Source organism: Dromiciops gliroides, chromosome 2, assembly GCF_019393635.1.
Source record: "Dromiciops gliroides isolate mDroGli1 chromosome 2, mDroGli1.pri, whole genome shotgun sequence".
NCBI lineage: Eukaryota > Metazoa > Chordata > Mammalia > Microbiotheria > Microbiotheriidae > Dromiciops > Dromiciops gliroides.
The window spans coordinates 298,958,948-299,103,126 of NC_057862.1; positions in this window are offsets into that span (position 1 = coordinate 298,958,948).

Genomic DNA, 144,179 nt, shown 5'->3' on the forward strand with positions numbered 1-144,179 from the left:
AACTGTGTCTCTGCCATTTTATATTTATGAAGTTGACTTTTTGAACCTACATGTAAACCTTGACAGTTGTTCCTAGTGAACTTCACTGTATTGTATTGAGGCAAATATTTTACTTGCCAACCCCTTTTTGGATTCTATTGTCCAGTGTGTTAACTATCTCTTCCCATCATTATGTTATCTAAAAATCAAATTAACATGTCCACATTATTGAGAAAAATGTTAAAATGGCCCTGCCAAGATAAGCACAAATCCTTAAGTCTTTCTGTGGAGATCTCCTGTCAAGTTGACATTATTACCTGAACCATTATTTACTACTCTTTGAATCTGACCATTCAGTCAATTCCAAAGTCATCTAAATGTGCTATCAGGTAGTCAACATCATTCCATCTTCCCATAAAAATATTATGAGATATTTTATAAATCAGTTTAGTCTCAGAAATCTAGCCAAATGATACTCCCTTAATGTACCAGTTTAATTACCCTGTCAATAAAAGAAATGAAATAATTCTATCATGACCTTTTTCCATGTTAGATCTTATCAATCACTACTTCTGCTATTGGATATTCACTGTCCACCTCTTCCATGATCCATTGTAGAATTTTCCCAGAAATAAAGGTTAATTTCACTGGTCCATAGTTGTAGGCTCTTTCTTCTTCCCTTTTTTTTTGGAAAATTGAAAGATTTGCTTTCCTACAGTCTTGTGTTACCTCTTCTGGTTTCTATGATTTTTCAACTATTTCTGTGTATCTCAATAATCATTTTTGCCACATTTAGCATCAGACAATGTAGTTCACCTAAATGAAGAGCCTTAAATTCAAAGATGACTAGGCGCTCCCCCTTCCTATCTCTTCATTTGTGTTTCATATCAACTCCCCATTTGTCCTTTTCATTCTTTCATTTCCAGTCCAAAGGTCATTCTCCATGGCAAAGGAAAGAGAGCCGCTCCTCCTTCTCTATGTTCCTGTTTATCAGTATCTTAACTTCCCTAACCAGCAACTCTATTCCTTTTTCCATCCTCTTCTTGTTCACTAATATAGACAAACAACAAACTAACCCTTTTTTTTCTCTCCTTAGCTTCTATTATCAGACTCAACTCACTTTTAGGTCATTCATTTCATCTCATTCACTTCCCAGGTGGCAAGAAGAGGGGGCCATTTCCTTATAATGTTTCCCACTTAGCATTTCCTCTATCCATGCTATTGAGAACCATCAGATCACAGCATCTGCCAATATCGTCATATAAAACTTGTGAATTAGTTGAGTCTCCACTTGAAGCATTTGATCAAATCCCTCGTGAACATGTGCAAAGTCAGGGAACCTGCCATGCCTGAGAAAAAAAATGTTGTTTTCTCTCTCCAGTTAGCCTGCATTAGAAAAAGCAGCAGGCTTGGCATTAGAGATCTAACTCTAAGGCATCTTGACTGCAATTGAACCCTGGCTCTGCTACTTATTATTTGTGTGATCTTAGGCAAATTACTTCCCCTCTCTGGGATTCTATTTCCTTATCTGTAAGATGAGAAAGCTGGTATACAGTTCTAAGTTTTCTCTTACTTCTAGATCTATGTTCATTTGATTCTATTCTAATCCTATGATCATATAATCTGAAGGTTTCCTTTGCAACAGGTTTCCCCCTCCCTGTTCCCCAAGGTTTTCCCTGTCACAGGAGTAAATTAATAATACTATCAATACCAATAATAATAGCTGACATTATTCATATAGTGATGTAAAGCTTACAATGCACTTTATATATATATATACACACACACTATCTCACTTGATCACACAAAATATAATGACACAAATTTTAACACAAATCAAAGAATATTTGTATAACATCCCTGGAAACGACCAGAACTCCTATGAGTCTCTGTACCCTAGGATATGCTCTCTTGCCAAGATTACTCACCTAGGTAAAGACTTTCCAGGAGTTTAAAGAATTTCATGCACTGAGGACTGCTGTGCTTGTGACTGGAGAAATTCCAGAATTCTCCAATTAGCCAAATTTCTTCTAGCTTTTTTTTTTCCTTTTTGCCCTTGTTTTGTTTTGCCCATCTTGAGCTGAGGAACAGCCAAATAATTCCCAACAAATTCTATGACAGATATTTGCTTCAAGGCTGATAACCTAGATGCCAAGTTTCAACTCAAGTAACAACTTCAGGGCTTTAGAATCATTAATTAGAAAAAAAGGCAGAGTATGTAATGGAAACTTCAAAAGCCTTTTAACTCATTGCCTTGCCAGGTATATGCAATACAAGGGATTATTAAGCCTGATAATTGTCACCCATACAATGAAAGATAAACCCATCCATGTCATTCTGTTATCTTATTGAAAATAGTGGGGTGGTAGGGATATAAAGATGAAAATAGAACTGTCCCTACATTCAAGGAGATTACATTCTACTAAGAGAGAAGATATGTAGCTATATAGGTATTTACAGAATAAATATGAAATAAATACATGGCAGTTTGGCGATAGAGGCTACTAGTATTTAGGGGATTAGGAAAAACTTCATGTGGGATGTCGGGTTTTAGTCAAATTTTGTAGGAGGTAGAGAATTCTATGAGGGTAGAGAGGAGAAGGGAATGAATTTTAGGCATTAGGGACACCCATGGCAAAGACAAACAGACAAGAGATGAAATGTGTGAGGGACAGAAAAAAAAGTTGTATGGCTGATTCAGCATGAGGGATGGGGAGTGACATATAATGACAATGGAAAAGTGGGTTGAGGCCAGGTTGTGAAGGGAATTAAAAGCCAAACAGAGGAGTGTATATTTTAACCTGAAGGCAACAGTCATTGGATTTATTGGGAGCTATCTGGAGGATGCATTGTACTGAGGAAAGACTTGGGGAACAGAAACTAATTAGGAAGCTATTGGAATTGTCCACATGAGAAGTAATGAAGAATTTAACTAAGGTAGTGGGCCATGTTGTTGTTCCTTCATGTTGAACTCTTCATGATCTCATTAGGGGTTTTCTTGGAAAAAATATTGGAGTGGTTTGCTGTTTCCTTCTCTAGCTCATTTTACAGATGAAGAAACTGAGGCAAACAAGGATAAATGACTTACTCAGGGTCATGTAGTTAGTAAGTGTCTGAGGCCAGATTTGAACTCAGTTCTTCCTGACTCCAGGCCTGGCACACTATCCACTGCATCACCATGTACATCGAGAGAAGAGGCTAAATATGAAATATATGTAGAATTGGAAAATGATTTGGTTTATAGAGTGAGAAGTCAAGCATAGTGTCAAAATTGTGACCTGAGAGACTGGAAGGATGGTGGTGCTCTGGACCAAAATAGGAAAGTTCAGAGTGGGTTTGAGGGGAAAGATAATGAGTTATATTTAAGATGTTTTGGGGATACCCAATTTGAAATGTCTGGTAGACAGTTGGTGATGCAGAGTGAAGGAGAGAGATTGGAACTGGATATTGTTGTTTGTCTTTCATCCTCAAAAGAAACCATGACATCAGGAGGTGAGGTCATGGCTTACACTGAATTGGATTTAAGTGGAGGAGGACTGTGCAAGATCACCAATTTTACTCTTTCTTCCAGAGCTATCTGGGTCCAGTGGCAAGATATATATTAGGATGACTAGAGTTAGCCCCAGATATTTAAGGCAATTGGGGTCAAGTGACTTGCCCAGAGTTACACAGTTACTAAGTGTCTGAGGCGAGATTTGAACTCAGATCCTCCCAATCTCAGGGCCAGTGCTCTAGCCACTCCAACACTTAGTTACCCCTGGAAACGGATAATTAGCTCTATGAATCATCTGTTTAGATATGACATTAAATCTATGAGAACTGATGAAGTCACCAAGTAAGAGAGTGTAAAAATGTTTAGTTTAGAGCTTTGAAAACAGTTAGTGGGTATGATATAGATGATGATCTAGAAAAGGAGGTAGAAGAGAAACAGGAGAGAGTAGTGTTTTGAAAACCCAAAGATGTGACACTAACTGGGAGGAAAGGGTCATCAATAGCTTCAAATGTTTCAGGGAGATAAAGAAGGATGAAGATTAAGAAAAGAGATTTGGGACTTAAGAGGGCATTGGTAAGTTTGGAGAGAACAGTTTCAGGTGAGTGATAAGGTTGGAAGTCAGATTGCAAAGTTAATTTTAAGAAGTAAGAAGTGAGGAAGTAGAGGCAACTAAAAAAAGCAACAACTTTCTTGGTGCTTGAGTGAGAAAGGAAGGAAAGATAAAGGATGATAGCTTGAGGGGATGGCACAGAAAAGGAAGAGTTTGTTTATTTTTTAGGATGGGAAATACTTGGGCATGTTTGCAGGCATCAGGGAAGGAACCAGAAGACAAGAGATTGAAAATTAGAGAGGCGGGTAATAATGGGACAATTTGATGAAGAAAATGGGAAAGAATGGGATCTGGGGCACATGTACAGGGATTGGTCTTGGCAAAGAGATGTTATACCTCATTATTAGAGCCTGGAGGAAAGGAGGGAAGATTAAGGGAGGGATGATTGATGGAGAGGAGGTGAGGAAGAAGGAGGGAGAGAGAGTAATAATGAATGGCCTCTATTTTCTCACTGAAGTATGAGGTGCAATTCAAGTGATACCTCCTTAATGGAGTGTTTCCTGATATCTTCTTACTCCCCTCCCCCGAAATAATAACTGACATTTTTACGTTTTAGGAATTATGTGACTTTCCTCACAATAACATTGTGAGTGTAGATAATCTAAATATTATGATTATTCCCATTTTATAGTTGAGAAAACTGAATGCCACAGGTGTGAAGTGACATGCAAATATTAAGAGGTGGCAGAACAGAGATCCCAGGCATCTTGACTTCAAATTCAGAGCTTTTTCTATTACAGCAATGTCCTGATTAGTGTGAATAATGAATCTCCTCAAGTGGTTACATTACTCATATTCATGCTGCATACTTCCACTGGACTGAGATCAGTTACCATATTTTAAATAATTATAACTTTGAATAGTACAGTTTGAAAACATGCCACCAGTACAGGGGATTCTTATTTCTACCAATCAGGACCCAACTGCACCTGCTCTTTTCCCCCATGAAACTCTCACCACATTTCACAACTTCTTTATATATTTGCTATGTTCTATTTTGTTTTAAAATTATCTGTATACCTCTCTTAGCAACCTTACCAGATAAACTTTAAGGCCTTTGGGGTAAGGATGGTGTCCAAATGACTGTTGTATCTTTCTCAATGACTAGAACAATGCACACTACTTAGTATATATAATGAATATGTGTCAATTTAATGGCACACATAAGTTCTATCAGAGCTTAGAGAAGCCGGAGATTATTATAGTGTGGTGAGGCAGAGAAGAAGACATACATGAGCAGGGTTTGGAAGATGCATAGGATCAGGTTTAATTGAAAAGGGGGCACTTAAGTTAGGGGAACTAATCAGAGCAAAAGCAATGAGGAAGAGGAGATCCCTAAAGTATATTCTAAGAGACTGTGTTTAAACTGGTTTGTGCTGATTGGAGGGTTCATGTAGGGGTGTTGTGGGAGCTAAAGTTAAAAAGTTAGGTGTTGCTATACTCTGGAAGGTATTGAATGTCAGGTTAAGGAGTTTGAACTTTATCTAGTAGGCGAAGATGAGGCATGACAAGTCAAAACTTTGCCTTAGGAAGATTGATCTGGGAACATGTGCAGTATGCTTTGGTGTGGAAGAGTGGAGGCAGGGAAAAGGGCTAAAATGGTGATGTAATAGTGCAGACTAGAAGTATTTAGGGCCTGTTCCAGGGTGGTGGCAGTGGGAATAGAAAGGAGGTGACAAAAGAAATATCACAAAGGAAGAATCAAAAGGATGTGATGACTGATTGGATTTCAGAAGCATGGAAGAGGGAGTGTTCAAGACGACTCCAGAATTGCAAGCCCAGGAGTTTGGGAGAATGATGTCATTGGCATAGACACCCAAGTCAGGAAGCCTGAGTATGTAAATCTGAATGTAAGGATGATAAAGCAACAAATTCCAAAACCAGATGAGGGAGGTGCAGGTCATTCTCTGGATGATTGTGAGAAGGTCTGTGGTTCGATTTCCATACAGTGGAATGGTGGTGAATAAATACAATGTGAAATCGAAATAGTTGTTCAATATAGTAGAAAAATAATTTAACTGGAAGGTCAGAGGCCAGTTCCTCCTGGATACTTTCTCCTTCCTAGGTTTTTGCCATACTGATTTTTCTTGGTTCTCCTCCTACCTATATGACCATTCCTTCTCAGTCTCCTTTGCTAGATCCTTATCACATATCCCAATTCATCAGTGTATTTAGATCTCTGGCCTGCACTTTTCCTTTCCCTCCCTTCCCTCTCCCTTTCTTTCTACCTTCCCTTTCCTTTACTCCATCTGTTCTTTGTCTTTCTGTCTCTGCCTCTATCTCTCTCTCCCTTTCCCTCTCTGTCTCTGTCTCTCCCTTTGTTTCTCTCTCTTTGTTTCTATCTCTGTCTTCTCTTTCTTGGTGAGCTCATCAGCTCCCATGGATTCAATTATCATCTCCCAGATCAACATATTGAGCCCTCATTTCATTACTGAGCTCCAATACCACAAGGTTAATTACTTGCTAGGTGATTCCACCTGCATGTTCCATAGGCAGAAACCCAACATTTCTACAACAAAAACCATTAATTTCACCATGAAATGTACCCTTTCCCCTAATTTCCTTGTTTTGATTGAGGATATCAATCAACATCCTTTCAGTCACTAAGAATCATAACCCATGAATCATCCTTAACTCTTCACTTTCCCTACTCCTTATATCTAACAAGTTGTCAAGTTTTCTATCATACCTACTTATAATTCCCTTAGCACAGTGCCTGGAACATAGTAGGTGCTTAATAAATGCTTATTTCCTTCCCCTTCCTTTTATATATACTCACAGGTCTAACACTTCAGTTCAGACCCTTATAGTATCTCTCCTGGTGTCCTAACTGAAGTTTTCCTGATTTCAATTTCTCCCTTCTCCAATACATCTTCTGCACCAGAGGTGTCAAACACATGGGCTGCAAGCAGTCCACAGTCCTGCTGAGTATGGATCAAATCAGATGAAAATATAATTTCTATCTGATTTTAATGTGCTAATGTTTTAATAAAATATATATTTTATTAATATTATATGTAATATATATTTTATTAAAACATCAGCACATTAAAATCAGATAGATATTTTATATCTATTTTATATGTTTATATATATATATATATTTTTTCCCCTAAGTCAATATGTAGCCTGCAGTGATCTGTAGATATGATTTGGTGGCCTCTGTTTCTATTGGAGTTTGACATCACTATTCTATGCAGCTGTCAATGAGATATTCTTAGAGCACAGGTCTGATCATATCACTCTTTTGATGAAGTTTCTGTGACTCCCTTCTGTCCCTATGATGAAATACAAATTATTCTATTTTCTATTTAATACCCTTAGCAATCTGATGCAGACCCATCTAAACTGATTTCATATAACTTGCCCTCCCCCTCCCCCTCCCCAACATACTCTACATTCCAGACAAAATGGCTTAGTGGCTCTTCCTTATAAAGAACACTCCATCTCTTCTCTCCATGCTGTTGTAAATAGACTGTACCTTGTGGCTGGAAGGCTTACTCCTTCCTTCTGCTTCTTGGAAACCCTAACTCCATTTGAGAAGCCTTTGTTGATTCTACCCTTTCTTCCTCTTCATTTTTGCTAGTAATTAGTGCCTACTCCCCAGGCATACTGCCTAACACAGAGTAGGCATTTAATAAGGTTTATTAAATTGGATTGCTTTGGATTCCAGACCTACTCTAACTTTAAGTTGCTGTATGATCTTGGTTAAGTTATTTAACCTTGATAGGCCTCATGGGTAAGATGAGGTTAGAGTGAAATCGCTAATGTCTCTTCTGTAAAGAATTAATTGTTATTTGAGGTTTTTATGCCTCCGCGGGTACTGGCCTGGGGCTCCACAAACCACACGGTGCTCCACCGACTGGTTGTAGCCGTTGCCAGGGCTCTGGCACCTCATGTCATCACCACTCGCCGACACCTACATTGGCCTGGCAAAATTATAATGATTGGAAGCCTAGTGAGGGCAGTCATGTGACTGTCAGAGTGGCCATCCCATTGGCTGGGGCTGTGTGGGGGTTTCTAGGTTTGGGGGAGGAGAATTGGGCATTCTAGGTGGAAGCTGGAAAGCGACAGGCGTTCTGCTGCGTATTTTCAGCTGATTCCTGGGCGGTGGTATTTTTTCAGGTATTATAATTTCCCTTTCCCCATTTTATTTCCTTTCCCTTGATCCTACTGATTCTGTTTGTGGTTTTTTCTTTTAAGTTCGTTCTTGTTAAAATAAATCTTGTTCTGTTTTGAGGGAGGCTGCCGGTCTCCTTCCTTGCCCCAATATTGCGGGGAGCCGCTTAGCTAGCACTCCCCAATTAAAAATTGGTCCCCCCACTTCCAATATCATATATAGGTTCCTTTTAGCTTGACTATTTGGTTTTTATAATATTTAAGGCCGTGTCCACCTCTGACATTTTATATTTTGTAGTTCTAAAACCTCCAGCTCTAAATATGTTTTCTATGATTCCAAGGTTCCTTCCAGCTATGATATTAGTTGACATTTGTTTTTTTCTTTAAGGTTTACAAAGCACTTTACACATATATTAGCTCATTTGATTCTCACAACAATTTTCAATGATTAAAAGGCCACTCCCAAATCTAATATCCTATGTTCTATGATTCTCATCACTAATTGGCAATAATGACAAACCTTGATGACCTGAAAATTCAATTCAGTCTATACTAATTTGCCAGTTTCATATTCTTGAATAAACTTCATATTCAGGTACACAAACAAGGATTGGTTAAGACTGGGATCTCAAGAGTTTATAGCATCACTTTAGAAATAAACAGTTTTGTTAAAATGACATGGGTAAAAATATTTGGGCAATAATTGGCCTGGAAATTATATCATTTTTCTTTCATTAAAATGATGTACACTCATCAGCTTAAAGATAAATTCTTCAAAAAAAATTTTTTTGGAGGGATTCATTAGGTCAAAATTGGTGTCAAGATAGGAGAAGGTCTCTAGTGTATTGTCTCCAGAGTCTTTTACCATATCCTAATATATTTATCCCTTGGGTGAAGACATAAGAAGATATACAGGTGAAATAAATCCATGAGGGCTAGATGATATAATTTGATAGCAAGTACAAAACTTGATGTGGTCTTGGAAGAATTGGCTGAAATGAATGAAATAAAGTCAAACTGGAATGCATTTGATGTTGTGCATTTAGGTTAAAAAAAAATCAATTGTACAAGAATCAAATGATAGATGTGGCTGAAAAACAATTGCTATAAAGAGAAATCAGAGGTTTGGATTGACCAAAAGCACAGATTCAGACAACAATTTAAGGCAATGGCTAAAAAAAGCCGAAATGATGTTAGGCTACATTAGCAATGGAGTGTCAAGATTACAAGAAGTAATCCTATGTTTTCTGTTCCAATCAGACCACATATTGAGTGTTCTGTTCCATTCTGGGCACTTGACTTTAAGAAGGTTGTTGGCAAGTTTATCCAGGAGAGGGTGATTGAGATGGTGAAGGGGATGAGAAATCAGGCCATCCAAGGATTGGCAAAAGGAGAAAGTTTAGCTATCCTAAGAATACTTAGGGTAGAAGGTGATTACTGTCTTTAGCTATCTAAAAGGCTGTCATGTGGAAGAGCATTTAAATTTATTTCATGTGACTCCAGAGGGTAAAAATTAGGAGCAATGAGTGGAAGTTATAGGGGATCAGATTTCAGCTAATTAGAAACACATTTCTAATAGAGCTTCCCCAAAGTGGAATGGTCTGCCTCTTAAAATCATTTCCTGCCACTGGAAGTATTTTCTCAAATTCTATTCATGTGATTCTTTCCAGTATGGTATAGTGGAAAGATCACTGGATTTGGACTCAGGAGATCTGGGTTCAAATCCTGGCTCTGACATTTATTAGTTGGTGGCATTTGCTAAATTACTTTACTTATTAGGATGATTTTCCTATCATTAAAAATGCCTCAATTTCCTCATTTTTAAAAGGAGTTGTGATTTGGACTAAATTTGTTCCAAGATGACTACTAGCACTAACAATCTGAGTAATGATTGAAAGCACAGGGCTAGACCAAAAGAGTTGGTGGTAGTAGCTGGTAGGTGGTAAGCCAAATGCTGTAATATGTCACCTTATTATTCTTAATAGGATCCTATTATTTACCTTAGGGCAGCTAGGTGGCACAGTGGATAGAGTGCTGGCCTTGGAGTGAGGAAGACTTATCTTCCTATGTTCAAATTTGGCATCAGATACATACTAGCTGTGTGACCCTGGATAAGTCACATAATCCTGTTAACCTCAGTTTCTTTATGTATAAAATGAGCTGGAGAAAGAAATGGCAAACAACTCTACTATCTTTGCCAAGAAAACCCCAAATAGGATCATGAGGAATCTGACATGACTCAAACAACTGAACAACAGTATTATACACCTTCTTCACTATGGGGAAATCTCAATGGTCACCTACATATCTTTGAGTATTTTCTCCATCCAGGTTTAAGAACATCTGCAGCTCTATGATGAGTTATTAGGAGAGTTGCTGTTGTATATTAAGCTTTGATTTTTCCTGTCCTCTTTTGGAAAATTTCTACGAGAGAGAGAGAGAGAGAGAGAGAGAGAGAGAGAGTATAATAAATAACATCTTGTAGGTAACCAATGTTCTCTATGTAACAGGAAATGCAGAAGCAAAATATTTTACAGGAAGTTGATACCTATGCGCCTATGTTTTTTACCTTTTTATCAGTACTTGGATAAAGGTATAGATGGTATGCTCATTAAATTTGTAGATGAGGTTGTTGTAGGAGATGTAATTGCCACACTGACAGAGTCAATATCCAAAAGGATTTTTACAGGTTGGAGCACTGGGCTGAATCTAATGAAATAAAAATCTTTGAAGATAAATGTAAAGCCTTGCATTTGTGTAAAACAAAAAAATAAACTTTGCAGGACTACTATGAACAGGCAGTGTTAAGCAATAATCTAGGGGTTTTAGTACGCTGAAAACTCAGTTAAGACTCTGTGGTGTGATAGAGTTGCCTAAGACAGTGGTGTCAAACACAGAGCCCCAGTCACATGAGGTAGAACTAGATTAGAATCTAATTGGGGGATCAGCTAGGTGGCACAGTGGATAAAGCACCGGCCCGGGATTCAGGAGGACCTGAGTTCAAATCCGGCCTTAGACACTTGACACTTACTAGCTGTGTGACCCTGGACAAGTCACTTAACCCTCATTGCCCTGCAAAAAACCAAAAAGAACAATAACAACAACAACAACAATAACAAAATCTAATTGGGATGGATAGAGCACTGGCCCTGGAGTCAGCAGGACCTGAGTTCAAATTCGGCCTCAGATACTTAACACTTACTAGCTGTGTGACCCGAGGCAAGTGACTTAACCCCAATTGCCTCCCCCCCTAAAAAAATGTAATTGGGAAATACTTAACAAAATAAACCAAAATACAATAACATATAGATAACATTACATTGTAAAGCTAAGTTAATTTGTGGCCTATATGGATCTTCATTTATGGATTAGTGGACTCCACTTCTATTTATTTGAGATCATTGGCCTATAAAGCTAATACAGTCTGAGTAATAACCTCCAGGACTAGAGGAGGTGATAGTAACCTATATACTTCCTTCACCAGGTCTTACCTGCAACTTTATGATGAGTTTGGGAACTATGCCATGAGGAAAGAGATCAGCTGCAGTGTCCAGCTAAGGGTGACCAGGTTGGAAAAGAGCCTTGAGTCCAAGTCATATGAGAAGTGCTTCAAAGAATTAAGTATGTCTACCCTAGAGAAGAAAAGATCCAAGGGGTGCAACTTGTTAATCTTTGAGTAATTGAAGGGCTATCACAATGTGAAAGGATAATATATAGGTTTATGTGTGTGTGCATGTATGGATATATATGCATATATATGTATATATATATATATATATATAGCTATACATTTCAATAGATATATGTATAAAAATCTATCTATCTATCTATCTGTCTGTCTGTCTGTCTGTCTGTAAGACATCATCTTTCTCTCTGTGTATGTTTTTCCTCTTTTGCTCCAGAGAACAGAACAAGGAATAATGAGTGGCCTAGTAGACAGAATGCTAGATTTGGAATCAGGAAGACTTCAGTTCACATCCTACCTGTGATACTTCTTAGCTTTTTGATCTTGGGTAAGTCACTTAACTTAGTGACTGAATTAAGCTCAGGAAACTGAGCCTCAGTTTCCTGTTCTGTAAAATTAGTGGTATAGACCAGATAGTCTCTGAGGTTCTTTCCAGCTCTATCTCCATGATGCTCTAAGTCTCAAACAGGCTAATTTTGGCTCGATGTCAAGAAGGAACAGTTCCTAACAATTATATCTGTCCCCAAGTGGAATGAACTGCCTTGAGAAGTGACAGATTTTTCCTCCTTAGAGATCTTGAAACAAGGCTGGATGATTACTTATAGGTTATTGTAAGGCTTCCTTTCAAACAGAGTTTGTACTACCTGGTGTCTGAGGTCCCTTCCAACTCTCAGTTTCCTCATCTATAAAATGAGCTGGAGAAGGAAATGGCAATGCTTTATAAGGAAATTCTTTATAAGATTCCAGAGTGCTTTCAAATTTATTTCCTCATTTGAATTTTTTTTTTATCCTTTGAATTGTATAATATACAATCAGGGCAAGTTTTTATCCCCTCTTGACTCATAAGAAAACTGAGACCCAAGGAAGAAAATTGGCCTGCTCATGGTCATATGAAAACTGAGACAATGGCAGATAATATTTATAAAGTGATTTGCAAATCTTAAAATGTTATATAAATGCTAACAATGATGCTGATGCTAATGATGACTATTGTTAATGAGTAGTATGGTTGGGACTTGAATCCAGCTCTTCCAATGGAATGTCCTAACTTAGAACTTAAGTATTCTCTCACTTTCACTTTTGTATGGAAATATGTTGAGGGACACATGGGTCTGAATCTGATATACTTACTTCCTGAAGGAAAATCTTTGAGCAGAAGAGGTGGTTAAGTGTTTGAGTTTCAAAGGGCATTCCTGGATCCTGTATTCATAGAAAGAACCAAGATGTCAACAGATAAGCTTAATTAATAAAGAGTACTACAAATTGGTACCTTTCAAGAAGCCTCCATAAGCAAACAACTTTCTAACGATACCATCTTTTTGAATGTTTCTTTAACGACAGTTGGTATAAATCAGGACTAAACTATGTAATCAGGTTTACAAAAGAATTTGAGTAACAGAAATGTCCACATGGGGCAATGACACCCCCCTTAGAAGCCAACCTGAGGAGAGAAAAGGATGTCTGAGTTTCTAATTAATACTCTGTACCTTATCCCATAACTAGATAATTTCATAAGAAGTGGGTTTAGTTATGAATCATTTGGAAGGAAACAACATAGGGCTTGAAGTCAAGATTCCTGGAGTTGATTTTCAGATTCACTGCTATCTGTGGGAGATAGCCCTGGGTGATGGGAAAGCAATGCACTTTGGACCCAAAGACTTGGGATTCAAATCCCAGTTCCACCATCTCTTCTTTGACTTTGTGTAAGGCATATCACTTCTTGTATTTTTAGTTTCATTTGTAGCACAGGATAAGGTAGCATAGTGCCATAGTACTAGACATGGAGTTAAAAGAACCAAGTTCAAATGTGGCCTTAGACTGAACCTCTGTTCCAGTTTCCTTATCTATAACAATAGCATCTATCTTTCTAGTTCATTGTGAGCATGAAACACTTCAAAAACTTTATATTCATACATAAAGTACAATGCAAATGTTGGCTATTATTCTTATTCTTATGATTGATACTTGTACTTTCTACCTCATTAGGACTATTGTGAGGTCCAAATAAAATCATTTGTGGAATATGCTTTGAGGCAGTTAGCTGGTGAAGAGGATAGAGCACCAGGTCTCGAGTCAGGAAGACCTGAGTTCAAATCTGACCCCAGACACTTATTAGCTGTGTGACCCTGGGTAAGTCACATAACCCTGTTCGCCTCAGTTTCCTTATCTGTAAAATGAGTTGGAGAAGGAAATGGCAAACCTCTTCAATATCTTTGTCAAGAAAATCCCAGATGGGGCCATGAAGAATTGGACATGACTGAAACAACTGAACAACAAACATTTTGTTTTGAAATTGTTAAGTACTATTATTAGTATTATTGTGTGACCCTAAGCATGATGCTCAATCCCTCTGACTGTAGTTTACTGATCCATAAAATGAGGCATAGGCCTGACTAAGGCTTTCCCCAATTCTAAGATCATCCTCATCAGATTTTTTCAAAAGGAAATTGGGTGACTCTTTGTTAGGAATGCTGTGAAGGATGTTCATTTCAATTTAAGAAACATTTATTAAGCATCCATTGTATGAAAAACAGAGTATTCAGGACTAAAGAAGGTGCTTGGGTTAGACAAGACATAGTACCTGAACAAATGTAATTTATAGACTACTGCATGGAGATTGCTCCCATATACCAGTAGCTGTTATACTCAATGATAATGCCGACTACACAGAAATAACAAGCAAAGTACTTTGTGAGTTCCAGGGTTGAGTTCCATTGGTTGAGGAATCTGGGAAGGCATCCTGGAAGAAATAGTCTTGAATTAGGCTTTCAAGGCTGGGAAAGAATTAAACAAGCAAAGGAGTAAGGGAAAAAGAGCTAGGACATATATTATGATTACAGTTACAAAACAGGAGAAGAGCATATGGGGATGATGACTAGTGCAGTTTGGCTGCAGTACAGAATATATGGAGGGATACAGCAAGCAATTAGACTAAAAAGTTACACAGTACCAATGTACAAAGCAATGTATATGTAGCCACTATAGACTTTTGAGTGAATGAACATGACATGACAAGATTTAGTTCTCTTCTCCATGTTTCGGTGTGGGGAGGAGGAATGGGAAGGGTGAAGTATAGATGAGAAGAACCTTTAGAAGTCTACTGCAGTGGTGCAAGGGAGTGGATAGGAGAGCCTGTGCTAGGTGGTAGTGGGAATAGAATGCCAGGGGTACCTGCTGGAGAAGTTCTGTAGTTTGGATCTATAAGACTTGGTAAACTAATTGGGTAAGAAACATTATAGGAGGCAGCCCCCCAAAATTATCAAATACAGCCCCAAAGTTTCTGAAGCAGACTGGTCTATTTTTCCTTAGGTACTGTCCAGCTCTGCAATTTAATGCTTCTGTGCTCTCTTCTCTAAATGAGAGAGATAGAAACAACCGTAAGCAATTTATCCAGGGGGTCTTTAAGAGGAACATTTGGGGGGGTCATAAAGGAATGACACTTACAAGATTGAAATGAGAATGCCATTTCCAGGTTCACATTGCTGATCTCTAAAGTACCACTGATAAAAGACGTATTAATGACAATTGATGGCAGTTCCCTTCCTGTAATGTTTCATCTAATGGCACTTTGCCTCCTGCATATAATAATTCTTTTCCATTCAGGGCACAGAAAAGCTCTACCTTCATAAAAGGAAGCCCACTCCCCTAGAATTCTGAGCTGTTCTGCCAGGAAACTCCTGAAGTGATGGAAATGAGAAGGTGAGAAGGCATAGTGCCTAGACAAAGGTTTATCCACAATCTGCCTTTGGGACCCCTCCAGAGTTGCTGTCTGGATGGCCTTTGACCAGACTGACCAGTATTTTCTCAGAGAAGTCAGTTACTTCTCACTGATATAAGGTGTTATATTACTTTTTAAAAAAATAGATTTTAGAAGGTTTAAAATATTTGCAAGTAGTTTTGTTCCTCTTGGGTTCTCTGGTCTTGCTGGCTTGAACATCAGAGGGAAAAGAAAATGAAGCTGAGATAATGATCTAAAGACTTTGATTTTCCCTTTGGTGAGGGTGGTCTGAATAGAAATTCTAATTGGTCTTAGCTTAGAACATAAAATAATGGAGCTTGGAGGAATTTTAGAGACAATCTGGTTGAATCTCCTAGTTTTACCAGAGCCAGCGCCTCTACTTTTGCCTTCTCTCCCATGACATCCCATTACCCCTAAGAATTTGCCTCTTCCATCATGCCCTCTCACTTTTTTTTTTTTTTTGCGGGACAGTGGAGGTTAAGTGACTTGCCCAGGGTCACACAGCTAGTAACTGTCAAGTGTTGGAACCCAGATTTAAACTCAGGTACTCCTGAATCCAGGGCCAGTGCTTTATCCACTGAGCCATCTAGCTGCCCCCTTACTTTCTCATATTAAGTCTCTCTACTGGTTTCTTCCCTGTTGCCTTCCAACATCCCTCATTCTTCAAAAGCTTTTGCTTGACCCTGTTATAACTGAAAGCTATTGTCCTGTACCTCCCCTCTCTTTCCAAACTCTAGAATACATTTTCTACACTTATGGCTTCTATTTTCTTCTAGCCATTCATGTTGTGATATGCTTTGTAACACCACCACTCAGGTGGTCCCTCCAAAGTTACCAATAATTTTTCAGTTGCTAAATCCAATGGTCTTTCCTTAGTCCTACTTCTTCTGTAGCTCTCTCCTGAATTTGATATTACTGACCATCTCTTGTTCTCGAATGTTCTTTTCTCTAAATTTGTGTAACCGTATTCATTCCTTGCTACCTGCCTGACTTGGTTCCCTTCCTAAATGTTAGACCATTTTTTCTCAGTGTTTTTTTCTTTCTTTCTTTCTTTCTTTCTTTCTTTCTTTTTTTTTTTTGCTGTATCATCATGCATGTCCTGAACTTGGTGTCAGCTGTCATGGATTCAAATATTACATCCATGCAGAAGACTCCCCAATTTAGATATCTACTACTCATTTCATGCCTAAATTCTAGTTCCACATGACAAGCTTCTTGCTGGCATATCTCCACCTAACTTTTTTTAAATTTTTATTTATTTATTTATTTTTGCAAGGCAATGAGGGTTAAGTGATTTGCCCAGGATCACACAGCTAGTAAGTGTCAGGTGTTTGAGGCTGGATTTTAACTCAGGTCCTCCTGAATCCAAAGCTGGTACTTTATCCACTGCACCACCTAGCTGCCTCCACCTAAGTGTTCTATAGGCATCTAAAATCATTATTTTAAAAACAAAACTCATTAACTTCTCCTTGAAACCTCTCCTTCCTAAATATTCTGTGTTGGGAAAAAGCACCATCCTTTCAATCAGCCAGGTTTGCAACCCAGGCATCAGCTCAATTCTTCTTTCTCCCTTTCTCACCCTCCTATCTGGTCAGTTGCAAAGTTGTCAATTCTACTTCTTTAAAAATTTTCAGATTTATTCCCTTCCTCCACTCACATCATCACCACCCTAGTTCACATCTTCATCACCTCTGTCCCTCACCCCTGCCCTTGTAATTGACCTCTCTGCCTCCAGTCCCTCCCCTCTCTTACCTGTTTAACTATATCTCAATTTCTTTTGCTGGATTATCAGCAATATGGAAGAGAATTCAAAAGAGATGGAGTGCCTAGACAAATGAAGACCAGTTAAAAGGCCATTCTAATAGTTTAGGCCAGGGGAAGTAAAGACTTGAACTAGAGTAGTTACAATGATTTCAGCAGAATTTTGGAGACTGAAGACAGATTTCAAAAAGCTGAAGAAGGAATACATGGTGAGGTGGTGGAGGCATTAATCTTCTGAGAGAATGGTAGTATAAATACGAGATTAGTTTTGATCTGAGGAGACCTAAACATGCTTGTAAGCCAGAAGAAGAAGAAGCTGTCAGTGAGGGATTGAAGGTGCTTGAAAGATAAGGGGTGATTGGTGATCACCGATGAGACAGTAGGGGATGAGACTGAGGGTTGAGGTAGAAGAGTTAACTTTGGAAAGGATAAGATCAATCAATTCCTCTGAGACTATAGGAGAAGAAACAATTAAGAAGGAGGCAGAAAAGTTCTGACAGGAGAAGAAGGATAGTAATGGAAAAAGTGATAGATAACCTAAATCTTCTCAGTAAATAGGTGGTGAAGGACTCTGCTGAAAGAGATAGTGACAATTGAATCCTGAATTCAAATCTTACCTCTGATAATTACTAGAGGCAAATTGCTCTGCAAATTACACAATATCCCAGGGATATTATTAGGATCAAATGAAGTAATGTATGTGTGCTATGGCCCAGGACTATAAAGGATTTGGGACTTAGAAATCCTGGGTTCCATCCTGGGGGCCCAACTCCAAGCATATCATTATCTTTCTTTCTCTGTAGACTCTAACTGTTCTCCAGAAATAGGACATTTGTTCACATCATTCCTTAACTTGTAGCATCCAGAAATAAATGCAATATTCCAGATGTAGTCTAACAAGGAAACATTATCTTCATTAAGTCTTCATTAAGATTGTCACTTCCTTCTGGACAGCGTGATTCTGTTAATCTTATTTATGATAAAATTAAATAGTTTGGACTGGCTTGTCACACTTTTGATTGAGCTTAACAAACACTAAATCTTAAGGTGTACGTAGGTCTTCTGGAAGCCATGTTTCTTTACTTCAAGCCTAGTCCCAGGCTGCAAATCAGCAATAAAATTGTCCCTGACATGGATAAATCTGTGTTAATCTCTCTTTGATTACACCAGGGATTTGACTCAACTGGTTGCACACTTAACTAAAAAGAAAACAAAAACCTCTTCTCATCCTATACTCATAGACAAACAATTTGGCAGTGACTGTTTACAGAGTAACCTTTCTTATACATTGATATAACCATGCTACTCCTCTGCTCAAAAATCTTCTGGGGCTCCCCATTGTCTATCAATTATAATTGAAAATCAAATGAAATTGCTTGGTATTTATTCAAGGCCTCTCACGATCTGGTGCAACCTTTCCTTTTCTTAATACTATTTCCCTCCATTCCCCTTGAATTACAACCAAACTATATTATTTTCTGTACTCTGAGTAACTTCATTTTCCTGCATCCATCTGTACCTTTGCTTACATTCTTTTCTTTCTGCAAAATGTATTTTCTCCTTTTTACCCAATAAATTACTATTAATCTTTTAGTGATATCACTTTATACTTTGCTTTGACCGTCTTCAAATCATTTCTTCCATATTATGTTACCTGTGTACTCCTTTTTTCCTTAAATGGGTCCTTGAGTAAAGGACATTTTTATCTAAATTTTCTCTCCTCTATCAACTAGAACTATGTTTAAATAATTACAAAGCAAGTATTTAAAGCTTGTTGGTTCATAATAGCTCTTTTTTTGTGGTAGCAAAGAACTGAAACCTGAAAGGGGCGTCCATTGATTGAGAAATGTTTAAATGTCTATGAATGTGATGGAATACAATGGTGCTATAAGAAATTATGAAAGGAATGTTTTTATAAAAATCTAGGAAGATTTGAATGGCCTAATACAAATTGAAGTGAGCAGAACCAGTAGAACATTTTATATAATATCAGCAATATTGTAAAGATAGCTTTAAAATTTTTAGGAACTTGAATCAACACAATGATCAACCATAATTCCAGAGGACTCAAAATGAAGTATGTAGATAGAAAGGTGAAAGACTAATTTATGGCTAATATGGGTGTTTGTTTTGCTTGAATATACATATTTGAAATTGGGGTTTTATATTTCTTGAGTTTTCAGTTGGTCACGGGGGGAGAAAGTGGGAGGAAAATACTGTGGATCTAAAGCTAAAGTAATTAAATTTTTTTAAAGAGTTGTTAGCGCAATGCATGCGATTTTCACAGATGAAGTATTATCTGTGAGTTTATATAACATACTATCCCAAAGTGGTAGATTTAGAGTCACAGGTCCAGGGTTCGAATTCTGATGCAGGCAATTATTATCATTTAACCCCTCTGAACCTCAGTATTTTCATCTTTAAGAAAGAAGTATAATAATAGCAATTGTCTCATAAGATTGTTAGGAGGATTAAGAGGGATAATGTATGTAAAATACTTCACCACAGTCTCAAGTGCTATCTCTATAAAGGGTATTATTATTATTATTATCATCTTGTGTTAGATTTACTCTCTGGTTTAATAGCAATATATCACACTTCTATAGTAATTAAAGGTTTATAAAGCATTTTTCTATAAGAATTCCTGTGAGAGAAGTAGAGTAGGTATTGTTAACCCTATTTTAGAGATGAAGAAGCAGAGACAGAAAAAGCTGCTAGGTGTCATAGTGGATAGAATGTTGGATTTAGATTCAAGAAGACCAGACTTTAAATGTCACCCCTATGTGATTCTGGGCAAATAACTTCATGTTTATATCTAAAAAATGTATTATCATAATATCATTGGCCTCACAGGGTTGTTGGATCAGATGTGATAGTATATGTGACACATTTCCCAACTTTAAAGCACTATATAAATATCAACTATTATTATCATTATTTTTTGAGTGGAGAGATAGCTTACCCAAAGTCATATAGCTAGGAAATGTCAGTTGAAACTCAAATCTAGATTTTCTGACTTTGATCAGAATCATTTCCTATACCCTGGACTATAGCCTTTCATGAAAACTGAATCTTTATTATTATTATTATTATTATCATCTGTGAGTGCTCAGACAATGCTAAGAAAAACAGGAAAATGCTTTCCATTGTAGACAGTAAGAGTGATCAAGAATTCAATTTCCTTCCCCTCTCACCTCTTATACTATGATTCATGAATGACACATGATTTCTGCTGAAACATCTCAAAGGAGCCCTGGTGGGGAGACAAATTTAGTTTTGCAAAATTGCAATAGGAAAAAAAAAGAGTCCTTCTTGTCCCTATTTATCCAGTTTGCTTTCATATGAACAAACAGTCCTCGCTATGATGGCTGGATCTCTTTCTTTCTTAGAAAACATACTTGATAAATATGAGCCTGGGTTATTATCTAAGTACCAACATGATTTGTCTAAATATAGACATCTGATAATTACTACATGATGCATTCGTCCTGATCCTCATACAGATAAACGGCCAAATCTCTCTTTTTCCATTGGAAGAATGAAAGAATTGCTATCCACCCCTGGTGCTTCCAGCCCGGTCTCATCCCCAGATTTTGCTTCTAAGGAGCTGAGGATACTTAGCAGAGACTTACAGCTGCCCTAAGCTATCACCAGTGTATTCCCTGATCTATTTTTCCCCTCACTGGAAATATTTTCCCTGAAAAGGGGAATTAGGTAAACCAGCTCTACTTCCCCCAGAGGCTTTAAAAAGGGAACTTCTTTCCTCCCTATGATTTAAAAAAAAAAATGAAATAAGAACTCGAGCCTGCAGGTCTGGTTATAAATGTGGTAAATCCAGGCACACAATGAATTCCAATCTGTACGTTTTTATAAAGGCTACTTAGGGCCAAGCTAGTCTCAGATCTAAGAAACATGTACAAAACGACTCATTGTTAATAGGGTGAGCTCTTTGCATTTGGATTAGGGTTAACTGACAGTATCCAGTCACCTTTTTATTCTCAGAGATTCCAGTAGAAGAATGCTTTGTGCCCCTCTGAAAAAGGCAGAATTAGGTGTTCCATTTATGCTATTGATCTTAATAACCTCATCTCATAAATACCTCCTTTATGACATCAATAAAAACGGAATTGTGGCAACTTGGAACAATGGAAATTGTTACTTTGGAACTGAAGTATTTCACTGAGGAGCTCAATGAAAGTCCACAGATTGGAGCGGCAGGGAGGGTTTATGGTTTTTATTGTGGGGGTTTCGTGCATGCAGGGAGAGAGGTCTTGATTTTATTTAATTTTTTTTTGTTCAGGTTTTAGAAAACAAAACAAAACCTACCAAACTTTTCAACTGTGGAGGGTAGAATACATTTAGAAGGAAATATAGGACCAGGGAATTTAAAACTACAATGGAACTTTGCAGTCCTTTAGTCTAACCCCTTCATTTTACCAATGAAGAAACTGAGAAACAGAGAGGCATTACAGGATTATAAATTTAGACCTTAGATCCAGGCAGTCAATCAGTCACTCAATAAGCATTTATTAAGTGCTTTACTATGTGCCAGACATTGTCCTAAGCATGGGGCATATAAAGAAAGGCAAAACCACCATCTTTGTCTTCTAGTAACACACATTCTAATGGAGAAGAAAACAGAAATAACTTTGGACACTCAAGATATTTAGTAGATGGAAGGTAATCTCTGGGGGGAACATATGAGTAGTAGGCAGGATTGGAGAAGACCTCCTACAGAAGGTGGCTTTGGGGATGAGTCTTGAAGGAAGCCAGGGAAACTAAAGGTACATGGATAATTGAAGCAATTTTTAGATGGTATGTGCAAAGTATTGGGTATATCCATAAAAGCAAGACAGTCTCTGTTCTCAAGAAACCCACCTTCTAATGAGGGAGACAGCAATAAGGGGCAGAGATGAAAGGATTGAACATTTCAAGCACTGAGGAGAGCCAATGCAAGTGTATAGAGATGAGAGATGGCATGTTGTGTGTGAGGAGCACAGTTTATGGAGAAGGGATTAAAGTGTAAAAAGACTGGAAAGGTAGAAAAGAGTCAAATTGTGAAGGGCTTTAAATACCAAACAGAAGAGTTTATATTTGATCTGGAGATAATCAAGTGAACTTGGAGTAAATAAACTGGAATTTATCGAGTGGGGGGAGTGGTGTGGTCATAAATATGCCTTAGGAAACTTTGGCAGCTGAGTGGAAGAGGAATTGGAGGGAGACCAATTAGAAAGCTACTTCATAGTCTAGAGGTGACGAGGTATTATACTGGAGTGGTGGCTGTGTGAATGGAAAGAAGGGTATGTAAACAAGAAAATGTTGTAAAGGAAGAATGGACAGAACTTGGAAACAGATTGGATATGGCATATGAAAAAGGGTGGATGAAATTGAATTTGTAAACCTCAATGATCGGGAAGATGGTGGTGTTCTTGACAATAAAAGGAAAGTTAAGAAAAGAACAGTGATTGAAATGAAGAATAATGAATTTTATCCTGAAAATGTTGAGTTTGAAATACATACAATTTGAGATGTCCAAAAGGCATGTGGGACTTAAGCTGAATAGAGAGACTAAACCTGGATATGTAGATCTGGGAATAATATGCAGAGAAATGATCATTGAACCCATGAGAATTGATGTGATCACCAAGTGAGATAACAAAGGGAGAAGAGGAGAGATTCCATGACAGAGTCTGAGGGGTCTCTGTGGGCATGTAGATCCAGTAGGCATGGTTTGGATGAAAATCCTCTAAGGGGGACTGAGAAAGAGTGATAAGAAAGGTCAGAGAACCAGGAAAGATGTATCATGAAAAGTTAGAGTGGAGAGTGTATGTAGAAGGAAATGATGATCAACAATGTCAAAGGATACAAAGAGCTCAAAAAAGAATTAATATTTTAAAAGCTCTCAGATTTGGCAGCTGAGTAATCATTGGCAACTTTGTCTAGTGTAGTCTTTGTTGGATGATAAAGTTGGAAGCTAGACTTCAAAGAGTTTAGAAATGAATGAGAAGCAGAGTTCCTACTGTAGATGGCTTTCTCAAGAAGGTTAGAAAAGAAGGGGAGGAGAGACAATAGATGCCAGCAGTAATGGTAGAATAGAAAGATTATAGTGCGGGTAATCAATTTAAGAAGGTGGGATGAGACTTGTTTTGCTTTGGCAAGGACAAAGACCACTTCTTTTTCAGAGATAGGAATGAAGGAGGAGACAGTAGAGGAAAGTGTTAGTGATGTGAGATTTGATAGAAAAGAGAAGAGGAAACTGCTGGCAAATGATCTCTCTTTTTTTTTTTTTTCAGGGAAGCATGGAATGAGGTCCCAGCTGAGAAAGTGAGTACAGTAATAGTCTTGAGGAGGGATGAAAAGGTTTGGAATAGCTACTAAGGTGAGTGGAATAGTGAATTGATCATGGAAATACAAAAGGATTACCTTGATGCAGTCAAGTTCCAGTTGAAATTTTAACACAAATTTCAGTGGACCCAGTGAGCACAGTTTTGTGATTTTTCTCTATGTTCAGCAGTTCATTTATAGCATCAAAGGAGTTGAATGGTGGAAATAATCCAGGGTTGGGATTTGGCAAGACAAAAGGAAAAGGGATTTGAGAGTAAAAGATAGTGTCAACCTGAGCTGGTTCATGAATGGGGTTGAGATAAGGAAGGGTGCATACAACCATAGGAGTGCTGTCCTGGGAAAGAACTAAGGGGTGGAGGGAATGGAAGTCATTGTGAGGATGAAGAATTAAGTAGAGGTCATAAGTTATAGAGAAATATGGGTTGATCTCTCTTTGTGGTGGCAAAGAATTGGAAATCAAGGGAATGCCCATCAACTGGGGAATGTCTAAACAAGTTGTGGTATATGAATGTAATGGAATACTATTGTGTTGTAAGAAATGATGAACAGGAGGATTTCAGAGAAACCTGAAATGACTTACATGAACTGATGCTGAGTGAGAGGAAAAGAATCAGGAGGACATTGTACACAGTAATAGCAACATTGTGTGATGATCAACTGTGATAGACTTGGTTCTTCTCAGCAGTGCAATGATCCTAAACCATTTCAAAGAACTCATGATAGAAAATGGTCTCCACATCCAGAAAAAAGAACTGTTGATTCTAATTGCAGATTGAACCATACTGTTTCTACTTTGGGGCTATTTTTTCCCTTCTTTTTTGAGGTTTTAACCTCCTTAATGTGGTTGTATGTGTGTGTGTGTGTGTGTGTGTGTGTGTGTGTTTGTGTGTATAACTGTAAAGCCTAAAATTCTGACTGTGATGTCTAAAAAAAAAATCTAATGTCTAAAATCTAAAATCTAACCTTAAATTAGAAACTTTGGCACCAGCCTTTGGCCATTAAACATTTATTAAAGTATATTAGGGGTTAGCAAAAAGAGAGAGAGAGGAAAAACAGCCTTCCTCTAGCTATCTAAGAGAGAGAAAGAGTGTCCCTGCCACCAACAGCCAGCTCCTGAACGAAAAGACCCAAATCCTTAGCCACTTCTCCCAGAAGTCCCCTGTGAAACAGGAAGCAGGGCCATCCTCACGCACAGCTCCAAGCTAATTGGCTGGTAGCATTGATTGACACAACCCACAGGTGGTAGCCACAACTTCCAGATGCCAATCTGACCTTTGAAACCTCAGAAAGTTCACCTCGTGCTTTCTCTTCAGGGTGGAGCTTCCCTGCAATGTCTTTCTCAGCAGGGTGGTGGTGCTCAAATTCTCACACTCCCCTCTGTGCTTCATGTGAAGAAACATCATTTCCTCACATGAAGCAATAACATTATAGATACTTATGACTAACAAAGTAAAGAGAATGAAAAGAGAGAAAAAAGAAATTGAGCAACACATTAACGAAGGCTAAAGGGGGCACTCCCCTTTTAGCAGGTGGACATTACAAACAGAGAAAAACTAAAGTGGGCACTCCCCTTTAGTAAGAGGACATTATAAACAGTGTATACAACGAGGAAAAGGAAAACAGGAAAATATCCATTTAAATATATATATACATATATATATATATATATATATATATATATATATATATATATATATATTGAAAACTATCCTTACATGTAATTGGAAAATAATAAAATACTTTTATAAAATTAAAAAAATAAATATGGGATGATGAAAGTGGTAGCCTGGTAGTACAGTGGAGAGGGAGTGGGATTTGGAATTAGGAAGATCCAAATTCAAATCCAGACTCAAATACTTATTGGACCCAAATTCAAATCCAGCCTCAGATACTTATTGAACCTAAATTCAAATCCACACAGCTGTGTGACCCTGGTCAAGTCATGTAACCTCTGTGATCCCTCATTTGTAAAATGGGGAATAATAACACTTACCTCCCTTCACTGATATGAGGATCAAATAAATAAACTTTGTAAACTTTTAAGTGGTATAGAAATGCTAGCTATTAATATTAAAGAAACTTCAGGGGCGGCTAGGTGGTGCAGTGGATAAAGCACCAGCCCTGGATTCAGGAGTACCTGAGTTCAAATCTGGCCTCAGACACTTGACACTTATCAGCTGTGTGACCCTGGGCAAATCACTTAGCCCCAATTGCCCCGCAAAACAAACAAACAAACAAACAAACAAACAAACAAAAGAAACTTCAGAGTTCATGAACATAAAAGAAAAACAGTTAAATAGTTGACCTACAGTTGTATTCTCTACTTGGACTCAACCCCACCCTTGCTAACCTAAATATCAAGAGGATATATGAATATCCTGTCAGACACCCTGGCTTCCTAGTTCATCAGCCTAAAATTCCATGACTTACATTTTTAGACCACCCCGTGTGAGGAGAGTGGCCACATCTTAATATCACCATCACTGAAAACTTTTGTGCTTCCATGATATCAAACTCAAAACTTCCCCTTTATGACCACCATCTCTTGCCCATTCATCTCATCCATCTCTTTTTAAATCTGCTCATCATCATGACCCTTCCCCCAGTCTCTTCAGTGTCTTGACTCTGTAGTAAACCATTTCAACAATGCACTATACTTCATCTTTAACTTTCCTCCTTGTCTTGGAGCAGTCACGTCTCACCATCTACCTTCTCTGCCTTTACTATTTAATTCTAGTGGAGGAAGTCACAAACATGTTACCAGGAATCACTATGAACAAGGAGCTGGCTTCAGAGTCAGAGCAACCTGGTTTCAAGTACTGCCTTTGATACATGCTGGCTGTGTGACCCTGAGACAGTCACTTAATTTCTCAGTTAATAATTTCTCACTTAACAGTTCTTTAAGACTTTAATTGCAGGACAAGTTACTGCTGGTCTGCACTGATAGAGAGATTTTCCTTATATACTCTGATGAAATAGTATACAAAAAAAAAATCAACAGGCCTTTAGGATTGCAAGGAGGTCCTTTCATTAATTCATTAATCTTGGTCACTCTTACCATTAAGGGGATTTCAAATCATTTCTTATTTAAAGCTCCTGTGCCACTCCCATGTCCCTTCCTCTCAGAAGATGAAAACTTTTCATCTAAATTTTTTTAATCATACAAATATTTTATTAATTTCTAGTTACATGTAGAGATAGTTTTCAACATTGTTTTTTATAAGATTTCTAGTTCCACATTTTTCTCCTTTCCTCCCTGCTTCCCAAGACAGTAAGCAATCTGATATAGGTTATATATGTACAGTCACATTAAACATATTTCTGCATTAGTCATGTTGAGAAAGAAGAATCAGAACAAAAGGGAAAACCTCAAAAAAGAAAAAAGCAAAAACAAAAGTAGAAACTGTATGGTTCAATCTGCATCTAGATTCCACAGTTCTTTTTTTTTTTTTGGAGGTGGAGAGTATATTCCATCATGAGCCCTTTGGAATTTCCTTGGACCATTGTATTACTGAGAAGAGCTAAGTCTATCACAGCTGATCATCACACAATGTTGTTGATACTTCGTAGAGTGTTCACCTGGTTCTGCTCATTTCACTCAGCATCAGTTCATGTAAGTCCTTCCAGGTTTCTCTGAAATCTTCCTGCTCATCGTTTCTTACAGCACAATAGTATTCCATTACATTCGTATACTACAACTTGTTTAGCCATTCCCCAATTGATGGGCATCCCCTCAATTTCCAATTCTTTGCCACCACAAAAAGATCATCTATAAATATTTTTGTACATATAGGTCCTTTTCCCTTTTTTATGATCTCTTTGGGATAAAGACCTAATAGAGTTATAACTGTGTCAAAGGGTATGCACAGCCCCATAGTCCTTTGGGCATAGTTCCAAATTGCTCTCTAGAATGGTTGAATCAGTTCACAGATCCACTAGCAAAGCATTAGTGTTCCAATTTTTCCACAGCTTCTCCAACTTTTATTATTTTTCTTTTTTGTCATATTAGCCAATCTGATAGGGATGAGGTAGTACCTCGGAGTTGTTTTAATTTGCATTTCTACAATCAATAGTGATTGAGAGCATTTTTTTTTTCATATGGCAATAAATACCTTTGATTTCTTCATCAGAAAACTGCCTGTTCATATCCTTTGACCATTTCTCAATAGGGGAATGATTTGCATTCTTATAAATTTGATTTAGTTCCCTATATATTTTAAAAATGAGAGGGGCAGCTAGGTGGCACAGTAGAAAGAGCACTGGTCCTGGAGTCAGGAGGATCTGAGTTCAAATCCATTCTTAGACACTTAATAGCTGTGTGACCCTGGGAAAGTCATTTAACACCAATTGCCTCACACACACACACACACACACACACACACACACACACACACACACACACAGAAAGAAGAAAAGAAAAATGAGTTCTTTATCAGAAATACTGGCTGTAAAAATTGTTTCCTAGCTTTCTGCTTCCCTTCTAATTTTGGCTTTATTGCTTCTGTTTGTATAAAAACTTTTTAAATTAATGTAATAAAAATCATCCACTTTTCATTTCATAATATTCTCTATTTCTTCTTTGTTCATAAATTGTTCTCCTCTCCATAAATCTGAGAGGTAAACTATTCCTTCCTCTCCTAATTTACCTATGGTATCACCCTTTATGTCTAAATCCTGTACCCATTTTGACCTTATTTTAATTTCTATGCCTAGACTATGCCTAGTTTCTGCCATACTATCTTCCAGTTTTCCCAGTAGTTTTTGTCAAATACTGAGTTCTTTTTCCTCCAATTTTACTGAAATAATTGAGATCATTCATTACTTTCTAGCCCTTATTAAATTGATTTCTTTCCCAAAATTGTCTGCTTATTTACTGAATTTTTAGCTTGCCTCCCAAGCATCCTGCTTCTTATTACTGAAAAGATCCCATGGTACAAAAAACATGGACTATGTTGTAGACATGCAGTAGGAATTCAGCCATATAGGAGAGTCTTCACAGCTTTAGTAAAACAAACAAACAAACAAAAAACTCCACAATCAATTGTATTCTGCAATTGGCAGAACAGGGGAAGGAGTTGCTCAGTTCAGGGACCTGCTAAGTGTCTTATTGAGTTGGCTTGAAGATTTCTAGCATTATTTCCTAAGATAGACAGTTTACGGGGCAGCTAGATGGCGCAGTGGATAGAGCACCGGCTCTGGAGTCAGGAGTACCTGAGTTCAAATCCAGCCTCAGACACTTAACACTTACTAGCTATGTGACCCTGGGAAAGTCACTTAACCCCAATTGCCTCACTAAAAAAAAAAAAAGAAAAAAAAAAGATAGACAGTTTACTCATTTCTGCTTCCTATTAATGGAAAATGATGCAGATATGAATGCTGATGATATGAATATGGCCCATGGTGCTTTATTGTTTGTAAAAGGTAAATAAATTCACCTCATTTCTTTTAATTGATTGTTTTAAAATATTTTATTTTCAATTAATCAATTAAATCCAATTAAGTATTTTTTTCTCTCCTTCTCTCACCCCACCTCCACCAATCCTCATTAAATCACTGGTACTTTGATGAGCAGGCAGGTCCTCTGGGAAGGGAGGAGTAGAAAAAAGTGTGTCATTTGGTCAATTTCCAGTGGGTAGATGATACAGTGGAGGCTTCTTTTTAGGAACTCTTGTACACCCAAACTTGGTTTCTGCACTAACCAGGGCCAGATGCAGGAGTGTGTATTTTAAAAAATTAGCTACTATTGCTGTAGACAACAGTTTTGGGTAAGCAGTAATATTATACCACTAAAGGATTAACCATATATCTCCCTAACTTTTCATGGTCTCAGGCCACATGGTAGAGAAAGCAGGGAGAGAGCTTCAGTATGCCAGTTAGTGGGAGCAGTAGAAAAACCCCAGAATACCTAGAAGACCTAGAAGACCTCAGTACAGCTCATGGTATCTTCCCAAGGCTTTTATAGTCTTTGGATAGAGGCAGGTGATCAAAACTAACTGGTTAGCATCATTCAATTCCATTGATTGACATGACTTGAAAGTGTTCTACATTAAAATAAACTCTACAGATGGCATCAGTATGCAAAAGACTCTTAAGTTGCTTAAGGCAAAGTCCATTATCTAGGTATGGTTTGATCCCATCAGGCCTTCACAAAATCTCCATTTCTTTTGTACCTTTGGGTTTGTACCAGATCAAGGAGAACTGGGGCTTTCTGGAGTGGTGGGGGAGAAAGGACTGAGAAACTGATCTCTGGGTCCCCCCAAGAAATCCAGTATTAATAATTATTTTCTCACAAGTGAAAAATAATTTAGAGATTTGAAGGCCATCACTCATCTGACTATTAGCTCGAAATTCTCAACGTTAGTTATTCCTTTGAGTCTTAACTCTTAGTAATCATATTGTAGTCCAACTTCTTTGTTTTATAGATAAGGAGACTGAGTTGAAGAGATTAAGTAATTCACTTGAGGTTACATAGATAATTAGTAACAAAGAAACATTTGAGGTTAGCTTCTCTGAATCCAAAAGTTTGTGCTTTCCACTATATTCTAAACGTTTTAGACTCTAACTTTTGTGAAGGTAGGACTCTTGTCTCACATAAGGCTTGTTTTTTCTCCAGTGGAAAACAATGCTGTGAGCACAATAGATACCAAATACATGGCTATTGGCATAAAATTTTGATTAGGGAGAGATAGAATAGACACTAAAAGTGAAATGTGGATAAGGCATAATTTGATCATCTTGGACTGCCTTGGCATACCCAGAGGTTATCTTGTATTGGGTTTTGGTGGGGAATGAATGGGGTAGAATAGAACTAGAGAAAGAAGAGAAATATATGAGAGGATAGCAGTATCCCCTAAAGATTAATGAACAGGTACATGGACTACACACCTAAGAGTAATCTCCACTGGGGGGTCAAACTAGGGTGGGGTCAAGTGATTTAGACTCTAGTCCAAACTCTATCACTAGCATTAAAATCATTTCTAGAAGACCACTTTTCTCAGAATCACTGGTTAAGTAAGAGGATGATATGTGAGAATAGTATTTGTGTTTTGGTGCTGCAGCTTGAGTTCTAGGAATTATGGGCTCCTGATCAGGGATGGAGTATACCTAACAAGGATTGGCAAAATATCTATTTGCATGGAATCTTATAAATTAGCCAAAAAGGCTTTAAATGGGAAAGGAAGGGGGAGGGAGAAAACTACCTGTGAACACATCAAACTAAATGCCATTTAATATATAGTACTAACTGGTCTTCCAAACTTCATATCATTAGTAATTTTTTGTTTGTTTGTTTTTGTTTTTTTTAAATCAATGCTTTCTTAAAATTCTGAATAGAATTTTATTTTCCAAAATATATGTAAAAACAAAATTTTAACATCAATTTTTAAAAAACTGTGTTCTAACTTCTCTTCCCTGCTCCATTCCCACCCCCTACCCACAAGAACTCAAAAGCATATCATCTATATCTTTCATCTATCTCTTATCCAAATTCCTGATAGAAATGAAAACAGCATAGGGCCTACTTCAAAATTGATATCAAACTATTTCTGATTAGTTTTTGAGTCTGTTCGCTTAGCCAATTTTGATTTCATATAATTGTATTATTTTCTAGTCCATTTTTCTCTATCCCTCCCACAATAATAGTATGAATTTGTCCAACACATGGTGAAAATATCAGTAAATTTTAATCCCTTACCAACAAGTATATTAATCATGTTTTTAAAAAAATGGAAACAAGGTTACTCTGGTAAGACATGTCAGCCATGCTAATTCTTTACAGTAATTACTTCCTATTCTAGATGTACACTAATCATAAAATAATGATATTTTCCCATGATTTTACCTGGAATTGAAGTCAATCTCATTGGTCCAGAATTGGTTGTTCAATTTTCTTCCTTTAAAAAAAACAAACAACAACAACAAAAAAACCAGATCAATATTTGCATTTCTCCAGTCCTGTACTATCTTTCTTATTCTTGCCAATTTTTTGAAGGCACTTCAGCAGTCACAATGACCAGTTCTTTTAGTACTCTGGAACAGTTGGCCTAGGCCTAGTCAACTGAACCCAACAAGGGCCATTAATCCATACTCATCTTGTGTTTTAATTTTACCAATCAGTTTTTAAAAAAATTTTTTTTATTGGTTTTTTTTTGTTTGTTTTTGGTGAGGCAATTGGGGTTAAGTGACTTGCCCAGGGTCACACAGCTAGTAAGTGTGTAAAGTGTCTGAGGCCGGATTTGAACTCAGGTACTTCTGAATCCAGGGCTGGTGCTCTATCCACTGCACCACCTGGCTCCCCCCATTCAGTTTTGTTTTATCTTTCTATCTGTTGAGCATTCTCCCCACCAGAGAAAACAGAAGATGGAAGCAAAATAAGGCTTGAGTTATTTTTCCTCCTATCATTGATCCTCCTTTATTATAATATCTTTTGCTCTGAAAATGCTATTCTGTTTTTCATTCTCAAAATCATAATTTTTCACTCCCACTCTCCTCCTTTAGCCAGTTTGGAAATCTTGTTATTTCTATCTCCTCAGCATCTCCCATATGCATCCTCTTTTCTCTACTCTCATTCATACCCTATCACCTCCCACTTGGACTACTAAACTAGCTTCCTAATAGATCACCCTGACTCACACACATCCTCCTCATAGCTGCCAAAGTAATTTTTTAAAAATGTGATTCTGACCATGATAATCTTGCGTTCCTCCAAACCTCTCCATTCAATAAATTCCAGTGGCTCCCTAGGATTAAATTATGTATAAATCTCCGTTTTAGGTATTTAAAATCTTTCAGCATCTTTCTCCTTCCTATCTTTTCCGTTTTTCTCACACAATATTCACTTCCCTGCCCTAGATGATCCATGTGTTCCTTGTAAATGGTGCTCCATCTCCTATCTCCACATCGGAAATGCTCTTATTTCTACCTTGTAGAATCCCTGGTTTTCTTCAATATTCACCTTAAATCCCACCTTCTGCAGTTATTTTCCAGTCCACCCTCCTACCCCCCACCCCTGCACAATAGCTAGTGCCTTCCTTTCTGAAGTTACCTTGAATTTACTTTGTAAATTTGGTTCCAAAGGTTTGTCATGCCGGGGTGGGAGTAGGGATAAGCTCCCACTCTCTATAAAATGCTCCAATAGCTTGCGTCTCAAATAGCCTCTGACAACTGAAGCCCAAATCCTGGCCTTCTCATGGCGGAACTGTTTTCACTAACAGGAGAAGGGACGAAGGCAAGTCACTGGTGCCTTAAAACCAGTTGCTTCGGGCAGGTGGGGCTAATCAGCCTTGGCAGGCAATCCACCTAGGGGAAGGAAACCCTGATTTTAAACCTCTGTTGCCTTGCAGCTATACCTATCTATGGGAAAGGCTTCGGGAGTTAACCCCGAGGAAAATCAGGAGTTGGAGTCCCTTAGGCAGTTGAATGTTGGACATCACATCCCTCTGGTAACTCCTGCGGCAGCACTGGTGCCAAAGTCTATTGGCTCTGCCTCTCCTTTGGATCCACCAATGTCGCGGAGAGGGATAACCTGCTGCATAGGCAACAGCTTATTTTCCAATTGATCTGCCCAGGCCAGCGCCCTGGAGAGGACACTCCAGCTACTCCTCATGAGGTAGATACAACACGGAATGCGGCAGTTACCAGTTATAAGTCACTCAGGAGCTGTGACTCCCGTATCAGACTACCTAGCCACACTGTGGCCTATGGCTCTTCAAGGTGCTGATCCATGGTCGTCTGTGACTGGTGGAGGCCTACTACTACTACTCTGTAAATATCTTGCATAGGCCATTTCCCCCCCTATTATTGTCCCCATAAGAATATGTTCAATGAAGATAGGTACCTAGAACTGGATCATGCAGGCCAAATGGCATCAGTAAAGTCCTCTACCTTATCTAGACAAAAGATTCTGTCCCCAGCCAAGGCTCCTTTTGTAAGCTTGTCTTGGGTTTGGCCCAGATGGAGAGATTGCATGGACTCTCAAGGAGAGCTCCACTTTTTTGAGTGGGGGTCTGGGAAGGACTAAGAATTAAGGGGAGGTCACTGGGTCCCCCAAGATATTGATTATTAGTAATGATTTCTCACTATATATATACATATATGTATGAAAGCATGTATAGATACATATATATGTCACCATCTATTCACTTGCAAATAACCTCAATTTCCTGTCATCTAATTTTAAAAGTCAAATTAAATGATAATTTTAAGTCATCTCTTTGATAATGACTATTACCCTTATACCACACATAACCCACTGTTTGTACCTTTCTAATGTGTTTATCACATAATACTGTATATTGTAGCTATTAGTGTCCATTATTGTGCCTCAGCATTCCATGACAACTCGGACTATATTTTAACTGGACTCTGCAACTTACCTAGTGACAAATATGGTGCTTGGCATACTGTTGACACTAAATAAATGATTGCTATAATTTTCTTTCTAATTCAATGATGCATCTTTTTTGGCAATGTACCATTTTTCAGGAACCCAAATAATTGTTTAGTGAAGGGGAGTCTTTTGTGAGATTTTAATTTCAATTAATTTAGCACTGATAAATTAATCTTTTTTAATTAAATGGGAAAAAGATATTGAAAAGTCAGTGGTTTGCTTTAGAGAGAAACTTAGATATTTGTATAACTCTTCTTTCCTTATTGTCTTATGATTTTATATATATATATATATATACATATATATACATGTAATATGTATGTTTTATATATGTGTTTTGGCCAACCTCTTGTTGAGCTGCTTTATATAAAGAGGGTCATTTCATGAAGCATGGTTCCTGTGGACTATGTGGGTCATGTGGGACCTGTTTGTAACCATATACTTAACCAGCACTGAGAGAAGTTGGTGTTTTTAGAATGACATAGCAAGCCCTGAATGGTCCCTCTATTTTTTTCTGTCTCAAGACAGTGTTATGGAGGCTGCATGCTTCATCAGTTTAAAAAAAAATAGCTTCAAGCATGGTCTTTCTTGCTTAGACTCTCCCAAGTGATATGTAGTAAACTGCTTTCTCAATATTCTTATGAGAAGGGCCAGGCTGTACCCTTTCCCCCTACCCCATCATTACTCCCATGTGGACCATGGACTCAGATCAGCCTTGGTCTTAAACCCTGCTTATCTTTTCTGCTTTGCGTTTCCATTCCTGGAACAACTTCAAATTAGATGTGTTAATTCTTGGACAGAACTTCAAGGTTTCAGGAGGTTTGGAGGACTTGGGTCCAGGGAAGGAGGTGCTACATTGGAGAGGATAGCTACCAAAATGATTAGCCCAATCCTGGTTGTTTACCAGAAGACATGAACTTAAAGTTGTTTAGACTGTGCAGAGCTGAGGTGAAAAGTAAAATGTTTTTTATCAATAATACCACAAACTGGGGCAGCTAGGTAGCACAGTGGATAAAGCACCAGCTGTGGATTCAGGAGGACCTGAGTTCAAATCCGGCCTCAGACACTTGACACCTACTAGCTGTGTGACCCTGGCCAAGTCACTTAACCCTCATAGCCCTGCAAAAAAAAATAATAATAATAGCACAAACTGTTTTATGTTTAGATGATTTTAAGTATCAACCTCCTTTGGTATAACACTAATTAGTACTAGCTTTCTGTTTGGTTTAAATTGTATTGTCAATCTCTCTCTCTCTCTCTCTCTCTCTCTCTCTCTCTCTCTCTCTCTCTCTCTCTCTCTCTCGGGGCAGGGGGGGGGTGAGGCAATTGGGGTTAAGTGATTTGCCCAGGGTCACACAGCTAGTAACTGTCAAGTGTCTCAGGCTGGATTTGAATTTAGGTCCTCCTGACTCCAGGGCGAGTGCTCTATCCACTGCACCACCTACCTGCCCTGTCAATATACTTCTGATAGTCTTTCATGTTTTATAACTGTGCATGTATGTATAAAGTGCCTGTGCCACACTGAATTCATATTGTACATTGAATACCTTTTTACTCTCCTTTTGGGGAAACCTTAGACATGAACCTAAGATTTAAATAAGGAATTGGGGTTTTAAATAAGGCACTGGGGTTGAGATTTAATGAGCAGAAGAGAGGGAGAACAAGAAGTCTTGACCTCTTTTCATTAGCCGAAAGGATTCTCCAGAACTGAACTCAATTCAGAACATGTGACTAGGTCCAGAATAGATGGGCTCCTTAGGGAGAGTGAAGGGATGCAGTGTCCCAAGCTTCTGTTCTAAGCATTGGTTCCTCAATATTAGTTCTGTATTTAGACAGACTGGTCCTCATACTCTTACATACTCTTGCCAGACACAAACCAAAAGAATTTTCAAGTCATTATGACCAGGCAGAGATTAAACTCCACTGATAAAGTTTTTAGCAGTCCTACTTTGCCTCCCAGCCACAAGATTGGATTGGAAGAGAACATTAATGGAGAAGTTTCTAAATTTGAAGGAAAGGGGTCAATTAGGGATAGGGACTAGGCCTACGATCTCAATGATATGGTAAAATTTGGTGGGGCTGGAGATGGGGGTGGGAAAGACATTCTAGCAATTCAGGTAGGCACATTCTTGGCAAATTTTATAGTTTTAGAGAACTTCCTAGGGCCCTGAAAGGCCTAGGCTCATACAACCAGTATATATTGTAGTAGGGACTTGAGTCAAAAAATCTTTTTGGCTCAACATCCAGCTCTCTATCTACTTTCCTGCAGGGAAGATATGCAATTAAACATTATATTCATTTATATGTGGATAATATTCACTAATATTCTACACCTATATCTTCTAGTATCTCTTTATGACGTAGAATATAGTGAGTAACCTTGTACTCTGTCTGGCAGTGCTGGTGGCACATGACTCTAGAAAAGTACTAATGAATTGGAAAGACTTGGCAATGTACAGTGTCTCTATTGTCTAAGGACTGGTATGGAGAGAACTGTCACCAGAGGTTGGTGATGATGAATCCTTGAAGTCACAATAGCTCTTAAAGACCACCTTCTAAGGAGCTTTGGTGGAAGAAAAACCTGAAAAATGAAATCATGGATCCTTATAGTACTAGTTCAAGTACAGAACTCTATATAAAGTGAATATATTTTCCCAAATCTCAAATTATTCCCTGGTCTTTAAACTTTTCCTTGTCACAATTTATAGTATTTTACAGAAGTGAATTAAAATATGGTCTTTATGTTAGACCTGGAGTCAGGAAATAGGTCCAGTTCCCAATTCTAACATTTCTTAGTTATTTAATCTTGGACAAAATACTTGATCTTAGAGTTCTCCTCTCTAAAACAGAGATAATAAGCTTCTCACTACCAAATTCACAGGGTTTCATGAAGGAAAGTGCTCTGTATACTTTTAAGGCACCATAGAAATGTGAAATTTAAAGCACCATAGAAATTGGGGTAGCTATGTGGTGCAGTGCATAGAGCGCTAGCCTTGGAGTCAAGAGGACCTCAGTTCAAATCTCACCTTCCTAGCTGTGTCACCCTGGGCAAGTCACTAAACCCCAATTGTCTTAAAAACACCCAGGGTCATTTCCAGTCATCCTGATGTATATCTTGCCAGATGGCTCTGGAGGAGAGAGTGAGCATGGTGTCTTTGTAGAGCTATCCCTCACTTAAATCTGATTCAATGCAAGTCATGACATCACCCTGATGTCATGGTCTTCTTCGAGTTAGAAGGACAAACAATAAGAAATTTGAACTCATATTATATCCTTGTCCTTTCTGTTCTAAATTCAAGTCAACAAGTAGACAATGAGTTGTAGTGGATAGAGTACTGGATTTAGAGATGAAAAATCTGAGGTTTGGTCTTGGCTCTGTCCCTTCTTATTTGTACGACCTTGAACAAGCCACTTCTGTCTATGGGCCTCATTTCCCTTGGTAGTTAAATAATGGAGCAAGATTAGATGATCTCTATGGTACTGAATGCTATGATCCTAATTATATATTAAGTCAATAATTAAGATGAACTTTCATTTCATTGATATCACAAATCTGTAATATACCCAAGACTAATTGCTATGCATGAATGTGCATGTTCTGCAATAGACAAATGGTGATGTTTTTGTTGTGTCTCTGAAATGGAATATTTTGAAAAAATACTCAAAGTTATTTTTCTTCTTGTCTTCCCTCCAGAGCCAGGACTAGGACAGGGTAACCAGGACTCTCCCACAGATGTTGACACCTGGCTAGGTCCTCTTCTTTCCCCTCATCACATGCAGGCTACTTCATTGTCCTGCTCTCTGGCTTGCTTTCAAGGTTGTCCCCATCCAGGATTCTATGGCCATTTTACTCCTCTCCTGGGTCAGAACCCATCAGGGCAAACTACCCCCTGCATGTTTCCTAACCTGTACCTGCTAAGTACAGGTTCCTAGAATCTTAAAGTTAGAATGAACCTCAGAGATCATTTAGGCCTACTTTTTCTTGAAACAGATGTTGCCAACAAATAAATGGTCACCCTGAATCTGTTTGAAAACTTTTAGTGACTAGAAGCTAGACTGTTCTATTTTTGGACATCTCTGAAAGTTAGAAAGTCTGTCTTCATGTTAATCTAAAATTGAACTATTTGTTTTAGTTCCATCAAGTAAAATAAAGTTGATTTCTCTACCATGTGACAGCCTTTTAGAAATTTGAGGACAATGATGATGTCAGGTAGTTATTCAATAAGCATTGTGCTTTGGATACAATTAAAGGCAAAAGACAGTCCTTTTCCTTACAGTCTAATGGGGAGACAAGGAAAAAATATGTACAAACAAAATATATGTAGAACAAATGGGGAATAATGGGAAGACACCAGAAAGGCTTCCTGTAAAAGGTAAGATTTTAGCTGGGACTTGAAGAAGAAAGCCAAGGAAGCCAGTGGTAATTTTTTCCCTAGTGTAAACAGGTCTAGCTTTTGCTGCTAATGTCTATGTGATGATTTTAAATTCACACACTATCTTGGTCACCTTCCTCTGGATTTTTGCCCCTCCTAAATGTGTTCCCCAAAACACAGCACAATCCCCCAGATGTAGACTAATCAGGGCATAGGACAAGGGATTACTACTACCCTCACTTTGCACACTGGGCAGTACCATTAATGTAGCCTAAAATCTCCTCAGATGTTTTTGGCTCTTTTATCACACTGTTTATGACGTAAAATAGAGAATAAAATAAGACAATTTATGATCAAATTCTCAATGGTGAAGCCTGGCTTGCATGGGCTTTTTGGGTTCTAATGAAGTCTTTAGGTGATTTTACACATCTGGAAGTAAGCTCTTTGGACATGGCATACACGTGTGTCAATCTCTTTCTCTATCTATCATCCATCTGTCTGTCCATCCATCTATCCATCTATCCATCTATCATCTATCATCTATCTATCATTTATATTTTTCTTTCTTTCTTTCTTTCTTTCTTTCTTTCTTTCTTTCTTTCTTTCTTTCTTTCTTTCTTTCTTTCTTTCTTTCTTTCTTTCTTTCTTTCTTTCTTTCTTATTGTCTATCTAGTATTAATTTAGTGCAAAGAATGAAAAAGGGGCTGTACCAAAAGTCAGAGGACATAGGTTCAAATCTCAAGTCGGCCACTTACCAGCTCTGTGACCTGGTCACCTCATTTGTGTCCTCTATGGTCCCTTCCAGCTTTTACTCAATCATCCTGTAACGATTGGAATGACGCCACCTGCTGGAGACTTGCTGTGGAAGAGTTCTGCCCATGAGGCGAAGGTCTTTGAGGGCAAGACTGGGCGTCAGGAAGTGACTCGGGCTGGTGGGAGGAGGAGGGAAGAGACTGGCGCTCGGTCTCGCGCTTTTTCCTTTGGACTCTGGTGGAGAGCGGAGCTAGAAATGTGCTCTCCCTTTAATAGATAGGAATCTAGGCCTTTTTCTCTCTCTTTACCAAATTCTTATTCTCCTTAATAAATGCTTAAAAGTCTAACTCTTGCTAAAGCTTATAATTTATTGGCGACCACTCATTAGATATTTTAGACAGTTTAGCTAGAATTTTAGCCCTTAACAATCCTGAGTCTTGGGTGCGAGTTTCAGCTCTATCCAATTCATTGTCTATATACAGTGTCTGTCCCATCTGTTTCCTGATGTACAAGCTCACTGTCAACAATAGTAGCTTACAGTGTATCTAGCACTTTTCTCATACAAAGCACTTTAAAGATATCCTCACTTGGTCTTCACAACAATAGTGATACTAATAATATCTAGCCTTGATATAGCACTTTAACGTTTGCAAGGTGCTTCATAGATGATATCATTTAATATTCACATCAACACTTTGAAGTACATGCTCTTATTATCTCCATTTTGTGGATGAGGAAAATGAGGCTGCTGAGTGAGTTTAAGTGATTAGCCCAGGCTTAACACAGGCAGTAAGTAGGTAAAGTGGGATTTGAACTCAAGTCTTCTTGACTTCATGTCTAACATTCTATCCACTGACTTAGGTGGCACTGTGGATAGAGCTCTACTACCAGAGTCAGGAAGACCTGAGTTCAAATCTGGCCTGAGATATTTACCAGCTGCATTACTCTGGCCAAATCATATAACCCTTGTCTGCCTCAGTTTCTTCAACTTTAAAATGGGAATAATAAGAGCACCTACTTTACAGGGTTGTTATGAGGATTAACTCAGGTAACATTTGTAAAAGTGTTTAATACAATGCCTGGAACACAGTAAACAATAAATACTTATTTCATTCCCTTCCTTTCCCACCACCTACCTCCCTCTACAACTTTGTTGTAAGATAATGTGTATTAATATATCTCCATTTTCCATATGAAAAAACTACATCTTTGAGAATTGAAGTGATCTGCTTAGGGGCACACAGTTAATTAATAGCGGAAATGGGACTCAACCTTAAGACTCTAAGGCCTTTACCCTTTCAAGTATAATACGACAATTATTTGTGATTCTTACTTTTTTTCTGGCTGGATTATAAACTCTATGAAATCGTGGAAGAAATTGTTACCTCCCACTTTGCCTAATCCAGCGCCCCAGACGTAGAAGACACTAGACTGAGGGTTTCTTTTTTTTTTTTTTTAAGTAAATAAAAATTAGAATCAAAATTCTCAAAGTCAGTAAGCTATAGCTACTCTGGGACATTGGGCCTTCTATTGCTGTATTGCCAAAACTTCCCCATGTCTTTGGGGAGGGTGTCAAGAAGATGATGGCTCAGGAGTAGACTCAACATGTCTATTCTCTCTTGCCTGTTTGTCTCCACAGTAATGGGCTTATTTGCTATTAAAATCACAAAAGGGTTAGGTTTCTTGGGATTCCAAATTGCCAAGTATGAGATGAGCATATCTGCCTCTTACTCACAAATGCAAATGGGAACCTATGAATCTTTCCTTTAACTATAATAACATTCTATCTATTTAGTCCAGCACAATGCCATCACAATAGCTTTTTCATTCTACTGAATTCATATTAAACTAATATAAAGAGATGCTCCTGCCATACCATGAAATAAAACGATGTTCTTGACGTATTTCCAAAACATTTGGAACATTGTTTCCAAATCGACCTTGTGAATAAATTAAATAAGAGCTTGCAAAATGTCCTTTAGTGTTTTCCGAATGCATGCAGATGTAAAGTGGTGATATTTGTGCATTTCTTATCCTGGATTATGCAGTCTATTTTGCCCATGTTGCTGGCCTGTGTGTTTATTTGTTGTTTGTGCTCTGTGGGATGTAGCATTCCAAGAAAGCTGACCTTCACAATTGCTCCTTTTCCCCTGCTGTCCTTGATGGTATCACAGTTAACTTACCATATAGATTTTCAGAGAATCATAGAATTTTAGAATCAAAACATCCCACATTCTTGGACTTATAGAACTGTAGACCCATATTTTAATAAGGTTGTACAAATATAGCATCCTGGAATCATACACTCTTAGCATCATTGTCATAGACCCTTTGTGGTAGAAAGGAACATGAAGGTTATGAAGTTCAACACCTACCTGAATCAATCAATCATGCAAAATATGAGTTCTCCCTGTATATCCTTGTCAAGTTGTCCTTGTAAGGAAATCTGTTTCTCTTTTAAGTTCTTATACTTAATAAAGATAATCTTAGATTTCTATTATCTATATATCATCTATTTTTCTATCATCTAGCTATCTACTTACCTATCATTTATCTATCTATGTATTTACCCACCTACTTACCTACATACTTATCACTTTACAGTTACAAAGTATTTGTAAGACATTATTTCATTTGAGTGCCACTGTGGAATAAAGAAATTCCACTGGACAGTGAGATAGGAGAACTGGATTTGAGTCCCAGATCTGCCATTAATTAGCTTTGTGATATTGGAAAATCCATTTATTTTCTCTGGGTCTTAATTTATTCATCGGTCATTTGGTTGGGATAGTTGATGTCGAAGTTTCTTTCCAGTTCTGATTTTCAATTCAAGATCCTATTGTTTAAAGCTTTTTGAAAAGAGATGATTTACTGCAGAGGGAAGATGTATATAACTGTAGGGAAAGAAATTAATGTTCCCAGTCCACTCATTGTCACCTCCATCTTATGTTCATCCATTGGCATATCTTCTTAGTTCCTGGTCATACACCTGTTGATGACAGAAAGAATAAGAAAAAGAATAAGAAAATAGAAACAGAGAGGTCTGAATTGATTGGGTAGGTCTAAAGGAAGTAAAGAAAACCTTTTCCCTCTTCTATTTTTCTTTTCCTTCCTCTGACAAAAGGTGCTGATTGATCATTGAATCATTACTCATGGACCTGAAAGGGCATCTAGTTCTACCCTGAAGTTTTCCTGAAATATGTGTCCCTGATAAGCATTCTAGCTTCCATTTCAAAACCTCCAGTGATAAGGAATTCCTCATCTACTGTGGTAGCCCATTCCTTTCCTGAACAGTTCTGATGGATAATTTATATTTGTATAACATTTTAAGGGTCTAGCAATTGTGTCAAAACTGCTCCAGAAGGTATGTGATACTGAAAACGAAATTGAGGCTTCATGAGTTTAGATGACATGCCAGGGATCACATGGCTATTAAGTAACCAAACTGGAATGTGAACTAAAGTCTTCTGGTGAGGATTCAGAATTCTTTCCTTTTATACAATGCAGCCTTTTCTTAGAAAGGTCTTGCAGCTCAAACATTCAAAGATATCCCCAAACTATTTTAATTTCTGTGATTGGAAACAACTTCACAGACTACCCCCTTCCCCCATACTCTTTATGATAGTAAAAAGTTCTCCTGAAGACAGTCTTAGAATTCTGTGGCCCCCAATCTCTGATGAATGTTGACTAGAAGATTCTTTTCAAAGTGTCTGATGTTTCATTTGAAGAAACATTGCCCCCTTATCACTGATTCTGACCAGCTTGGCTTAATAAAAACCAACATTCCCCTCCCCACCATGCAGTGATTAGCACCATGCACATGGAATACCAGGAGAAACTGTGAGACTTTAGTTTTCTAGTAGAAAATCATGGTGATTCTGAATGTGTGTGTGTGTGTGTGTGTGTGTGTATTTGTGCATGCACGTGTGTATGTATTTTAAAGAGAAGATAGATTTTTTCCATTTAAAACTTTAAACTCTTTTTGGTTTCAGAGATACTTTTTTTTTTCTGAAACAGATCAAAACCATTTGGGGGTAATCCACCCAATTTTATTGTTACCAGCTCTGTCAAATTGGATCCAGCTTTATTATAGGCTTGGTCTCTCTGACTCCCTTTTGATTTAGAGGGTCTTTGTCTTGACCTAGGGAGGTGATGCTGCTCTCAATAGAGACATCTTGCTGGCTATAATAGGTCATCAGAGAGGCCATAGAATTGTTGGAATGAACCAAAGAAGGAAAGAAGAAAACAAGCATTTATTAAGTACCTACTATGTGCCAGACATTGGGTTAAGCACTTTACAAATATTATTTCATATAATCTGTACCATAACCCTGGGAATTAGATACTATTATTATCCCTCTCTTATGGTTGAGGAAAATGAGAGAGATAGAAGTTAAGTGACTCCCCCAGGGTCACATAGCTAGCTAGTATGTGAGGCTGAATATGAACTCACATCTTCTTGACTCCAGGACCAGTGGTGCTTTATCCATTTTGTCAGTGTACTTCCTGATCTATTCTCTGATCTCATCCACTGGAATTTCAATGCACTTAGAGAAGTATATAGCCAAGCTGATAACTTACTATGTGCTAGACACTATGGGAGATAAAAGATAAAGAAGTTATAGTACCCAAAAGAATGCTTACACCATGGTAGAAGGATGAGATATAGTCACAAGTACCAATTAACACTTTAATAAAGGATAGAGAGCAATCAGAGTAGATGCTGCATGTGTGTCCTAAAAGCTTAAAGTCACTTTCACAAACACTGCTTCAGACTTTTCTTCACTTGTGGGCCTTGGTAGTTACCTTTCCTAATTTTCTTTTTTCTTTGTCTATAAAGTCCAGTCACTGGATGTGTTAGTATGACGTACAATGTTCTCCAACATTACACTAACACTCATTATACGCCTTTGATCCTTAAAGGGTTAAAAACATCATCAGAGAGATTTGTTTTAATTATTATCTAGTTAAATGTGGCAACATTTCCCCCTCCTTCAGGGTATGACTTTCTATTTTCTTGGCATTATTTCATGATAATCATTATAAAAATAATAACAATGATAAATGTTTCACCATTTTATAGTGACACTCATCTGATGATCTCTAAGCATTTTGTAAACACTAATTAAAATCTTGTAATGTGCCTGGGAGGGAGGAAGGTGTTATAATCATCAGCATATAAGTGGTTAAACTAAAAGTAGAGGGCTTAATATAACTTGTCTCAGATGGGAGTCCTCACAATTTCTAAGTAATTTGGTTTCTTATGCTAAGTGATCTATGAAAAGATTGCTAGTCAACTAGTCAACTAGTCAACTAGCATTTATTAGGTACACATTATGTTCTAGGCTCTGTAATAAGTTCTGGGGAGCCAAAGCTAAGCCAAAAATAAAAAAAGTCCTTGCTCCTCTCCTGACTTCAGACACTGCTGTCTTCTTGGTTGATTCCATATCCCCTTCCTTGGTGTAAGCATTCACTAACGCACTATTCTTGGCCCTCTTGCCTCCCCTCACTGCCCTTTCTCCCTGGACAAATTCATTAAGTAGTTCACATAGCAAACCCCATCTAAACTGTCCAATCCCACATTTCCAACTGGCTCCTGGACATGGCAACCCAAATGTCTAGCTAGAACCTCAAACTTATCTGGTGCAAAATTGAAAACACCTCCCCTAAACCTGATAGTCTTCCCAGCTTTTCTATTTGTGTTTTGGATAGTTTTCCCAACTGTCCAAGCCTAAAATCTTGGAGTCAAATGATTACCTAATTTTATAGTTGGAAAGGACCTCTCTTAGAGGTTCAGACCTCACATTTTACAGATGAGGTAAGTAAGGCCTTGACTTGACAAAGTAATATAGCTAATTAATAGCAAAGCTGGTCCGCAGGTTCAGATTTTCTGACTCTAGATCATTATAATACCTTTTCAGTATGCCATGAAACCTATCATCATCTTTGCTTCCTCTCTCTTTTTTTTTCTTCTCCCTTCCCCTCCATCCAAATCTTATTTCCAAGTTAACAAGTCTTGTCAATTCTGCCATAGCAATATTTATTGAATGTTGTCCCTCCTTTCAACTTACATAGCCAGCAGCTTTGTTTATATTCCCATTCCCCTCACCATGTGCTACTTTCCCAGTTTTCTGATCCTCTCATCCCCCCTGTACATGCTACAATCCTGCTACACTGGTATGTCTGCAGTTCTTCAAACAATAGTTCATCTCCTATTTCTTTGTCATTGCATGGGCTATCTCCCATGCCTGGAATTCTCTGCTCCATTATGTCTACCTCTTTATTTTCCTGTCTTTCTTCAAGGATTGGCTCATGTGTCACCCTCTGCAGAACCCCTCTCAGATTACTTTCCATCTACTATGCATATATCTTGTATGCATCTAGTTATTTACATATTGTCTTCCCTATTAGAATTTAAACTTCCTGAGGTCAGGGACTGTTTTTGTTTTAATTTTTATTATTATTTTTTGTGTCTCCAATGCTTAGTATAGTGCCTGACACATAGTAAACACTTAATAAATGCTTCTCGACTGCCTGGATATGATAGTCTCCTTTTCAGCCTTCTGTCTCCAGTTTCTCCTCTCTAATGTCCTCTCTACCTGGCTGTCAAAATAATCTTCCCCAGATACAAATCTAACCATGTCAACCCCACACTTAAAAACCATCAGTAACTCCCCATTATTTAAAGGCTAACACACACATTTCTTAGTTTTAGTGCTAGCTCCATAGCATATGGCTTCTTCTGGTTCACAGAATTATTTTTGCGTGTATGTTATGTTTTCTTCAAATTGGATCACAAGCTACTTCCCAATCTAGTGTTCTCTTATTTTCTAAAAACTTCTTTATTTCACATTTAAAGGCTGTTACAACCTGGCTCCAATACACCTTTACAGACTTATGACATATTATTCATTTTTGTATACTCTATGGTCTTACCAAAAAGCCATGATGTTTCTCTTCCTAGAAGTGTCCCATCCCATCTCTCTGTTTTTGCACAGGCTCTGCCTCATGCATGGAGTGCACTCCCTTCTTACTTCTTCCATTTAGAATCCCTAGCTTCCTTCCAGACCCCAGCTAAAGTGCCATCTCCTCCATGAGATCTCTCCAGATCCCCTCAGTTACTAGTGCCTCAATCCTGAAATTATCTTGTTTTTACTTTACTATTTATTTTGCACATACTTACAGTGGTACCTGTTCTTTCCCTTCATAGAATGTAACTTCCCAAAGGACATGATTATTTAATTTTTGTTTTTGCATTCCCAATACTTGGTAAACAGTGGACACTTAATAAATGTTACATTAATAGTGATCTAGTATAAAGCTCCTCACAAGCCTGATTCTTGCTCCCTCTACATCTTTGCTTTCTCTTTCCTCAAAGACCATTTTAGTTGCTACCTTCTCCATGAAATGTTCCCTGTTTTCTCCCTGATCTGTGCCCTTCTTGCTTAAAACTATTTTCACCTCTTAAAATTTCTTTTGTCTCTTTCTTGCATCTTTCCTTCACCTTTATAGTAAATGCTAGATTTGGAGAAAATAGAACTGGGCTCAGAATCCTAGTTCTGCTATTTACTAGCTGTGTGAACTTGGGAAAATCACAATCTCTCCAGTCCCCAGTTTGCTATTCTATAAAGCAACATGGTTGCTTTGGATAACTTCTTCTTCTTCTTCTTCTTCTTCTTCTTCTTCTTCTTCTTCTTCTTCTTCTTCTTCTTCTTCTTCTTCTTTTTGGCAGGGCAATGAGGGTTAAGTGACTTGCCCAGGGTCACAGGCCAGATTTGAACTCAGGTTCTCCTGAATCCAGGGCTGGTGCTCTATCCACTGTGCCACCTAGCTGCCCCACTTTGGATAATTTCTAAGGTCCCTTCAAACTCTAAATTCTTTGACTTTGCATCATCATTATTTATGCATCTATTTCATCCCTCCTACTAGATGGTAATCTCCTTGACAGCAGGGCTCATGCCATTTTCAATCTTTTTATTTGAAGCATCTAGATAGCACCTTGAAGCAAGGAGGTACATAATACATAAGGGCAGCTAGGTGGTGCAGTGGATAGAGTGCAGGGCCTGGAGTCAGGAAGACTCATTTTCTAGAGTTCAAATTCAGCCTCACTTACTAGCTGTGTGACCCTGGGGAAGTCACTCAACTTTATTTGCCTCAGTTTCCTCATTTGTAAAGTGAGCTGGAAAAGGAAATGGCAAACCACTGCAGTTGTTGTTGTTCATCCTTCATTCTCAAAGAGGACCAATGACAGCATGAGGGTGATGTCTTGACTTGCAAGTGAATTCGATTTAAGTGAGGCAAAGATGTGCAAAGTTAACAGCTTCACTCTCTCCTCCAGAGTCATTGGAGTCCAGGCACAAGACATAAGTCACGACAACTAGCAGTGGCCCCAAGCCACTCCAGTATCTTTGTCAAGAAAACCCCCAAAGGGGTCACAAAGAGTTGGGTACAAGTGAAGTGACTGAACAACAATACATAATGCATATTTGTTGAGTAGAAATGAATGGTGAATAGTAAAGAGTGAGGTAGGAAAAAACAAAACAAAACAAACAAACAAAAAAACCTCTGTCCTGGCTATAGTTATATTTAGTTTCTAGACCAGGCTCTGCCATTGTCTCACTAAGTGGCTTTGAGTAAGTTACCTTTCTTCTTATTTTTTTTAAATAATTAAAGTATTTTATTATTTTCCAGTTACATGGAGAGTTAGTTTTCAACATTTGTTTTTATAAGATTTCTAGTTTCAAATTTTTCTCCCTCCTTCCCCTTCCTCCCCCTCCCCCCTCCCTAAGACAGAAACTAGTCTGATATAGGTTATATATGTACAATCACATTAAACATATTTCTGAGGGGCAGCTAGATGGTGCAGTGGATAGAGCACTGGCCCTGGAGTCAGGAGTACCTGAGTTCAAATCCGGCCTCAGACACTTAACACTCACTAGCTATGTGACCCTAGGCAAATCACTTAATCCCAATTGCCTCACTAAAAAAACAAAACAAAACAAACAAACAAAACATATTTATGCATTAGTCATTCTGTGAAAGAAGAATCAGAGCAAAAAGGAAAAACCTCAAAAAAGAAAAACAACCGCACCAGAAACAAAAGAAATAGTATGGTTCAATGTGCATCCATATTCCACAGTTCTTTTTTTTTTTTCTCTGGATTTGGAGAGCATTTTCCATCATGAGTACTTTGGAACTGTCTTGTACCATTGTATTTCTGAGAATAATCAAGTCTATCACAGTTGATCAACACATAATGTTGATGATACTGTGTACAATGTTCTCTTGATTCTGCTCATCTCACTCAGCATCAGTTCATGTAAGTCCTTCCAGGTTTCTCTGAAATCTGCTTGCTCATAAGTTATCTTTCTTCTAAGGGCCCCATTTTCCTCATCTATTCAAAGAGGAGGTTATACTAGATGGTTCCTTCTAGTTATAATAAAATTCTGAACACTATATAGTATTGCATCCAGATTACTTTAGGAGTGCAGCTCATACTTGTTAGCATAATTCCCTGCATTATTTATTCCAGGGCTAGTTTCACAGTCAATGCTGCCCTTATGAGGATATCCAGTAGGCAATAAGCCTCCTTTCCTGTGATGCTGGAGGTGTCCATAAGGCTCCTGTTCCATTGTAATTCATTCTCCCATCTGTTCGCTGAGGCTTGAAATTTCACTTCACAATTAGAGTTGGGCAAAGAATGAAATCCCCTTAGGAATCAGGAATGAACTTGAATGCAGCTTGCTTTAAAGGGAATTTCATAAGACTTGGTGACATGGCATGGACCTGAGTCATGGTTCAGCTCCCCATTCTCTATGATACCTTGGACAAGTCACTTATTTGACTTCTCTGAGCTTCAATTTTTGCAGATTAAAAAAAAAAAAAAGAAGGGGCAGCTAGATGGCACAGTGGATAAAGCACCAGACCTGGATTCAGGAATACCTGAGTTCAAATCCAGCCTCAGACACTTAACACTTACTAGTTGTGTGACCCTGGGCAAGTTACTTCACCCCAATTGCCTCACAAAAAAAAAAAAAAGAAGAGAATGACATATTTTTCCCCCTCCCAACAACTACACAAGATTGTTTTGAGTAAAATACTTTGGAAACAGTAAAGTTCTATGGCAATGTGAGCTATTATTGTGTTCATGCTAATATATAAATAGAAAGGCAGCACAGCAGGGTGGATAGAGAGATAAGGCAGACAGCAAGCATTTATTAAAGCACTTACTATATGTTAGGCACTTTGCAAAGTGCTGAGGGTTCAAAGAAAGGTCAAAACAGTCTCTGCCCTCAAGGAGCTTACATTCGGGGGACGTAAAACAACTATGTACATATAAGGTATATATACAGGGTAAACTATAGGTAGTCTCAGAGGGGAGTCACTAGCTTTAATGGGGAACAGAAAAGGCTTTTGGTATATGAGCACCTCAGTATCAAACTAACAATAGGGGGAATCTGTGCAGGAGGGAAGGGAAGTTTTCAAGAATGAAATGTTGAAGACACAGAGAGAAGCAATTGTAATGAGAAAAGAAAAGCCTGGTGGTGTAAAGAAAACAGTGTGGATGCCCAGGGAACTCATCAATAAGCATACATAATAATAATAATAATAATAATAATAATAATAATAATAATAATAATAATAATAATAAAAGACATACCCAGAAGATAGAAGTAAGAGTTGGTACCAGAGAATGAATGCAAAACTGTGGCTATGTATTGTTCAGTGATGAAGGACTTGGGCTCTTTGGATCATGAAGAAATCTCTTCATTAGCCACTGATTTTTTTTTATTTAAAAATGTTTTATTTTTAATTTATAGAACAAAACAAGTACTTTTGTAATATAGTATAATAAAAAAGATGAAACTTCAAATCTATTTTGTATGACTTGCTATTCCTTTTACACACACACACACACACACCAAAGTTATCATCTAATTTTCTTTTTTTTATTCCCTTCCTCTCCCTGCCCTATGGATGATGACTATTAGACACACATATACATAAATGTATGTATGTATGTATATATAAATATATATATATATGTGTGTGTATGTGTGTGTGTGTGTGTGTGTGTGTGTGTGTGTAAAATCATTCAATATGTACTTATCAGTTCTTTTTCTGGCTGTAGATAGTATCTTCCTTCATATATCCTTTGTAGTTAGTTTGGTTATTTATAATAGTTAAAATGACTTATTTGCTCAGAGTTGTTCTTGAAACAATATTGCTATTACTGTATACAACATTCTCTTGGTTCTGCTCATTTTACCCTTCATTATTTTGTGAAAGTCTATTCATGTTTTTCTAAGATGATTGAGCTCATCATTTCTTATGGCACAGTAGTATTCCTTTACAATCATATACCACAACTTGTTCAGTCATTTCCCAATTGATAGCTATCCCCACAATTTCCACTTTTTTGCCACCATAAAGAGAGCTGCCATAAATATTTCAGAACACATAGGTTCTTTTCCTTTTTCCCTAATCATCTTTGGACAAAGATCTAGTAGTGATATTGTTGGGCCAAATGGAATAGGCAATTTAATAACAATTTAGGCATAATTCCAGATTGCTCTCCAAAATGGTTGCATTAGTTCACAATTCCACCAGCAATGAAGTAGTGTCCCAATTTTTCCACATTCAAAGCATATTTAAAAGAGACCAACCCATCTGTAGTCTCTCTTTTCTCCTCCTCACTGTATATCATATCAAGACTATTTGAGCTTCTCCCATGAAAGGGGAGGGGAGGAGCTACCCTTACTCCCACTCTATCTACATGGTCATTGCTACCAGAAGAGGCACTCAGCTATGCAAACTGAAGTTGAACTTTGGGGCTTCTGCCTATCTTTTTTAACTTCATGTTTCCTTTTCTGAAGATAGGTAAGGAAATGGTAATCCTGAAATTGAGATGTACAGCTTGGAGGTAACTTTGTGAATCTTAGAGGGCCAGAGATCCCAATTTCCTTAGCCAGAGATTACTGGAAATAGAGGTGGAGGAGTTTCAATATGAAAACGGAAACTACTAAGAGGGGGAGAAGTCTTGATTCATGGCTAGACATTTCAAAAGACATGAATGTAAAGGGAATTGTTTATACAATGCAAAGCTGAGGTGAATTGCAAAATGTCCTATTTAACTTTTCTGCAAAATGCTTTATGTTTTGAGGGTTTTAAGTTTCTATTTCCTTGGAGGGTATAACTGTCATTATGTTATTTTATTCTCTCTTAAGTCTTTTTGTGAATGTGTACTTCTTGGGTTTGGGTATGTCAAATGTTTCTGTTGTGCAGAGGAAAATAGCTTTCCCATTCCAGATTCATATTGCATATTGTATAACTTTTCCCTCTTTCCTTTGGGGAGATGCTAGTCCTAAATTGAGTTTGAACTTTAAGGAATTTTCCTCAGGGAAATGAAGTAGGGGTATAAAGAATCAAAGAGTAAGAAGAAAATAAAAGCCTAACTCCTCTCATTAGATGTCAGGCTCACCAAATATTAAATAGGACCACTATTTACATGGAAAAAGTAGAGGAATTACTTAATGAAGAGTGCTTGACTCAGCAGTGGTCCTTATTTGTTACATATGGGGATTTCATCTCTTTTCTTAGGGGCCAAATCCAATCAACTACAAGCACTTAATCCTTTTTTGTGACTTTCACATGGGTCCACTGTTCATCTTTGTTTTCTTTCATTTTGAATTAATCCATTTGTTCTATTACTGGGCATATTTACAATTCCATTTGGATTGTCCTTGGTATTGGTAAGTATCTTCTGGAGGAAAGTGAGGTTTTCTATGTGCTGTTGAGATGTCCAAAAAGATTTTATCCAAGCATCTATCTGGATGGCCCTTTGTGTTGGTATGGGGATCTATCATGGGAAATTTATGGACTGTCCTGTATGTTCCAGGGACCCAGAAGAATTTGTACCCTGTGCAGTTTGATTTCTCTTCCGAGGTTAGGGTCCATGTCCTTATTCCTTGTGGAGGGAGTCTCATATGTTTTGGACATCATTTGGGACTAGAGAAAAGGCTTGCTTTTATTTCATTCCATTTTTCACTTTTGTTAGTTTTTTTTTTTATTATTCCATTTTCAATTTCTTTTCTTCTTTTTCTCTATTTGCTTAGGTGGGGACAAGGCCTGTAGAAATACTAAGTGGGCAAAACCCCATGGAAACTTTCTCAAATGTCCTTTTTAAAAAATCTGTATAACTTTGTATTTGGGGGTAATTATGATCTCGAGGCTCATTGAGCTCTCCTCAAACATTGTTTGAGGCTATTAATGTCTCTGCTGAATGGCCAGCTAGGCTCTTTACATTTAGGAGACAATTAGGAATTATGCCACGCTGATCTTTGGAGACTCTTTAGTGCAACATGCTGGGGGAGGCGCTTCGAGGGACAAAGCTCCTCATGATCCCAAAGACCTTTCCAGAATTGAGGTTATAGACAAATATGTCAAATGCACTCTGGTTGATTTTCTGAGAACAGGAAATATTTACCCAGGGGAAGACTACAATAGGGAATGAGCAGAGCTCAACTATGTGGACTAGCTCAGTGCTTGAAACTAGGGATTATGAGGATTCTGGAATATTTCCAGCAGGCCAGTAAAGATAACAGCAAAGATTTTGGGCACTTTGGGGTTGATGAGGCTATTGATCACTGAGCAGGAAGAGCCAATGACTCAGTGGACCTTCAAAAGGGGAGTGACTCACCCTTGTCTCTCCTTTCTACCTTCCAGGTGGTATTTTGCAATTCTGAGACTTCTGGGGAGGGGAGAATAGAGATTACTATCTCTTTCTGTGTAGCAGATTAACAATTCCCACAAGTCAAATAAAGTAGGGAGATTGCTTGTGCTGGTCCTCTAACTGCCTCTTCTTTGTCCTTTTTTGTGTGATACTAGGTGTCTGTAACAGAACTCTAGAGACCAAAATGTCCAAGTTGGGAGGTGAACTTGTGAGTACAAGTGATTCAGAGGTTCTAGGTGTTGCGGGGGAGAAACCGATAGGAGAATGCACGTGGGTCCTTAGGATTCCGCTGTAAAGAATTACACTCTCTCTCAAGATCTAATTAGGAATAAGAGAACAGGTTTATTGGGGTACAAGAGAAACCGGCCGGGAGGAAGGTTTTGCCAGAACAAAACGCTTTCCTCCCCGGCTAACTTGTGGGGTGCCATTTTATAGGGTTTAGATGGGGGTGGGTAAGAGTCTCTTATTGCATGAGGGGCTGGTGGTCTTCCCGAGTTGCGCTGGGGTAGGAAGAATCCCTCGTGAGAGATCTGGTGGTGGGTGTCAACTTTGTCCTGATGGGTCTAAGCAGTCTGCTGATGGGCGGTTCCAGGTGGTCTTCTCCTGGATTACCTCATGCAGATACTTAGGATGACTGGAATGTAGGGTGATGGTCCTGGAGCATGCTCAGTTCGATCTGTGCCGCTTATCTCCGTTAGGTGCCTGTGTGTGTCCTTGATTGTGTTCAAGGAGAGGCCTACTTGATTTCAAGGGAAAACCCCTGAGGTTTCAAGGAAAAAGTTCCTTGAACCCCCCAGAGAATTGTTGGGGTGACCGGGGCCCATAATCCTCCCATGACATAGGTCCTCAGTTGGAGCCAGCTGCACCTTGAGAGGAATCCAGGAATCTCAGCAAATGCTGCAGGCATTCTTAAAAATGATTGCTGGACAGATGAGTCCAGGCCCTTGGTGTGGAGCATTTTCAGAAGGCATGGAATTGGAATGAAATGTTTGAATAGTGGAACACTGAAATGAAATAGAAAATGTCTGTTCAGCAGTCCTGTTAAATGCTTCATGTTGTGATGTTTGTCTTCCCCATATAGCAGCTTAATAATACTTATAAATCATTAGATACTGATTTGTTAAGTTAATCTACTTTGTGAATTTTCATGTTTAGCATTTATTTTATAGGTAAAAAAGTAGCTATCTCATTATTTATTCATTTGATACATTGAGTACCTCCATGACTTTATTTGGGATTTTCTTGGGAAAGATACTGGATTAGTTTGCTATTTCCTTCTCCAGTTCATTTTACAGATGAAGAAACAGGCATGTAGGGTTAAGTGACTTGCCCAGGGTCACACAGCTAGTGTCTGAGAGTAGATATGAACTCAAGAAGATGTCTTCCTGATTCCAAGCCCAGATCTCTATGTACTGTCCCACCAACTGTCCTAAGATAAACTTAAGCTTTGAGCAATTTTCTTCTGGGGCTCAGGAATTGAGTATAATGAATTGAAGCCTATGTGTGGGTCCAAAGCTGGAAGAGACCCTTTAGTTATGGAAAGGGAGAGGATGCAGTGACTCAGTTCCCTGGGCCCAACAGTGGTTATTTATTATTAGATAGAGAAAACATGCTGGGGACCTCCTGAAGATGTTCTCTTTGGGATAAAAATGTGATTATTCTGGTTTATTAGCCAGGGAAGCACACTAGATATTTGAGATGGGTAAGATTTCTTTTTCTCCTGCTGCCCTGATTCTTTCCTGGTCTGATGCAGTAAAGCCATATGGCAGCCTTTATTTGGGGGAATTTCTTTCCCTTTCTTCCTGTAATAATCGTCTGGATCCAAAAAGCTTTTTAAAAGCATTTGGGAGAAGAAAAACAGAATAATAACAGTAATAATATTCTGAAGCTGTGTGACCTTGCCCAAGTCACTTCTCTTCCCTCTATAACTATAGCCTACATAAAAATATAGACCATGTTATATCTAAATATTGTGTCTTCTCCAGTGCAGAGTACTGTGTATGTTGATTCAAGTATCATGGAATAATACAAGTTAGTGCTAGAAAAGATTTTAGAGAGGAGCATAATAGATTTATAGTAAGAATGAAGCATCAAGGTCATTTACTCCCATCCACTCATTTTATAGAGGAGGAAAGCACAGCTCAAACAAGTTAAGTGATTTATGAAAGATCACAAAGGTAGCATGTGGCAGAGATAGAATTCAAATCCAGCTCTTCTAACTCCAATTATTGTACTCTTTCCATTTCTCCATGTTGTTATCATAGGACCCGAATATCTTGGTCTAGAGATTGTAAGTGACTTACCTAAGGTCACACAAGAAGTAGCAGAACCTATGTCTTCAGATTCCACATCCAGGACTTGTGTGTGTGTGTGTATTTGTATATGTATGTATATACATGTATGTGTATGCTTACATATACATGCATACACAATTTGTACATACATACATATATGGATTTAAATGGTGATAATAATATTTGGCTCCATGCTCACAGTGAAGAAAGTGCTTCATGAACCTTAAAGAAGTATAGGAGAGGGGACAGCTATGCTGCGCAGTAGATAAAGCACCGGCCCTGGATTCAGGAGGACTTGAGTTCAAATCTGGCCACAGACACTTGACAGTAGCTGTGTGACCCTGGGCAAGTCACTTAACCCCCATTGCCGTGCAAAAAGAAAAAAAAAGTATAGGAGAGGAAGTGTGGCCATGTGGAATGTGCAGTGGCCTTGGAGTTAAAAGGATAGAGTTCAAATCTAACTATGCCCCTTGTTTCTTGTATAGCTATGAGCAAGTCACTTAATGTTTCTAGGCCTCAGTTTTCTCATCTGTAAAAGGGTGAGATTGGACTGGATGACCCTCGAGGTCACATCTTGCTCTCAATCCACAATATTCCTACAGAAATGAGAGTTGTTATTTATATTATTGCTGTTAACATAGGAACTATTATTTTTTTCTTTTCAGAAAAATGAAATTGCCAAGGGAGTTCAAAAGATGACTGTAATGGGATTTCATGTAACCTGCATCTTGTGAAAAGAATGATTTCTGAGCACAACTCCATTTTGCTAAGGGCAAGAGTGAAGGAGAATACACAGAAAACTAGCCCCATGTACTTTTGCCTAGATAAGGCTAATGGACTGATAAGTGACTCATCTGGCTTAATGTAAAGAAGTGTAAGGTAATGAGTTAGACATTAAAAATTAATCATAGAGGATGGCTGGGTGCTCAACTCAGAAGGCTGACAAGATCAGAGGTGATTGAGAAGGATACCTTGAAAGCCACCTGCAAATGTTTGCCACTGATAAATTAGGCTGAAGGGATATACCTGTAGGTGTTCTGGGGAGCGTGCTGCCTGAAGATTTTGGCCTACGAATCTTTATCTGAGCATTTCTTAGTATTGATTCAAATGAGGAACATCAGGCTATGCAACAGATTGAATTTCTAGGAAACTTATAGTGTGCTTTAAACTTGGAAGTAGAGACCCTAAGAAGGAAGTGTGTTATACTGGCTCTAATTGGCTTTATACCATCATGAGGAAAACTCAATTCAGTTCAGTTTGGTTTAGTTCAACAAATGTTTTCCAAACCCTTATCGTGTGCAGAGGGTTAGGTTCCATGCACAGCGAGATACGTTATGTTAGATAAGACAGGGTCCTTTCCTCTATGGAGCTTATTAATTCAGTGTCAACTGATCAAAAAATATTTATCACGTGCTTCTTATTTGCCAGCTACTACCCTAGCTGCTGGAGATATAAAGATACAGGTGTATCAGTCTGTGCCCTAAAGTATCTCACATTCTATAGGAAGAGATGTCAGGTACACATATACTTATAAATACATACAATATAAATACTATCATGTACTTATAAGTAACATAAGTAATGTCAGGTACACGTATAAGTACATGGAATACAAGAAGAGATACCTTGTACATGCAACATAAGTAAATGCTAAATGAGAGAATGGGAGAGCTAGGTGGTGCAGTGGATAGAACACCAGGCCTGGAGTTAGGAAGACCTGAGTTCAAATCCAGCCTCAGACACTTACTAGCTGTGTGATACTGGACAAATCACTTAACCCTGTTTGCCTCAGTTTTCTCATCTGTAAAATGAACTGGAGAAGGAAATGACAAACTACTCCAGTATCTGCCAAGAAAATACCAAATGGGGTCACAAAGTGTTGGACAGGACTTAAAACAACTGAATACCACCACCACCACCAGTGAGTGAATAGTAATTTGCAAGGAGGGGCAGGCATACACAGTCAGTATGGTGATGGTGGTGTATGAACTGATATTTGAAGGAAAGTAGGGATTCTAAGGAGTAGAGGTGAGGAGGGAGTGCATTTAAAGAATGGGGGACAGCCTGTGTCAAGGCATGGAGATGGTGGATAGAATGTGGGGCATAAGGACAGATGCCCAGAATCTACAATATAACATAATAAGCACACTAGAGAGGTACAAAAGGCAGCACTGTCCAAATTCTGAGAGGGGAGAGGGGTAATTCTGAAGGGAAGCACACTAGGAGGATCAGGCTTGCTAGAAGGTAGAATATTTGAATTGGGAACTTAGAGTTTTGGAATGATGTGAACCAGAAAGAGAAGATGTTGCTGTATTTTAGGGGGTTAAACAATGAATTGGAAAGCAGACTTGGACATCATACTTCCCAAATCAATTTGCCCTAAAATTGTCTGGGCTATATAAAACTGAATGTGATATCCACAAACTCCTAAAGTCAGTTGTGGCAGAGTGGGGAATGCATTGGCTGGGAAGTCAGAAAACCCGATTCTATCACTAACTGCTGTGTGGCTTTAGGAAAATCTCTTCATCTCTCTGAGCTTCAGTCTGTTAAATGAGAGGATCATAGGATCATAGATTTCAAATCAGAAGAGGTCTTTAAAGGCTATCGAGAAAAACCTTACTCACTTTATAGATGAGGCAGCTGAAGTACAGAGAAGTTAAGTGACTTGCCCAGGGTGACGCATCTAAAAAATGTTAGTGTAGGGATTTGAATTTGGGTTGTTCTGACCCTAAGACCAGTGTCTTGTCCTCTATGCCATATTGTCTCTCAGGGTTTGACTTCATGAACATTAAAATAATTTGATGTCTCATGTTTATCTGGTAGCACTCTGCATAGAGCCAGGAAGACCTGGGTTAAAATCCTGCCTCAGACATTCACTAGCTGTATGACTTTGGGCAAATCATGTGATGTCTCTGTGCCTGTTTCATTATATAAAAATGGGTATAATATCTACCTAACTCACCAGATTGTGAAGATTAAATGAGATATTTGCAAAACACTTAGCAAACTTAAAAGTGCTATGTAAATGTTAGCTATTGCTAATAGTATTGTTTAACAATATGGAGTTATATCTTTAAGTTCAACTTGGTTGGACTATATACCATGTGTTTGTTGCTCAGGTCAACTGAAATATTCATTCAAGTCAGTTGGAAAAAATCGAAATTTGCTAAGGAGAAGAAAGATTTTTTTTTTAGTAGTTCTCATTCTACTCAAACCTGTAGGTAGAAACATTTTTAAAAAGTCAAGTCAGAGAAAGTTGGAATCAGAGCCATCATGTTACAGGAAAAATGCATAGGATCTAGCATCAGAAGGTATGGATTCAGATGCCACCATTGATATTTTCTACTTGTATGATCTTGGGCATGTCACCTGACCTCTGTTTGCCTCAATTTCCTCCTCTGTAAAATGAGGAACTTGAACTCTGTGGCCTCTGAAGTCCCTTCTCACCCTGGATCTTTGATCTTACAATACTCTTCATTTTGCTGAGGGCAAGAAAGATGGTGGTGAGGATAGGGGGAGGGAGGCAAAGAAGAATCAGCCCAGTCTGCACAATAGAGCTAAGGTTATGTTGCATATTGTCAAAGGAAGGGAAGATATATGCAATAAAATATGAGTTTATAAAACTGAGCCAGGTGTTAGGGACACAGTAGGCTCTCAAATACTTGCTGGTTGATAAAAGGGAAAACTAAGCTAATGATAGAGGGATGATTTGAAAATATTGCACAAGCTTTCATAGCTCTTATACGAGGCTTCAAGGGGTAGGAGGTCACCAGATCTCTGATCCCGTGGCACTTAAGATCTGTTATGATTTAGGAAGGCCTTAGCAAGATGACAGCTGCAATTTTTTTTTCCAGTTAGCCTAGAACAAGGGAATACTGTATGTTTTTTAAAGCACTTTGAAAGGTACAAAGAACTTTAATCATATAAGACTTTTTTTTATCCACCTCCCCCCTTTTCTTGCTTTTTTTTTTTCTCTCTGCTCATACAGCTACCAATTTTAATATGGACTATCACTGTATCAATTGGTTACCCTGCTTCCTATCTATGCTTGGCAAAATTCCCCAAATAATCTTTGTAAAACATAAGACCAACCTTGTCACTGCCCTGTTTAAGAATCGTCATTTATCTCCTAACTACCTCTGGGACAAAATATTAGTATTTTCCTCAGCTTGGAAATTAAAAACAAAACAAGATATTTTATTGATGCCTGTTGTCTTTATATCAAAATCATTTCAGTCCTCCTTCCTCCAAATTGAACCTTCTTTGTGATAATAAAAACAAACAAAACCATTCACTAGGATGACCACATCTGCCAATGCATACAGTGTTCTGTCTTAGTTCCATGCCTTTCTGCCTTGAGCCAGTTTGCATGATTCATTCCTGTTTTCTGAAACCTCCAATTTTCATTTGTTTTGGTTTCATTTCTTTGTTTTTTATCCAGAGAACAACTTCCTTTTCATGGGATCTTCATTGGCATGTAGTTGTGTTTTCTTGATTTTTCTTATTTTGCTTTCTAGCCATTCACAAATCATCTCACATTTTTATGAAGTCCTCACATATAGTATTGCTTAGTACTAAGCAATATTCCACTACAATAACAGGCCATGGGTCTTTTTTTGGACATTATCCAATTTATGGGCACCTACTTTGCTTCCAGGTCTTTGAAAGCACCAGATGTGTTGCTGTGAACATTTTGGCACATGTTGGACCTGTGTTTCAGGCTTTAACTTCTTTAGGGTGTGTGCTCAGTAGTGAAATCATTGGGTCAAAGAATATGGCCAGCTAAGAAACTTTTCTTAATTCCAAATGGATTTTCTGAACAGTTGGACCATTTTACAAAGCTCTACCAAGAGTGTCTTAGTGTCTGTTCTTCCATAGTATCTCCTTTCTCCCAATACTGACTATTCTGTCATCTTTGACAATTTGCTTGCTGTAGAGTAGAATCACAGTTAATTTAATTGCATTTCTCCTACTATTAGTGAATTGGCTCATGTTTTCATGGGTCACAGAGTTTCCAATCTTTTGGAAACTATTTGTTCATGTAACAGAGGCAGCTGATTATATATTGATCAAAGCACTGTGTCTGGAATCAAAAAGTTCTGAGTTCAAATCCAGCCTCAGATGTTTATTGGCTGTGTGACCCTGGAAATGGTGATTAACCTCAGTTTGCCTCAGCTTCCTCAACTGTAAAAGAGGAAATAGTAAGTACCTACCTTGCAGGGTTGAGATAATATTTGTAAAAAAGCACTTAGCATGGTGCCCGGCATGTAGTAAAAACACAAACATAAATGTTACATACTTATTACCTTTCCTTTCCTTCCCTATGTAATACTGACTACCATGGTCCCAGTACCTGAAGGTCAGGTACCATCTTACCCCTGCCCCATGATTTTGTGGTACCTTTAAGGAGGTTAAGGTATCTAGGCTCTCTGAAAATGGCTTCAGCTCCCACTAATGGTGTTCCCCCAATCATAGGGAGGTAGTCTCTTATACCTTAGTTCCATTTAATTACTAATAGTTGGATTAGCTTTTATAAAGAAATACTTACTTCAAAGGCATCTTAGCAAATATAGAAACAGATTACTCCCCTTAATATATGAGGCTTAATCTCCCAACTCCACATCAGTCTCTGAAGAAGGGATTAAATTCAAAGCTTCACTCAGTTCCTATAGAGTACAGTCCCAAATTCCAAGTCCAAAATCTCCCTCAGGTTTGAGTCCTTTGAACTCAGGATTCCCTCCCAGACTGACTGGCAGTAACATTCTACCTTGAAATCTTGGCTCTAAGGTAATCATGGCTCAAATCTTAGTCCCTTGGTCTTAGCACTTTCACCTGAAACTGAAGACAAATGAAATTGAACAAGACAAAACATCCCAGGCATGGGATTAAAAGAGAGCAGGGAAGGAAAGGAAGCCCTCCTTTCCCTTCAGTAGTTCAGTTTCTGTCTCCATGCCATGGGCCCACTGTGATCTTTCCCTGTGGATGGCAACAGGAAAGAGAGAGCAGAAAAAGAGAGGAAGTTTTTAAAGATAAAATGTTCTGGCTCTGCAGTCAACCAAGGTAGGCTACTCCCGCTTATGTGTTCCTCTGAGTTTAAAGAACTAGTAGACCATGAGGAAAGGTAGCCTTTATTAGAGGAAGAATAATTTTATCAATTAAAAAAATGAACTACTCTGAGTTCTTTATGTGTTTTCTATATTTTCAAAATGTTGTTCTGTACCCAATGCATACCTTGTACCCCAAATTCTTGAACAGAATCTAGGGAGTATTTTAGCTACATTTGTAGAGCCCTAGATCTGAGTTGTAGTTTAAATATATTCAGAGTTTTTTAAAAATCTTGATTGGGGGCAGCTAGGTGGCACAGTGGATAAAGCACTGGACCTGGATTGAGGGGGACCTGAGTTCAAATCCGGATTCAGACACTTGACACTTACTAGCTGTGTGACCCTGGGCAAATCACTTAACCCTCATTGCCCTGCAAAAACAAAAAAAAAACAAAAAACAAAAAAAGATCTAATTGCCAAGAAGAAGACTGAGTTGGCATTACATCTATAGAATCAACTTTTCAAGTTCTAAGAAGAATATCCACAATAATCGGAAAAGGCTATTAAAATACTCCTCTCTTAAAAAAAAAAAAATCTTGATCAAAGTCTGAGTAGAGACAAATCAAATCAGAGAGCGAGTGATTTAGGATCTCTGCAGGTCCCCCCCTCCCTCCCCCAAAAAACAAAACCCATAAACAAACAAACAAACAAAAAACCTGAACTGGTCTATGAGTATGATGAAATATGGAAGACGTGAATAGGATGAGTACAGGAACATAGAGTTTGACACACATTTCTCTAATAAAACAATTCCAATGAGGATTGATTCTCCTTTTTCTTAATATCAGGGAAACATTGGCAATTTGTACTACACATGAATGGGGATCGCACATGTAGGACTGAAGGGGTCAAGGGCATTCCCTAGACAAGGTTCTTTGTGCTTTGACAGCTGTAAGTTAATGGGGCAAGGATGGTTTGGTTCCTGTCAGAACTCTTTTCCACTGAGGCCACTCACAGCTGCTAGATATGAAGCTGCCTTTTGTCACAGAGCTCAATGACCTTAACATAATACAAGAGCTCAGAGTTCATCAGACAGCCACTTATTGAATGCATGGTTGAAAGGCCCAACAATCTAGGACATATTTGAAGGAAGGGGATCATTTTTCAGTCAGATGTCTTTTCTACTGTATCTCATCCAGAAGACAGTCAGTCATCAGGTGCAAAAGAAGGAGGGAGAAAGCTACCATATGGATTCTCCTGATGAAACATAAAATGAGCTAATGTTATGGGAGAAAAGAGCAATAAAAAGGGAACAGAACTGAGAATATTAGAATGTTAAAGCTAAACATGAAAACAGAATCACAAAACAGACTGTTGTATCTGGGAAGAAGGAGCCATAGAATTATTGAATCACAGGACTGGATATGTTACTCCTCAGGTATAAAAGCTTTAGTGGCTCCCTATTGCTTAGCGGATAAAATAGAAGCTTCACCTTAGTGTTTCAAACACTTTACAATCTGGCTCCAATTTATCTTTTTAGACATATTAATTCCTTTCACAAACTCTCAGGACCAGCAAATTAGATGACTATGCTTCCTTATCTTGTCCTGAACTCTCCTTCCTCCAGGCCATTCACCATGTCTTGACAACTCTTCCTCCTTGTTTTGCCTGTTGAAATCCTTCTCTTAAAGGCCCATCTGAGTTGTCTAATTCTTACCTGGCATGTAGCCTACAAAGCTGGAGGAGAGTAAGGGACTCTAAGTCACTGTATGGGGAGCAGGAATCCTGGATTTTTTCCTCACTTACCTCTATGTTTTTAGACAGTGTAGGTCTGACAGAAAAGGGATTGATTCTTCAAGGTACTCCATCAACTAAGGGAATAGAAACCCTCCCATTAATCCTATAAGGCTAGATACAGAATTCTCAACTTGCCTCAAGTTATTCTAGAGCCCTTTGTTTGGATTTCTCCTTTTTTCTATCCTGTCTTTTTATTATACACATTTAAGCATCAGCCATATTGCCTTAGGATATTTTATATTTCTCCAGTGGAAGATACACACACACACACACACACACGTATATGTGTATGTATGTATATATATATATATATATATATACACATACACACACACATGCATACATACATATAGATAGATATAGATTTTTTTTCATTGTTTTATCTCCAGTAGACAATTTGGGTCCTTGTAGAGAGGGCCTTGTACAAGTCATTTTAGGGACTTAAAATGGCCTGTTGAACTTCATTGAACAAGAACAATAGCATGTGAGAATTGCATGCCACCAAAGAATTTTCATGCTGAAAAGGGACATGGAGATGAAGGAAGGAAAACAGTATTAACATAGCAGCAATTAAGTGCCAAGCACTGTGATAAGAAGTGCTTTATAAATGTTATCTCATTTAATCTTCATAATCACTCTAGGAGGTAGGTCCTTTGTCATCTTTTAAAGATGAAGAAATGGGACTTCAGAGAATTCAGTTAGGGCCACAAGTTTCAGTGTTAGAAGGAACCTTAGATATTAATCTAATTGAAACTTCATGTTTTACAGATAAGGAAACTGAGACCTGGAGAGGCTTCAATGACTTGCCTGAGGTTACACAAGTAATAAATATCAGAATCAGTAATTTATCTTGGGCCTTCACCCCATATCCAGTTCTCTTTCCACTTCACTACATTAGGGAAGGGATGCTTTCTTACCTACCTTTATTTCCTTCTCAATATTGGGCATATAAAAGATATTTAATGAATGTTTGTTGAATGAATGAATGAATATATGGTTCCTTGTACTCCATTATATTATTTCCCATTGTTATGTGATGGGTGGGGGACATGGAACACACAGTTTTCATTGCTTCCATCTTTATAGTTGTATTCAGTAACCAAGTTTGATTATTAAATTTGAGCCCTATTTTGCACCAATATACTCCTGTGCTGTGTTCTCAGGCCAAGTCATCTACCCAGACCATAAACCAGATGTGAGTCTGAATGTTTTTAGGACTTCATCTTGCCACTTGGTCTGGCATGCAGAAACATTCTCGGCCTGTAAGCTTTGATGCCTCATGTTTGCATTCATAAAAATTATATGGAAAGTTATAAAAGAGTGATAAGACCTTCCAGTTTTACCACCAAGTGGAAAAATTGTCCACACAAAGAATTTATGACCATCTTGTAGTAATTTTGAAGCTCTAACATCATTTTAGCTGATTATGCATTAAAGAGGTTGAAAGAAACTCTAACCTAAAGTCAGGAGAAACAACTCAACTTCCGACTTTGAAATCTCTGGGCTGGAAGCCTTAAGATGTCTGGGTATTTGGCTGTTTCTCTCCTTTCTGTTGAATCAGATGATTATAGATTTACAGGTAGAAAGGATGTTTGAGGACATCTTGTTCAACCTTCTTATTTTATATTTGAAACTAAGAACCAGCGAGTTTAGATGACTTGTCCATTGACAGAGCTAGGCTTTGAACCCATGGCTTCTGACTGTAAATTCAGCTCTTTTTCCACAATGACATATTTAATTGATAAAGTCTAATGATAGCTTTCGGTGATGAAACATTGGATTTTAAATAAATATTTCTTTAGGTTTTTTTTTTTCCAAAATTTTAGGGAAGCATCATGATGAAATAGGAAAGACACTAGTCTGGGATTTGGGAGGCCTGAATTTTCTTCCAGTAATATGATATGTGATGTTTGGTAAACATTTCACCTCTCTTTTCCATTTTCCTCACTGCATTGTGAAGTCATTGGACAAAATATTTGCTGAGATTCTTTACAGCTCTAAAATTCTGTTTCATGATTCGCAGCTTCCTTTTGAGCTCTGACATGCTCTGAGTCTGCTCTTTCTTAAAATAAAATTGCATTGATATCTTTTGTTTTTCTATAATCTACATTTCACATTGCATCATTCCACCCTTGCCTGAAGAGAGAGTCATTTCCAATTACTAAGAATGAAAAAGAAGAAAATAGAAATTTGGCAAAATGAATCAATACAAAGAAAATTTTAAAAATCTGACACTATATGTGGGGTTATTTACCCATAGCCTCCCTCCTCTGCAAGGAAGAATGGGGAAGTGACTTCTCATATTTCTCCTTTGTGGTCTAGTTTGGTTATTGTATTTTTAAAGCATTATTTAAATTCTTACTGTTATTATCTTTCTGGCTGTGGTCACTGTGTATATTGTTTTCTCATTCTATTTACTTCAGTTTGCACCAGTTAATATAAGCTTTCTCATGCTTCTCTGTATTCATCACATTCATCATTTTGTTATGAGCCTGGGGTACTTCAGAAGGTTTCTGGGGGAAATCAAGGAACCTTCTCCTTGAAACTAAACCAAAGGACAGAAATACCTAAGAGGTAAGCAGTACAGGATCTGGACTGAGATAACTCCAGGACCATCACCCTTCATTTCAGCCTCCCCTACCCCTTGAGGAGATAATCCTATCAAGCATGGCTGCTACCAAAGTGGTGGGAGGGGACAGAACAACCACGCCTCATGAGACTACTTCCAACCCACCACCCAATAAGGGACATTTCACCCTCACTCCGGTGGTCATATCATCTAGGCCCTAAACAAGGGTTCTCCCCAGTCTGGGTGGGTGAGGGGAAAGTTCTAAACTTTACTTCCAGCCAGCTTCTCTTGTACCAAATAAAACCATTCTTTTATTTGTAACTAGGACTTGTGCAAGAGGGTAATTCTTTATAGAGGAAATCCTAAGGACCCACATATTTCCCCACAATTTCTTATAGCATCTTAATATTCCATTACATTAATGTACTACAATGTTGTCTATTACCTAGTTGATAGGCATCTACTTTGTTCCCATTTCTTTGCCAATATAGCAAATGGTGCCACAAATATTTTAATGTATCTGTGGGCTTTTTGGGGGTATTTACTTTCTTGGGAGTATAAGCTGTGGAATCTTTAGATATTGATATTTTAGTCACTTTTTTCTCATAATTCCAAATTACTTTATATGATAATTAGACCTATTCATAGCTCTCCTCCACCCCAAATGCATCAGTGTGTTCATATTTCCAAAACTCTTACAACACTGTCTCAATTGCCAAAAAGGTGTGATTTATAACCTCAATGTTGTTATGATTTGAATTTCTTTTGTTAGTGATTTGTAGCTTTTAAAATTTTCTTCTATTGGAAACAATTTATATTCTTTGCCCAGATCTATGAACTTTTTTTTTTAACCCATATGGGTGATTTTTAATTTTTTTTAATTAAAAAAAATTTTTTTATTTGTAATAAAGTATTTTATTTTTTCCCCGTTACATGTAAAGATAGTTCTCAACTTTTGTTTATACAAGCTTTCCAATTTCAGATTTTTCTCCCTTCCTCCCCTCCCCTCCCTCCCCCCTCCCCTAGACAGCAGGTAATCTGATATAGGTTATACATATATATATATATATATATATATACACACACACACACACATAATAACATTAAACAGATTTCTGCATTAGTCCTATTATAAGAGAAAAATCAGAGCAATGATGAAAAACCTCAAAATAGAAAAACAACAGCACCAAAGACAAAAGAAATAGTATGGTTCATTCAGCATCTATACTCCACAGTTCTTTTTTTTTTTTTCCCCTGGATTTGGAGATCATCTTCTATCATTAGTTCCCTGGAACTCTTCTGTACCATTGCATTGGTGAGAAGAATATAGTCCATCACAGTAGATGAACACACAATGTTGATGATACTTCGTACAATGTTCTTCTGGTTCTGGTCATCTCACTCATCATCAGCCCACGCAAGACCCTCCAAGTCTCTCTGAACTCCTCCTACTCATCATTTCTTACAGCACAATAGTATTCCATTGTATTCATATACCACAACTTGTCCATCCATTCCCCAATTGATGGGCATCCCCTCGAGTGGGTTGGGGAATTCGCCCACCAATTCAATACTCGGGACTCAGGAAGAAAGGAGGCCAAAGCATATAGAATTCGTTTATTCTTTCGAAAGAAGGTGCCCATGCTATCAAGACATGTGACACACCTAAGCAATAAGTCAAGCCATTTTTATACATTTTTGCAAACAAGCACAGGATGTGATAATGGTCTGTGACACATCTTTTTCTCTCAGAGCAGAATCCCCTTGACCCTAGGGTCCCAACAATGGGGTATTCTTTTATTTTTTATTTGATTTCTTTGATTTCTCAACATAGCTGAAGATAAATTTTAAGTTTGTCATCCTTCTAAAATTAACATGGCTACAAAACAATGCTGAAATACCTGAGTGAGTTTTCCTGTTATTTAAGTTGATCATCTTCAGAGACAGGGGCCAAGGGAGGGGCAGGGTCAGTGGGAACTATGAGATCTGAACATAATCCTCTCACCCTCAAATTCCAATTCCTTGCCACCACGTAAAGAGCAGCTATAAATATTTTTGTACATGTGGGTCCCTTTCCCCTTTCCATGATCTCTTTGGGAAAAAGACCCCAAAGTGGTATTGCTGGGTCAAAGGGTATGCACAGCTTTATCGCCCTTTGAGCATAATTCCAAATTGCTCTCCAGAATGGTTGGATGGGTGATTTTTACAACGTAGTAAAGGCTGTGTTTTCCTGGACCTATAGTCATTAGTAGAGTTTACCTGTTCATTCTATTTAAGCTTTCATTATGCAAATGTGTATATTCTGATTAGCATATGTTTTCTTTGAAACCATGTAAACCTTGTTTAAGGTTCTTTTCTTCCCTGACTTCTGCCTTCTGCCTTTTGTTCTAGGCATTTCCAATGAAATCGCTATGACCAAGGACACCTTTATGTCAATGGATAAACTTTCTAGCCCTCAGACTTCAGTGACACATAGGCTAGTATGAAGTGATGCCTCCTCTTATTACAAGTTTTTCTCTAATGAGCCTTCAGCTAAATACTAGATTGTCTCAATACTCCTAACCCACTAGATAGGAAACTTAGTTACCTTTCAACCTTCTTTCTAACAATAGTTGGAAACAATTCAGCCAACAGTAGTAATCAACAAAATCCACTAGCCCATGGACTGGAAGAGAAAGCCCTTTGACTTCTAGGTAGCATAAAACTTTTAATATTATAATAGCTTCAGGACATTCTAAGTATAAGAAAAGCAATATGCCTATTAGCCCCTATCTTTCATTTACTTAATGAGACTTAAGCACTGAAAAAAATGAAACAATTCACAAATGGGGCAAAAAAGGAAATCAAGTTGCATTTCTGCCTGTGGGTAGTATGTGTTCTGACCCAGTTAGACTTCTTCTTTTTTTTTTAAATTAGTGAGGCAATTGGGGTTAAATGACTTGCCCAGGGTCACACAGCTAGTTAAGTATTAAGTGTCTGAGGACGTATTTGAACTCAGGTACTCCTGACTCCAGGGCCAGTGCTTTATCCACTGTGCCATCTAGCTGCCCCTCCAGTTAGACTTCTGCTGCATTCTGCTCAAGCATGAAAATAATTGTAAATAAATTGCAACAAATTTGCTATGAGTCAAAAATTGTTTTCTTAAGATAACAGAATGTCCTGGGAAGCACAGAGTTGGGGGCTAAAATACAGCAAAACCTCTGTGATATATAATAGAATACCTAATGGACCTTTGAAAAAGGGTTGGAACCACTGGTTGCTGGGAGATTCTTCAGGGGCCAGAGGAGGTCACATAGTATGAAAAAAAGAAGACTTACTCTGGCCTTTCAATTGAGATGGTGACATAGAAGGCCACAGAGAAGTCTAGTTCTCCTAACAGGAATTTGTTAGAAAATGGTCCAAGGAAAACCATTGATAAAGACATCTAAAAAATCTAGTACAGAACTGGGCAAAAACCATGGCCAGAAGATGAAAAAGACTGGTAGATTGGTCAAATGAGGGATGCCAGAGCAAACTCATGTAAACACAGAAGAGTTTTGTTTGTGTCAATAGAAATGGCATTAAAGAAGATGCTTTACCATCTGTTTTGCTGAGATATCCTAAGCAGTATGAGAACTCTTCACAGGATTTGCACCTGGAATCTCCTTTCTGTGTTGCCTCCTCTTTTTAGAATGTAAACTCCTTAAAAGCAAGGTCCATCTCTGATATTTTCAAAAATCGATAAAAGCAGCACTTTATTCATCCATTGCACATTGTTAGCTTGGCTCCTAAAGACCTGGAAAGTTCTTCATCTTAGTGCTTTGGTGACTACTAGTACTCTTAAATTTTTAAAAAATTGATTTCTTGGGCAACTAGGTGGCGCAGTGGATAAAGCACTGGCCCTGGATTCAGGAGGACCTGAGTTCAAATCTGGCCTCAGACACTTGACACTTACTAGCTGCATGACCCTGGGCAGGTCACTTAACCCTCATTGCCCTGTGCCAAAAAATTAAAAAAAAATAAAAATTGATTTCTTTTGCTTTCAATCCAAGTTTCTCTTTGTATCCCTTCCATTCACATTTTTAGAGAGACATCCCATATAACAAAGAATATATTCTAAAAAAAAAATAAAAGAGGAAAAAGAAAAAAAAAACAGGAAAATCCATCAATACATAGAAAAAAAATCTGAAAGCATGTACAATGTTCTACATCTCTGCAACTCCTACCTCTGTGAAGGAGTGAAGAGAAGTGTCTTCTTATATCTTTCCCTGTTCTGTGTAATTTTGAAACTTTCATTTTTGTTTATTTTCTGGCAGTTGTGATAAGACTAGCTTTAAAACAAAACAAAACAAAACTGACACAGCATCTTTTCTCAACCTACAACACAGGAAAGCTCAAGTCCCCCCTTCTTCCTTAAAATTTAGGGATTAGCTCACTCTGAAAGGTGACAAAGCTGTTCTTGGGACCTGACTGACTTTTACTTCCCTAATGAAGCTTCCTAATTTCAAAAGACATTAAAAGTCTCAGTCATATGGACTCTACACATCTCAGATCCTTTGGGTGCCAGAGACCACATGAGTTTTCTTATAGTGATGACCTGCAGCTCAGATATGTTTCTGTGACTATGTAAAAGAAGCTGCATCTATAAAAGCTGAAGATAAGTGTTCATTTCCTTGCTGCATATCCTTGATGTGTCAGTGCAAAGTAAATTTCTTTTGTTAACTATGTAAGCTGAACCAGGACTAAGAGAGTGTGGGCGTTAAAGCTACCTTGGACAACTGTCCTTTCCATTTACATTTTTGTAGTCATGCTGTATATTGCTTTGTATTGCTGAATGTTGCTTTGTATCACATCATATATCTCTGCATTTGTCATACTAGTAATTTCTTAGCATAGTAATATCCCATTGCATTAATCTACCATAATGCTTTTTAGCCATTCACCAATTGATGGGTGGCCACTAGGTGATGCAGTCGATAGAATGCTAAGCTAGTAAATTTCATCTTCCAGACTCCAAATCTAGATGCTAGCTAAGTGACCCTGGGCAAGTCACTTAATCCTGTTTGCCTTAGTTTCCTCATCTGTAAAATGGACTGGAGAAGGAAATGCAAATCACTCCAGCATCTCTGCCAAGAAAATCTCAAATAGGGTTACAAAGAGTAGGACATGACTGAAAATTAATGAACAACAACAACCATCGATAAGGATCTAATTTACTTCCTGTTCTTTGCTACTACCAAAAAAATTGCTGCTACAAATATTTTGGCAATTATAGGGACTTTCTTTTATATCAATGACCTCCTTGCAAATCTTATTTTGAGAACTTTTTTTTTTTTTTTTGGATATACTGGAGTAGTTTATCATTTCCTTCTTAAGCTCATTTTATAGATGAGGAAGTTTAGGTAATCGGGGTTAAATGATTTACCCAGGGTCACATAGCTAGTAAGTATCTCAGGCCAGATTTAAACTCAGGTATTCTTGAGTCTCTATCCTGGTATTCTGTCCATGGTGTCACCTAGCTGCCCATGAAGTCTTATACTTGGGTATAAAAACTCATCCTCACAAGTATAAAATAGCTGAGTCATGTCTATATAACAGTTCATCTGAAAGAGATATGAAGACATGGGTATTTTGGTGGCTCAGTATGAATCATAGTGTGATCTTATAGTTAAAAAGAAATCAATGTTGAAGTTGAAGGGAAGATATTGTGTCCAAAAAGGAAGTAAAAGAGAAAGGAAGGAAAGAAGGAAAGAAGGAAGGAAAGGAAGGAAGGAAAGGAGAGAGGAAGGAAGGAAGGAAGGAAGAAGGAAGGAAGGAAAGAAAGAAGGAAGGAAGGAAGGAAGGAAGGAAGGAAGGAAGGAAGGAAGGAAGGAAGGAAGGAAGGAAAAGAAGGAAGGAAAAAAGGACAGAAGGAAGGAAGGAAGGAAGGAAGGAAGGAAGGAAAGGAGGGAGGGAGAAAAGAAAAATTACTTATTAATTGCCTATCATATGCCAAGCACTGCACTGAGCACTAGAGATACAAATACAAAGTAAAGCAAGTTCTTGCCCTCAAGCAGCTTAGAGGAGAAGTACCACACATAGAACAATATTGGCCAGGGAGGAGCAATTTGGTCCAGAATGTTACAATGGTGAATGGGATCATGAGGGAGATTGATATACCCTTTTCAAGAACAATGGCAGAGTTGATTTGGTCATGGTTTATGGTTGTAGAACTGGAGGAGGGGGAAGGAAGGGATACATATATGAGAAGGGGGGAAGGAACTCAAATTTATTAACCACTTATTTTGTGCCAGGCACAGTGCTAAACTCTTTACGCATATTATCTCATTTGATCCTGATGGCGAAACAGTTTGAAACATGGCTGTGGAGGAGTAAGCCATAGTAGAGGGAGTCAGTGGTGGGTCATGCAGACATAGAAGACTTCTGGCTAGACAAAAATGTTTATGAAAGATCTAAGTGTTTTAATGGAATACCAGCTTGATATGAGCTGACGGTGTGTTAACTGCACTCAAAAAATGAACAAACCTATCAAGATAGTTTTGCTATATTCTGCCTTGGTCTGAATACTCCTGGAATATGGTATTCATTCTTGGGCACCGGATTTTAGGAAGGGGCTTTCATAAACTTTCCTCCTTTTCTAATGTCCTTATTTCTTTTGACATCACTATCCTTGTAAATCACTCAGATTAACAACTTTGCAGTCATCCTCACCTTGTCCCTCTCTTTATCTCTTAGGTATACAACAGGTAGCCAAATCTTTTCAATTCCACCTCTCTGAATGTATTTATTTAACCATACACTGGAGGGAACTTTAGAGCTCATCTAGTCCAACCTATCATATTTATTTCACTTGGATTATTTTTATATCTGACTAAGTGTTTTCCTTACCTTTAATTTCTTTTTTCTATGATTGGTCTTCCACACACATGCCAAATTAACATTCTTGAAAGTATATACCAGAGCATATCAGACACATCTAAAATAGAATTCATTATTTTTCTCTCTGAAACTGACCTATTTTTGTCAGGGGCATCCCCCTCCTTTCACTATCCCACATTCAGAGCTTGGCATTATCCCTGATTCATCATTCTCCTTCACTCCTTGCTGGATGGTCAATGGCCAAATCTTGCTATTTTTATATCCAAATCATCTCTCCAGCATGTTTGCTTCTCCCTACTCACATAGCCATTGCTTTAGGTTAGGTTTTTATCACTTCTAGCTTTTTACTATGGCTATTACAATGATCATCTAATTGATTTCCCTGCTTCGAATCTCTGCCAATGCCACTGAATCCTCTACATATGTGCCAGACAGATTTTCCATAAGTGCAGGTCTGGCCATGTCACTCTCCCACTCAATAAACTCCTTTGGTTTCTGATTACATTTAGGATAAAATATAAATTCTTCTATGTAGCTTTTAAGCCCTTCCTGGCATAGCACAAATTTCCAGCCTCATTATCCATCACTCCACTTTTGATATTTAATGGTCGCACCCAACTGACCTTCTTCTTGCTCCTCACATGTAGTACTCAATATCCCATCTCCACCCTCACCTCATGAAATGTTTTACTTCCTTCAGGACTCAGCTTAAGAACTACCATCTACAAGAAATTTTTCTTGAGTCTCCCTAATTGCTAATGTTCAGCCTCTCTAAACTACCTTGCTTAATTTTGTATTTATTCTATATATGCTTATATATGTATATGTTGCCTTCCTTGATAGAATGTAAACTCCTTGTGGTCAGGGACTGTTTCATTTTTTACTTTGTATCCCCAGTGCCTGGTATATTATAAGTATTTAACAAATTCAAAGCGGGCAGCTTGGTGGTTCAAGGCACTGGGCCTAGCATCAGGATGACCTGAATTCAAATTTTCCCTCAGACATTTACTAGCTGCGTGATTCTGGGCAAGTCACTTAACTCCTATGTGCCTCAGTTCCTCATCTGTAAAACTGGAACACACCAGGGGAGGAAATGGCAAACCACTCCAGTATCTTTTCTCAGAAAACCCCATGAACAACATTTATGGAGTCACAGAGTTGGATTTGCCTGAACAACAAATGTTTATTGATTGATTGATAACATTTTCCTCCTCAATAAACTCAAATCGCTCCCTAAAACTCTAAGAATAAAAATTTTAAAAGTCATCTTCTTCACATTCAAAGCCTTTCATAATCTGGCCTTAATCTATTAATCTATTACGTAGTATGTGCAATCCAGACAAATTATTCTATTCACTAGTCTCTATATACTCCCTCCTCTAGAATATCAACTCTACAAAGTCAGAGATGACTGTTTTATTTATCTGAGTGTGGGCAGGGTGTTAGGGTTTTGGAGACAGACAATACATATATAAGTAGATGGATGGATAGACAGAGTATTTATTAAATGCTAACTATGTATCAGGTATTTGTTAAGTGATAAAAAAAAGAAATAAAAGCAAATCAGACAGTCCCCGTCTTCAAGAAGATTACAATATTTGAAAGGGGGAAGAGAGCACATAATGGTGATCTGGAAAGATGGCAGGGAGGAAGAGAATTGTGGGCATAACAGAATGGTGTGGAGATGGCCTGGAAGTGGCATGGAGCCCTGGTTCTGGATGAGATGAGGTGAAAGCACAATTGTAAGAGCCTGGTGTCCCCATAGAAGAAGGATGGATACAATGACTGGAGTGCAAATAGCATGATATGGCAATGACTTGGGGATGAATGATGCGTGATCTTGCACAAGTCCTTTGGTTTACTCTCCTATTCAATGAGGGGGTTGAACTAGATGACCTCAGAACCTTTCCAAATGTGTATGGATGATGCTAGTATCTCCCTCAGCCTTGCATATGGCACTTTGCACAGAGTTGAGGCTTGATAAGCATTTGATGGAATCAAAGGACAATGGTCCTTTTTAGCTTTGATGTAAGCAGAGAATTTTGCTTAGCAGAAATAGTGCACCAAGAATAATAATGATGGCTAATATTTATTTATCATTTTATATTTATTTTGTCATTTTATCCTCACAATAGCCAATAGTACTATTGCTTTCATTTTACATATGAAGAAACTGAGGCTAAGAGAGGTAAAGTTACTTGCCCACGATTGTGCACATTGGTAAATATCTGAGGTGGGATTTGAACCCAAGGCTTCTTGGCTCCCAGTTCAGTGTTCTTACGCATTATACCACACTGACTATTACTCAATATACTTTGCAAATCCTTGGCATGAGGCTTTGATCCATAATGAAAATGAACATGGACTATTTGTCCTTCCCCTGCAGTTCATCTCAGTATTTGTTGATATAAATATTTGTCAGTCATAGCTTCTTTTTAACCTGCATTCCACAAGCCCTCATGTATCAATACTCAATTACATTTTTCTCATCATAATGAAATATAGAATTCAAATCACACTTTGATAAGATGAGATAATTAAAAAGAAATAAACTTATAATGTCTTGGCATGATACAGCAGATATGCTTACATGTTGGGATATCAGGCACTTACATACAAATAATTTCTTTCACCAGGGGTAGACGGCCCTAACATCACCATGTGGTAGTGAGAAGAACACTAGATTGGAAGTTAGATGACCTAGATTTGCATCATGGTCCTGATATTTATTGATTATTTGCCTTTGGGTAAATGGTTGTCATAGGAGATGACTTCTCCTCACACCAAATGGAGCTGGGCAAACCCCTCCATTCCCAGCTTTAGCAACCAAGAGGATCCAAATTGCTAGAAAAGAGCCAAGTTTTCCTTTCTTATTGTACATGTGCAAAGGGGAAAGAGAATGGCTTCTAGGCAGGAGTAGGCAGGTGGAAGATACGGCTTCTAGGGTATGATATGAAAATGAGGGATGTGCATCAGGGACAGTGCAAAGGTACATGAAGCTACTGGCAAGCAACAAGGAATACCTGAGGCTTGTTGGGAGCTTTAGTGATCTGGTGGCACCCTATAGAATAATGGGGGGTTCTAAAATAGAGAGTTAGGGATGTAATACAAACTGGGTACATGAATTGTAGAAGAAAAGAATAAATCAAGACTCCACATAGAAACAGGTGAATGGATTTACCCAGACACCTCTTTATATTGAAACTCTCACCTCCACTCAGTCTACTTGAAGATCACTTTTTGGCATTATAACTTTGTTGATTGCTTTTTTTGTTGCTTTTTTGTTTTTGTTTTTGAGATATTGATGACATGTTCTTTGTAAGAGGGAAAAAGGAAATTATACTTGGGGAGGAGAAGGGTACAAGGATATAGTCATGTATTTTAGCAAACTTGTTCTGTGTTCTATGCCTTATTAGCTTGATGCTTATGGGAGATGAATGGCTCTAAGACAGAGCCAGAAACAAATAAAACCAGGTAGGGACTAAGCCATTGAATTATTACTGAGAGACACAAAATATTGAAACTGGTCCATGGGAGTTCAGAATCTTGGGCCACAGTTTACAGAAAATCACTTAACCTCTGTGCTTATTATTTTCATCATCTGTAAAATGGGGAAAAGAATACCTGGAAGAGACTTTATTTATACTTGGAGTCAATCAGAAGACTTTGGATCCATGACTTATTTATTAATAGTGTGACCTCAGGCAAGCTATTTCTAAATCTGTTTCCTCATCTGTGAAATGAGGATGATAATACTTGTGCTAACAGCTATGAGGGTAGTACTTGAGAGTAAAATAGCATAATTCTATATAAAGGTGAAATCTCAGTACCTAATACCTTACAGAGCATTTTTCAAATTCCCATTTGAATTATGAATTATCTCCTGGGAGAACTGGTCATCTAAAGTCTATTTGAAGACTTCCAGTGATGAGGAACTCAGCATTGTGGTCTAGGTGATGGAATCAATGTCAAATAGATTTGAGTTCTTCCCTATCTTGTTTTATTCTACTTCTTTTTGCAAACTGATTCACATAGACTAGATTGCTAACTGTCCTCCATAATGAAATACCCTCCTTCATCTCCTTGCACATTTGTGGGCTATGTCCCATATCTGGACAACATTTTTTGCCTCATTTTAAAGGTTGTTAAAATCCTTCTCTTTCCTTTAAAGTTCAGTTCAGGTGACACCTCCTCTGAGAGTAACCTATCTGCCTGAAATTACCCCCAGAACACTTACCTTGGATCTTTCCTATGCCCCTATCATATTCTCCTAGATAGACCCTAATTCTTTCTTGATAGAGCTTATAGTCTAGTAGGAAGTGATGAATTAGAATGAAAAGTAAAGTAATGGTGATCTTAAAATGGAGAAGAAATTTGATCAGACTGACATACATCGTAGAATGTGGAAGACTACATTTCAAAAGGTTCAGAAAAAGGAGAGGCAGGTTTTCAAGGCTTAAATTCCATGAGGGAATTCAATATGAGAAAGACTATAAACTCTCAAGAGTGAAATTCTGAAGACTTAACGAAAACCAATTCTAATTAGGAGGAAGGAATGAAATTGTCTGAAGAGATTGATAATTATTACGAGGAACTGTTCATTCAATAAGATGAAAAAAAGACATGTTTAGAAGATGGAAGCAATGAAGGGTAGGAAACTGAAGACAAGCAATGTGGCATGGTATTGTATGAATAGTAAGAGAGAAACTAAAAGTCAGTAGTAGAGGCTGTTGAGGAATGCTAAGAACACCCCACGAGAGCTTTTATGTTAAAGCTATTTGGGGAACATGGAGGGTCAAAGCAGGAGTAAGACCGTAGTTTAGGAGAGATGAAGCAATGTTAATATATAACAGAGAGGAAGAAGTATTATTGGAATTGTATTTTGCATGTGTTTTTTCTTCCTAGGAAAGTAGACTTTAGACTGAAAAAAAAAAGGCAAATGGAGAATTAAACCCCTATAAGTAGAGAATTAGTAAAAGAGCACATAGACATTTGAGGAGTTGATATAACAATCCCTCATGAACTATATTTTATGGAAAGAGTGAGTACTGAGAGAACTAGAAGATATGATCCCTGACCAACTGTCAGTAATAAGTAAATTTCAAAAATTTTTGAAGAAATGAAAAGTACTGTAGTCCTTTTGGTATTGTGGTTGTTGAGTCATTTTCGGTTGTGCCTGACTCTTTGTGCCTCTGTTTGGGGTTTTCTTGGCAAAGATACTGAAATCATTTGCCATTTCCTTCTCCAACTCATTTTACAGATGAGAAAACTGAGGCAAAGAGGGTTAAGTGACTTGCCCAAGGTCACACAGCTAGTGTCTGAGTCTGGATTTGAACTCAAGAAGATAAGTCTTCCTGATATAGGCCTAACACTCTTTATATCATACCACCTAGTGGGCCAAAAGAAGAAAGACATGGACACTGAAAACCACTTTTTGGTTTTTCCTGCCTTTCTTTTGTTCTCTCTCTCTCTCTGTCTCTCTCTCTGTCTCTGTCTGTCTGTCTGTCTGTCTGTCGGTCTGTCTCTGTCTCTCTCTCTCTGTCTCTCTCTGTCTCTGTCTCTCTGTCTCTCTCTCTCTCTCTCTTCCCTTGTCCCACCACTGAATCTCTAAGACCCTGGAAGGGAAGGGCACAACTGTAGTACTTAAGAATGGCAAAATACAGGTTTTTGAAAAAAGGAACAGAATGGATTATTTGAACTATAGGCCAACAAATTGAATTTAGATTCCCAACAAAATTTTAGAATGTATTAGTAAAGGGCTGTTTAGTGAACTTCTTATAAGAGAAGTGGCAATTACAATGAGCTAGCATGGCTTCATCAAGAAAAAAGGTGCCACACTAACCTGATACTCTTTTCTTGATGGTTATTCAACTCATAAATTAGGATTTATGATTGCTTTAATTTATCTAGATTTTAGAAAAATATTTGTGGGAAATATAGAGGTGTGGGATGGATGATGGTATAGCTGGTAGATTAAGAACTGGTGAATTAGATGGATTGTCTACAGTTTATCCTCTTGATAGCTTGTTTGTCCATAGTTGTTTACATGTCTTCACCATTAAATTGTGATCCCATCTTGTGCATTTCTTTGTATCCCTAGCATTCAGCACAGTGCCTGGCACATAGCAGGTAATTAATAAATGCTAATTGACAGGACGACTGCCCTGAAGAATAATTATTAATTCTTCACTATCATCTTGAAAGATATCTTCAGTTGAATGGCCTATGAATCTGCCCTTGGACCAGTGTGCTCTTGGCATTTAAAAATACATTGTCTTGGATATAGGCACAGATTTCATGCTTATAAAATTTTTTGCAGATGGTAAAAAGTTGGAGATTACAACTAACCTGCTGGATGACAGTTTAGATCCAAAATGTTCTTGACATGCTAGAATGTTGAGTATACCTAATATTAAATTTAATTGGGATAAATGCAAAGATATACATTGGGTTAAAAATTCAATTTCACAACTCTAAACTGGGTATGGCATGTCTAAGTAACAGTTCATCTGAAAAACATCTAAACATTTTAGTGAATTACCGGTTCAATATGACTCAAGAATAGGATATGGCAGCCAAAAAATTCTATGGTAATCTTAGGTTAGTCTAAGTGAAGCATGGTTACCAGAGTTAATTAGATGCAAGCCTCTCTGTACTCTGCCCTGGTCATACCATACTTGGAATATTGTATTCATTTTATATTCCACATTTTAGGAGGGATATTGGTAAGCCTGAGAGCATTTGGAGGAAGGTGATCAGTATGGTGAAGAATCTCAAGGTCATCAGGAATATACTAGAGTCAACTCAAATTGGCTCCTATGAACATATTTATACCATGGAAATCAACAAATGTTGCAAATCAGGGTTTGATTTTTATTGTTGTTGCTGATTGTCTAGACTTAAGAAAGTGAAGAAATGTTAATAATGCCAGTTAAACTTAAAAATGTGAAACACACTCCCCTAATCCCCCCAAATGCTGATTGTTAAACACTTACCAGCAGACCCCAGTACTACATGAAGATTTTTAGCAGGATCTGAGAGTGTTTAAGTTGGAGACTTAGTGAGAGGATGAGAGCTGCCTTCAAGTATTGGAAGAAATTTCAAGTATTTGAAGCGGGATTAGATTTGTTCTGTTTGGCCCTATGGGAAGGAAACAAAAGAGCTGAGAGATTGATGGAAGGATAAAAAAAGTAGCAAATGAAGCAACTTCCTAACAATTAGATACATAAGGTCAGGGATTCTTCCTCACATTAACTTTCATGCCAAAGCTGGATAAACAACTGTCGAGTATGTGGTAGAAGAAAATTCTTGTCCAGGTTAAGTGTTGGGTTTGAAGTAGACTGAGTGTTTCTGTGAAGACACCAAAAGAAATGACTTAGTTTGTCTGTTTCTCATGACTCCAGTTCATCAAAGATAAAACTAGATGTTCTCTTGTGATCTTCTAAGTTACCTTGAATTTCTTCTCTACATTGATTATTTTTGTTTCCAGCCCAGAAATCATTTTCCTGGATGATGTTACATGAATATAGAAATGTGGAATAAAATTATTTGTAAGGCACAGGTGACTTGGAGGCCAGATATATTCAACTCACTGAAGGCAGCTAAGTATTCTTCATATTTTCACAACATTCTAGGGAATAAAATTTGTAAGGAAGCTCAGGTACTATCTGCCAATTTATACATGAATAAGAATTCCTTCTACAGACTACCTGATAAGTGTTCATCCACCCTTACTTATCTTAAGTTTTGTCTTCCTCTTGTGATTGGACCAATATCCACTACAGTCACCCCACAGTTACTATCTACATGGGAGAGAATACATTTTTCCTAAAAGGAGGCAAAATTAAGACTTCATTGGTAATGTTCAAGCTGTGCCCCTCCTGATGCTGCTTCTTGGTAGCCAGTGACTTTATTGACATGACTTCTTGGTCAACTGAAGACATAGGAAGACCCACCCACATGAGGTTGGAGTGCTTCAGATCTGGCAGATTTGGCTGACTAGACTTGTTTCCATAACTGAGCTAAGTTCTACCATATTGTTGATTGTTCTTTCTATATTGGCGTTACGCAAATTTCCTTTTGTTAAATGTTTAATGATCTAAAAATAACTAATTGTTTCCCAAAGCAAATGTTCAAAAAAAAAAAAAGGAAAGAAAGAAAGAAAAAAGAAAATAGGGATTATTTCCACTCTATTTACATTCCTTATTATTGCCACCTCTTCATTTTCCCCCTTCCCACTCCACTGAGCAGTTATTCTATCAAATGGTGTGTTGGTAAGTATTTCACAAGAGGCTCTCTTGGAAAAAAAAATATGTACACCACATTTTTAAGTTTAATTGTGCAGATGAGTAATGAATATTAACATTTTCTCTGTCCTAGACAATCAAAGCTCAGGTTCTGATTAGGGGCCTATGATGATTTCTGAGGTATAAATGCTTATACTGTCTATTCAAGATGACTCTAACATAAATTTGATTCTATTCCTTCCTTTTGTCTTCTTTTGCCCTAAACATAGCAAAATCCCAAACCAAAACAAACCAAAACAACTCATAAACATTGCTATTGTTCATAGTACTCTTATTACTTGTGTTTCCCTTATCACTCAGTATTGTGCTTTGTATGAAGTAGGAGCTCAGTAAATTCCCATTGACTGCTTTCTTGATTGAGTTCTGTATATGCTGAAAAATCAATCACTGTTGTTTGTTTGTTTGTTTTTTGGTTGGGCAATGAGGATTAAGTGACTTGCCCAAGGTCACACAGCTAGTAAGCATCAAGTATCTGAGGCTGGATTTGAACTCAGGTCCTCCTGACTCCAGGGCCAGTACTCTATCCACTGAGCCACCTAGCTTCCCCCAATCAATGTTGTTTGATTAATTGCTTGTTATGCTTGTAGACTCACTTATAAGGGCATGCTAAGTATCCTTCAGAAACCTTATTTCCTAAGAAAGTTGGAAAAGATTAATTCATTCAGGGTGAAATGGGAGAAAATAAAATCAACAATAAAATCAGGAAGACACTGAAAAAACTTGAATTTCAGGAGCCACTCCAATTCAAGGAGGGAGGGAAGTCAGGAACTCTTAACTCCTATGGGTAGGAAGGCCGAGGGAGATGTTGGCTCAGCTCCTGTGTAATGTCAGATCTGCGTAATCTTGAACAAAGTTGAGCCTTACTTTCCTCATCTGTAAAATGGGGCCTACCAGTCTTCATCCCTTCTTCATCAAAGAAAGCATACAGATAGATAGATAGATAGATAGATAGATAGATAGATAGATAGATAGATTGGCAGATGGATGGATGGATGGATGGACAGATGAATGGACAGATAGATTTTATATATATATATATATATATATATATATATATATATATATATATATACCTTATATATACATGCACAAATAAAGCACTTATTAAGTATTTACTTTGTTCCAGGCATGATGTTATGCACCAAAAATACTAATACAAGTGAGTTCTTGCCCTCAGAGAGCTTACATTCTAATGGGGAAGGACAATGCATAAGGAGAAACTGAAGATGGTTGAGTATGATGTGGAGATGGCTAAGAAGTGGCATTAAGGATTGGTTTTGGGAAAGATGAAGTGAAATCTCACATCTCTGAGCCCAGTGTCTCAGGGGCAGAGTCCAAGGTTCTAGTTGGGGGAAGAGGATGATAATGGTTGTGTGCAAGCAACATTGTATATAGATATCCATCTAGTAAGTGGCTTCGAGGCATGGTGTCCATCAAGGGAAGACAAAAGCTCACCAATCAAAGTTCAGTGACCAAGGCATGAGTCTAAGACTGTGTCAGTGAGAGGATGGTGGGAAGATGCTAATGATGGCCACTGTGCTGGCTGCATGGTATTAAAGATAGTTAGCAGGTAAGAATAAAAAGACAGACATTTTATTTCTGAGCAATTTCTCTTGTAAAGAATTGTTATTTGAGGTTTTTATGCCTCTGTGGGCACTGGCCTGGGGCTCCGCAAACCGCACGGTGCTCCACCCATTGGTTGTAGCCATTGCCAGGGCTCTGGCACCTCATGTCATCACCACTCCCCGGCACCTACATTGGCCTGGCAAAATTATAATGATTGGAAGCCTAGTGAGGGCAGTCATGTGACTGTCAGAGTGGCCATCCCATTGGCTGGAGCTGTGTGGGGTGTTTCTAGGTTTGGGAGAGGAGAATTGGGCATTCTAGGTGGAAGCTGGAAAGTGACAGGCGTTCTGCTGAATATTTTCAGCTGATTCCTGGGTGGTGGTATTTTTTCAGGTATTATAATTTCCCTTTCCCCATTTTATTTCCTTTCCCTTGATCCTACTGATTCTGTTTGTGTTTTTTTTTTTCTTAAGTTCATTCTTGTTAAAATAAATCTTTTTCTGGGGGTGGCTAGGTGGCGCAGTGGATAAAACACTGGGCCTTGGATTCAGGAGTCCCTGAGTTCAAATCCGGCCTCAGACACTTGACACTTACTAGCTGTGTGACCCTGGGCAAGTCACTTAACCCCCATTGCCCTGCAAAAAAAAAAAAATCTTGTTCTGTTTTGAGGGAGGCTGCCGGTCTCCTTCCTTGCCCCAATATTGCCGCGAGCCATTTAGCTAGCACTCCCCAATTAAAAACTGGTCCCCACACACTATTATAACCTAAATGTGTCTTTTATTAAGATTGTTTGTGATTATCATTTTGGACAGTTGCTCTTAGCATCACAAGACCCACATTTTGCAAATTTTGTCCCCCTTGCATGTAGTATAGGGGTACCTTTGAGAGGCTTGAAGGGAGGCAGACCAGACATGTCCAATTTCTTCTCCACTCACCTTTCTTCAAGGGAGACCTTAATTTCTGCCAGGAGGAGAAGCAAGAAGTTGGGGACATAATCCCCTCTTCTTTTGGAGAAAGGGTGTACCAGGCTAGAATTATATCTATCTGCTTCTTAAATATTATTACTCTAGGGGATATGGTCAGGTTCAAACTAACTTTCTGATCATGGTTTCATTGTTCAAGCCTTCATCAACACTTGATCCCTTTCATTCCACATACTAGTTGCACAATAAATACACATAGCCAAGAAAATCCATTTATCCAAATTGGAATACAGAATTGCAATACAGAAATCAGAGAAGGTATACACAGGAGAATATATGCCAGACAATACAGAGTGAAAGAGCTCTCCCGTTGGGAGTGAGGTAACTCCGCTCAACCAGGGGAGAGAATACTAGACCTCACCCAAGGGAAAGTTTCCCTAATTTTTTAGTGTAGTAAACTGGGAATAGCTAGTTGATAGAGACTACCTGTTCCTCCCATATATTCCTATAGTTTGTTCCTTCAGCAACCTGAAGTGGAGTTGGTTTCATTCATCTTCCCTCTCAGAGCTGGAAGCCAGAAACATGCTGGAGATGCAAAACCTGGAGCAACAATATGATTTGACAAAAATGGAAGAGTTCTCTCTCATGCTCTCAACCACTCTGCCCCATCCTACACACATGGTAGGGAACTCATCTCTTCCAATCAGAATAGAGTCTTATGCCAACAGACTATGAAACTGGGTTATGTTAGTATCGTCTATGCCACACTGTAAATTCCCATTAGAACAGTTTTTATTTTATTTCATATAATGCCTAAGACCATGGCATTCACAGATCCAGGCTTAAGACACGCTTTTGTAATTCAGTTCTTGGGAATGTCTTGTCATAAGTATTTGATTTGGCATTAGGAGATCTGAATTCTAATGCCTACTGTCCCACTCATTAGGTGAGTGTCCATGGACACTCCAGGGACAGTCCATTTGGTTGAGCTTCAGTTTTCACATCTGCAAAATGGGTATAGTGGTATTTGTTCCCCTTATCATTTAGAATACAGTATCTTTGTATTTTAGAGATGGAAGTTGTGAGAATGTCAAGGTAGTATCATAGAAAGAGCAGTGAATTCAGAGTCAAGAGACTTAGGTTCAAATCTTGACTGGGATGCTAATGATGTGAACTTAGTCAACTTAATATCTCAAGGTCTCAGTTTCCTCACATATAAGATCTCTCTCTCTCTCTCTCTCTCTCTCTCTCTCTCTCTCTCTCTCTCTCTCTCTCTCTCCCCCCCTCTCTCTCTCTCTCTCTCTCTCTCTCTCTCTCTCTCTCTCTCTCTCTTTTTTTTTGCTGAGGCAATTGGAGTTAAGTGACTTGCCCAGGGTCACACAGCTAGTTAAGTGTTAAGTGTCTGAGGCCAGATTTGAATTTAGGTCCTCTTGACTCCAGGGCCAGTGCTCTATCCACTGCACCACCTAGCTGCCCTACTCATATGTAAGATCAAGGACGAGTAAATGAAATAATCTTTAGGGCTGCCTCTAGCTCCAAATACTGACACTTCTTTAGGTATCCAGGTCAGGCTAATGTCACCTAGGTGAGTTTTCTTCCAATTTTGATTCTATTATGATAAAGTTGGTTTCTCTGGTATTCCTTTCCATGTTTGTAAAATAGCCGGGATGATAATACTACCTATCTCACAAGAGCATTGTGAAGAAAGCCCTTGATCAACCTTAAAGTGTTCATGACACCTTAATTGCTATTGTTCAGTGCCTAGTGTAGACTTCCTCTTTCTGGTTCTGGAGGACAGAACTGAAACTAATAGGTGGAAAAGACAAGAGGGGCAAATTTATCTCATTTTAAGGAAACAAGTTCCTGAAATTAAAAAATGTCCAACAATGGATGGGGCTCCCTTATTCCCTATCCCTGGAGGTGGTCAAGCAGAAAGCGATTGATCACTTTTGAAGGGAGTGATAGCAAAACTTGTTTTTTCAGGTAAAGGTTGAAGTAGATAATCTCTAAGACCTCTTCCAGCTAGAAGAGACTCTGAGTCTATGAGTTCATAATGTTTGTTTATTTTCCATTGTTTTCCATTTAAGCCACTAAATGGAAAGGGGTTATCACTGTGTTCCTGACGTTAAGGGGTCATAATTACATATCAGTCTGTTGCCTTGAACTACAGGCGCATGTTCCTGGCAGTAACATTTCTGGTGTAATCATGCATATACTCCGTGTTCCTCTGGCCAGGATGAAGCTGTAGGAGCTAATGTATTCTGAGTCAGACCAACTGCCGCTCATGAAGGGAAAAAAAAGACTTGCTTGAGTAACCGTAATAATTGGAAAATTATTTTGATAGCCTGAAACAATCTAATATATTACAGAATTTTATTAAAATAATATCAAATCAAATTAACTGCTATTCCATAATGAATTAGGTAACAAGGTAGGCAGATATTAATCGGCCTTGGCTCCCAGGCAGGGGAGCCAGGAATTTATTAGTTCTCTCGGCTTGTGTGAGGGTGAGGACAGAAATCAGTATCACAGGCTGTGAGGGAAGCCCCTGAGACAAGGGAGCTTTTCCTTTTTTTTCCTCTCTCTCTCCCACTTTCACTTTATAATCCATCATTAAACACTTGTATTTCTTTTATGTTGGGTCTTATGAAATTTTTAATTTTTTAATTGCTTTGTGATTTAGTAATGAGGACTTTTTATTTTGCCCGAATAAGGCATGGGATGCTGATATTGGAATTACTTCACCTCTGTCCACCTCCACTAACCTTTCGGGTTTTTTTCCCCCTATCCTTTCCCCCACCCCCTAAGTCCTATTACATGCTGGATAATTACCAGGTGGAGAGATTACCATGCAGACTGGACATTTCCTTTAATAAGGGACTGGTGATCCTAGGTGACAGACAGGCTGAGTGTCCAGGGCCCTGGGGCAACCAAAGGGGGTTGGGTGGGAAGGAGACTTGCAAATTACCTGATGAATTGGTAATCATAGAGAATATCAATTCAGATAATTCAGGCCAAAATGTGTTTTTTTTTCTCATCCTTTTCTTTTTTCTTTTATATTTTTTCACCCAAATGATCATAGAATTAGAGAATACTAAAGTTGGAAGGAAGATCATTCTCTGTCCAAGTCACATAATTACAATAGCACAATGAAACAAATATTTATTGTATACCTACTCTTGAGAAGCTCTGTGATAGGAGCTGGAAGAGATATAAAGTCTAGATAAGATGATATCCCTTCCCTCAAAGAGCTTAGGATTCAGCAGAAATACATTCCTATCACACTTTAATGTTCACAAAAGACTTTCCTTAGAGCAACCTAGGAAGGTATGAAGTGGGAGTACTTTTATCCTCATTTTTCATTGTTTAGTTCTTCAAATGTGCCTGACTCTTTGTGACCCTTTTTGGGGTTTTCTTGGTAAAGATACTGGAATGATTGGTCATTTCCTTCTCCAGTTCATTGCTACAGATGAGGAAACTGAAGCAAACAGGGTTAAGTGACTTTCCCAGGACCACATAACTAATAAGTGTCTGAGGCTGGATTTGGATTCAGGAAGATGAGTCTTCCTAACTCTTGGACCAGCACCCTATCCACTGTGTCACTTAGGTTCCCATAGCTCATTTTCCAGAGGAGACACTGAGGCTCAGAAAGGTGGCTGGTGGCAGAGCCAAAATTTGGCCCCAAGGCTCCTGACACCAGGCCTAGGTAGGGTTCTTTCCATTACACCACACTGCCTGTCAATGATACTACTTTTGAATTTATGTAATCCATTTGCCTATTCTTGGCTATGGCATTTGGCTTTTCAAAATCCTTGATAGGTTGCCCTGATTGTCAATTTTTCCTTTTCTTTCATCTTTTACATAAAAGAAACTTAAGAATCTTTTATAATCTGTGATATGACAGAAAGAACATGGCTTTGATGTCAGAAGAGCTAAATTCAAATCTGGACTCTGTTATTAGCTGGGCGACCTTGGGTAAGTAACTTAAGCTCTCTGGGCCTCAACTTCTTCATCCATAAAATGGAACTAATGACATGTGCATGAAGGCTGTTGTTAACTACCATATGAGCTAAGACATGGGAAATCACTTTGTAAATTGTAAAGCATTATGAAACAGTAAGCTGCCATCTTGAGCAAGTCAGTCCATTTCTCTGGGCTTTCTTTCTTTCTTTCTTTATTTTTGCGGGGCAATGAGAGTTAAGTGACTTGTCCAGGGTCACACAGCTAGTAAGTGTTAAGTAAGTGTCTGAGGTCAAATTTGAACTCAGGTCTTCCTGAATGCAGGACTGCTGCTTTATCTACTGTGCCACCTAGCTGTCCCTTCTCTGGGCTTTCTTAGCTTCCCCATCTATATATGAGGGGGTTGGATTAAATGAGCAATAAGGACATTCCTTGTATTAAATTCTATGACCCAGTTAAAAATGAACTTCAATATTTAAAATTAAGGAGTTTTTTTTTCCCCTAGTTAAGGATCTGCTTTCAGTTGGTTCCTTGTTTATTTATTTAATCTCAGAGAGTTCATCTAGTGAACTTGAAGTTTGGTTAGGAGACTAAATGTTGGGAAACCCAATGAGAGTGAGTTTTCCAAGAAAAAGAATGCTCAGTTTTCCAGGGAAAAAGCTACAACTTAAATATTTCCATATATGTTATTACTTCTTTTTTCCTAAAGAAAAGTCACATGTTTTAAATTTTCTACCTTTATTGACAAGAATCTGTCAAATCTCTTTGACAAATGCTCTGATTTAAGGAAACAGCATCTGCTCACCTACAATATTTCATTGCCAGGAACCATCCTGTCTTAGAAGAGGCCCTTTTGGAGAGGAAGGTGTGGCTAGTCTTGCTGAAAAGCAGCATAAATGTTAGGAAGTAAAATGGTGACTCAAATTCCCCTTTCTCCTCCAAGGCTGCTGACATTTTGAAGAACTTGGCTAAATCTTTATTTTTCTTCATTGTGTTAGAAGAATAATTTATTTTTTACATAAGTTGGCCTGTTTTTTCTTTAAATAAGCAGGGGGTATAGCCTTCTGATTTAACTATTCTGGGGGATTAAGAATAGAATTATTCTCATTGCTTTCTATTCTCCTGAATTTTTTTTTAAAGCCTTTCCCTATTGGAGTTCCTTAGGCTTGAAAAAAATTGTCTTGTTTTTAGAAGCAATAACTGGATGTTGTCATCAAGGCAAATGTGGAAAGGGAAGGAGTTTTCCATACCTGGATCTGTGATTATATCTTCTAAAAAACAATTTATTATTTTTTAAACCATTTTATTCTTAAGTAAATTTATTTTTAACTGAATTCTATATGGTCCACAAACATTTCATTGCATTCTGATCACTAGCTGGCTTGAGCTATCAATGGCCCTCAGTATTTGATATTTATTATCAGGAATTGATTGGCTTTATGGTTGACCTTTTGATTCCATTGAGATTAAAGTGAGGGAGATTTTGGTGTCTGGATCACAAGATACAAATTTCTGGCACCCTGTAGCTTCCCTACTCCTAACAGCATACAGTGGATCCTATCAATGGGACATAGAGGCATCTCTGACTCCATGTCTCACTGAGGCCTCATATTGATCCTGTAGAAGGAAGTCAGGGAAGTCAGGAATTGGAGATGTGAAGGGAAAATATTCCAGACAGAGGACAGACAAGTAAAATAAGAGTCAGGAGATGGAGTGATCTGTTCAAGAAATAGCAAGAACAGTGTCACTTGATTACTGAGTTTGTGGGAGTATAAGAATCCAGGAAAGGTAGGAAAGGAGCTAGGTTATGAAAGACCTTAAAAGTCAAGCTATTTTCTTTTTAATCTTGGGGTAATAGGTAGCAGATGGGATGATTAAAATTATATATATATTGTCCTCTTCCCACAAGGTTAAACTTTCTTTCACTGCATCTCTATATTTTGAAAGTTTTTCATCCCATGTAGTTTGGAAACTGTAAGCGTTTGGTGCAATCTAAAATATCGTCTGCAAGAATTGATGCTACACCCACTTAGTAAAAGACAATAGTTCTATTTGAAAAAATCCTCCAGTTTCAGTTCAATTAATCTACTGAATTTTCAAGGATATTTTGGGTTATTATTGCAACATAGGAATTTTTTTTTTATGTATGAGGTATTTTATTTTTTCCATTACATGTAAAGATAGTTCTCAACTTTTGTTTATACATGCTTTACAATTTCATATTTTTCTCCCTCCCACCCCTCCCTCCCCCCTCCCCTAGACAGCAGGTAATTTGATATAGGTTATATCTATATATCGCTATACATATACATATACATATATATATATATATACACACACATATATATATATACACATAATAACATTAATCCTATTTCTACATTAATCCTGTTACAAGAGAAAGAATCAGAGCAGTGATGCAAAACCTCAAAATAGAAAGAAAAAAAAAACCAACAGCACCCAAAACAAAAGAAATAATATGGTTCAATCAGCATCTATACTCCACAGTTCTTTCTTTCTTTTTTTTTCTTGGATTTGGAGATCCTCTTCTATCATGAGTTCCCTGGAACTCTTCTGTACCATTGCATTGGTGAGAAGAATATAGTCCATCACAGTAGGTCAGCACTCAATGTTGATGATACTGTGTACAATGTTCTTCTGGTTCTGCTCATCTCACTCATCATCAGCTCACGTAAGACCCTCCAGGTTTCTCTGAACTCCTCCTGCTCATCATTTCTTATAGCACAATAGTATTCCATTGTATTCATATACCACAACTTGTCCAGCCATTCCCCAATTGATGGGCACCCCCTCAACTTCCAATTCCTTGCTACCACGTAAAGAGCAGCTATAAATATTTTTGTACATGTGGGTCCCTTTCCCCCTTCCATGATTTCTTTGGGCAAAAGACCTAAAAGTGGAATTGCTGGGTCAAAGGGTATGCACAGCTTTATCGCCCTTTGGGCATAATTCCAAATTGCTCTCCAGAATGGTTGGATCAGCTCACAGCTCCACCAACAATGCATTAGTGTTCCAATTTTCCCACAGCCTCTCCAACATTTATTATCTTCCTTTTTTGTCATTTTAGCCAATCTGATAGGTGTCAGGTGGTACCTCAGAGTTGTTTTAATTTGCATCTCTCTAATCATTAGAGATTTAGAGCATTTTTTCATATGGGAATAGATAGCTTTGGTTTCTTCATCAGAAAACTGCCTGTTCATATCCTTTGACCATTTCTCAATTGGGGAATGACTTGGATTCTTATAAATTTGATTTAATTCCCTATATATTTTAGAGATGAGGCCTTTATCAGAAGCACTGGCCTCAAAAATTGTTTCCCAGCTTTCTGCATCCCTTCCAATTTTGGATGCATTGCTTTTGTTTGTACAAAATTTTTTTAATTTAATATAATCAAAATCATCCATTTTGCATTTTATAATATACTCTATCTCTTGTTTGGTCAAAAACTGTTTTCCTTTCCAAAGATCTGATAGGTAGACTATTCCTTTCTCTCCTAATTTACCTATGGTATCACCTCTTATGTCTAAATCATGTATCCATTTTGACCTTATTTTAGTATAAGGTGTAAGATGTTGGTCTATGCCTAATTTCTGCCATACTATCTTCCAGCTTTCCCAGCAGTTTTTGTCAAATACTGAGTTCCTATCCCAGAAGCTGGAGTCTTTGGGTTTATCAAACACTACATTACTAGTGTCATTTACTACTGCATTTCCTGAGCCTAGCCTATTCCATTGATCTACCACTCTATTTTTTAGCCAGTACCAGATAGTTTTGATGACTGCCGCTTTATAGTAAAGCTCCAGGTTTGGTACCGCTAACCCACCTTCCTGTGAATTTTTTTTCATTATTTCCCTGGATATTCTTGATTTTTTGTTTTTCCAGGTGAATTTTGTTATTATTTTTTCTAGCTGTATAAAATAATTTTTAGGTAGTCTGATTGGTATGGCACTGAATAAGTAAATTAATTTAGGCAGTATTGTCATTTTTACTATATTAGCTCTGCCTATCCATGAGCAATTGATATCTTTCCAATTATTTAGATCTGATTTGATTTGTGTGAAGAGTGTTTGGTAGTTGTGTTCATAGAGTTCCTGGGTTTGTCTTGGCAAGTAGACTCCCAAGTATTTTATATTATCTACCATTACTTTAAATGGAATTTTTCTTTCTATCTCTTGCTGCTGGACTTTGTTGGTCATGTATAGAAATGCTGATGATTTATGTGGATTTATTTTATATCCTGCTACTTTGCTAAAGTTGTTCATTGTTTCAAGTAATTTTTGACTTGATTCTCGAGGATTCCTTAAGTATACCATCATATCATCTGCAAAGAGTGATAGTTTTGTTTCCTCCTTGCTTATTCTAATTCCTTTAATTCCCTTCTCTGATTGCTAAAGCTAACATTTCTAGAACAATATTAAATAATAGGGGTGATAATGGACATCCCTATTTCACCCCTGATCTTATTGGGAAGGCCTCTAATTTATCTCCATTGCATATAATACTTGCTGATGGCTTTAGGTAGATACTGTTTATTATTCTAAGGAAAGCTCCACCTATTCCTAAACTCTCTAGTGTTTTTATTAGGAATGGGTGCTGTACTTTGTCAAAAGCTTTCTCTGCATCTATTGAGATAATCATATGATTTTGGTTGGTTTTCTTATTGATGTGGTTGATTATGTTAATAGCTTTCCTAATATTGAACCAGCCCTGCATTCCTGGTATAAATCCCACCTGGTCATAGTGTATTATCCTGGTGATCACTTGCTGTAATCTCCTTGCTAATATCTTATTTAAGATTTTAGCATCAATATTCATTAGGGAGATTGGTCTATAATTTTCTTTCTCTGTTTTTGCTTTGCCTGGTTTTGGTATCACCACCATATTTGTGTCATAAAACGAATTTGGTAGAACTCCTTCTTCCCCTATTTTTCCAAATAATTTGTATAATATTGGAATTAATTGTTCTTTAAATGTTTGGTAAAATTCACCCGTAAACCCATCTGGCCCTGGGGATTTTTTCTTAGGGAGTTCATTAATAGCTTGTTCAATTTCTTTTTCTAATATGGGTTTATTTAAGGATTTTATTTCCTCTTCAGTTAACCTGGACAGTTTGTATCTTTGTAAATATTCATCCATTTCATTTAGATTGTCAAATTTATTGGCATACAGTTGGGCAAAATATTTCCTAATTATTGCTTTAATTTCCACTTCATTGGTGGTAACATCACCCTTTTCATTTTTGATACTGGTAATTTGGTTTTCTTCTTTCTTTTTTTTAATCAAATTAACCAATATTTTATCTATTTTATTGGTTTTTTCATAAAACCAGCTCTTAGTTTTATTGATTAATTCTATAGTTTTTTTGCTTTCAATCTTATTAATTTCTCCTTTAATTTTCAGGATCTCTAATTTAGTGTCTAATTGGGGATTTCTAATTTGTTCTTTTTCTAACTTTTTAAGTTGCATGCCCAATTCATTAATCTCCTCTTTCTTTTTTTTATTCATGTAAGCATTTAGAGCTATAAATTTTCCCCTAAGCACTGCTTTGGCCGCATCCCATAGATTTTGGTATGTTGTCTCATTATTGTCATTCTCTTGGATAAAGTTATTGATTGTTTCTATGATTTCTTGTTTGGCCCATTCATTCTTTAGAATGAAATTATTTAGTTTCCAATTGATTTTCATTCTACTTTTCCCTGGCTCTTTCTTACATGTAATTTTTATTGCATCATGATCTTAGAAGGATGCATTTACTATTTCTGCCTTTCTACATTTGACTATGATGTTTTTGTGCCCTAATACATGGTCAATTTTTGAAAATGTGCCATGTACTGCTGAGAAAAAGGTATATTCCTTTCTATCCCCATTCAATTTTCTCCAGACATCTATCATGTCTAACTTTTCTAGTAATCTATTCACCTCTTTCACTTCTTTCTTATTTATTTTTCAGCTAGATTTATCTAATTCTGAGAGGGGGAGATTCAGATCCCCCACTAGTATAGTATTACTATCTAATTCCTCTTGTAACTCATTTAACTTCTCCTCTAAGAACTTGGATGCTATACCACTTGGCGCATCCATATTCAATATTGATATTACTTCATTATCTATAGTACCTTTAGGTAAGATGTAATTTCCTTCCTTATCTCTTTTAATGAGATCTATTTTTGCCTGCACTTTGTCTGAGATAAGGATTGCTACCCCTGCCTTTTTTACTTTAGCTGAGGCATAATATATTCTGCTCCAGCCTTTTACCTTTACTCTGTGTGTATCTCTCTGCTTCAAATGTGTTTCTTGTAAACAGCATATTGTAGGGTTCTGGTTTTTAATCCACTCTGCAATTCGCTTCCGTTTTATAGCAGAGTTCATCCCATTCACATTCACAGTTATTATTACTGACTGTCTATTCCCCTCCATTCTATTTACCCCCTTTGTACTTTTCCCCCCTTCTTTCACCCTATTCCTCCTCACCGATGTTTTACTTCTTACCCCTGCCTCCCCCAATCTGCTCTCCCTTTTTATCACCCCCCTCTCTTTTCTTTACCCTTTTCTCCCTTGCAGGTAGGTTTTTCCACTGTCCTTCTTGGTCACCAGATTTTTGAACCAGGTTCCGGGAGCCTCAGTTGTTCGGCTGTGGCCCGCAGCTCCTGCTGACTTGCCCCGACCCCCTCGGCGCTGGGTTGCTGCTCTGTGCTGGGCCTCCCTTTTGCCCGAGTCAGACCGACCTTTTCCTGAAGTCTTCTTAATTATCTCTGGTTGGAGGACTGTGTCTCTGTCTCTTTGCAGGTTCTGTAGTTTCAGAATCCGTCCAGAGGCTTGATTTAATGTTCGTTTTGAGGGAACAGAAGGAGAGCTCAGGCAGCTTGCTGCTTCCTCTCCACCATCTTGGCTCCGCCCTCAACATAGGAATTTATTATCTGTTAATTTCTAAGAGTTAGCTTCTTGTGTAAGATCCTCGTCACCTGATCGTGTCTTCCTAATTATCTAATAGATGATAAAATTTTGCAATCTGCTCTTATATCATGTACACTTCACTTTAATGTGCCATCTGTATCAATCAATAAATACATGTTCCTTTTTTTGTGGGGCAATGAGGGTTAAGTGACTTACCTAGGGTCATACAGCTAGTAAGTATCAAGTATCTGAATCTGGATTTGAACTCAGGTCCTCCTGAATCCAGGGCTGGTGCTTTATCCACTGAACCACCTAGCTGCCCCCCTCAATCTGTGTTCTTTAAGGATAATAACCTTTCTGTAATTTCTGCTGACAACCTGATTTGGAATTGCTATTATAAACTCCTCTATTTCTATTAAGAAGTGTGCATGACTATTATTTGTTTGATATATTAGTGTTTGAGTTCACATGGACATCACCAAAGTGAACTTTTTGATTATACTTTTTCATCTTAACTGCTTCATTGTCTCTGAAAAAAAAACCTCTTTTAGTTACATTTCAGTCAGTTAATTAACATTTATTGGGTGTCTTCTATGTAAGAATCCAGAAGCATTTACCTGTTATCAACTTGTGAAGTTATGTTTTTGTTCCAAAACTATTTCCATAAATTTTATACCTGATCTTCATGTACTCTGAGAATATCTATCAATTATCTTTCTCCATTTTAACAAGGAAGTATTAATTTTTCTGGAAGTGCCTTGGGGCTATAAACCCTATGTTTTGTTAACATTTTGTGAGTTTCTGTTTGTACACTTAAATCCTTCTTTGTACATTTTAAAATGCCAAAAGGATATGTAAAACTAATATTGTGTAGCCATTAAGTGCTCTAAATGTGTCTTTCCTTTTAGTCTTTGATTTAGGGATGCAGGTCACTTTGTTACATTCTTAGTCTCGGCTTCCTATTAATATTATTATACTGGACAAATTTTTCCTCTAGGGAAGTCCCAGGTATTTTTAAGAATTCCCATTCTCTTTTAGTTCAATTTGACTGCTGTATTCAATTTTGAAGCTTTCCATCTCTATTTTTCTTTGGGACTCATCAAGAGTCTTGTACTTATATTAGATTTACCAGGGGAGAATATTTCCACAAGATGAAATAGCTATTTAGAAACAGAGCTCATGTGACATGATATTATCAATGTAAAACAGGTAATTAGTTGGATTTTATTTTATTAAAATTTCTTCTATGACTTGAAAGATATGCTCAGTTCTTGTCATGAATGATAAGAAATGGCTTTAAGGAAGATGCAATGTTTTATATCATTTGTTCCTGTTATCATTATGTTTTTTGTCAGCAACACTTTTCCAGGTGAACATGGAAAGCCTCTACTCTACTTAAAGTTCTTGGATAGGTTCCATATATTTATAGCACACTGTTTTCTGTTTACCTAAATACAATAAAACTTCATGGATATACCCTCACAGAAAACATTGACATTTAATAGACTATTTCATTGTAAGGAGAAGAGACAGCCAGGATTTGAGAATGATAAGGCAATGTGTGGTGCAGAGTGCTGAACCAATCATAGACTTATCCTCTCCAAGCTAAACATATGCATTCAATAAAAGTGGCAGCTCCAAGACAATATGACTACTAGGATACTTAATGTCAGTAAACTGAAGCACTTTTCTACAGATGAAAAGTTTATTGCTAACTTGGAGGGAAAGCTGAGCCAAAACACAGTTGGCAGGGGCAGCTAGCTGGTACAGTGGATAAAGCACTGGCCCTAAAGTTGGGAGGATCTAAGTTCAAATATGACTTCAGACACTTACTTGCTATGTGACCCTAGGAAAGTCATTTAACCCCATTTGCCTTAAACATCAGAAACCATCTCCAGTCATCTTTATGCATATCTTGCCACTGGACCCAAATGGCTCTGGAGGAAAGATTGAGGTTAGTGACTTTGCACAACTTTCCCTTACTTAAACCCAATTCACTGCAAGTCATGACATCATGCTGATGTCACAGTCCTCTTCAAGAATGAAAGACAAACAACAAAAGTTAGCAACCGAGGAAGAGAAAAGGAGTGGGCAACTTTCAGAGATTTAGTGTACAGCACCACATTTATTCATCTGGGTCAGAACATTCACAAACATCAAGATTGGTTTGATGAAAATGATAGGGAAATTCAGAAGCTGCTAAATAAAAAGAGAGAAGTCCACAGGGTTTACCATAAGGATAGTTCCTCTGTCTCTAAGAAGGTAGGGTTTAACTCCCCCCAAAATAAAGTGCAAATGGATCTTAGAGAAATGCTGGATTCTTAATTTTGTAAGAAGGCAGATAAAATTCAATTTTACTCTGATAATAATAATTCAAAACACCTGAATTATTCCCTGAACGCTATTTATGGGCCAAAGACCTATGGTACATTTCAACTACTGGGTGCTGATGTAGCCAATTGATTAATGATAAGGGCATATTCCTGGAGAGATGGGCTGAACACTTCCATAGCATTCTCAACACACCATTATCAGCCAAGGCTGAAGATGTTGACTTTGCCTCACATTAAAGTCAATCCCTCTCTAGCCAAACTTCCTACTGAAGAAGAGATTTTAGACACCATTAGGCTCTTTTTATGTGTCAATACACTTGGTGCTGATTCTATTACAGCTGATATTTACAAGTCAAAGGATCCAATGCTCATGCAAAAGCTGACCGAAATCTCCTAGGTTACATAGCAAAAGGAGATTATCCCCCAGAAGTTCAAGGATGCCTCCATTGTCCATCTCTATAAAAGTAATAGGTTGTCTTGTGACAACAAGATTTGTAATCTTGTGATTAAAAGGTGGGGCCTCTTTTTTAGTTACTGCTGGCATGATTCATGCCAGAATCCTCCTTTATAGGCTGATCCTTCACCTGGAAGATGGCCATCTACATAAGAGTCAGTGTGGCTTCAGGAAGGGTTGAAAAATGTGGAATGTTTGCTGCCTGACAACTCCAGAAGAAATACTAGGAGCAGAACGGAGGTCTGTATACAACATTGTTGATCTGACCAAGGCCTACGATACTGTCATATATAAAGGCTTGTGGAAGATTATGGCAAAATTTGGTTGCCTGGAAGAGTTCATCAGTATTGTAAGCTAATTTCATTATGGCATGCTGGCATGGGTTTTGGAAAAGAAACAATGCTTTTGTGCTTTCCCAGTCAGCAATGGAGTAAAGCAAGGCTTTGTGCTTGCTAGCATTTTTTTTTTAGCATGGTGTTTTCAGTGATGTTAGACACCTTCAGTGAGGATGAAAATGGCATCAGCTACAGCACTGATGGTAAATTATTAAACTTGAAAAGGCTTCAAGTCAAGACTGAAATGGAGGAAGAGTTGGTGAACAACTTTCTGTTTGTTGATGACTATGCACTCAATGCAGGCTCTGAGACTGAGATGCAACAGAGTATGATTCTCTGCCAGTTGTGCTAATTTTGGTCTGACAATTAACACCAAGGAAACAAAGGTTCTCCATCAGCCAACAATACATCAACCATATGTGGATCTATTGGTTACAACATATGAAGAAATTTTGAATGTTGTAAGTTCACTTCTCTTGAAAGTATACTATCTGGGGATATACACATTGATAATGAAGCTGATGCATACATTGCCAGAGCCAGCTCAGTGTTCAGGAAACTCCAAAGGAAAGTGTGGGAGAGAAGAGGTATTAGACTGTTTACCAAACTGAAGGTCTACAGAGCCAGTGTGCCGACCTTGTGGTTGTATTTCTGTGAAACCAGCACCATGCTGGAAAACTGCATTGCTTCCATATGAATTATTTTACAAAAATTCTGAAGATCACCTGGAAAAATAAGGTACAGGATACTGAGTTCTTTCTAGATTTGAACTGCTAAGTATTCAAACTCCACTGAAGAGAGTGAAACTCTTATGGGCTGGCCACATTGTTTGAATGCCAAATGTAAATTTGTCTAAGAGACTATTTTACAGAGAACTCACACAAGGCAAGTCATTGCATAGAGGTCAGAAGAAATGATACGAGGACACCCTCAAAGTCTCTGAAGAATTTTAGAATTGATTGTGAGACAATGGAGACACAGGCACAGGACCACCCAGCACAGTATGACTGCTTTAAAGAAGGTACTGTGTTTTATGAGCAAAGGAGAATTGCAGTAGCTCAAAAGACATGTGAGATGTGCATATTTAAAGCTATCTCCACTCCACATGTTCAAATGAACTATTTTTGCCCAACCTGTGGTAGAACGTTCTGAGCTCATATCGTTCTGATTAGCCACAGCTGGACACACTGTACCTTGACCCTGATAAACTGATGTCATTTTGGTCCTCCTTGAGCACAAAGGACAACTAACCATGCACAACTAAACCATAAATGTGAAATAATAAAGATGATGTAAATGCTATGGTACTTTCAGGTAGCTTATTCAATAGATAAAAGACTACTCTTTACAATCCCAGACATTTTGGCACACTTCTTTACTCCTCAGCAATATGCTTTCTAATAAATGTTTAAAGATTTTTTATGTTATAATCTGTGAATGCTTCTTATAAAATAAATAAACAAATTACTATACTATATTTGGGAGGGTCAATGTTTTTTTTAATAATAAATATGTAATACCTTCTGTTAAGAAAGATGGGATCAGATTTGCATCAGGGAGGAAGTTGGTAAAGGGCTTTGATGGAAATTGATATGCCACAGTGAGGCATTTGAGATAATAATTAAGGCGCTTATCTAGGCCTGCAACTTTCCAGTTTTTCAGGGAAGCTAGAATTTCAGTCATTTGGCTTGACATAACTGATCTGTTATTCATATTTACAGAATATAAAGTCTCTGTTTTGTGTCTGACCTAACTTGCACTTTCTTTATATGAGACTTCCTTAAGTTATATAGATAAACAGAAAATTTCCACATAATCTCTGTTTTGGGGGTGTGTGAGGGGTTCTCTTCTCTAATTTCTTTGCTTTGGGAGCCTCCATAATTTATTGTTTAGTTGTTGATGAATTGTTCATTTTGTTTTTTGCATTGCTTTGACTTCTTGTATTGCCATAACCTTTTGGCCTTTGTTTTTATTATTTACTAAGGGTATTAAGAATATATAGATTCCGGCCAGATGGGTTTACGGGTGAATTTTACCAAACATTTAAAGAACAATTAATTCCAATATTATACAAATTATTTGGAAAAATAGGTGAAGAAGGAGTTCTACCAAATTCGTTTTATGACACAAATATAGTAGTGATACCCAAACCAGGCAAAGCAAAAACAGAGAAAGAAAATTATAGACCAATTTCCCTAATGAATATTGATGCTAAAATCTTAAATAAGATATTAGCAAGGAGATTACAGCAAGTGATCACCAGGATAATACACTATGACCAGGTGGGATTTATACCAGGAATGCAGGGCTGGTTCAACATTAGAAAAACTATTAACATAATCAACCATATCAATAAGAAAACCAACCAAAATCATATGATTATCTCAATAGTTACAGAGAAAGCTTTTGACAAAGTACAGCACCCATTCCTAATAAAAACACTAGAGAGTTTAGGAATAGGTGGAGCTTTCCTTAGAATAATAAACAGTATCTACCTAAAGCCATCAGCAAGTATTATATGCAATGGAGATAAATTAGAGGCCTTCCCAATAAGATCAGGGGTGAAACAGGGATGTCCATTATCACCCCTATTATTTAATATTGTCCTAGAAATGTTAGCTTTAGCAATCAGAGAAGAGAAAGGAATTAAAGGAATTAGAATAGTCAAGGAGGAAACAAAACTATCACTCTTTGCAGATGATATGATGGTATACTTAAGGAATCCTCGAGAATCAAGTCAAAAATTACTTGAAACAATTAACAACTTTGGCAAAGTAGCAGGATATAAAATAAATCCACATAAATCATCAGCATTTCTATACATGACCAACAAAGTCCAGCAGCAAGAGATAGAAAGAGAAATTCCATTTAAAGTAATGGTAGATAATATAAAATACTTGGGAGTCTACTTGCCAAGACAAACCCAGGAACTCTGTGATCACAACTACCAAACACTCTTCACACAAATCAAATCAGATCTAAATAATTGGAAAGATATCAATTTCTCATGGATAGGCAGAGCTAATATAGTAAAAATGACAATACAGCCTAAATTAATTTACTTATTCAGTGCCATACCAATCAGACTACCTAAAAATTATTTTATACAGCTAGAAAAAATAATAACAAAATTCATCTGGAAAAACAAAAAATCAAGAATATCCAGGGAAATAATGAAAAAAAAATTCACAGGAAGGTGGGTTAGCGGTACCAAACCTGGAGCTTTACTATAAAGCGGCAGTCATCAAAACTATCTGGTACTGGCTAAAAAATAGAGTGGTAGATCAATGGAATAGGCTAGGCTCAGGAAATGCAGTAGTAAATGACACTAGTAATGTAGTGTTTGATAAACCCAAAGACTCCAGCTTCTGGGATAGGAACTCAGTATTTGACAAAACTGCTGGGAAAGCTGGAAGATAGTATGGCAGAAATTAGGCATAGACCAACATCTTACACCTTATACTAAAATAAGGTCAAAATGGATACATGATTTAGACATAAGAGGTGATACCATAGGTAAATTAGGAGAGAAAGGAATAGTCTACCTATCAGATCTTTGGAAAGGAAAACAGTTTTTGACCAAACAAGAGATAGAGTATATTATAAAATGCAAAATGGATGATTTTGATTATATTAAATTAAAAAAATTTTGTACAAACAGAAGCAATGCATCCAAAATTAGAGGGAGGCAGAAAGCTGGGAAACAATTTTTGAGGCCAGTGCTTCTGATAAAGGCCTCATTTCTAAAATATATAGGGAACTAAATCAAATTTATAAGAATTCAAATCATTCCCCAATTGAGAAATGGTCAAAGGATATGAACAGGCAGTTTTCTGATGAAGAAACCAAAGCTATCTATTCCCATATGAAAAAATGCTCTAAATCTCTAATGATTAGAGAGATGCAAATTAAAAAAACTCTGAGGTACCACCTGACACCTATCAGATTGGCTAAAATGACAAAAAAGGAAGATAATAAATGTTGGAGAGGCTGTGGGAAAATTGGAACACTAATGCATTGTTGGTGGAGCTGTGAGCTGATCCAACCATTCTGGAGAGCAATTTGGAATTATGCCCAAAGGGCGATAAAGCTGTGCATACCCTTTGACCCAGCAATTCCACTTTTAGGTCTTTTGCCCAAAGAAATCATGGAAGGGGGAAAAGGACCCACATGTACAAAAATATTTATAGCTGCTCTTTACGTGGTAGCAAGGAATTGGAAGTTGAGGGGGTGCCCATCAATTGGGGAATGGCTGGACAAGTTGTGGTATATGAATACAATGGAATACTATTGTGCTATGAGAAATGATGAGCAGGAGGAGTTCAGAGAAACCTGGAGGGTCTTACGTGAGCTGATGATGTGTGAGATGAGCAGAACCAGAAGAACATTGTACACAGTATCATCAACATTGAGTGTTGACCTACTGTGATGGACTATATTCTTCTCACCAATGCAATGGTACAGAAGAGTTCCAGGGAACTCATGATAGAAGAGGATCTCCAAATCCAAGAAAAAAAAAAAAAGAACTGTGGAGTATAGATGCTGATTGAACCATATTATTTCTTTTGTTTTGGGTGCTGTTGGTTTTTTTTTTTTTTCTATTTTGAGGTTTTACATTACTGCTCTGATTTTTTCTCTTATAACAGGATTAATGCAGAAATAGGATTAATGTTATTATGTGTATATATATGTGTGTGTATAGATATCTATATCTATATGCATATGTATATAGATATATAGATATAAAGATATAACCTATATCAAATTACCTGCTGTCTAGGGGAGGGGGGAGGGAGGGAAGGGAGGGAGAAAAATCTGAAATTGTAAAGCTTGTATAAACAAAAGTTGAGAACTATCTTTACATGTAACGGAAAAAATAAAATACCTTATATGCAAAATGAAAAAAAAAAAGAAAAGGAGCTGGGGATTGTATAGACTTAGGTTAGAGCTAGGAGAATTTATCTGTATTTCTTTTTCCCTATGTCCTTATCTTTGATCTTTATCAACTTCACCTTTGTTGTTTAATTAATTCCAAAGTAATAAAATCTGATCCTTTTGTGGAAAAAAAAAGAATATATAGATTCCATTCTACATGTCTCTCATTATTTTCTTTACTTGTAAAATATGGCATTTAAGTTTCTTATTGTACTTACTAGCTAGATAGTGATATAATTTTCTAATGCTGTTCTTCAGGTCTTTGATGATTTCTTCAAGGTACTTTGAGCATTATAAGATTTGACGTTTATCCTTTTAAGCATACCTAGATAACTCCATCTTTTGTTCTATGGTCTTTATTTTGGCAATGACCACAGCATTTTCTCAGTATTGTGTTCACATCCTGGAATGCTATATGCTCTTTGTCCAATATATTCTTTTTTTTTTGTGAGGATATGTTCCTTCATGATACAATTTTAACAGATATCACCCTTTTAAATTACTGTTTTGATATGGGATCTTTTTGTTGGATTTGTTATATACAACTCAAGAAGGACTTCTGAAATTCCATTCTAAGTATGCTAATCTCCTTTTCATAATCATATGAGATATTGGCATTGTTTTATACAGTTATTTCATATTAAGTAGCATATCTAGAGTTTCATCAGTATAACCTTTTCAGTTTCTTTAGCTCTTCCCTTCAGAGATTTAAATAATTAACTAGTTCCCAATTTTATGTCATTAACTCTGCTCCTAGGAAACATTATTTCTTGTGATTGCCTTGCATTTATTTTCAATATGTTTGTCTTTCTTATTTGTTCCTATGCATATCACATTCTTATGGTAGCAGAATATGAAGGAATACTTTCTACTTATTCTGCTGTTCATCATAATGATAAGACTAACATGCCCTACTTACCTAGGCTTCCCTGTTTATTTCTTAGTTTTATAGGAGCAGTTATATTTCACTGGATATGGTACTAATCCATTCAGCGGTAACTGGATGATTTTTCAGGGCTCTGACCAGGGCTTCTTACCTACTGTAGGAACCACAGGGTACAAAAAGTCACCCTATTGAATAAATTTCCTTGGCTGACATCCATCACTTTGGCATTGCCTAACTTCCCCTTCCCTCATCATTTGTATGCATAGTGGCATTGGCTTTGAGGTGTGATAATTTATATTGTTGTTATTGTCATTATTGTTACTGTTATTGTTTTTATATCACCAACACTTGAGGATCAGACATAACACAGATAGAGAATTTATTGCTGAGCCAGGAAGACCTGGAGTCAAGTCTCATACATTCAGGCTGTGTGATCCTAGACCAGTCATGATTTTGACACCCAAGACTTCAGAGAAGATACTGATCAGTATTGACAGAGAGAGTTTCTTCATCTAGGAGTCTCCTATATCACAGAAATCACATGATGAGTTCTTATCCCTTGCTTTAGTGGCTAGTTTATTTATTAGCTATAGTTATAAGGATTTCTTTTTATTCCTCCTATGATGCCACATTGCATGGTGGAGAGGACAGTGGGTCCTCAAAGCCCATGCATGAAGAATTCAAGCTCTGTCAATCCTACTAACCTAGAAAGTTTTCAAGGGCTAGACAAAAAATCGACCCTGTGTCATTAGAGGAGTCCACTGTGTTTAGGGAAGCCCATAATTAGAGGTATGGCCATCAAAGAATGAGTTATTTTGTTTATAGTGACTTATTCACACCATCTCTGAAGGTATGAAGAAACTGGATCAGTGGAATGGATAGCCACTAAAAAGTATTGAAAAAATATTGGTGAACTCTAGGAGTAGAATCATTGGGTGGTGCCAAATGTGCCGGACCTGTCATTAGGAGAGAAGTAGCTTTAAATCCTTGTCCTCCTACTTACAAGCAGGATGGATGTAGGCAAGCCATCATGTAGTGTATACATCACAGGGTTGTTGTATGGAAAGAGTTTTGCAATCTTCAAGAATTGAAGTCACATGAGTAGGATTATTAGATGGGCTGAGGTGATATCTTATTAAAGCTTGATGTCTTTCCAGAGCCTATTACAGCATTTAGCATAAAGTGGGTGCTTTTAATAAATGTTTGTTGAAATGTGAATCTAGGAGTATACATCAGGTCTTTTGTTTTTTCCACTTAATAGTATTTTATTTTTTCTAATTACATGTAAACATTAGATCTTTTTAGCTACAATTCTCTTACACTTTTTTGCTTGACTGCTCCCAAAATGCAATTATCTCTTTAAATATGTTATCACCACCAAGTCTAAAACTGCCCCAATTATTCGACAAGCTATTCTGACTTTCTAAGAAATGAATCACAGAACCACAGACTTTCAAGTTGGAAGGGAATATAGAATCATAACCATAGAGTGTCAGAGCCAGAGTCCTTTCATTCCCTTCAATATAATTCAATTTAGCAAACAGCTATTAAGCACTTACTATCTGCCAGACACTGTTTTAAGTGCTGACCATAGAAAGACAAAAATGCCTCAGCCCCTGCCCTCAAGGAGTTTTACTCTCTCCTTTGTACTTAACTCATTTTCTTTTGTACCTTAGTTATTTGTTTACTTTTTCTCTCCCCAATCTTAAAAGTATGAGCTCCTTGAAAGCATGACTTAAGTAAAAACTGTCTTTTTATGCCCAGAGCCTAATAAAAAAGTCGAGCTCAGAGTGGACACATAGGACATCTTCTTTGAATTGAATTGATGGGATGTTAGAATGATAATCTTAGGGTAAAATACACCTCTCTTTCTCAGTAGAAAAATGGTAGGCCATAGGTATGAAATGAGGCATGCATTGGCAGAAATGGCCAATACATTTATTTGTTTTGCTTAATTACTTGGTTATAAGAGAGGGTACTATGGGGTGGGAGTTATTGGGAAGCAAAAGCAATGTAAAACAAAAAGGCACCAAGAGGACATTTATAATAATAATAAAAAAGAATCATAGTCACAGAATGGTTGTGCTAGAAAGGACTAAGAGATGATTTAATCTAATCTAACCCCTTCATTGTGCAGAAGAGGAAACTGGGTAGAGAATATTCAGGTTCTTGCCACTAGAAATCTGAAAGGAAATCTTTCAAAGATGGATAGACAAACACAATTTGAAAAGAAAGGCCACTCACCATTGGAGCTGTATATTTACAAGAACCACCAAATAGTAACCTGCCCCACCTTGTCTTACAAAGATAGCTTCTGTAATGGACAGCTCCCTGTCAAAATCCAGAAGAATACTTTTCAGTGTTTATGCTTTGGAGGCAGAGTCAATTTTATGCCTTTTTTTGTCATGGTTTAGATATAAAATGCAGCCAAAATGAAGTGAATGTCTCTCTTGTGGATAATTGCTTCCAAAAGAATGAGTACTAAACAACCCCCTTGATGCTTGCATGGAAAAAAAATAATAAAAAGGATTTAAAATTAAGGACAAAAAGAATAAAAGGGTAGATAAAATCTGAGATGCATCTGAGGGAAGATAAAGTGACTTTTTGGCAGCAACTTTAATAGAAGCTTTGCTTCAAGAGTCATATGACTGTGGTGTTAATCTGAGCCTTCTTTATGAAACTTCAGGAACGTATGTTTCTATGTTATTATCTCAGTTAAAAGGATATATATCTCAAATCAGTATCTGTTGAAACTAGTTATTGAGCATTATTTTGCATTTCACGTTTCCGTCGATGGGTAATGAGAGATCATGCTGTTTAACCCACTTTTTAAAAAAGGAAAGGAAAAAAAAAAGATTACAAAAAATAACATTCCACTCTCCAAACATGGCCTGGGGCTGCCTGAACTTTAGTGTCTGCATAATTCTGGTCAAGGCAGAATAGAGCTGAGAGGATGAAAGAGAACCAAGGAATGGGAGAAAGAGTCCAAGGACAGGAGTAGGCAATATTCTTTGTACTTTTGAACTCTGCAAGTCATTTTCAAAGGGCAGTAACCTTGACAAGTCTCTCCCCTTGACATCTTCCTCCTCCCTTTGGAGATTTCTCTCCTCTGGCCACCCACACATAAAAGATGCTGCTTAGTCTCGTTTTCACTGTTCTGGTTCCTAAGCAATATTTGGAGAAATCAGGGGTGTGGGCTCCAGAACTGGGAACAGGATAACTTGAAGAGAAATTGTTGTGGTGGGGAGCTCCCCACTCCAACAATTGCTTTTGAGCTTCATTAATGTGCACACACTGTCAGCTTTCCTGTTCTCCCTCACAGAAGTATCTCTGGGAACTTTCACAGGAAGGTGCACTGAAGGGGGCAGCATTAGAGCAGTGGGAGATAGAGACTTAGCTCCAAAGAAAGCAACTTATTGACTCTTATTTCCTCTTTTGTGTTGGACTTTTCTGCCTGAGCCAGCAGAGGAAGGAGCTGGGTAGCTTCTGTGTGCTTGAAGGGAACATTTGCTCTAGTAACCTCAATAGCTCACATTTCTCTGGGGTTTACAAAGCACTTTCCTTATGACAGCTGCTTGTGAGGTAGGGATTGTGAGTATTATTGTCCTCTTTTAACACATAAGGGAGACTGAGCCACGAGAGGAGGAGTTACTTGCTTGTCACAAAGTGTCTGGGTCCAGAGTCTGGTCTGCAATCCAAGTCTTCTGAGGTTTCAGCCTAAGTTTCTTCAAGGCTTAGATCAGCCCTCTCATTCTACATAAAGGCTTTTTTAAAAATCAACTCTCCCCCCCCTCCACCTCCCAGTTCTCAGTTGTCTTTCACTTATTTTTTTTTTCTCCTTGCAGATCAGAGTATATGGTGAATGTTTTTAGGAAAAATGCAGGGGGAGGCAGTTTTTGTATCACTGCTGTTTAGCACAGTGCCTTGCACATAGTAGATGCATAATAAATGTTTTCATTGATTCAACTGGACATCAGTTCCTCCACAAAAGTCTGTTGCTACCTTCTATTTCTGGCCTTGTACCACCCTGTTCCCCTCCTCTCATCCGGTATTCCAGCGAAATGATATATCAGTCTGAATTCTGATTCTGTAACTGTGTGATGATTGATGGGCCTTCCTATTTCATTTCTCTGGGCCTCGGTTTCCTCATCTGTAAAATGTAGGGTTGGATTATCATAGAATCATAAAATTTCAGAGTTGGAAGGGGGTTCATCAACTATATAGCCATCTCTAAAAACTGGAAATGAAACAGACAAGCAAAAAGCACAAAAATGTACTTGACCATAGTCATCTAGCTTTTGTTTGAAGACCAGTGGAGGGAACCTACTGTCTGCCAAGGCAGGAAACTTCAATTAGACTTCACTAATTATTAGGACATTTTTCTCTCATATCAAGCCTAGATTTACTTTTGCAACATCCACCCATGATTATTAGTTTTTTCTTCTGAAGTCAAACAAAAGAAATCTAATCCATCTTTGTTAAGATAGCCCTTCACATATTAGAAGGAAGTTCTCATTTCCCTTGCCCCTTTTCTCCAGATTAAACATTTCCGGTTCCTTCTGCATAGCCTTGTACATAGCCTAAATACATAACTTTTCACTATTGCATTTGTGTTCTTCTCATTGCTGAAGAATATTCATTGCATTCTTCTTTTGACATTCTACAGATAACTTGAATTTAAGGCTCTGGTACTTCCTTTGAAACCTTGGACAAGTCATTTAATTTCTCCAAAACTAGATAAACTCTAAAGTCTTTTCTGGCTTGAAATCTATCATCCAAGGTGGCTTTATGATTATATCAAGCACTAGTTCCCCAATATACAAAAATGGACCCAAGAAGATAGATGAGCTATTTTCTCTGGGTATAGAATTTTGGTGGAAAAGGTATTATTAGAATTGGGGTTTGGGAAAAGTAGTGTGCTTCACTTAGACAAGTAATGAAGTATATTACTTATGAAGACACTGGGGGATGCAGGTTTTTCCACTCTGGGATGATGAGTTTCTTTGTAAACAATGATGTGGGAAGGATGACTTATTTTATTATTTAGGAATTAATTTGGTTCATCATTTATGAAGGAGTAAGAAGAAATCCATATATTCTTTTTTAAATAATAATAATCATTTTTATTTATAGTTTTGAGTTCCAAATGCTAACCCTCCTTCCCCCATTCCCTGAGGCATAAGATATAGGTTATACATGTGCAATTATGTACCATATTAGTAATTTTGTATAAGAAAACTTGAATGAAAAAATGAAAGTGAAAAATAGCATGTTTCAGTCTGTGGTCAATCAATATCAGTTCTTTCTTTGGCAGTAGGTAGTATGCTTTATTATTAGTCTTTTGGGATTGTTTTGGATTATTGTATTCCTGAGAATAATTGTCATTCACAGTTCTTCACTGAACAATATTTCTGTCACTGTGGACAGTGTTGTCCTAGTTCTTCTCACTTCACTATACATCAGTTCATATAAGTCTTTCTGAAATCATCCTGCTTGCCCTTTCTTATAGCACCATAATATTCCCTCACCATCATATACTACAGCTTGTTTAGCTATTCCCCAATTAATGGGCATTCCTTTGATTTCCAATTCTTAGCCACCACAAAAAGAGCTGCTATAAATATTTTCATATAAATACATCTTTTTCTTTTTGGGGTGGTGGTGGTTGTCTTTAGGATACAAACCTAGCAGTGGTATTGCTGGATCAAAGGATATACACAGTTTTATAACCCTTTGGCCATAGTTCCAAATTGCTCTCCAGAGTGACAAACCCCTATATTCAAGGTGATCCCAATTGGCATAAATGTTTTAAAGTGAGTTGGTGGCCAACTAGCCAACGTAGTAAGGAGACATGGGTTTACAGAGAATTGGTCTACTGTATGCAGAATGGTGTGCTAGGAATAGGGAAATATACAACGTTTAGATAATACAATCCCTCTCCTTAAGGAGCTTGCAATGTAGGATACAGCTTTCACACAAATAATTACAATACATAATTAGCACAGTGCCTTAAAATATGGCTTAAAATGCTTATTGACATAATACTACATGGTAATAGAGTTCTGGGCAGATAGGTGGCACAGTGGATAGAGTGTCAGTTCAAATCTGGCCTCAGACACTAACTAGCTAAGCAATCCTGGGCAAGTTACTTACCTAACCCTATTTGCCTCACCTCCCTCATTTATAAAATGAGCTGGAGAAGGAAATGGCAAACCACTCCAATATCTTTGCCAAGAAATCCCTAAATGGGGTCATGAAGAGTTGGACATGACTGAAAAATGGCTGAATGATAACAACTGAAACAGAGTTCTACTTGACATCTAAGGATAAAAGTCATTGTTGACAAGGAGACCAAGAAAAGTAATAGGAGTAGGAAAATTTGGCCTATGCGAAAATAATAGTTCACTCCCTATAATATTTTCAAGTTTGCATACTATTATCTTCTCTACAACTCTGTGAGGTAGGTAGACCAAGTATCCTTTCCTGAATTCTACAGATATGGCAATTGAAGCTCAGAGAGGTAAAATGAATGACTCAAGGTCAAACAATCTGTAAAGTTTACAACAGAGATTCAGGCCTAGGTCCGCTAATTCAAAGCCCAGGACCCTTATGATCCTGTGTGGTCAACTATATGGAATGATGTGATCTGGTGTATGAATTTTGGTAGCTGGAGCTAGTGTGGAGAAGAGCATTGGGTCATTGGCAGAAAACTCTCTATCACCAATTAAAGGCAGTAGGACAAGCTAATAACCTTCCTCCTCCTGCACCCTGCCCCACAAATGGCGGCAAGAATACAATTTATAAGACACTGTAGTAGTTGTTCGGTATACAAAGTCAAAAATGAAAAATTCTTGCTCTCAAGGGCAATATGTCTTGCATATTACTGAGGAGATATAATGTATACAAAAGTAAGTAAATATTGGTAAATATGATACATTTTAAAGGATGGATTGTAGAGGAAAGAGACTGGAAACAAAGAGACGAATTTGGAGGCTATTATAATAGTAATGGTTGGAAGTAATGAAGTCTGGGACTGGGGCCAGGCTAGTAGTTATGCAAGGTCACAGATGAGAGATATTGTAGAAGTAAAATCAACAAGATTAAGCAGTTGATTGGATATGGACAGGAGGTGGTGGTGGTGGAAGGAAGGGAAAGAGTCATGGATGACTCTCACTTCATTACCTTTGGTTACTTGGAGGATGGCATGGCCCTTATCAGAAATAAGGAAGCTCTCATACCAAAAGGCATCCCTGCCCTTAAGCAGATCACATCCTAGTGGAAGAGACATGTAAATGACTTTGTACATACAAGGTATCTACATGGTAGATGGAAGGTAATCTCAAAGGGAAATAAGGGTGGGGGGAAGAAGGCATCTCCTAGAAAGTTGGATTTATGCTTAGTCTTTTTTTTCTGTTTATATTTCTTTCTTTTTTTATTGAATAGAATTTTATTTTCCAAAATATATGTAAAAACAAACTTTAACATCAATTCTTAAAAAATTTGTGTTCCAAATTCTCTTCCTCCTCCATTCCCACCCTTCACCCACTAGAACTCTAGCATTTCAAAATAAGTTATATGTGAGTAGTCGTGGAAAACATTCCCACATTAGTTAGGTTGTGAGAGAAAACAGTAAAAAAAAAATAAACCAAAACTTCAGATTGAGGAATTGTCAAAAAGGAAAAAAAAATGTGTTTCCATCTGTTTTCAGATACTATCAGTTCTTTCTCTGTGGATGGGTTGCCATTTTCTTAAGTCCTTCAGGGTTATATTGGATCAATGCCTTGCTGAAAATAACCACATGCTTCCCAGCAGATCATCTCACACTATTGCTGTTATTTTGTATACAGTACATTTAACTCTGCTTCAGTTCATGTAGGTCTTTCCAGGTTTTTCTGATAGTATCCTGTTCATCATAACCTGAATAAAGTACCTTAAACTTGACAAAGGATTTTCTTCATATTAGCCCAGCAAAGTAGGTACCATATGTTTTGCCATTATAATCAATCATCATAACTATTTCCCTCCATCCTATTCCCTTCTCATGGATATTTACTCTAATTTCTATCTTCTTTTAACCTATTCCTCCTCAAAAGTATTTTACTTCTGACTGTCCCCTCCCCTACTCTGCACTCCTTTTTTTTCACCCTTCCTTCCTTATCCTCTTCCCTCATACTTTCCTGTAGGGTTAAATAGATTACTCCTCCCAACTAGGTGTGAATGTTATTCCCTCCATGAGCCCACTCTGATGAGTTTAAGGTCTTTGAGCTAATTCTTTGTTCTAATTTTCTTCCTCCCTTCCTCCTCAACCCTCCCTATGAAATCAAGCAATTCAATATGTCACACTTGTGCAGTTATGCAGAACACCTTTACCTTCCTCAAAAGTGTTTTGCTTTTTACTGCTCTCTCCCCCAATCTGCCCTTCCCTCCTTCCCCTCTCCCCCCCACCCTTACCTCCCTCCCCTCCCTCAGGACAAAAATACATTACTATACCTACTTGAGTATGTATGTTAGTCCTTCTTTGCGACAATTCTGATGATATTAAGGTTCATTCACTTCCCAATTCCTTCCCCCTCTTCTCCGCCCCTCCATAAGCTTTTTTCTTGTTTCCTTCATGTGAACAACCTCTCCCCAGACCCTCTCTCCCCTTCCCCCTCCCCCAGTCTAATTCCCCCTACACCTCAATCCTATTTTAAAGATGCCATCATGGGTTAGTTAGGTGGCACAGTGGACAATTCACCAACCCTGGACCCAGGATGCCCCAAGCCCAAATCTGGCCCTAGACATGACACCCCACCCTGTCTGCCCCACAAAGAACAAAACAAAAATGCTTTACAGATATCATGCCTTTGTATTCAGTTCAGACCTGTGTCCTCTGTGAATTCCTTACTGAGATAGTTCTTATGAGTTCAAAGGGTTATCTTCTCATGTAGGAATATAAACAGTTTGATCTTTTAATATTCCTCATGAAGACTTTTTCCTGTTTACAGGAAAAGACCAGGGTCTTGTGTTTGAAAGTCAAATTTTCTATTCAGTTCAGGTCTTTTCATAACAAATGCCTGAAAGTCCTCTTTCTCATGGAAATTCAATTTTTTCCTCTGAAAGATGATGATTAGTTTTGTTGGGTATATGATTTTTGGCTATAGTCCCAGTTCCTTTGCCCTCTGGAATATCATATTCCATGCCTTCTGGTCCTTTTTTTTTTGTGTGTGTGAGGCAATTGGGGTTAAGTGACTTGCCCAGGGTCACACAGCTAGTAAGTGTCAAGTGTCTGAGGCCAGATTTGAACTTAGGTCCTCCTGACTCCAGGGCTGGTGCTCTATCCACTTTAAATGACTCACCCAAGGTCACACAGCTCCTTCTGGTCCTTTGATGTAGAAGCTGCTAGAACTTGCTTTATCCTTATTGGAGCTCCACAGTATTTGAATTCCTTTTTTCTAGCTGCTTGCAATATTTTCTCCTTGACCTGTGAGTTCTGGAATTTGGCTATAATATTCCTGGGGGTTTTCCTTTTGGAATCTCTTTTAGGAAGTGATCGGTGGATTCTCTAAATTTCTATTTTAGCTTCTGTTTCTAGAATATCAGGGCAATTTTCTCTCAAAATCTCTTGGAGGATGGTGTCTAAGTTCTTGTTTTGGTCATGGTTTTCAGGTAGTCCAGTGATTTTCAAATTATCTCTCCTGGATTTATTTTCCAGGTCAGCTGTTTTTCCAAGGAGATATTTCATATTGCCCTCTATTTTTTCATTCAATTGGATTTGCTTTACTGTGTCTTGGTTTCTCATAAGGTCACTAGCTTCCATTTGTTCAATCCTAATTCTTAGGCAATTATTTTCATTAGACAGTTTTTTAATCTCCTTTTCCATTTGGCTTTTCAAACTGTTGACTTTTTTCTCATGACTCTCCTGCATTGCTCTCATTTCTCTTTCCATTCCTTCCTCTCTTTCTCTACATCTCCGTTCAATCTCTCCTTTCTCTTCAAAGTCCCTTTTGAGAGCTTCCATGGCCTGAGGCCAGTTCATATTTTTCTTGGGAGCTTTGGATGTTGGAGCTTTGACCCTGTTATTATCTTTTTCTTCTGAGGTTGTATTGTGGTCTACCTTTCCCCCAAAGAAGTTTTCAATGGTCTTCTGCTTCCTCTGCGAACTCATCCTGGCTTACTATTTCTTGGCTTTTTACTCGTTCTTAAAGTAGAGCGCTGCTTCCAGGACACACTGTTCATGTTACAGTGTGGCCCAGGGGCTGATTGGGCTTCTTCTCAGCCTGCCTGGGTTGTGAGTAATCACAGCTGCTTTCTCTTTGACCCAGAAACAGAAGTCTGATTGAACTCTGATTCTCTATGGTTGCAAGCTTGGTGTGCTTTTGCTCCTCCCCCACTGGGCCACCACCACTCTATTCAGCCCACTGGTTCAGACCCAGGGCACTTTGCCCCAACTCCAGTAGATACTGCCTCCACTTCACCCCAGCCTACCGCTGAAACCCCTCACCAGTCTTTGATCAGAGCCTCAGAAGCTGCTGGTGCTGAAGACTGTGACATGCACTGGAAGCACTGTCCCTGGCTAGGTTTGGACTGCATGCCGAGCTGTTCTGCCTGATCAGTAGGTGATCAGAATTGCCCTCTTTTGTAGAGAAATAGTCCCACTCTTTTCTTATATGCATTAGGCTCTTCTGGGTTTTGTTTTTGTTTTTTTTAACCGCATTATTTGGATGTGAGTAGATGGGTTTATCTGGAATTTGTGGGAATCACAGCCTCTCCTCCACCATCTTGGCTCCGCCCTCTCAAGCCTATGCTTAGTCTTAAAGGAAACCAGAGAAGCCAAGTTACAGAGGGGAGGAAGTAGAACATTCCAGGCATGGTGACCAGCCAATGAAAGGGCATGGATTTGTGAAATGGCGGGTCACAGGAAAGGAACAGCCAGAAAGTCAGAGTCATTGGGTTCCAGAATGTATGGAAAGGAGTAATGTATAAGAATACAGAAAAGGTGGGAAGAGGACAAGTTGCAAAAGTTTTAAATGCCAGAGGAGCACTGTGTCTGTGGCTCAAGAACTATGGTTTGAGTCCTGTTATGTGCTTTTGTATACTCTTCTCTATCCCTCTAAGTCTGACATATATCCTCTATAAAGTGGGAATAACAATATTTTTCATCCCCCAAACCCCAACCTCACACAGCCATTATGAAGAAAGTAATATAAAAATGAAAATTTTTGAGAGTGGCATGACATAGTGATCAATGACACTGAAAGACCTGTGTTCAAATTCCATCTCTAATACTTACTACTTCTAAATCTATGATCCTATGTGTTAATTATCAGGTCCCTTTTGGGATATCTTTTTTTTTTTTAGTTCACCAGAACAGCTTCATAGAACACAGACACACCTCAATTCTGCTACGTCTGGGGTTTCAATGATGTCAGAATTATTGTTTTCCTTGCTTATTTCAAGATGAACCTTGGGCTCAAACTCCAGCTCCATTTAAAATTTAATATCTATAGTTATTTCTCATTCTCACTGGTCAATTGCTGAAGATCCATATCTTTGAACAGCAGCTTCTGCTCAGCAGGGAATGAGGAATGATAGAAGAAGCACTGGAATGGGGAGCCAGTACCCCTCTGTTGGAGTCGAGGCTCTTTCAATTATTAGCTATTAACCTCCTGCCAAGTCCTAGATTCATAGATTGCTCAATCTGAAAAGGGTCCTGGCTACCATCTAACCCAGTGCTTTCATTGTGACTGAAGAGGAATCAGGTCCAGAGACATGCTATGAGTTGTCGCACATCACATAGTTAATTAATAACTAGCATCCAAGTCTCCTGAGTTCAGTGCCACAACTTTCACTGAGACTCAATTGACTAACAGAGAAACTAATACTCACACTATATACCCCCTGGAAATATAAGGAAAGCAAATGTCAAAGTTGTAAAGGGTTGTGTGACTATGAACTACTGTTGTTACCAACATGTGCCTGCCAGCACTGAAATTTCTCCTTTGGTAGCTGTTCTTGAAGCTTATGTTCTCTTTCGGGAGTATGCTGGGCAGACAATAGAGGTGACATTGTGAGAGAGAATAAGGAAACTGAGGCCCATGGAGAGGCCATGGAAGACAAGACCGCCCAGTCTCCCAAGCACTGTCTCCTTCCTCTGTCTCTCATCGCTTTGCCACTTTCTGTGTCTCTCTTTTTCTTTTTCAGCATGTCTCCCTCACTTCAAACATTTCTTAATAACCTGTAATTTTATGAAAGGAATAAAGGATAAAGAAGACCTAAAAGGTAACTGAATTTGCATATGAATGTTGCATTTTCATTTTAATTTTGACGAAGTGTAAAGGTTCATAATAAAAAGGATCATTATAGTCTCCTGATTTCTTTGATGGACTCCTGAACAGATTGCTAAGATATGGAGAAGAACCTGAGGGTCACCGGTTTTACCAGTAACTCTCTCTATGCCTATTAAAAAGTAAAAGTGGCAATTTAGCCAAAAATTGAATTATTTCATTTTGGAGGAAATAATGACCAGGGTGGATGCTTCAGGGAGGAAAATCAAGCCATATGTTTTAGGATAGGCTGTCTATTTTCTTAAGATATGCAGATGTTCCTTATGTTTTGCCTGTAGGTCCATGCAAAAGAAAACTTTGCTATTCAGCCTTAGTGAGACCCTGAGGGACAAACTCTAAAGGTCCAGGGAGAAGCTGAGAGGATTTTAGGCAGGACTGTTTAACTACTGTGGTGTCCAGAAGGCAAGACTGAAGGAGTTCTGTAATTCATAGCATATTAGAACTGGACAAGTGCATAGAAATAATCTAATCTAATCTCATATTACATATGTAATGTAAGAAATGAAGGCTTCTGGAGAAGCAGTCAGTCAACTTGTTTTTGTTTAATTGTTTCTGACTTTTTGTGATCCCATTTGGGGTTTTCTTGGCAAAGCTACTGGAGTGGTTTGCCATTTCCTTCTCCAGCTCTTTTTATAGATGGAGAAACTCAGGTGAACAAGGTTAAGTGATTTGCCCAGTCACACAAGTAGTAAGTGTCTGAGACCGGATTTGAATTCAGGTCTTCATGACTCCAAGTCTCAAACTCTATCCACTGTGCCAGCCAATTGCCCAGTCAGTCAATTAGCATTTATTAAGTGCTTATTAAGTAGCTTATTAAACTACTAAGTGCCAGGCACTATGCTAAGTGCTAAGCATACAAAGAAAGGCAAAAAACAATCCCTTCTCTGTAGGATCTCACAGTCTAAGGCAAGTTAACATGCATAAAACTTTTGTTTGTTTGGTTTTTGTTGTTGTTGTTGTTGGTTTTGGTGAGGCAATTGGGGTTAAGTGACTTGCCCAGGGTCACACAGTCAGTAAGTGTTAAGTGTCTGAGGCCAAATTTGAACTCAGGTCCTCCTGACTCCAGGGCCAGTGCTCTATCCACTGCGCCACCTAGCTGTCCCTATAACATGCATAAAACTTTGTACGAACAAGACATACTGGATAAATTGGGGATTGTCTCATAGATAAGCAGTAAGATTGAGGAATGGAAAAAAAAAAACCCTTTTTTTTTCTGTAGAAAGTGGGATTTAAGCTGAGGCTTGAAGGAAGTCAGCGAAGTCAAGTGGCCGAGATGAGGAAGGAGGCATTCTAAGGACCAAGAACAGCCAGTGAAAACTCTCAGAGTGACTTGCCCAAGGGCATTCTAGCTGAAATGATCCATATGGGGTTATAATCCAGGCCTTTGGGACTTCAGTGCCAGTTCTTTGTGCATTAAACAACTACTTCTTCAAGGCATTGGTGTGTAGACACTGGCCAGTGGCACCAGGTTCAACTAATTGCAGTATTTTCCTCTTCAGGTTCATTGTTAAGTCTACATGAGTAAGAAACCAGTTTGGGGACGGATGCTGGGATGGGCAAATAACCAGAGAAATCTGAGAGATGGCAATATCAGACAGGGTTGGCCCAGTGTTAGAGATAGCATGATCCTGTGGAAAAAAATTGTGTGTGAGTGTCTGTAAAAGTTAAAGATGTGGAAATGGCATTTCTTACAACAAATCAATGCCCAACCAAGGGCAGCATCACAGAATGGTGGTTTTGGAGTGAGAAGACCTGAGTTTGAATCATACCTCTAATAATTCCTTCTGTGACCTTGGACAAGTATTTTTATCTTTCCTGGTTTCAGTTTCTTAATATGTTAAATGAAGAGTTTGGAGTAAGTGACATTTAAGGTTCTTTTTGATTCCTAAATCTATTATATTGTTCCTCAGCTCTTTCACTAATCCTTATGATTTTGTATTTAAAACGAAGGGGGAAGACTTTGATGATCCTGAAGGTGTCTCCCATATTTAAACTTCTATAATTCTAAAAACATTATTCACATATTTGCATTTTGCCATACACAGGAGATGCTCACTGCATGAAATAAATGTGCCACTGAAAAGTTGCATTGTAAATTAAATTTCTGTCGATGGAATTGCAAATAACTCACTGACTTTCAATAAAATTTCTGAGGTGCCTTATCTTCATTTTTAACTGCTTTCCAGTGAGCAGTCATTCCTAAACATTACCTCTTTGTTGATATTATTTTTTTTTATCCTTCTACTATCTTAAATTTTGCCTCGAAAATATTGATCTGCACAGCATGACATGATGGAAAAAATACATTGGTCTAGATGCTGTGGTACCTGAACACGAGTCTTAATTTTGCCACTAAGTAGCCATATGATCTTGTACAAGTCACTATTATTCTCCTATGTCTATTTTCTCATTCATAAAGTGAGATTAGACTAGATTTTTCTAAAGCACTTCCCAGCTCTGACCTTCTGTCTTCTGTGATTCTAATGATGCTTCCATTGCTGATGTTCTATAATGATTTATCAGTTTATCTGTTTTGTAAGTCTATATTTCATATATAGTTGAGAAAAACTGGAATCTGATGGATGAAGCATTGAATTGGGAATAGGTACTAATCCCATTTCCACTACTAACTGTGTAAGTGTGAACAAATCACTTAGCCTTTGTGGTTCTCTTCTTATTTTTAATTTTTTTTTTTAGGGAGGCAATTGGGCTTAAGTGACTTGCCCAGGGTCACACAGCTAGTAAGTGTTAAGTGTCTGAGGCCAGATTTGAACTCAGGTACTCCTGAATCCAGGGCCGGTGCTCTATCCACTGCGCCACCTAGCTGCCCCCTCTTCTTATTTTTAAAAAGGAGAAATATTACCCATATTAAATAATTCAGTGAGTTGTTTTGAGCATGAAATGAGATAGTGTTACTAAATTTCTTTGAAAAACTCTGTTGAGACTTTTGGTTAATACAGTGACCATAAAGGCCTAAAATGAGCCTGGATTTCCCATGAATACTCCAACACAGTTCTAAAAGAGTACCAGAAGAAAAAAAATCAGAGAGAAGCATCAAAAAGCTCCTCCATCTAGTCCACAGCTACACAAGAAGATGGCCAGAAGTCTGTGGGGGGCTTGGAGCAAAGACAAAAGGAAGACAAAGCCAGAATTGTGAGCTTAGGCCTCAAGCCTAGGACCTTAAGCCTGGCTTCTTGGAATAGCAGGAGACAGGACTAATCCCTTTCCAAGCTCAGAGCTACCCAGCTTCCTAAGAAGACAGGGCACAGCAGCATTTGCTCACGTGGAGCCTTCTAAGAAGCCTGAAACCAGTGTTCCCACAGCTGGCACTGGATGCCCTGCAGGAAACAGGGCAAATGTTATACCCTGGAGGTTGATCTTGGAGCCATAGTTGCAAATAAAGTCAGCATAGAACTTGGTCAGGACTAACACTAGAAGACCCTAAAAGAGGCCTGAGATCAATACTTCTATTGGTGCCCACTCAAAAGACAAGGAAAACACAGTGAATAGACAGCCCTGGCACCAGGAGCTTTAAAAGAGGCTTATGGCCCATATAATTTATAGCATCAGTTTGAGGCCTGTCAGTGACACAACAGGGTATGTTGCCAATTCCTAGTTTGGGTTTGTGTAAGAATAAGGGTTATGATTGAAACCTATGTTGGGTCAACAAGAGAAAAGACATACCCAGAAGCTAGGGATTCTGACAGAAGGTAAGGCCTAGTTATAGCTGCCCAACCCAGAATAACATCAGTAGTAGCATCCAAATAATAGAGAAAACAGGAAAAAAGTAAGACCTTCCCACCCCATCTAAGAGTTTGGGACAGAGTAGAGACAAAAAACAAAGTCATAATCCAGAAATAGAGTTGAGAAATGAGTAAATAGAAGAATTTCCTGAACATAATGAAAGTAAATACTGCAAGATAAGAGAAATCCATGAGATAAACACAGAAGAAAAATGTATTTTGATAATAAGCACTTTAGAACTTTAGAAAAAAAAGGCTTTTACATGTGGACTCTAGGAGTGGCTACAAGAAATGGAGGCAAAGATTAAAAATAAAATTATAAGTAAAATTGGAACTCAGAGAAAAAAAGAAAAAAGGAAAGTTAAAAATTTGTATAGAAGATAGAGAATTCTTTACTGAAGGAATGCCAACAGCCAATCTCTGAAAAATGAAATGGAGCAAACAGAGCTCAATGACTCCATAAGATGATATGAAATTTTAGAACAAATTTTTTTAAAAACTAAAAAAGTAGAAGAAAATGTACAACTCTTGGAAAGTAGGTCAAGACATGATTTTAAAATCAATGGACTTTTGTGACCAAACAAACAGACAAAGAAAAACCTAGATAATATATTTCAAGAAATCATAAAAGAAAGATGCCTTATTTATTGGAACCAGAAGGCAAAGTGAAGATAAAAACAATCCACCTGTTACTTCTTGAAACATAAAAATGAAAACACCCAGGAATGTCATAATTAAAATTTGGATCTCAAGTATCAAAGCAAGAATCCAGAAACTTGCAATGAATTAGATTTAAGTGAGAGAGAACTATGCAAGGTCACCAACCTCCCTCTCTCCGTATGATTGGAGATGACCCTGGATGTTTAAGGCAATTGGTGTTAAATGACTTGTCCAGAGTCACACATGTAGTAAGTGTCTGATGTGAGGTTGAACTTAGATCCTCCCAACTTCAGGACCAGTGCTCTATCCATTGTGCCATGCAGCTTATCCCCCTTCATCTGTAAAATGAGCTGGAGAAGGAAATGACAAACCATTCCAATATCTCTGCCAAGAAAACCCCAAATGGGGTCACAGAGAGTCAGAAATGACTGAACAGCAGCAAGAAGTTGTACTTCCAGTGTATATCTCTTGTTCTGGAACCAACATCACTAAGCACACATCCCTGAACACTGGCCACCAGGTGATGGCAATTTTCAGTGGAGCCACCACTCACAAAGAGTAGCTTTGACACGGACTCTCCTGCATTGCTTGAGTAAGTGTTTGCCTTGTTGAAATTAAGTATTCTTGAAGTACATATTTTTTAGGCATTACTGAACTGAAAAACAAAATCCAAAAGTAACTTAAATTCATTTTCATTTGTTAAGTATTCACTCTGGCAAAATCTTGAACTGGGGATGCAAAGGTATTTTAGTTCTCTGTCCTCAAGAGCTCACAGTCTACTGGGGAGAGAGGGGGAGGATACGTTATGTCCAGAAATAAGTATATTCCACATTAAAATATGAGCATATGTTCCAGGGAGGTCAAACCTATTTCAATTTGTGGATGAAGGGGTCTGTCCTACCTGGCTATATGTATAAGGGACTGGGGGAGCAGGAGGGCTTCAAGGTGAGCTTTCCAGTAGCTGGTCTTCAAGGAGTTAAATGCTTGTCCCTATGTTCTTTTGTCTGTGATTAGTATGAATTATTAGGAAGATACAATAGCTTTATTCTTCCTGTCAACTGGGCTAGGAAAAGGCCGGATTAGTAATCTCCTGGGATCAGTCACTGAATTAATGCAGGCAGGGTGAGGACAGCTAATATTTGAGCCTCTGGCCGGTTGGGGGTGGGGAATTGGGGAGGGGCGGGGGAGAGTGGTGGCAGCTGTAGCATCTTTAGCTCATATTTGAATTTGAATTCTATCTGCCTGTGCAGCACTGGTATGACTTGGCAAGACGTTACAATAATCTTGGTGACACAAATGTCAGGGTTTTTTGTTACATGCCCTCAAAGAGATTTACGTAATTAATGTTAAATTGATGATATAAATCCCTCATTCGATCTCTCTGTTACTTATTCTGAATTACTGTAATGTAGTGAAATATTCCCAGGCTGATAATCCCACAGTCAACCTGGGGGTTAATTCCTAGTTTATCTCAGGGATGAGGTTGCCTATTGTTGGAGACTAGACAAGAGATGACCAAGGTCAAGGTCACTCTCCTTAGGTCAAGTTGGTAATGTGGAAAGAACCTTGGGCTGGGACATGGGACACTCTAAGTCCCCATATGATCCTGAGCAGGTCACTTTCACTCTTTGATTCTCAATTGCATCATCACCTGAAAAGTGTGAAGTGGTTGAGTATAGACTAAATGATCTTTATTTTTCAGATCTAATGGCCTGTGTTCCACATAGATGTTATGCATATATGTTTCTGCATTTCTATGTCAGAATTCAATTTAACAAACATTTATAAAACAACTATTGTGTATTCAATACTATGCTCAGTACTGTAGGAGTTATAATATTATAGAACAGGTGATGAAATCTTCCTACCTAACCTATCTATCACTTAGTTAGAAAAAGGTACAAGCCTGCAGGCATGTAGGGTGAAGGGTGAATGATTCAGTAGACCATGCAAGGTGGAGGAGACATAAGAGAACATCTAATTGAACTCTCTCTTTTTCAGATTGGTAGGAGAAAAAGAAAAAACAAGAGACAAGGAATGAACTAGAGAGGAAGCATAATGGCGTCAAGGAGAGGAGAAAGATTCTAGAGATTTTCCTTTCATTTTAAATGGGGGACAATGCACTAAATTGGAGAACCATTAGAAATAGCAAGATGAGAGACACACACAAAAGGGGAGAGAGATATACACACACACAGAGACAGAGACAGACATACATACAGACAGACACACAGACACACACACACACACACCAGAGTCCTTTTTTCAGGAGAGACCAATGGGCAAAAACAATGTATGGGAGGCCCTTAGCCTGAGGAGTCTTCCTATTTGGCATTTTAAGAATGTTTGAGATTTTCATGCACCTTTGAAAAAATTTTCTTCTTTCAAAGTTTTTGTTTTGTTTTGTTTTCTTCTAAATTTCTATAAAAATCCTTTACATGTGGAAGTGAATGGCTGAGTACTATGGTGGGAGGTGGTGGTGGTGATGGTGGTTTGCTTCATGAATTCTTCTAGGTTTCCTAGGAAGAGTCTATGAATTAAGAGATGTGTGCCAAGTGTGTCCTGAGGTCTTTTATGTCAGGGGTGCCTCTGATGTAAGGTTTACAATTATAGAAAAGGCAGTTTTTGCTCTAACAGAGCTCATAGTCTAGTAGGGGGTTAAGATCCATATGCAGATAACTATATTACACAATATCATATAATAAATGTATCTGAGAAGTACAAAACAAAGTGTTTCGTGAAATTCAAGTTTCAGCAAGGAAACCATCTAGGTTCAAGTGCCACCATGTTTCAGAGGAGGAATCAGGACATTGCTTGGACAGAGGTGCTCAATTGTTATTTTGCTTCTGCTTTCTCTGCTAAGTAGAATGAACTTTGGAATATGCAGGGCAGGGAAAAAGTGGTCTGTACTAGGAAACCGTAATGAGTTAAAGCAATTAGGCCCAGATAAACTCCTTAAGTACTGAAAGAGATGACAGATGAGATTTTTGAGTTCCATGAGTAATCTTTGAAAGATAGTGAAGGAAAAAAAAAAGATAGTGGAGAGGCAGCTAGGTGGTGCAGTGGATAAAGCACTGGACCTGGATTCAGGAGGACCTGAGATCAAATCCGGCCTCAGACACTTGACACTGACTAGCTGTGTGACCTTGGGCAAGTCACTTAACCCTCATTGTCCTGCCCCCCCCCCCAAAAAAAAAGATAGTGGAGAAAAGGAGAGGTATCCAAGAATTGGAGCAGATGGAGTGTTTCAATTTTCAAAAAAGTGAAGAGAGTCTAGAAACTACAGGCTAGTAAACAACTTCAATTTTTCATAAAACTCTGTATTTTTGAAAAGATCAACCAATCAATCCATAGATCAATGGGCATTTATTAAATGCCTTCTATGTGCTCTTTACTGTGCTAGCTATTGGGGTCACAAAGAGTTGAGCATGACTGAAACAACTGAACAATTATAAGAAAAGGTATTGAGAATACACATGCAAATAACTAAATTATGTCTACATCCAAGGATTTTACATTCTAAGGGGGAGACACTAAGTATAAATACATATGTAACCATTCATGTATGATATAGGCATATTAAAATGTTTTATATGTGTATATGTATATATATACATATATGTAGATAGTGAGTGAACTGACCACTAAAAGGTTAGTATTTAGAGCATATGCAACATTCTTTGACTACATATGTACATAATAAATGCAAATAAATACAAGTAGTTAAATATGAGGTACCTAGGGAGAGAAGACACCAGCAGTTGGTGTGTGTGTGTGTGTGTGTGTGTGTGTGTGTGTGTGTGTGAAAATCAAGAAAATATTCATGTAGAATGTGATGTTTTAGTTATGGTTTGGAGGAAATGGGGAATTCTATGAAGTGAAAGTGAAGAAAGAGTGCATTCCAGGCTTGGGCTATGGATAGTGCAAAGGTATGAGCATGGATAATGGAATGCCATTTGTGAAGAACTGAGAGAAGGTCAATTTGGCTGGATTAGAGAGTGCCGGGAGGGAGGGGAGCCATCAGGTTAGAAATATAGGTCAGAATTAGTTTGTGAAGATTTAAAAAAATTAGATTAGGAGGGGGGTTATATTTTATTTTAGAAGCCACTGGATTTCATTGAATAGGAGAGTAACATGTCGTTAAGACCTGTGCTTAAGGAAAATCACTGGTAGGTGTTCAGGAGATGAACCAGAGTAGGTAGAGATGAGGTGAGGAGACCAATTAAAAGATAATTGCAGGGGCAGCTAGGTGGCGCAGTGGATAAAGCACCGGCCCTGGATTCAGGAGTACCTGAGTTCAAATCCAGCCTCAGACACTTGACACTTACTAGCTGTGTGACCCTGGGCAAGTCACTTAACCCCCATTGCCCCACCAAAAAAAAAAAAAAAGATAATTGCAATAATATAAGTGAGAGGGAATGAAGACCAGAACTAAGGTGAGAGTTGTGTGAGTTGAGAGAAGTTGGATATGAGAGATGTTTTAGAATTAGAAATGGGAAGACTTGGCAACTGATTGGGTATGTGAGATGAAGGAGAGTGAAGAGTTGAGAATGACAGGAGGTATTTAATAAATTGGTAGATTGATCCATTGATTATCATCTCTCATTCTCCACAATCTTTCAAAGATTAGTAGGTTATGTACGTACTGGAAGAAAGGTGATGAATTTGACAAGAAATAAAGATATTTGGAAGAGGATTAGGTTTTTGGCAAAATATAATGGGTTCTGTTTCAGATATCATGAGACTAACATTCAGTTTGAATGGTAAGATAGGCATTTGGTTACATGGGAATTGAGTTCAGGAGAGAGACTTGGATTGTATCTATAGATGTGTGAGCTATCTGCATAAAGATGATAATTAAACCAATAGGAGTGGATGGTGTTACTAAGAGAGTTTAGAAAGAGAAGACAAAAGAGCCCAGGACAGAGGCTTAGAGAATGTCCACAGTTTGAGGACATGATATGGATAATAATCCAATAAGGCAAAATAAGAATGAGTTGTCAGACAGGTAGGAGGAAAACCAGGAGGGAGTAGTCAACAGGGATAGATGTAGCAGACTGGATAAGATTTAAGACTGAGAAAAAAGAACACAAGCATTTTGACTATTAGATAATTGAAGGGTAGTCAATACAAGTATATTTACCACATTTCTTTTGTTCTACTTGTCTAGCAGCCTTGTCCAGAAAGAAAGAAAGAAAGAAAGAAAGAAAGAAAGAAAGAAAGAAAGAAAGAAAGAAAGAGAAAAAAATAGGTTAGGCTGGTATGACCTATTTTTTAATAAAGACATATTTCTTCTTCTAGATATTCACCAATAGCTATAATTGACATATATACAATGCTTTAAGGTTTGCAGAGCATTTTATATACATTATCTCATTAAATAAAATTGATAGACCTTTGAGGTAGGTATTGCAGATATTTGTATCTCCATTTTTATAGATGAAGGAAACTGAAACTAATGAACTTGCCCACTCATGGTCACACAGTTAATACGTAGGTGGGACAAAATTTGAATCCAGTTCTCCCTAATTCTGGTTCTAGCCCTCTCCACACTAGACCTTGCCACCCAGTTAATAGGATAGAGAATTTTGGACAGGAGTCCAAGTGACACTCATTGGCATATTATAAAATGATTCCATTCTTTTCCTTTCATTCACTCATCCATTCACTTATGAATTAATTACTCTGCCTATTTATTTAATTATTTACATCAGGATAACTACTTTTCTCCAGTCTTGTTCCTAGAACATAGTAGGCTCTTAATAAATGCTCATTGCCTGAGGAATATATTGATCAATCAATTGTGGCACCTCTCTCATTATCCCACAATCTTTAAAAGAGAACTAATGGTAGTTCAGCTACAGATTCCACCCACCAATTCTTTTAGTACCCTAGATTGTAGGTTTTTTTCTAGCCCTGGTAATAACCCTCTAGTTTTATAGAAGAAAAACCGGAGCCCCAGAGAAGGGAAATCACTTGGCTAAGGTCACATAGCTGTGCACTAAGTATGAAGCAGGGGACTCAATCTTAGGCCTTCCTATCTCTAAATCCCATGTACTTAGATCAGGGATCTGCAAACTACCTCCTGAGGGAGACCAGTTTCACCTGGGAGATAAGAATGATTTTCATATTATAAAATACAATTAAAAACCAAAAACCCATTCTTAGCTGACGGGCCTTACAAAAAAAAAAAAAAGGATAGTGAAACATTTGGTCCATGGGCCATAATTTGCTGACCCTTGCTCTAGATCAATTTCTATTATGGCAGCTTATCTTTTCAATATAATTTATAGAGAAAGTACAAAAAGGCAGTTTTTCTCTCTTGCTTCTAGCATTTCACTTTCAAGCGCTTAATTAATGCTTATTGACTTAACAACAGGCTTACTTTATTGAAAATTGAAAAATCTGTTTATATCCTCTTACATTTTTGATTTGATGCCTTAATCCAAAGTGAATTGGCAGTTTCCAATTAATTTCCAACTACTCTCCTCCATGGAATCCTCTCACACCCACTGGACAAGGCTTGAAATTTTACCATTATTGTTACCTTAATTTAAGTTATGACATTATTATTAATTTACACCTTATTGTAAATGACCATAGCCCACAGACCTATTATATTTTCAGGTGTACAAAGTGCTCCTCTCAACAACCCTGAGAGCTGGTTAGGATAAGTATTATCATGCATACCCATTGTACATATGAGGAGGCTGAGGCTCAGAAAGATTAGGTGATTTGGGTAGGGTAACATAGGTAGCATTCTAAGCTTTGGCAATAGGAAAAGGTGCTCTGACTCTCACTTCCTGTGATCTTTACATTGGGTAGATACAAGATTTGACAATTGCTTCTAGGGGTGGAAAATGAAAACACTGGGGGATGAAAAGGAGGAAGGGTTACTACTGAAGGGGATAAAGTGAGAAAAGGAAACCAAACAGGAAGCCTAAGAGCAATGAAAGCAGACTTACTTTTTTTTTTTTTAAGCAATTTGCCTACATTGAACCCAGAATATTCCCAAGTCAAGATCTAGAGGTATTCTGTCTAGGGCTGAATGTGTAATTTTCCCAAGTTACTTTCATTAGGGACTCTTTTATTATATCTATCAGATTCAGTAATGAGAGATAGCTTAGTTCGGAGGAAAGAACTATCAGAGGGCTCAACTTTGAATCATCTGTGTGACCTTGGGTAAGTCATTATCTCTGAGTCCTAGTTTACTCTTTGGGAAAGTACTTGTTCTGAATGAATGATCTCTAAGGTATTGCCTAGTTCTAATCCATCTATATGCTTTAAGCCACTCACTGATCCATCTGCTGGGCACATACTACAAGGAGATAAAGGACAGGAATAAAAATACTTTGTAAACCAAATATTCATAGCAATGATTTTTATTTTATCAAAAAAACAGAGAAAAAGTAGGTGCCTATCAATTGAGGAAAAGCTGAACAAATTGAAGAATATGGATTAAATGGATATTATTGTATCACTAAGAAATGACAAATATGAGGAACTCAGAGATGCTTGAGAAGATTTATGTTAAATTGATGGAGAATGAAGCAAGCAGAATCTTTGCCCAATGGTTTTTAACAGTGTTAATGAAAAGAACACTAAAACAAAATAGAAAGCATTGTAATTGTATCAATGAGTCTTGCATTGTAGAGAGAGAAGAGGAAATGTGCCTCCGTCCTGGCTTTTCTTTCCTGGGGAAAGGTAAAAGATTATGTGTACAGATTAAGGCATGGTTTCATTTAACTGTTGCTACTGTATCAAGGGAAAGTTTTCTGGATGGAGGGAGGTAGATGGCATATCCAGGGAAAAAAAAGACCAAAAAAAAGTCCTAAAATATTCAGAAAAAAAAGTAAAACAAAATAAATCAGTAAAATTTTAAAAGATTTTAAAATGAATAATGAAAAATTGAAAAATCTTATGACTGTTTCTTCAGCCTCCACTAAGTAATTCTTTAGCAAATTAAGCCCTGACCCTCTTATACATTCACTCATGATTCCTCTCCTTTATCACATTGAGTCTCGAAGGGTTGGAATAAATGCAATTTTGTACATAAGATTTGGGAGAGGTTCACAGTATGAGATGCATTTGTGTGATCTGTCTCTCTGTCTCTGTCTCACACACATACACACACACACACATACACACACACACACACACACACACACACTTTCTCTCATATGCTGACATGGGTCAGGGAGGGTAAGTTCCAGTCATTTGGCCTGATTGGATTTTGTATGCTTTCTTATATTTCTACCCCTCCTCCCAAACATTAAATCTAGCTTGTATTGGAGTTGGGTTTCCCTTTAGAATTTTTTGAGTCTCTGTCTTTCTGTCTCTCTACCTCTCTATCTCTCTGTCTCCTGTCTCCTCTCTCCTCTCTGTCTGTCTCCCTACTCCCCTCCCCTCAAATCCAATTCCATCCTTTTTCTTTGCAGTTGCATGACTCCCGCCCTACTGAACTGTGTCTGAGATTCCATCTCAGGCTGAGGGTACTGAAAGAATGGTGTAAATGACACAAACACATATTTTTGTCTGATTTTTTTTGTTTTTAAAATAAAAATAATTAGGGATGGGAGGGCCCAGTGGTATTGGGTGGGTCAGATGTCTCCATCTATTTTCAAATATTTGGGGGTCAGCAAAACCCAAAATGTGTTTAGCCAAGTTATTTTGCCTTTAAGTTCTCAAACCATGTGTTTTTGCAAAGGAAATTTAATCCGTATGTTCCTGATTCATTTACACTCAAATCACCAAAATGTTGCCTGTTAAGAACTATTTGATGTCCAGGCAGCCTTTAGGACCTTTTTTTTTTAAGCCCCCCTTTTCCACCCCAGAGGGTAAGGATTTGTCTGTGCTGGAAGGAGCTTTTAACCCAGTGTGTCTCCTGTTCATTTTTCATCTCAGAACCTATGAAATTTTACTAGATTCTGACTTTTAATTTGCTGGCCCCTGTAGTAATATGTGATAACACTCCTTCTTGGGTGGTCTTTGCAATATTGTCCATAGCTCTGCACAAATACTGGTTAAGCACTGTGCTTCCATCCCTCCACATTGCCTCACACTCCTGCCAGACAAGATAGACACAATTATTTGTATTCCTAGAGGCAATGTGGTACAGTAGAACAGGCACCACCATTGAAATCTGGATTTTAACTTTAACTCTTCTATCAATAATTGTGTGGCCATGGGGAAAACTTCAACCCATGGGGATCTCAATTTCTTCTATAAAATAAGGTAATTGTACTGTATAATAATAATAATAACAATAATAATAAATTTATATTAGTAAAATACTTTAAATATAGAGGGAATCAGTTCCTTGGTTACTTTTTACCCCCTCTTGGGATGAGGAGGGGGAAAGAAAGAGAGAGGGAGTGAAGGAGATGCAAGAGGACAGGAGAAGAGGGGAGGAGAAGGGAGGGGAGAGGGGAAGAGAGGGGAGGGGAGGAGAGGGAAGGAGAGGAGAGTTTTGAGGTGGAAGTTGGACTAGATAACTTCCAGATTCTAATGGGGAAAGACAATGGCTAAAAGGAACCTGGAAAGCTGTGCAGTTGGGGAAATAAGAGTACCCACAAGTATATGGTAGAGAAAGTCTGGAGTACAACCTTTAGACAATTGAGAGATGGCTAGCCAAAGTAAGAGGCTGGGATGATACTTCTAACATGGGAATTCCAGGGCCGGAGTGAGCTTTAGGATGAAGAGAAACATAAGAGCATAGTCTGGAAAATGAGACATAGCTGGTCTGGGAGTCTCCTTAAATAAAGGTTCTGAGAGGAGCCATCCAAATGGAAGGAAGGGTTCATCCAAGGTGTGAATTTTGGGATTGGAGTGACGCTTCAGGATTAAGAGCTGAAGCATGATTGGGGAAGTCCAAAGTGTAGCCTTAGTAAACATTAAAGTGCTTTTTATTATTCAAAATACCCTTGATTTTATAGGAGTAGATTCTCACCTTCAACAATGTAGACAGTAGCCCAACCATACCTTTTTTTTTAAAATCTTTTATTTTTTAAAAACACACTTATTATTTATTTTAAAATTAATTTCTTTTAAATTTTGAGTCCTGAATTCTCTCCTTTTCTCCCCTTCCACATCCATTGAGCAGGCAAGAAATGTGATATCAATTATACATATGAAATTATACAAAGCATATTTCTATATTAGCCTTGTTGAAAAAAAAAGCAAGCAAAATTAAGAAAAAAATGCTTTAATCTGTGCTCAGACTCCCTCAGTTCTTTTTCTTGATGTAGATAACATTTTTCATTTTAAGTACTTCAGAATTTTCTTGGAGAGATTGTATTGATAAGAATAGCTAAGTCATTCACATTTGATCATGTACAGTATTGTTGCTACTATGTACAATATTGTCTTGGTTCTGCTCACTTCACCTTGCATCAGTTCATACAAGTCTTCCCAAGTTCATCCAAAACCATTTTGGTCATCATTTCTCATAGCACAATAATATTCTATCATAATCATATACCACAACTTGTTTAGCCATTCCCCAGTTGATGGGCATCTTTTCAATTTACAATTCTTTGCCACCACAAAAGAGCTACTATAAATATTCTTACACATATAACTTCATTATATTTTCCTTTGATATCTTTGGGATATAGATTTATGAGTAGAATTATTGGGCAAAAGGGTAGGCACAGCCCTTTGGTCATGGTTCCAAATTGTTCTCCAGATTATTTGGACCAGTTTACAACTCCATCAATGGTGTATTAGTGCCCTATTTTTTCCACATCACCGCCAACATTTGTCATTTTCCTTTTCTCTCATGTTAGTCAATCTGACAGATGTGAGGTGGCACCTCAGAGTTGTTTTAATTTGCATTTCTCTAATCAATAGTGATTTAGAGAATATTATTCATGTTTCTATAGGTAACTTTGGTTTGTTCTTCTAAAACTGCCTATTCATTTCCTCTGACCATTTATCAGTTCATATCCTTTGAGAATTTATCAATTGAGGAATGACTCATATTTATACATTTGACTCAGTTCCCTAAATATTTAAGAAATGAGGCTTTTATCAAAGAAACCTACTGTATGCCCCTAATTTTCTGATTTCCTTCTGAACTTGGTTGCATTGCTTTTGTTTGTTCAAAAACTTTTTTATTTCAGGAACTCAAATTTATCCGTTTTACTTCCCACCTCTATCACTTGTTTGGTCATAAATTCTTCTCTTATCTGTAGATCTGATAGGTAAAGTTTTCCATGCTCCCCTAATTTGTTTATAATAGCACCCTTTATTTCTAAATCATGTATCCTTTTTGACTTTGTCTTGGTATTCAATGTGAGATGTTAGTCTATACCTAGTTTCTGCCAAACTGCTTTCTAATTCTTCTAGCAATTTTTGTCAAATAGTGAGTTCTTGCTCCAAAAGCTTGGATCTTTGCGTTCATTAAACATAGTGTTACTATAGCAATTTACTACTATGTATTATGTACTTAATATATTACACTGATGTAAAATTATATTTCTTAACCTGTACTATATTGTTGTGATGATTACTACTCTGTAATTTAGTCTGAAATCTGGTACTACTAGGCTGTCTCCCTTCACAATTTTTTAATTGATTCCCTTGCTACTCTTCACCTTTTGTCCTTCCAGGTGAATTTTGTTACTACTTTTTTCTAGCTTTATACAATATTTTTGCTAATTTGGTATGGTAATGAATAAGTAAATTAATTTAGGTAGAATTGTCATTTTTATTATATTGGCTCAAGCTACTCATGAGCAATTAATAATTCTCCAATTGTTTAAATTTTATTTATTTGTATGAAAAGTGTTTTGTCATTATGTTGATTTTTTCCCTAGATTTGTCTTGGCAGGTGGACTCACAGTTATTATATATTGCTTGTAGTTATTTTAAGTGGAATTTTTCTTTCTATCTCTTACTGATGGACTTTGTTGGTGATAGAGATGCTAATGATTTATGTGAGTTTATTTTAAATCCTGCAATTTTGCTAAAGTAATGTTAATTGTTTCAACCAGTTTTTTAGTTGATCCTATAGGATTCTCTAAGTATATCATCATATTATCTGCAATGTGTGATAATTTTGTTTTTTCATTGCGTATTGTAATTCAGTACATTTCCTTTTCTTGACTTTTTGCTATAGCTAGCATGTCTAGTACAATATTGAACAATAGTGGTGATAATGGACATCCTTACTTCACCCCTGATATTACTGGGAAGGTTTCTAGCTTATCCCTATCATAGATAATGCTGGTTGATGGTTTTATATAGATACTGCCTATCATTTTAAGGGTTTTCCCATTTATTCCTATATTCTCTAGTTATTTTAGTAGGAGTGGGTGCTGTATTTTGTCAAAAGTTTTTTTTTTCTTCTGCATCTATTAAGATGATCATATGACTTCTGTTGTTTTTGTTATTGATATGTTTATTTATGCTGAATATATATTGAATCAACTCTATATTCCTGGTAGAAATTCTGCCTAGTTCCCCAATTGATACATGGTCAAATGATATGAATAGACAGTTTTCAGACAAAGAAATCAAAGCTATATATAGCCACATGCAAATGCTCTAAATCACTATTTCTTTTCTTTTCTTTTTTTTTTTTTGGTGAGGCAATTGGGGTTAAGTGACTTGCCCAGGGTCACACAACTAGTAAGTGTTAAGTGTCTGAGGCCGGATTTGAACTCAGGTCCTCCTGAATCCAGGGCTGGTGCTCTATCCACTGTGCCACCTAGCTGCCCCCCTCTAAATCACTATTGATCAGAGAATGCAAAGTAAAACAAAGTTGAGCTACCACTTCAAATGTATGAGAGTGGCTAATTTGGCAAAAAAGGAAAATGTTGGAGGGGATGTAGGAAAACTGGGATGCTAATCCATTATTGGTGGAGTTCTGAACTGATCCAACCATTCTGGAGTGAAATTTGGAACTATGCCTAAAAGGCTATAAAACTGTGCATACACTTTGATCCAGCAATACCACTGCTAGTTTTATATCCCAAAGATATTTTAAGAAAGAGACAATGACTTATTTTTTAAAATATAGCAGGTCTTTTTTTTTTTTTTTGGTGGATGCTAAGAATTGGAAATCAAAGGGTTGCCCATCAATTGGGGAATGGCTAAACAAGCTGTAGTATGCGATTGTAATGGAATATTGTTGTGCTACAAGAAATGACAAGCAGGATAATTTCAGAAAAATTTGGAAAGACTTACATGAACTGATGTATAGTGAAGTGAATAGAGCCAGAAGAACATTTTACATAGTAACAGCAACATTGTTTGATGAAGAATTGTAAATGACTTAGCTATTCTCAGCAAAACAGTGATCTAAGACAATGCCAAAGGACTAATGATGAAGCATACTATCTGCCTCTAGAGAAAGAACTGACATTGATTGGATACAGACTGGAGCATGCTATTTTTCACATTCTTTAATTTTCTTTTCTTTTATTTGAATCTTCTTATACAAAATGAGTAACATGGAAATGTTTTACATAATTGTGTATGTATAACCTATAGCTGATTGTTTACCAGCTCAGGGAGGGAAGAGGGGAGGGAGAGATAGAATTTGAAACTCAAAACTTTAAATAAAAATGATAACAAAAGAAAAAAAAGAAATCCGACTTAGTAATGTGCATGGTTTTTGTGACATATTGATGTAGTCTTCTTGCTAGTGTTTTATTTTAAAATTTTCATTAAATATTTATTAGGGAAATTGGTCTATAGTTTTCTTTCTGTTTTTCTCTCGCTGATTTAGCTATCAGAACCATCTTTGTGTCATAAAAGAAATTTGATAAAACTCTTTCTTTGGCCATTTTTCCAAATTGTTTAATTAATATTAGAATTAATTGTTCTTTATATGCTTGGTAGAATTCACTTGTGAATCCATCTGGTCCTGGGGATTTTTTCTTAGGGAGCTGATTGATGGATTATTCAATTTCTTTTTCTAAGATGTGATTATTTAAATATTCTATTTCCTCCTCTGCTAATCTGGGGAATTTATATATTTAAAAAATTAATCCATTTTACTTAGATTGTCAGATTTATAGGCATACAATTGGGCAAAATATCTCCTAATAGTTGTTTTAATTTCATCTTCATTTGTGGTGTATTCATTTTCATTTTTATACCGGTAAGTTTTTTCATCAAATTGAGCATGTTTATCTATTTTATTGTTTTTTTGTGTTGTTGTGGTTTTAATTTATTTTTTTTTATAAAACTAGCTCCTAGTTTCTGACAATGCCATTTAATGACTTGTGCTAGCCAACAACAACAGCAGCAGCTGGCGTAACCTTTTATTTGTTGATGAGAATGTCTTTATTTATCAGGGATGATCATCAGACAAGAGATACTTTTTCAGTGGTTCCATAGGCAAAACCTTTCCAGCTTTGTAGGAACTATCAGAAATTTAATTCTGCTATTATCCAAGAATCAACAAACTTTGATTAAACATCTCCTATGTGCTATCCATAGTGCTGGATACTGGGAATAAGAAGACAGAAATGAAACAGTACCTACCCTTAAAAGGTTTACATTCTATTGGGGGAAATAACTCTCAAAAACACCAAGATGGTAGCCTAGAGGATAGAATTAGGGTGGCGTGTGGAAGATATAGATTTTTACATGTTGTAGAAAAGAAATTAGATTCCTTCCACTTAACCTCCTTAGTTAAAAAAAGTAGGAGCAACGAGTGGAAGATATAAAAGGGGCTAATTTAGGCTTAACATAGGCAAAAGCTTCTTAAGAATTCCAGCTATTGAAAAGTAAGATGAACTGCCTGGGTAGGTAGTGATCTCCATATCTTTTTAAAGGAAGACTGGGCAGTGACTTATAGAGGATAATTTAGAGGCATTTGTGATCAGTTTTGAGGTGGATTATATCAAGTGATGTCAAACTCAAATAGAACTAGTCCCTGCTGCCTCATATTGATGTAGAAAACCACAAATTAACATTATCTATTGTATTATATTCTTTTTTTTTTTTAGTGAGGCAATTGGGGTTAAGTGACTTGCCCAGGGTCACACAGCTAGTAAGTGTTAAGTGTCTGAGGCCAGATTTGAACCCAGGTACTCCTGACTCCAGAGCTGGTGCTTTATCCACTGTGCCACATTGCTGCCCCCCCCCAATTACATTTTAATCCCAGTCTACTGGACTTGTCCAGTCTGCCACAAGTTTGTCACTTCTGTATTAGATAATGCTTGAAATTAATTCCAGTTCTGTGAGTACCTCCATCCTGCACATGGGAATTGGAAGAAAACAAATAAAAATACATATGAGTTGTTTTTATTACAATAACAACAACTACTGCTGCTGTTACTACTACTACTTTTACTACTACTACTACTACTACTACCACCACCACCGCCATCACTATCATTATCACTATCACTATTACTATCATCACCACCACCACTATTACTACTACTATGGCTACTACACTTATTACTACTAAATGTTGTCCAGTGACAGTGCTAGGCATTGTGAAGAAAAGGCATCATCAACCTTAAAGTGCTGTCAAAATATAAACTATTTATTAGGATGTTTATTTCTTCAATATTTTAAAAGATTTATAACTCTATCGACACAGATATGCCCTCCACTGCCTTGGATCACAATTCCTCCATCCCACAGCCAACAGTTCCACTGACTGTTGTGGGGAAAAAGTCATTTCTATCTGGGTGATAATATATCTAGAGCTAGAAGGGATATCAGCATCATCTAATCTTTCCCTTTATTTTATATATGAGAAAACTGTGGCCACAGAAGTGAGGTGATTTGCCCAAAGTCACAAATGTAATAAGTAGTTGAGCCAGAATATGAATCCATAGAATCTAAGATACAACTTTGGTGTCTTTTCTATTGTATCATGATGCCTCCCCTGAGTGATCACTCAGAACTCTGAGAAAACCATTGTCCCATTATGTGTGTATATATATATGTGTGTGTGTGTGTGTGTGTGTGTGTGTGTGTATGTGTGTGTATAAAATTGGTGCTTAAACACTGAAAAATCTGATATAATATACTGCCAAAATGCCAGGGTAATAAAAATAGCTAACGTTTCCATCATTTTTTCCCCCATCACTCCCTTCCCCCCAACCTTGCCACTGGGTCCAGGACAAGGATTTTATTTGGTTCAGGGAAATCCCAGTGAGAATCCAAAAATCATAGATTTATAAGCTGAATGGGACATCAGAGTCTACCTAGTTCAATTTGTTCATTTTAAACATGATACACCTGGGGCCTAGAGTTTGGTGACATGACCCACAGTCATACAGGTAGTAAGGGTTGGAGCCAGGATTAAAACTCCAGTCCTCTGTTTCTGGTTTCATATTGTACCACATGGCCTCTACCAATGGAAGTTGTTAACAACTATTCTATAACTTGTACCCAGAGTGTAGCCAGGGACACTGAAAACATGTATAACTTTCTCAGGTTCACTTAGGCAGCATATACTGGAATCTGGGTATCTTGACTTGAAGGTTGGCACTCTTTTCCCTTTTCCCCAATGGTAGTGGTGACATATAAGAATGGGAATATATATTACAGGTGAATATGGTGTCAGGGATTATATATGTGGACTTGGACACTTTTCTCTAGGGTTAAATTTCTTCATCTGTCAAATGAAGTGTTTTTTGTATGTGTGTGTGGTGGAGGTTGTCAGGGAGTTCAAACGAGGTGATTTCAAATGTTTCTCACAGCTCTGAAGTATATAAGTGGGCTTTGGGATAAGGTAGTATCTGAAGCTGAGGAGCTTTGAGTTTGTATCTCAATCCTTAGATGGTATGACTTTGGACTCTGTAGCTCAGTTTCCTCCTCTGTTAAATGACCAGAATAATCCAGAAGTTCTTTGACTGGGGTCTACAAAATCCTAAGGGTTCCAAGGACAGATTTTAGGGGTCTGTGAACTTAGAAGTGGAAATAATACATCTTTATTTTCTTCAACCTGTAAATGAAATTTAGCATTTTCTTCAATTATCAATTTAGGTAACAAAATATGATTCTGAAAAATGATTCATAGGCTTCACCAAACTACTGAAGTGGTCCATGACACACAAAAAGGTTAAGAACCTCTGGCCTAGGTGATCTTTAAGGTCCCTTTTCACCTTTGCATGTACACATTTTTTTATGATCTCTATGATGATATAGATCAAGTAGATATTTTTAAAGGTGAAGATTCCTTCTAGGAATAGGAGTGTATGCATGCATGCATGCATGCATGCCTCAGTGTGTGTGTGTGTGTGTGTGTGTGTGTGTGTGTGTGTGGCATGGGGACATAGGGAGATGGTTAAAGAAGGATTCTAAAATCAGTGCTCTGAATTGAGTGCCAAAGGAATTGTAAAGCAGAATTTCTGTTCCAGCCCTGGTTTACCTGGTCTCCCACGACAACAGACTTGATGGCAGCCAAAGAGCTCATATGGCAGCCGAGCGTGACCGTCGACATCAAAGTGGGAATACCACATCTTGATCCAGACTTTCCCATACCTGTCAGGGCAAAAGCATGAATGTGACCACCCCAGGAATTCAAAGGAGTTCTTAAAACACACACACACACACACACACACACACAAACACATACATATACATTGAAACACAGGCTCACACACTCACACACACAACCCTGCTTGTCATTTTAAATGAAAATAGAAGTCTAGACATCTTTTCTTCAGAATTCTTTGCTGACCTAATTATTCAGATCCTGTGCTTTATTTTGCTCTTTTCAAAGAAGAAGAAGAAGAATAGTTAATTTCCCTTAATGGAATAATTGAATGTCATAATTGTTTTTTACATTTCAACAAGAATGTTTGAGTTAAGCTGCTGTCTCTCTGTGTAGAGCTGTTAATAACCAGGCTGCTCACACAGGGCATTATATTCCCTCTTTTTGTTTCCTTACTGGACTGTCTGGGTTAGCTTTTGGAGGCTGGGGAAGGGTTTTTTTTTCAGGGTGCGGGGGGGTAGAAGGGGGAGATAGTTGTGGTTAATAACTGTTTTGGTCTTGGGTGTTCTGAACAATATGATGATCTCTCTTTAATTCATTACTCACCCGGGATGAGAGCCACCCCAAATTGGACAATGTGCAATGACTTTTTGTTTTCCCTCTCATTTTTTTCTCTAACTGATTAGAGAGTGGAACCAAGGAAACACTGTAGCTACATGGTATCACTATCACATATCATCATTGTCACCATCATGTGACATTCTGCCCAAATTTCTCTGACCTTATGATCATCCTCATGACCATTTTCATCATTCAGTAGATTCAACTCAAATATACATCAAGCACCCACTATGTCATATGCTATGTTAGATGGAATTAGACAAAGTTTTCTACTATGGGGACAATCCAGTAGTCATCACCATTATTATCACTAGCATCATCATTACCATTCTCCTGATAATTACCATTGTACTTAACATCCCAACTACTATTACTCTCCTCCTCACCACCATCATCATTCATCAAAATTACCTCCATTGCTATCATCATTATCACTATTGTCATTATCCTTACCATTGTAATCATTCTTTTTCCACCATCACTCACCTCATCAAGATAATCACCAACCCACCACCATTACAATTCTTACCATAGCTCCAATACCATCAAGTGTCACAATAATCACCATTGCTATCACCTCCATCATAGCCATTCACTGGTTTCTTCCATACACTGAGATACCTTAGACCAATCAGCATGGCCATCTTCCTTGCAATTTCCTTCCTTTCCCTACCAGAGGTAATGAGCATCCTGGTTCAGACTTCCCATAATCCTGTTGCTCACTTCAAGGCTTTTATCCCATTCGATGTTTTTTAGAGATAGTGTGGTTCAATCTGTATCTAGATTCCACAGTTCTTTTTTGCTGGATTTGGAGAGAATTTTCCATCATGAGTCCTTTGGAACTATCTTGGACCATTGTATTGCTGAGAAGAGTCAAGTCCATCACAGTTGATCAACACACAATGTTCTCCTGGTTCTGCTCACCTCATTCACCATTAGTTCCTGTAAGTCCTTCCAGGTTTTTCTGAAATCTGCCTGCTCATCGTTTCTTTTTTTTTGGAGACTTAATATATCTTTATTATAAATATGTAGATTCCATATAATGGATCTACCCTTAATATCTGTCTTACATTATGGACTTTTAAAAATTATAAGAGTATTTTATTATTTTCCAGTTACATATAGAGATAGTTTTCAACATTTGTTTTTATAAAATTTCTAGTTTAAAATTTCTTTCCTCCCTCCCCTCCTTCTCCCCTCCCCAAGACAGCAAGTGATATGATATAGGTTATATATGTACAATAACATTAAACATATTTCTGAATTAGTCATGTTATAAGAGAAGAATCAGAGCAAAAAGGAAAAACCTCAAAAAACCCACAAACAAACAAAAACAGCACCAAAAAGAAGAAAGAAAGAAATAGCATGGTTCAATCTGCATCCATATTCCGCAGTTCTTTTTTTTTCTGGATTTGGAGAGCTTTTTCCATCATAAGTCCTTTGGAACTATCTTGTACCATTGTATTGCTGAGAAGAATAAAGTCTATCACAGGTGATCAACACATAATGTTGATGATACTGTGTACAATGTTCTCCTGGTTCTGTTCATCTCACTCATCATCAGTTCATGCAAGTCCTTCCAGGTTTCTCTGAAATCCACTTACTCATTGTTGCTTAAAGCACAATAGACTTTCATTACATTAATTTTTCTTTTTCTTTTCTTTTTTTTTTTGGTGGGGCAATGAGGGTTAAGTGACTTGCCCAGGGTCACAAAGCTAATAAGTGTCAAGTGTCTGAGGCCAGATTTGAACTTGGGTCCTCCTGAATCCAGGGCCGGTGCTTTATCCACTGCACCACCTAGCTGCCCCCTCATTACATTAATTTTTAAAGTAATCCTTCCCTCTGTAATGAAGAATAAAAAGAATGGAAACAAAATCACACAAATAGTTTTTCAAAGCCATTCAGGACATCAGCTGTGTTTGATAGTCTATGATAGATTCATTCCTATAGTCCCCCATCTCTGCAGAGAAGGAAGTGAATTTTCTTATTGCCTCTTCAAATCCAAACAGTCATAATAATTATTTAATGTTCAGAATGTATCCAGTTGCCAAGGTATAGAATCATAGTTTTCTGACTGGAGTGGTCCTCAGAGATGATCCAGTCCAACTCCAGCCCTTTTTATATCACACTAGGGTGTCTTTCCTTGACAAGTGTTAAAGACCCTTCTAGCACTCGTGTCTTATACCCTTATGATTCTGAGTGTGGTGTTGCTTTGCATTGGACTCAGAAAACATAAGGGTCTTTTAGTCAATGTAGTATCTGAAATTGATTGGTGGTAATGGGAACACTATAAGTATGTATATTTTCCATAGTTAGTCCAGGAGCTAGGAAATCTAGATTCTGACTTCTCACCCTGATGCTAACTCGTTTAATTTTTTTTTTTTTGTGGGGCAATGGGTGTTAAGAGACTTGCCCAGGGTCACACAGCCAGTTAAGTGTCAAGTGTCTGAGGCCGGATCTGAACTCAGGTACTCCTGAATCCAGGGCTGGTGCCCTATCCACTGCGCCACCTAGCTGCCCCCTAACTCGTTTAATTTTAAACAAGTAAGTTCTCATTCAACCTCAGTTTCCTTATTTTGAAATGAAAGGGATACTCAGATGATCTCCAGAGCTTTAACATTCCATATTCATTTATTCTAAGACCATTTCATCTCTACATTCTCTGATTATCTGAGACTCAATTTGAAGAGCTGAATAGGGTGAAAATGTATACATGAAACTTTCCTTGAACCTTCCCCACCTTATCTCCTCCAGCAGATGACTTATAAAAGTTCATGCTCATGACCAGCTAGTACAGGGATCTTTCTCTGTCATCATCTTTGCTATACGCCGATTTTCCCCAAGGCTTGGCACATCTCTAAAGTGAGTTTGTACATGGTACTGTCTAGGTTGGTGGAAATGAAATGATTATCTATGTGAATTAAGGATTTCATTCCCTTTCTCAGCATGGTATGGTAAATAGAGGACCATATTGAAAGTCAAGAAGGCATGAAATCAAGTCTTACCTCTGATACCTACTCTATTTTTGTATGGCCAGGGATAAGTCAATCAATTTATCAATGCTGTTATTGTTCTTGTTTTTAAGTTATCTTAGTCATGTACAACTCTTCATGATCCTATTTGGGGGTTTTCTTGGTAAAGATTCTGGAGTGCTTTACCATTTCCTTCTCTAGCTCATTTTACATATGAGGAAGGTATGTCAAACAGGGTTAAGTGACTTGCCCAGAGTTGCATAGCTAGTAAGTGTCTGAGGCTGGATTTGAACTCAGAAAGATGAGTCTTCCTGACTCTAAGTCCAGTGCTCTATCCACTGTGCTTCAGAGAACTCTTTAAGAACTAAGTTGCAGAGAAGGTTCTCTAAGGCAAGATGCTTTACAGGTGTTGAAATGAGCTCTGCATTAATTAATTCCACTGCAGAACTGAAGTTGTCTACTAAATGGCATGCAGTTGGCTTGACAACATCAACACAGCTACTATGATTTCTAAGTTTATAGATATGAACCCATGCATTGGGATCATAATATGTTGAGTCTTAATAAGAGAGTATGGTATAAGGGATAGAGTTTTAGATTTTGAGTTGGGAAGACCCAGATTTAAGTTCCACTTCTGGCATGACTTGTGGGATCACGATCAAGCCTCAGAACTGCTTGGAGCCTCAGGCAACTTGTTGAAGACTTATCTACTAAGCTGTAGACAGGCTGTGATCTTTGTTAGTAGAAGGATTTTCCACATCAGTGCAATTGTAGATCGTTGGTATCTGAAGCCTGACCTAATGGAAACATTAATTCTTTAGAAAGAGTGTGATCTAGAATGTTGGAATGCAATGGCTCCCTTTTCACATTTTTAAGCACTTCATTGGGTCTTTCCTTTTGCACTTATATTCAACCCAGGAGAAACAGTATGATATAGAAGAAGGAGCATTGCTCTTAGAATCTGGAGATGTCCTTTCCAGTCTATGTTCCAAGTATTAATTGTATAACCTTGGATAAGTGTCTTCATGAAGTCTTCAACTCTAGAATGGGCTACTGATGCTTCTGTATTTTGTAGAGTTGTTTGGAAGAAGGCAATCTGTGAGCCTTAAAGTACTATATAAACGTGAATTGTTATTTTATTCACTTTAATATACCCCACTACAAACCACTTGACTCTATTGCACTATAATTTCACATCTTGTGGCATGGTGCTGCTCCTGAGTTTCTTGAAGGCAATGTCAGTGGAGGGCAAGCTCTGTTAAGTTTTGTTAAGCTGTATAAATGGCCAGTGACAGTCTATATGCCTGCAATCCACCAACAAACCTAGCTAAGCTCAGAGAAAAGCTTATCGACAGGTTGCATATAAAGTGACAATATTTTTTAATCTTGGCAACATTTTTTCACTTTTCCCCAAAAAAGGTTGCCTTGGTGCTTTTTGAGTTTGATACTACAGATGTTTTCCAGTTGTTTCACACAGCAATTTTTGAAGACCATCTACAAAAGTAAAGAAGGAAGATGGTACATACTACCAGTGGAGGAAACACTCAGCTACATGATCCTAAAAATGCAGGATCCCATAAATCTTCCCAGGATCATATATCTAGAGCTGGAAAGGATCTTAGAGGCTGTCTATTTTAACCCTTTGATTTTCTACATGAGGAAATTGAGATGTAGAGAGATTAGGTGTCTGTTTCAAGGTCACACAGATAGTAAAATACAGGATTTGAACTCAGGTTCTCTAGCTTCAAAATCAGAACGCTTACTACAACCATATTTTGAAGAAGTATTGTGTCCCTTATTAGATCTTTTTGAGGGCATAATCTCATCTGAGGGTCATTTTTTTTGTCTTCATACCCTCCCCCCCAAGTACCTAACATGGCCTACCGAAGAGGACAATCAAGTCTTTGCTGTGTTGACTGTGAATTGCGCTTTTAGAGATGGGAAAAGAAGATTATCTTTATGTCTTCAGAAACTCTAGATACAGGCCTAATATCAGAAAGAATTGGCCCCATCAACTCTGTATAGATCATCTCACTCTGATGGGAAGAGGTGCTTGGGCTTACTTGTCTAGACCATGAGTCTTCATTGGACATTTATGTAATAACTATAAAGCAATGCTCTGGTCATCTGGGTTACAGCTTATTTAATGAGTTCTCTGTGCAAAAGGTGCTTATGCACCACTCACAGAGACCCCTTTGGTTTACTAAGTGGTTCCCTATTGGCCCAGGAGTGTTGTTTCAGCTTTTCTCCCAAGTTGGCTAATAGACTTCAGTGAAGTAAGTAGCTTATAAGGAGATAACACATTACTTAACACACACTGCATGGCAACTACAATCAATAAGAATAACAACAGTAATAAGAAAACGATCTAATATTTATAAAACACTTTCCTTACAACAATCCTGTGAGCTATGTTTTACAAGTATTGTCAAACTTCCTCCCCCATCCGCCTTTTTATATTTAAGTTAATTCAGATTCACAGAAGCTAAAATCTATGTCCAGAAGTGCCATGCAAATTAGTGTTACAAAGCTAGGACTAAAGCCTATGTCTTTTTTTTTTTAATGAGGCAAGTAGGGTTAAATGACTGGCCCAGGGTCACACAGCTAGTAAGTGTTAAGTGTCTGAGGCCAGATATGAACTCAGGTACTCCTGAATCCAGGGCTGGTGCTCAATCCACTGTGCTACCTAGCTGCCCCTTTTAACTTCCTTTTCTTTTTTTTTTTTTAATAGTGAGGCAATTGGGGTCAAGTGACTTGCCCAGGGTCACACAGCTAGTAAGTGTTAAGTGTCTGAGGCTGGATTTGAACTCAGGTACTCCCGACTCCAAGGCCAGTGCTCTATCCACTGCGCCACCTAGCTGCCCCTTTAACTTCCTTTTGATGATATTTTTGTCTTCCATCAAAAACACACACTTTTCTGAATATATGTTGTTTCCTCAGAGTAAAATGCAAGCTCCTTAAGGACAGGGCCTATTGTTATTATTGTCTTTGCATCTTCAGTGCCTGGTGGTTCCTGAATCACAGTAGCTACTTAAGAAATGCCTGTTGGATTGGATTAAATTAAATTCCACTGGGGGCAGCTAGGTGGCACAGTGGATAAAGCACCGGCACTGGATTGAGGAGGACCTGAGTTCAAATCTGGCCTCAGGCACTTTACAATTGCTAGCTGTGTGACCCTGGGCAAGTCACTTAACCCTTATTGCCCTGCAAAAAGCCAAACAAAAAGCCCAGAAATACTTATTATCTTAAAAAATCAGTTAAATTCCACCTCTTATTTTCTAATTAGACCCCTC